We start from the raw sequence: 144179 nt of genomic DNA on the forward strand, positions 1-144179 counted from the left end.
TAGATTTTGTAACAACTTTTGGATTACTTTGTTTACTAACCTAGGAACAAAGATTGATTTCTCATCTGCATTTCATCCTGAAACTAATGGACAAACAGAAGTCACTAATAGTACTATTCTAGATCTTTTACGTGCTTACACTATTTCTAAACCACAGACATGGGACACACATTTGCATTTACTACAGTTTGCATATAACAATACACCACACACATCTACAAAGAAAGCACCGTTTGAAGTGATTTATGGTTATAGATTGTCTACACCTGTTGCATCATTATCAAATAAAATTCAGAGTGCTGATGATATTGCTACTATGCACGCTACTATTTTTGATGAGGTTAAAGACATGATTGCCAAAGCCCAGCAATCATATACCAAACAAGCCAATAAGAAAAGACAAGCAATGAATTTCAAAGTTGATGATTATGTTTGGTTGAGAATAGAAAAACGTAGATTACAAAGTGTAGATAAACACCCAGTTGTGAAATTAGCACCTAGATTCTATGGACCATTTAAGATCATTCATAAAATCAATGACAATGCATTCAAGTTAGAATTACCACCTCACTGGAAAAATTCACAACACATTTCACATTAGTTTATTACGACCCTTTAAAGGCCAATTACCTGTACACCCTGTATATGAAAATCCACCTTTGTTAGATGAAGAGACTGAAATACTTGAACCTGAATCTATTCTAGATACTGACTTTATGACCACTAGAACTGGCCGAAGATATTCTAGATATTTAGTCAAGTTTAAGAACCATCCTGTAGAGGAAGCCCAATGGATGCACGCTAGAGACTTAAATGCTTTCCCCACTCTGTTAGCTCCACATTGAGCTAATAGCAATTGAGGTCAATTGCTATCCCACCCCGGGGGTATGATGCTAGGAGGCATATTTCACGGTGGATTCCGTGAGGTTTTACAGTGGATTCCGTAAACTTTGATGACCGGGGCTCATACACAAAGTGGATTCTTTGTGTGAGAAGTTGATGGGGACGCCTATCCTTTTCGGGCGTTTCATTAATCCATAGCGGGTGATTCCGCAAAATATATATTAAATTAATAAACGTTTATGAGTTTAGAGTGCACACTCGTAATAAATTAAGGTTAGGATTGATTTCTAACTAGTTGATTTATTTATGTAGCTGAAGACTGCTAGGTATTCACTTTTGTCGGTTTAATTGTATTATTTTACTAACGATTGTGAATGCTTCAGTTGATGTGTAGAGATAGCAGTAGTGGTGGAGGAAAGCATTGGAGGATAGCGAGTGTTCGAGTTATCACTTATATTTTGATGGGCGCATACCTTAGGCATGGCACCTATATTTTGTCGCACCTATTTATTGAGGCGTTGGATATTTATTTATTATTTTGTATGCGTATGGGCGCACGACTATGATATTTGTATTTGGACATTGTATTGGGTACGCCTGACTCTTTGGGTGCTGCCCATTAGCTTTATTCCTATTTTGTGCTAAAGCAAACTCAAAAGCCAAAAGCGTGCTATTTTGTAATTTGGGGCTATTATTTGAGCTTGAAGATGATTAATACATAAAATACATGCTTTGTGGAGCGCTCACACAAGGCATAGGGGGAGATTGCACCCAATTGGTCTCTTGTTCATGTCGTGCATGCTTTTTACCTTGAGTTTTGTGCAAAAAGTAGAGTTCTTTTGTTCTTGGAGACCTTTTGGCATTCACTATTCCTTATGCACTCCTGGAGACAACTTAATCAACTATAGAAGATTTACATATGGCTTAACTTTGCAAAGAGAACTTGTCAAATCAAATTCATGATAGCTAGCAAGAGCTCACTTTTCTCACCAAACCATTCTCTCCTATGGTCTTTGAATTGGCCTTGGTGCTTCTTTCTTGGCTTTTTCCTTCTTCTTTGGCGACTCCTATCTTTCTTGGGGTTGGCTTTACCATCTATGGCCTTGAGAGATCCATCTTCCATATTGGGATTAAGGACTTGCGTCCCCTTATCATCTTGCTTGGGGTTTCCTTTGATAGGTTTTGCCTTGGCTTTGTCAACTTCTTTACCCTTTTGACTTCTCGTAATAACCCATAAATTAGAAGCTTCAGTGCCATTGATGCAAACAGCTTCTATAATGCTAACTCCACTGCCACTAGGTAGCTCCCCTACCATAGCTTTCCCACTTTGTAATATTTGCTTCGGTCCTTTATCTTACTAGAGATTATTCCCTTGCACTCAATGATTAACTAGACTTGGCTATTTACTTCCTTGCTAGAGAGAGCTAATCTTACTCCAACAAGTACTAGCTAAATGGTCGGACTTCCCACATATGTCACATTTAACATTTGGAAAATTCCTAGAGAAATGTTGGCCACCACACCACTTACAGCTAAATCTTGAGGTGCCACCCTCTTCAAGGTGTCAACTCCCTATCAAGTTCTGCTGCTTCTTGAGAAAATTAACATCAACGGCTATTTGTCTATATTAATGATTTCAGCCTACATGTCATGCTACGTTGTTAAGGGTCAACACTGAGCATCCTCGTGCTCCTTGACCCCTTTTAACTTAATTTATAAACGTCCTATATGTATTCACAAACAAATAGATTAGAATTTCCAATGTTCTCAGCAACTAATCAGCATCAAAACCCCTCTTCCCCCTATCGTTTAGGTTGTGCATCGTTGATAAGTGTAAAGAGTGGTTTTTCCATGTGTTTTTCTTGTAAAAAATGGTAAAAACAAACTTTAACATGAAGACATGGCTAAAGTGAGGCTTATCCCTCATGCTACAGCCATGCCATACATTCACACGGACATAAAGCACATTTTTTCTTAATTTTTTAGCGCAAAAAACTAATTTTTTTATTTTTTCACTATTTTTCTTTATTTATTTAGATAAAAATTTTGATATTTCTGATTTATGGGTTGGGGCTAATCAGAATTACTGAGCATTGATTATTTTTTATTTATTTCTAATCTATATGAACCCCAATATCACAACAAAACCCTCAAATTTTATCATTTTCATGAAAACTGCATTTTTTATATAAATTATTAAATAACTAAATTTTTTGGTTTTCTTCAAGATTTTTGATAAATTTTAGCATTTTCAATCAAAGGAATGCATTTACAAATAATTTCATCAAACAGCTTTCATAAAACGAATAAAATGATTGCTTACGCATAGAAATCCGATTTTGGAGGCGTGTATTTAATGGTTGGAAGGCTGTTGACGCTCATTTATGGCCATTGAATCTCTCTCCAATTCTGATCTACAATCTCCTTTGCTCCGATACAATTATTCCATCAACATCTCGCATCCAACTCCTTCCCTTTTCTTCCATAGATTCATGCATGTGAACAGCCATCAAGAGGAGAGAGGAGGGAGGAGAGAGAAAGACTAGATTTGCAAATCCTTCATCAAGAAGCCATTTCTTGATTAGCGACTGGCGACAAGAAGCGAAAAAATGGAGGAGAAGATTGCCTGATCTGATTGGTAGGTTGCTTGTAACCTCCATAGCCCCCCTTCGCCACAAAATCGGTGCAAGGGGGCGGTGGCTCCTAATCACGCCGTTTCAAAATGCGCCCCCCCCCCCCCCCAAATCACGATTTTTGAAAGGGGGCTATTGCCCCCCCAAAGGGCCATGCCCAAAAAAAATTTAAACTTTGGCCATTTTAACCTTAACACTGTCCGACTTCACGCATCTCGTCTGTCCGGTGCCCGAATCCTGATCCGAAAAATCATGCATGTCCAACTCGTCATCCCGAAAGGCGGGAAGTCGTCCCTCTTCAATTCGGCTATCAAAAAATTACTAAAAATCTGCAACCACCGCAACGGCCGAAGTTTTGTATTTTCGTCTTCCCTGGTCTCTAAAACTGTCGAATCTTCAGGTTCCACATCCATCAACTTTAAATTCCCACCTAAAATTTGCACTACTCCACTCCGTCTCAGCACTTCACAGGATTTTAAAAACTGCTCTCAATAATCATCTCCATAAGCACATTTATAACTATAAGACGATTTGAAAAAATAGACAAGTACGGTTTAAGCTTGTAAAGGTAGCAATGCTTGTTGTGCAAAATATGCATTGAAACTTGAGAAGGCCTATTGAGGCTGACTAGCATGGAGGAGCACCATTCTTGGTATACCAATGGCCATGCTTGGTTTGGCTTTTGCAAGACCAATACAAACAAGAGAGCATATTTTACTTGTCTTGATCTTAAGAAGCACAAGATGTACACCTTTTTGGAGATTTCAAAATATCTAAATTTTTTCTATATCCTACATTATTGGTCACATGTAGCTACTTGAGGTTACTTATACTCATTATAAAGAAAAATCCAATAGTGTATGAGGGGAGATTCCCATCATTATTCCTTGACATGCATACACAAGTGGACTATAGCATCATGGCTTGACTCGTAGCCATTCTACTTTCTTACTAGCATGTTGCTTGGAGTTGCCAAAGCACATGGACGAGAGTTAGTTTTCCCATTACTCTTATCATTTCCTTACTTAAGATCCCATTTAGATGCAATTGAAAGTACAAAAGTACCTTATAAGTGAGACTTATCTCTCTCAAACACTATGCCCCACTCTCTTAGGTAATAGAATTAAAAACAAGGGAAAAAAGTAAAAACAGAGAAAAATATAGTGTCCAAATGCTCTAAGGTCCAAAAACAATCACTACATCTAGAGATCATCAAGTTAGAGATACCCAATGGCCTTAGTCAGCTAGCTCCATCTTTAACCCCCTAGTTAAAAAGATAGGGGGAGAGACATGGAGCTTGAGCTCTTGCGAGACACACAACACACAAAGAATGCATACAAGATAGGAAGCTGAAAAGCATGATCTTTCTCCTTCTTCTTCTCCACTATATTAGTCTATGAAGAATAAAGTGAGAGTACGACATACATAATATACAAGCGGTCCATAGTGTGAACACGCTAACTAGAAATTCGACTAGATAGATATCATGTGGACTAGCTAGAAGGATGACTAGATAAATATCCTGTACCTCGGGTAGGTGGACCAACTAGCAGTAAAATATCATTGGAAGCATATGCTAATGTAGGTACCAACCATGTCAGTGATATGAATGTAGAAACAATCATCTAGGTTCATGAGTGTCACCTCATGTTGAGCTTGATATCTTAACACTAGCCCATGTTCCCCACATCACAATTTAGGACACATCAAGCGTAGGGGTTCAACAGACCTATCACATTGAATTTTACCACATCGCACCACCTTTCCCATTGATTAGGCCCTCAAGTACTAGGTCATATCTAGGGAGTTTTGTCTTACTTGCCATGAGACCCATCACCCAATCACTCTATATAGATTACCCATAGCTTGCAGAGTTAGTTTAGACATGATGCTTAGGGAGAGAGCATGAAATGTTTTTACATCTATACCTCAAAAACACTTTCAACCATTGGCATCCACCCCACTTTCTTCAATAGGTGCATCCATTCACCATTGACTTTTCATCATCCACATCCTAAGTGCTACCATCTTTTATGCTTGCTACATCTTGCTACCTTAGATTGACATACTAAGAGACTAGAACTTATCTAGAGAGAATGGTAATATTAACCCCAAATGGATAAGGTGAGAAAATTTTGTAAGATTTAAAAATCAATTGTTGGTCAAAGGAATCAAAGATAAGGTCAAACAAGCCAACGGATGCCTTCTTATAAAATAAAGCGGGCCTAGAGTAAAATGTAGTTAGAAGTTAAGAACATCTTAGGGGTTAAAGGCCACCTATGCCTAGCTACCTACATTTACTTTGTATAGAGTGCCCACACACTTGTCCTCTACAAGTGGCGACCATCCACCATTGCTATCACTTTATTATTTATTATTTCTATAACAATAGAATAAGGGAAGGTAGGTCATACATTGTGACTATGGAGTTTCCACTCTCTCTATGCTTAAACCTCCATAGCTCTTACTTCATCTTGCTTCCACTTGTGCTCTCAGTTTTGCTCCACCTTTCAACTCATATTAGAGTGTGCATTTGAGGAGCTTCATCCACATTAACTTTAGTCTAGGGAGAGGGCTTCACCTCAGGAAGAAAGCTTTACCTATAGCTTTCATAACAGCCACTGCTTGAGGTATGCACCACTCCTATCTCTCTCCAGACCTTCTTCACACTACTCAAGCTTACTGAGGGTGTTCCTAGGGATCATTGGAGCCTTCTCAAGTGAGCTTTAAGCTTAGCCTTAGTAGCAGACAATTGGCAGCAACCACCGTGATTTGTGCCTGCTACAATAGTCCCTATCTTTAGCATTCTTCACCACTTCGAGCTTGAGCTCCAAGATCATTGGCCACTTATTTGGCATCCTCCTAGGCATTGAAGGCTTCCATTTGAGCATTACTTTGGGTGGTTGGGGTCAGCCATTGACCTACTATTTAGGACAGACCTATTGTATACTCTTTGGGTAGCATGTATTTGAATGCCTATTACTTCAATAATCCTTATGTGATATTTACGAGCTTGAAGGCCTATTGTAGGTATGTGCTCCCGAATGTATTGATTCATGTCTTCGAATACCCAAATGTTATGAGACACATGTATTGAGAAAAACTTTGCACTTGGACATTCCAGATTTGCTTCCATGGGAGCACTTTGATATTTTTAATTACAGAGCTTAGTTTATTTGAGCTAGGTGGTGGGAGTCTCTTGCCTATATATACATGCTTAGTTGGTTTCCATACACATTGTCCTTATAGACATTGATGATTGTGGGCTAATTTATTAGCTTTGGTTTGTACACATAGTATTTATTCCTGTCATATGGGTTTGTCAGCCTTGGATGCATTATTAGTTATGTACTTGAGCTTCATAGCTCATATGCAATGAGTTAGTTGCAAATTGGTAGATCTTTGTTACTTTTGAAGATCTCTTATGCACACTGTTGGCTTATGTACATTCTACTCTTTTGCTTGAGGTTGCATTTATGTACATAATAGCTTTGGATGTCATATAGCTTTTGGTACCTTGGTGGTTTCTACCTTTTTTCTTTCACTGCTAGTTGCATTGTATACCTCACTTGCTATTTGAATATCCCTGGCAATGGGAGCTTTTTATTTTGATAATTTGTCTACAATTGTATCCTCACTTACTGCAGTTTTATAGATAGCCATGTTGAAATTCAGTTTTGAGCAGTTTCTTTGACAGGAGACACTTGTATTGCACACTCTAGTGCTTCTTACTTGTGGACAACAATGTATTGGCTTAGTATTCCTCCTATTGTATGCTTATTGGCTTAGTTTTGGGGCTGATTTATTGTTATTATAGCAACTCATACTTTCTTTGTTTGGTAGACGTAATGGCTGGTGTTTCAAATGCTTCCAATTATAGTGCTATCTTTAACATAGAGAAATTGGATGACAATAACTTCCAATATTGAAAGACCCATATTTGACATGTATTGAAATAGAAGAAAGAAATTGGGCAACAGAAAACCAAAGGAATATGGCTAGAATATTGGTATAGAGAGGCTTGGAATGAGCTATGCAAGTCGACCATTATCTTATTTGTGTTTAAGTAGGTTCATTTCCATGTCATTGTTGCAACTAAAGGTGGTGCTTATGATTTATAGGAAAATGTACGTGATAAGTCTGACCTCATAATTGTATTAGCTAAAGAAGCTTGTAGACCTTCATATGAAGGAGGGCACTCCTATGTCCACTCATTTGAATGAGTTTCACTCCATTTTCAGCCACCTTACCTCACATGGCATTAAGTTTGAGGATGACATTAAGTCTTTCTTCTTGCTTGTCACACTACTTGAGCCTTGGGATAGCTTCCATGTATTACTATGAGTGCCAATTTGCTTGAAGATGGCTTTAAATGCTCTAATGTAGGGGGAGCCTTTTGATGTAGCTTGTACTTCTCATGCACTTATAAGACATGATGGTAAAGGGAATAATAACTGCCATGGTAGAGGCTCATAGTCCAACAAGGGCAAGTCTAACTCTCATGGATAGTCATGTAGTAAATATCATGGCCCTAAGTCCTCTCTTACTTATTATTATTGCGAGCAACAAGGTCACATAAGGCCACAACACCATAAAATGCACAATAATAGTTGTGAAAAAGGCAAGGAGAAAGTGTAGAATAATAGTAAGTCTTCTAATGATCTTTTTACTAAGTCCATTGTTAAGATTGAGGAGATAAATGCATTAGAGTATATCTCAAATGATTACTTAGTCGCTAGTTCTTCACTTGATGCTACTTTGTTGATTGATGCTCAATCTGCTTACTCTCAGTGTTGGCTTCTTGGTTCAAAGGCTTCCTTTTATGTGACCCATACCTACCACACTATTATAGATTTAGTTAGATTGGGTGATGATAGTATTTGTGATATTGTTGGTAATATGTAATGTGAGTTTGTAGTTTGGTACTTATATATTTGTTCTATTGCACGATGTGCATCATGTCTCAGCTTTGACTAAAAGCCTTATGGACTGTTGGATGATGATAGATATTATATATCCTCTGGTGATTCTACATAGAAGATTACACATGGCAACCTCATTTTTGCTGGAGGTGCCAAGGTTAGCAGCATACATCCCTTAGTTGTATCTAGATTTGTTGATGTTTTGGTTGTAACCAATCTTCCACATGTATCTCTTTGGTGTCATTGTCTTGGACAAACCTTGAAGAAATGAAAGTCTTGAATTGTTTGTAGTATTTACCACCTCTTAACTAATGTTTGAATTCATGTGATCATTTTTTATATGGTAGGCAGACTTTTAACTCACATGAAAAGTTTAGTTTTATGTGTGTGGGTGAGCTGTTAGCTCTTTTGCATTCAAATGTTTGTGGTCCCATGCTCTGTTAGTCTTTAGGTAGTGTAAAGTATCTCGTTACATTCATTAATGATTATTTACATAGGGTCTAGGCCTATCCCATAAAGCAAAAGTTAGTTTTGTCTATATTTTGGCACTTTCTTCTGATGGTTGAGAATATATCTAGGCATAGGCTAAAATGCCTATGATCTGACAATGGGTGTAAATACCTCTCTAAGCCATTTGAGAAGTTTTTTTATGAGAGGGTTATTAAGTGTCAGTTGACCACCCCTTACAGCCCACCCCATATATAATGGTATTGTAGAGTACAAAATAAGACTATTCAAGAAAGAGTCTACAGTATGCTTAGTCAGACAACAGGCTTGCCACATCATCTTTAGGTTGAGGTGGTTACTACTACAGTTCATTCAATTAATAGATCCCCATGCACTACTCTTGGTGGTAGAGTTGCAGAGGAGGTATAGTTTGGCAAACCTCCCTCATATACATACTTGCAAGGCTTTGGATGTGAGGCTTTTTGGCATATTCCCAAAGACAAACGTAACAAGTTGGATTCAAAGTTCGTCAAATGAATTGGTTATGGTGCTACAAGTGAGATAGGCTATCACCTTTGGGATGCAAGCTCAGAAGGTTATATGTAGTCATGATGCATATGAGACCATAGTAGGTGGTTGAGGTATGAGACCAGAGCAAGGCGATCTTTCAAGAGGAGCATCATATTATAGTATATCCAGCCCAAATTAGACAACCTGCAACAACTGTTGATGATGTAGTAGCCTAGGATTCCCCTATTGTACAGGATCATGATGCTAGACAAAGATGATAGGTAGTACAAGCTCCACAGTCGATTTTGAGATGCTCTACTAGAGCCTCACATCCTCCTTATCATTTTGAGCCCTTTATGCATTATGTCTTCATGACAAATTTTGATGAGCCCTTACTTATGAGAAGGCTATGTGTAGATGTGATAGTCACTCTTGGGAGAGGGCCATGTAGTTCAAGTTTGATTCATTGTAGAAAAATTATATGTGGGACTTGGTTTCCTTGCTAAATGGTAAACATGCATTGCCATGCAAGTGGATCTATAAATTGAAGAGCACCCTTGGTCACCCTAAGCCAACATACAATGCCCATTTGGTTGCAAATAGTTTAAAATAGGAAAAGAGAGTTGATTCCGATGAGATATTCTTCCCCATAGTCAAGATGACTACCTTCGATTGGTTTTAACCTTGGTTACATAGTTAGATTTGGAGCTTTATTAGATGGATTTGAAAACGACTTTCATATATAGGGACCTGCATGATGATATTTATATATAGCACTTCATCAGAGAGATGATTGAGGACAAGTAGATAGAGCTTGTCAAGATCTTGAGTGATAAAAATCCTGCTGATCTGCTCACTAAAAGTCCCCCAATGGAACGTGATGCCTTCCTTAGGAAGTTGATGGGCATAGGATGAGATGACGTTTGAGAATTAAGGCTACCCACCCAAGAAACCCTATATAAATAATATGTAAAATAAATAGAATGTCTATTCTTATGTGTAAAGTCTAATATTCTTCATTATTGCTTCCACCACAACCAAAGCTTGAGAGAGAGAGAGAGAGAGAGAGAGAGAGAGAGAGAGAGAGAGAGAGAGAGTATATGTGTGTTTGAGTATCAATATCAACAATTAAAACATATAAAGTTAAATAATTGAAACAAGTAAATTAAATAACCAATTTCAAGAAATATGTTGAGATATAAACTTAATACTATATATAATGCTAATGTATTTTAAAATAAAATAATTCAAAATTAAAATTTGAATTTTGAGAATGCATATGATTACACTTTGAGAATTTATAAAAAATTTATTTCTTTGAAATATAAAAAATAGGAGGAGAAAATAATATAATTGATTTTGTTGAAAGTAGTCCTTAGGATATTTCTTCCAAGCCTAAGTCAAAAAATTAAAAAATTATATTAAACTCAATAACTAATTCAAATAGACATATTAAGATATATATTATAATTACATAATAAACATATTGTAAAACTCAATTAGATATATTTTTAAAAATGATAAAAGAAAGAAATAAATAAAATTATAAATTAAACCTTGATAATATATACAAATTATACTTTGAGAGTTTATATACATATCAAACTCCTTAAAATGTACAAAGTATAGGGAGAGTAGATTTTGTCAACAAGAAGTCCTTAAGAGTAGTCTTTCCATGCTTGAGTGGGTGAAAGGGTCTAACTACTATTACTTACATACATACTAAGAAGAAGGTGAAAACCTTACCTTCTAATGCATATTGCAGGCGTAGTCACGGGACCTAGTTGTCATCACGGTTCCACCTACAAAGATGCTAGAAAAGCCATACCCTAAGGAAAATGTTAATATGAAACAACAATTTAGAATATTTAAAAATCTCTAAGTAAATTTAACTTAAAAGGTAAAAGTAGGTAGAATCAAATAAGAATTAATGCATAATCTTACTTAATGGTTAATATATATTTGGGAAAATCAACTCATGATAAATATATTTTACAACCAACCATACTAGAAATTCTAGAGTTTTAGGACATCATCTTTTGCTAGTGCCACTTACTTATAATATGTCATCTACGCATGTGTTAATAAATGAAGTGATTTGACAACTTAATAAAATTTTCTCCAATACAAATACATTGAGGTTTCTCATCATACACTGTCATATTTCAAAACTTAGCATTTACCCTTTAGCAACCTAAAAGTTGTGAGAGTATCGATGTGGATCCTAAAGTGTGTGCTCAAGTTATGGTGAAATTGCGTCAACCATAACCTATTAACTGAACAAAATCATGAATAAAATCCAAAAATTTATTGATTAGACTCACTAAAAAAATAAAAAATTACACTTAATCAGATATTAAAAACTTAGAGCAAGCAAATCATTCCATAGAATACAATGTTATTGATTAGATTCACTAAAGAATGTAAGAATTATACTTAACCAATACTGAATACTTAAAGAAAGCAAATCATTCCATAGAATACCTTGCTATAATTTGCAACATTCAAGGCACCATCATATTAGTCTTTCAAGTTACCTACATTCACATAGAAAAGAGGATTATAAATTGATACTTAAAATATGGGTGCAAGGTATCCATAAAAATTGATATAAGAGTTATTCTAGGATTTGGGAAAAACTATCCAACATGTAATCAAGTCCATCATGTTCAAAGGTTTAAGAACTAATCATACTAATAACTAAGAACCCTAAAGGATTCATGTTTAATTATTTGTACGTAAATCCATATGATAGTGTATTGGCCAATCAGTTAATTTTCATCCATTTATATAAGTAAAAAGATAGTATAAAGATATAATGGATGTGCTTCAGGTTTGTATGCTAAAGACCAAAGTTGCAAAGAAACTTTGCTAAAAACACATCTCCTTATCCCTTTTCTTATGAACTTCTCATAATCTAAACAAAGGAGTAAAGTAAGCTTTTGATGATAAAGACTTAAGAGAGCTTGACCAGAAAGACCTAAGGGAAATAATTGAACAACTTAAGAATCTCATTATTTTGTAAGCACATGAATGTTTTGGTAGAACACAATTAGTCAATTTGAAGGCATTCTTTGACAACCTTGAGAGTCATGTTTTGCTGCTTCTTCATTTCCCATCACATTCAACCTACACTAGCAAACTCCACTTTAAAGCTTGAAGGAAGGGTTATTTTACCTTGGAATAGGGCTTCATACCTTGGTGACCATATGAACAAGAGAATGTTAGCTTTGAGCCACATCCAAACTTTAGTAGGCATTCCATTAGATTCTCCTAGAAGGAGTTTCTTCCAAGTTGGACTATAGGGGTCATGGCTAGGTTAGCTAAATCAATTGGCACCATTAAGGTTGTTGCTAAGCTTTTGAAGAAGCTATCTTATCCCACTTAGCATGATGTAACTTTCATTACTCCTTATTTGTTAATATAATGCTTTCACATTAAAAAGTGAGGTTGTATGGGTGGAGGTCTTTATTGATAAACTAGAGAAAGTTCATGATGCCTTCATTGTACTTGTAGCTTAGAAAAAGGTGAGAGATTGATTCGTCTTTTACTTTACATCTTGGATACATACCATTTCCTATTCCAAGTTTTTGAGCCCTTTCCCTGGTCCAATTTGCCTTATGTAAGATGAGCAAGAGCAGAGTGGATTGCTTAGCTTGAATGCTAGGGACCATAAGGGTGGGTTCAGGTGGACTGACTAAGAAACCCATTTTTGTCATGTGGTTCAAAAACGGGCAGACGAATGTGCTATATTGTACTTTTAGTAAAAAAACAAATCTCAATTAATTGTTGTGGACCAGGTGGAATGGCATCCCCTCTTCAATTGCACATGGCACAAGTTCAAGCCTTGTATAAATTTGTCCATTTCTTGTCTGGCATGGAATGTGGTGGGCAACTCTGATGTCCGCATACTGTTTCCAAGGCCGCTCTCCTTTAGACACAAATGCCAGACGCGCCTATGTAAAGCGAGTGTCCGCCGGACATGTCTAAACCCAAGCCTAAGCACCCTTTATCTATTTTAGAAGGGGGGGCCTTTTACTCCACTATTTCTTGGAGAGACTATGCTGGGCGGCATAAGCGGTCAGTCCTACGCGGACGATGGCAAAGAGCCTGCCTATGAATTGCTGCTTTCCTGCCCGAGAGGCCTCACTCGCTCGCAGGTGCTTGATAATGAGATTTAGTCTTCCCGTCAAGAGATTTATCCTTTGGAGTGTGTATCAGATCTATTTATTTGTTTATTGTGATTATTTCTGGATTTATTTATTTGTTTTTATGGGGGAAGGCCAGGGGGGACTAACTGTCTAGTTCTCCGGCTTCCCTTCAGTCATAGCTTCGGGGGGCCATGGCTTCTTCAGTTTTACCAATGGCTTGAATGCAAAGGCACGGTTGGCAATGCAGACACGAATTTTTGGCAGTTCTTATGAATTACTTAATCATACTCTCATGACTCCTTGGTAGTGCAGAGTGTCAGATACACTACTTACAGGATTCGTGAATCCGAAAACAGTGACAATGATATTTGATGTAGGTTCTGTGCCATCATATTTGATATTGCCTACTAAAAAGCCCTAATGCAAGCACCAAACATTGAGACCACCCAAATGATGTTTGAAACCCAGTTGCCGGAACCAGAGCCGCATTCCAGGTCTAGCCTAGTGATCTTTACAGTTTCTCTTGCCAAGTGATCAGATTGATCATGACTTTGGGTGGAAGGAGTTTATGTGAGCTTGTTCAGGGCTTTGTAATCAACAGAAAGCAGCTTGCTTTTGTACTTGACTGAAAGAATAGGTATACCAAAGGGGATTCAAACACACTCCAAGAGGGCAATTGCAAGTGAAACGTGTTGTTTGGAAGGAGACATAATCCTCACTTGTCTATTTGTGGCAGTAGGATGAGGGGTAACATTTTTCATTAACGTGCCAATAGTCGTCTTGGCATAAGTTGATTCTGACCTTGGCGCCTCCCTCAAACTCATCTTATTGCATGAGCAAGAGTGAGTCCAAGGAGTTCACACATTAGGTCAAGGAACGAGAATTGAATATGTGATAAGGTCTTGAAAAGAAAAAAATCCTCAGCATTCCATGGTAGAGATGAGAAAGATAGATATGACAATATGGTGGTCGAGCAGTTTGAGGTTGATAATGTAGGAAAGGTCTTTGCTTCCTCTTAGAGGAAAAGGTGAGTTGTGAGACTCTTAATGATGAGTCCACTTGTGCGAGCACGTGTTGGTATGGAAGTCGTTATCATTGGATTGCGACATTGAGGACAAACAGGTGTAGATTACCATGAACAATCACTTTGAGCTGGGTAAGTGCTCAATACTGCTGCATCAGCAAACATGATCAGCGTGAAGAGTCTTGTTACAAGCAGATGCCAGTCTGTCTGAACTGAAGCACATTCGTCTCAAGCAAGCTTAAATGGACAAGGTGGGTTTGTGCTTTAATACTGTTTCAGCCGAGGTTTCTTTCTCATTCAACACTGGTTGCCAGTCTGCTAGGTTCATTTTTATATCATGCTGGATTGCTATCTTGGTGGTTATGCCTTCACAATCTTGACTGGTATTGGAGTCCTCTCCCGAGGTCAAGTTTCAGGCATGCCTACAACATGTGATCAGCACATGAACCTTAGCATTGTACATATAATGGGTCGTGTGGGCATTGGCATTTCAGTGGTCTAGCATTGGGCGCAGTTACTATCATATGGGCGGGTCATTTCCAGCCTGGCTGACCTCTATTTGTGGCTCTTTCTGAGGCTGGCTGATCTGATCCATTTGTGACTCCATTTCAGTCTACCTATAGGCCACCTCTCCTTCATGTCATCGTTATCATTCATGCACACATCATCCCATTGGAGAGAGGGAGTATGGCAACACTCTGCTCGCAATCTGTGTAGTTGTACACAATCCTGTGCTCTAGTATGTGGATAATGGATTCCATTTACCAAGTTCATTATTGTTGAGTTCATGTTTTCTTGTTCTATTGCTTAGCTTTCTGTGTATACAACAGTTTCATTGGTTTGCTTCTGTTACTCCCTATCTGTCTGACATGGTATCAAAGATGAAGCATCTTGGTTCTTGTTCCTTCTGCTGTTGTTGACTGCTGTTTCAGGTCTTCTACACACTGCTGGACTGTCCAAGGCTTGCGTTTGACTATTCCTATCCAGCTGGACCTTGCAGCCTGTTTAACACAGTGTTTTGTTGCTGTACCCTGTGTTTTATCAGCCTCGATCTGTGTTTTGATCAGCCCTGCGATTGTTTATACTCAGTTGCTGACGGTTTTATCTTTTATGCAGTTGCTTTGCATTTTTGTGCATGTGTAGCCTTTGATTGCCTGTATTTTATGCTTTTTATGAAATTTTCAGCCTGATTTGTACACCCCAAGGAAGGTTCACACATGTTGGTTGTCATGCTATACTTCACATACTATTCCTCTCTTGATTTGAACTAGTATCTCTTCCTTGAATTGTTGAACTGGTGCTTTTGGCTTATTAACCATAAGTGGTCCAAGTATTCTTTCTAAAACACTTATCTTCTCTTCACATCATTTATCAAAGGCTCTTCCATGTTGTAACACTGATGACAAGCTTAAAGGCCTTGACTATCTAACTTGGAGTGCAGTGATGAAAGCCTGGTTTGTGTAGAAGTGTCTTTGGCACATTGTTTCAGGTTCTTTGATGTATCTTGAACGGAGTCCTACCAAGGGTCATCTCCTATGGGAGATCTCTCGAGGTGCAGGAGAAACTCCGGCATATATATGAGGCTTTATCGACCATGAGAGCTATTACCCTCTACAACCACTTGTAGACTATTTGGTTTGAAGCCACTAATATGATTCGGTCATTCATCCTCCAGCTAACAAAAATCTAGGATCAGCTTTGCAACATGTAGTCAGGCCTACCCAAAGCTCACTTCGTGGGGATTGTTCTTTACAATTTCCTTCGGAGTTTGATTGTGTGGCAAAGGCCTTATGAGCTTGGACATCTACATCTCATCAATTTCCAACACATGATATTTGTATTACTAGAGCATAAATCTGATTTGTGATTATGGGGGAGGCTGCTATGTTAGTTTGGTGGCTCACATTCAAGAACCTTGGTTGTTTTAGAGAGAGGTGACATGTAGAAGAAGAAGAAGAAGAAGAAGAAGAAGAAGGGTCCGTGCTACTTTCGTGGCAGCAAGAAGGGGGACCTTTGTTAGAAGTGGAGCAGTCAATGGAAGAGTAAACATATGCTGTAATAAACTGCTGAACACAAGACAAAAGAGAAAAGAAAAGAAAGAGAGAACATAATACATATGAGAACTTATATGTATGCTCGGGAAATGGAATCCATATATCAGACAGGAGACTGTCGCATATAACAATGAGTCATTGGCTGCGTGGGCTTTGGCACCGGCTCCTCTCTCCACGGGACCTCTAGGTAGTGAACTGATTGACTTAGGAGGAGGAGCCTAGAATATATAGGCATGAATAATGCCATAAAATATGTCAGGTTGGCCAGTAATAAATGCCATAAGCATAAAATGCTACACAATAAAAATGCCTAAAATATCTACATAATGTGCCTAGCCCACAATACACGCTTAGACTTACACATGAGCTGACATACACTGCTAACACCCTCTCTTAGATCATGGGTGATTTGATACAATACAATAATACAATGATAAATGACTCATCATAGTCCATACAAGAGAGGACCACCAAGTAGAACCATGGATACCCAGGTAATGGGTGATCAAGCCACCACCGAGGTGCCTTGGAGAGAACTTGATGTCGATGTCAATTGTACCAGCTCCTGAAGATAGAGAAGGTCAAAGTAGTTCTCAATGTCTATCAACAATGTCTCTGATGTAGCACGTGACTATCTTGTCACCAATACTGCAGTGCATAAATGACTGGATCCCCCTTCTTTGGCTAGACCGCCAAAGTGTCCCCTCACGTGAGCTCCAAACGAAAGCCACCCGCTCTCTGTCAAATAACTAGCCCATCATGAACCTGGATATCAATCCCAGCTCTAGGATTTGAATCTGCCAGATTTTGCTCGATGCATTAGGGACGCCCCTCTTTGGATCCTATGCATCTGTATAGAAATATAGATGAGGTGCAGTTGTCCCATCTCACCACCCTCTCACTCTCCCTTTGTGGCATTGGGGAGTTGTGAGGGATGACCTCATCACCACCACTTAAAAGCAGTCGAGGAAGGGGCCACCAAGCCCTTTCCACGATCCGAAGAAGAGGATCCCTTTCGCGCCTTGGACTTCATCTTGGTTGGAGGATCTGAGTCGAAATTTGAGGCAAATGATGACTCGTCGGAGGAGTCCACATCCCGCTTCATCTTTTGCTCTTGTTTCTTCTTGGAAGCCACTAACTCTTTGCAGTCCTTCCGCAAATGGCCTTTTTGCCACAGTGGTAACATTGGGCCTTCGACTTCTTTGTCTTCAAACCCCTCTCTGAAGCTGCTAGAGCCTCACCCGAACCTCCATAATGTGACAGAAGCCGCCCCTGTAGTCACAAAGTCTCCTCATGCTCAAGTAGCATCGAGGACATCTGAAGAAAATTGACAGGAGTAGTAGATATCTGCGCCCTGAAAGCATTCGTCACTCCATCAAACTCCGGAGGAAGCTTGTAGAGTACCATACCAACAAGATGTGCCTCTGATAGGGTAGACTGCATAGTCCCAAGCTAGTCCTGGATCTGGGTAACTCGAAGTAGGAATGATTGGATCATATCTTTGGTTTCAAACTTCAATTTGCTAGAGTTGGCCATAGAGAGTAATGGCCCTCATGGTGGAAGGAGCCTCGTGCATTAGTTGCAACTTCGACCATATGTTTGAAGGTGTCTTGCAGGAGGTGACTGCCAGTAGGATTTCTTTGGAAATACACCAAAGTAAGGCCGAGTAAGCATGGGCATCATCTGAATCCCATGTAAGCACTGCTTCCTCATGGTTGTCTTCATCAAAATCAGTTGGACGAGAAGGCCGTTGAGGATGTGCAATAGCTCCGCAAACCATGTACCATAACGCCTTCATCACTGCACTCCACGTGTGATAATTAGGTCCACGGAGCTTGTCATCAGTGGATGTGCATGGAGGCCATCTGTAGAGTATTTAGAAGAGAAGTAGAGAAAAGAAGCTATTTGGAGAGGGAACACAACCAAAACACGAGCACAGACTGCAAAAAGCAAGAGTTCACATACAATATAACCAAAACTCTGACCAAAAGAAGACAAAAGCTGCTGCGAAAAGTCAAAAAATTAGTTGAAAACTGCCAAAAACAGCAAAAACGGCCTGATAATGCAAGCGCCCAGCTAGGAGGAGATAGGAACACCAAGATGCAAGCTGAGTATTGCCACAAATAGGCTGAAAATCTGTCATAGCAGTCTGAAAACTGAAAATGCAGGCAGCAGAGGGGCTGTAGACAGTAGGCGATGGCAAATCTGCAGAAAACGAAGGTAAAATAGGTCGTTTGGTTGGAACAACAATCACTTGATCAGCAAGGGTGAAAACAGTCCTGAAATCAGCAAGAAAACACAGCAGGAGCATAGATCCTGAAATCTGATATCATGTTAGAAGTGGAGCAGTCAATGGAAGCGTAAGCATATGCTGTAATAAACTGTTGAACACAAGATAAAAGAGAAAAGAAAAGAAAGAGAGAACTCAATACATATGAAAACTCATATGTATGCTTGGAAAATGGAATCCATATATCAGGCATGAGATTATCGCATACAACAGTGAGTCACTGGCTGTGTGGGCACTGGCACCGGCTTCTCTTTCCATGGGACCTCCAGGTGGTGAATTAACTGATTGAGGAGGAGGTGCCCAGAATATATAGGCACGAATAATGCCATAAAACATGTCAGGTCGGCCAGCAATAAATGCCATAAAGCATAAAATGCTACACAACAAAAATGCCTAGAATATCTACATAATGTGCCTAGCCCACAATACATGCTCAAACTCACACATGAGCTGACATACTTTGCTAACAACCTCCTCTAGGACTACAAGAAGCTTGTGGCATTGTAGAAGTAGAAGGAGAAAAAGAGCAAGGATAAATTCAACTCTTCATTATCCTTGGATTCCACTACAAGTTCCTGTCATGTGGTGAAGGCCTTGGTGATCTTGGTATCATTCTTCTATCCCAAGTGGCTGCATCCTTGCAACTTTCTAGTGTTAGAGAGGGAGTGTGAGTGGGTGGTGGAGGTGGGTCTTGCTAGCCTTGTCCGTATGTTGTTGTGGTGGACCTTGAGCTTGCGTTTCTACATGCACCAATAAAGTTTGATAGATTCAAATTCTAAGGGAGACAAAGAGTGATATTTACTCTTAGTCTATTCCCGCTTAAGGGTACACTTTGGTGGTTGGTCAAAGGCGAGAATCCATTGTCATGATGTGCTTTCAATGGAGTTGATTTATGACAGGCATCAAGATTTAAGTATTTCTACTTTTTGTGGCTAGGGATATGCATTTTCGAGGTACCTTGGTAGCGGCTTGATCACCTTGTGCTTGGGTATCCATTGTTCTCTTTGATCGTCATTGTAGTATATACCATTGTGGGTATTTCATTATTGTATTTTTCATTGTGCTTGTTGCTTGTGATCCGAGAGAGGGTGTTAGCATTGTACATATTATGGGTTGTGCATGCATTTCAATGATCCAACATTGGGTGCATCTACTTTCCTATTGGCAAGTCATTTCCAACTTGGTGCCCTCTCTCCTCCATATCATCATCATTCATGCATGTGGCATCCTATTGGAGAGAGGTAGTCTAGGAGCACTTTGTTTGTTGCCCACAACTCATTTGGCTATACACATTCTTGTGCTTTGGTATATGGATTCCATTTCCCTGGGTCATTATTTTTGAGGTCGTGTTCTTGTTCTTTTGTTCAATTATCTATCTAAACAATAGCTTCATTGCTTTGCTTTTGCTGCTCCATATTTATTTGATAGAGCCCAAGATGGAGTACGAGCATGTCCCAACTAACTAGGTGGCTGAGTCCCTTTCTACCTCTACTAGCGAAGGGGTGTTAAGTCATTCTTCTTCATTAGGCTACTTGAGGACTCATCTTCATGAGGTTCTTGGCACCATGAGCGAATAGTAGCTCCTTTGTGGTCTTTGGCATGATATCCATGTTTCGAGAGTAGGTTATTTACTCCACATGATACATGTAGGTTTTGACTTGTCTTCTTTGTCTTTGACATTAGCATTTGAAACTAGTGTTCTTTGATTGAGAAGAGTGGTGAAGCCTTGATTTACAACTGATTATATCAAAGCAATCAAATAACTAAATCTAATTGAACACTTTACCAACTTTGTGTGGTCATATGCTTCCGCATTTGTTGCACTCTGACATGGTATTAAAACAACGTTGAAGGGCTGATTAATTGTGGGTAGACCTGAAAGGGAGATTTCAATGCATCAAAAGTTTGCATTTTTAGCATCTCGATGAGCGGGAGGGTTGTGCATCAACACAAGACTGAGGTGAACAAGTGAAGCGTGGGAAAGGAGTGAAGTTGCTGTTTTCTTACAGGTTTTTGCTGTTCCTATAGGAGAAAAGGCTGCGTTTTCAGCCTTTTGGTGCAGATTTTGAGTTTTCATCATGTTTGGTGGTTAAAATAGGTTTGGGACAAGCAGAGGAAGCTCTAATAGGCTGCATTTTTGGAGTTAGAGGGGCTGCCCTTGTTTTTGGGCATGCTTTTGTTGAAACCTTGCACTACAAGGCAAACCTTGTACTACAAGGCAAACCTTGTGTTTATCTAAAATTCCATTAGCTTTCAATTTGGTCCTAAAGATCCACTTAGTCCCAATGACCTTCTTGTGGCCTGGACAATCCATTAAGGTCCAGGTTTTGTTATGATCAATGCTCTCGAGCTCCTTTTCCATGGCCTCATACCATTGTGGATGCTTTAGAGCCTCCTGCCAAATCTTCAACTCAGAATGCGCTATGTAATCTGCCGTAAAGACAGATACAAATGTGACAGTATGTGCAAGTCGGACAAATCTTCTCGAGCCCTCTAGGATAGAATCCAATGGAAGGATCCTTGAATCCTGCATGTTTTGTTGATACTAGTGAGGTAATGGGTACTAGGAGAAGGTCTAGGAGCGGAAGACTTTGCAGGTGGGCCAAGAGCGAGTAGTAGACCTGTGTCAGATGGCACTATCTCCGATGAAGTAGGCTGAGGAATCGGCTTAGAGGTCTGTGTAGCGGGATGAACTATATCTCTCTCGTCAAAAACTACATCTCTCTGAGTAATCATCTTGGTTGTTCGAGGATTGGACAAGTGATAGGCTTTCGCCTCAGAGGAGGGTCTTATAAAATCAAGGGATGAGCTCGGGGATTTCCATCTTATCATCAAGCATGTGCATGTAGGTATGACACTTAAAGACATTGAAGTGGGAGATGAGAGGCATAGTGCTAAAGGATGCCTCAAAGACGGTCTTTTGAGGGACCGCCGCAGCTAGGTACTGGTTGAGGATGTATATTGATGTGTTAACAACCTTGGTCCATAGGTGCTTGCGGAGCTCTACTTCAAACAACATAGAGTGTGCCATGTTCACAATCGGGTTCCTACGCTTTATGACTCCATTTTGAGAGGGAGAGTTGATAGAGGTGAGTTGGTGTGAGATGCTGTGCTTGTGTAAGGACTCAGAACACTCATGGGTGGTAAACTCACTACTGCTATCACTCCTCATGGTTATGATATTGCGACCCATCTAATTTTGTACAAGATGCACCCTAGTGGAGAAGTATATGAAGGCGTCAAATTTATGCTTTAAGAAATACACCTACATATATCTCGAATAATCATTCACGATAAAAAAGAAGTGCAATGAGCCATTGATGGTGATGGTGGATGTTGGCGTGCATAGATCAACATGAATCAATCTAAGGGGCTCCTTAGCTCTATGTTTGGTTTGTTGTGGGAATGGCATATGGTGTTGCTTCCCAAGTTGACAGGCTCTACAGACATCCTTGGACAGTTTGAGATATGGAAGGCCCTTAGCCATTTGACGGCATGACAACTGGTAGAGAGAGTCATACCCAATGTGTCCAAAGTGGAAATGCCAGAGACACTCATCATTCATAGACTTCCGTGTGGTGGCTAAAGCTCGGAAATTATGGAACTCAAAGTTCTCTGTGGTTGGTTGGAAAAGAAGCTAAGTCATTATATAGAGGCCACTAGGTTGTGCCTTGTTGTGAGCAATCTAAATTAGTTTGAGAATTTATGGCCTCAATTGTGGTCATAGAAAAGAAGACTGCTCGCCCAAATCGGCAAAGCTATTGTATGGATAAAAGGTTTACCCCAAGCTAGGGGACATAGTATACATTGTCCAACAAAGTGAGATCTTGGTCTGCGTCAATATCAAACGTGACATGACCTAGACCATGGATCTTAACCAAGGAGTTGTTTCCATGTTAGATTCCCATTGCAAGGGCTTAGGAGACAAAAATGTCCTAGAAGGGGGTCATATGATGGGTGGTTCCACTATCCAAAACCTAAACGGTTGAAGATGTGCTCCAGTTGGGTAGAGTGGGCCTTTGTGGTTGCCTTGTCATGAGGTAACTCATGAATATGGACTAAGCTCGCATCCTTTGATGTCTCTATAGAGACAAGGTGGACCTGTGGTCCAATAGACTAGTCAAACATGCCCTTTGGTGTTGAGAACGAAACTAGCTGTGATGGTTGACCACTGGCAATGTGGGAGTCCTCCACTACCCCTGATTGTAGCTATCACCACCTTGTCTCCCTTGTTGGCTTACCTGACTGAGGGTGGGGGTTTGATTCTTGGGTTTATGTTGTGTATCTTTTACCTACACTCATAATTAAAATGGCTAGTCTTTTGATAGTGTCAGCAATATCTATTTTTCTTAGGTATATTTTGCCACCCTAGTTTGAGAGGACTAGGGTTCCCTTGTGATTCACTTGATTGATTGTGTTTTAGGTTTGATTTTGATTTTGATTTTAGTTTTGTGCCTTCTTGCCTTGCCCTTGTTACCCCCTTCGAGAGATGGTGACAAGAGCTCCTCTCTCAGGAGGGCATACTATGGAACAGATCAAACATCAGAGCATAATACAATAGCCGATACCTCATAGAACATGGGCATAGTCAGCTGTGGAGTCACTTTTGCTGAATGAAATTGAAGTATTTCTTTGGAAGCTTATTAAGAAATAGTGTGACTTGGTCGTTTGGGGACTTAGGAGGCCCTATGTTGGATAACTCAGCGATGAGTAATCACCGATATTTTGCCAACTTGACGTTAAGGTCATCCTAGTCTGTGATCCTAAAATCTTGGAGCTCATAGTCGAGATTTATATGATGGGTCCTATCCTAAGTTGCATAGCGGTCAGCCAAGTATTCCCACTATTCCAATGCAAAGTCAAAATGCTGTAGCTATGAATGAAACTCTGCGAGTAATCCTTGCATCAATTCAATGATAGTGGAGGTGTTTCTAGCTTTCCAAGAACAGACAACCTCGTATGGAATAAGGCGAGGGTCTAGTTGGGGTTCCAGCCCTTGTACAATGTCCCACAAGTTTTGTGAGTTTGGGACATGCCCCATTAGGTTTGACCAAGTAGTGTAATTAGACCCATTGAAACGAGTCTTGCCAGTAAATGCATGCTTGGATTACGAGGAAGAACTATGAGGTGTTGGATAAGAGGGGTAAGTTGGGTAAAAAGGTGGATGAGATGGATTGGCATGAATGGGCTGAGATGGTCCAAAAGGTGCCATTGGAGGAGGCATTAGGACTCTATAGCCTTACCCAACTGTAGGCTCAAGCATGAGAACATAACCAGTTGGTCTAGTAGGTAAAGCCATCTAGGAAAACAGTGGTACCAGCTGATCCACACTTGGGAAAGCTTGGGAGGATGTCCTATGTGAAGCAGGAAAAAGCCAAAAAGTGTATAAGATGGAGGTTGAGCCTCCCCCATTGGTGTATTTGCACCACTCGAAAAAAAATAAAAATCCTAAAGGTTGTGTTTAAGTTTGAAGAACCTCCTGTTGTGATGTGAGATGTCACTAGTAGTGTGTGCATAGGAAAGTGAATAATGTAAATGGTAATGCAGCGGAAGAAGTGGGTGGGAAATTTAATTGGGGTGATGATAATGTGTGAGTAAATTCATTAAATTGATTTTCTGAATTTAGTCTTTGAAATTGAAATGTGGATGAAGATGGAAAAGAAGAATGAGATGTTTTTGCCAATGTTTTGGCCAATGGGTTGTAGCCCAAGTGGTTTGAGTGTGTTGGTGTGTACATAGGTGCATGAGTTCAAGCCTTGGATACAACCTTGAGGCATCTTGCATCTTTTAAATTTCAAGCTTTCTCAAGAAAAAGAAAAAGAAAAAAGAAAGAGATGTTTCAATTCAAATTGACCTCAAGAAGCAAAACTTGGAGGACAAGTAGAAGAAGGAAAACTTACAGAAGGGTTTACAGATTTTTTCTTATAAGCACCTCTTTGTGTGTTTACATAAAGATATTGGTCCTTTTTTAGGACTTGCAATTGTTAGAGTGCAGCGATGCGGAAGCGTGGGACCAAGACTGAGAGAGAGTGAACATAGAGAGAAGAGAGAGAGAAAATGAGACAGTGAAACAAAGAAAATCTGTAGTGCAGAATGCTGTATAGAAATGCAGAAATATACGTGGGTGTAGAGAAAATATCTGCGTATGTCTCTGCCTTGAGGATCTCGATCTCCGTCAGCCCGTGTGCTGTCAGTCTCAGCAGGCTGTCTTTGTCAGATGCAAGTGACCAGAGTGTACTGCAGGACTGCTGTAAATAGCAGAAAAATACCACGAAAAAATGGCCAGAATCAGGTCAACTGCATTTAATGCAGCCGACTGCATAAAAACTGTCCGATTGCTGCTGTGCCACGTGGCAACCGGTCCAACTGCACTACGACCGCTAACGTGGCTCCTCCTGCACTGTTCGTATTGCGTGCTGCAGCACAACTGTCCAGGGAATGATACCTCTAACACCCCCTCTCAGATCCTAGACAGGTCAAAAGACTGAGGGATCTGGCATGTCTCTGAAGAATAGCCTGGGGAAGCGCCTTCGTGAACAAATCGGCAAGATTATCCTTCGTCTTGCAGTACTCCACATCAATGGTCCCATCTAGAAGCTTCTCACGAATGAAGTGATACTGGATCTCAATGTGCTTCGTCCGGGCATGGAATATAGGATTCCATACCAAGGCAATGCAACTCTCATTGTCGCGCCGCAAAAGAGTAGGACAAGTTTGGGGGCAGCCAAGCTCCTCCAACAATCTCCGAAGCTACACAACCTCACATGTGGTGGAAGACACGGCCTCAGTAGAAGAAAGGGCTAATGTGGGCTGCTTCTTGCTACTCCACGAGATAACACCTGTACTCAAGGTAAAACAATAGCCTGTAGTAGACCGCCGGTGGTCCACATCGCCAGCCCAATTTGAGTCGCTCCAACCTGCAAGAACAAGATTGAAGCATCTGTACTTGCTGGATAAGAAATCCCTAAGTCAGAGGTCCCCTCAAATACTGAAGAATCCTCAGGGCAGCTTGCTAATGCACCTATTTGGGTTTACTCATGAACCCCACCAAAAGACCCACAACAAAACAAAGATCAACATGAGTGTTGAGTAGCCAAATCAAGGATCCAATCAATTGATGGTAGCGGGAAGCATCCGTCAAGGGAGAATTTGAGTGTGAAGTGGCCTTCCAGTTCGGATCCATAGGAGCAAAAATGGTCCGACAAGTCTCCATCTCAAAAGTCACCAAGAGCTCTTGAATGTATCTCTACTGAGAGATAAAAATACCCCTCTGAGACCGATAAATCTTGTGACCCAAGAAGAAATGAAGAAGCCTCAAATTTTTCATCTCGAACGTTTGATGTAAAGTTGTCTGGGTCTCTTGGACCTTTTGTGCCTAGTCACCTGTAAGAATCAAATCATCAACATACAAGACAAACAACACATGACCAACCTCGGAAGTGTGCACATAAAGCTGCAGATCGGCCTTGGAGCATTGATATCCCAACTTTGACTGAAGAAACGAGTTAATCTTCTCATTTCATGCATGTGGAGCATGCTTGAGGCCATACAAGGCCTTCTTCAACTTGTAAACTTTCCCATCTGAGGATCCAAAGCCAGTAGGTTGCTCTACATAGATCTCCTCCTGCAAGTCACCATTGAGAAAGGAGGACTTCACATCCAACTGATAGACAGGCCATCTCTTATGGCTAGCCAAGGCAAGAACAACTTGAATAGTTGCCATATGAGCAATGGGTGCAAAAGTATCATGGAAGTTAATGCCTAGGCGCTGAGCAAAACCTTTAGCAACAAGGTGAGCCTTGTGTTTGTCCAAAGAACCATAGCTAAGGTACTTGGTCTTGAAGACGCACTTGATGCCAATCACCTTCTTGTGAGAGGGACGAGACACAAGGGACCAAGTGCCATTCCTCTCAATAGCCTCCAACTCGGCTTCCATAGCCTTCCGCCAAGGGTCAGATTGCAAAGCCTTCTTCACAGAAGTGGGCTCTCGATCTTGCATAACACGGGTCATCAAACAATAGCTAGAGTAAACAAGCTCCGTAGAATGTGCGTGATTCTGCCGTGACCTCTGCGGTCCATCTTGCGGTTCACACTCCTCAAGGATCTCCTTGATCCTTGAATCTCGAAGTGTGTTACGGGCCCAACGAGGAGGAGGCCGGACCTCTCCCCGTCGCTCTCCATCTGCTGAAGACTCGGGTACATCCACCGGTGGAAGCTCCACTGGGGTGGCCGGTGGAAGAGAAGACTCTGAATCAAAAGACGAATCTCCATCAAGAGGCGTTGGCTCCAAAGGATTTGTCACGGGAGCCCAACGCTCCCTTGGATCTCCAAGGACGGGGTGCTCCTCACCTCCCTCTGTGGCTGGAACTTTCACGAACCGCGCATCTTGGCTCATGTAGACATTCCGCTTAATGGGATCAAACAATCGATAACCTTGGGATTGGGAGCTGTGACCAACAAAATCCTATCGTCGGGAAGCCGTCTCAAACTTGTCACGTTGTGTCTTCGGGATATGCACATAGGCATCACACCCAAAGATCTTGAAATAAGAGACATTAGGCTTAGTCCCCAAAGTAAGCCTCAAAAGGTGCCATCCTGTCAATGGCCGAAGTGGGAGATCGATTGAGGATATAAACTGTGGTTGTCACTACCTCGGCCCACAGAAACCGAGGTGTCTTTCGGGGTGCTCCATTATGGTGCGCGCTATCTCGATCACACTTCGGTTCTTTCGCTCCAAAATGCCATTCTCTTGAGGAGTGTTGGTGTTAGCAAACTCCTGGTGAATGCCCCTATCTGCACAAAACAAGCAAACTCATTAGATACAAATTCACCACCCTTGTCTGAGCGCAAGGTCTTCAGTCTTTGGCCAGATTGATTCTCCTCAAAGAGAAGCCAATCCTTGAAGTGAGAGAAAGCCTCTAACTTCAACGTCAAGAAATAGGTCCATGTCATCCTGCTATAGTCATCTACGATCAACATGAAGTACAAGCTTCCCTTCAGGGACTTGGTTCTTATCGGGCCACAAAGATCCGTAGATACAAGCTCCATAGGTGAAGTAGATCGCCGTGAAGCTTTGTTGAGAATCGCATCCGGATGTAGTTTCCCACAAATGCAGGAGACACATGGTTGTTCGCTCACCACTATGTCCGGCAAACCTCGGACAAACGATCCTCACGACGCCTTCTGAAGGTACTCATAGTTCAGATGGCCAAACCGAGCATGCCAGAGCTTGGACTATGTCTGAGAGGTAAGAAGAAGAGAGGTAAGATTTGTAGAAGACTTCAATTTTTGAATGTCGTTTTCCTCATACCTTGAAGAGAAAACCTTCCTCGATCCACGATCAAGAACTTGAATAGCATTAGTGTCAAACTCCACCAAGAGACCAAGGGAACAAATCTTATGGACCAAAAGCAAATGATACCCCAAGCTTGACACATGCAACACCTCAGAAGTGTGGGTACCACCACGTCCATTTGGAATCAGGTGCATCTCACCCTGAACAACAATAGACACAGAAGAGCTGTCTCCAATGAGAATCTGCCCATGTGAAGGTCGCAAATGGGCAACACCAATGGGAGGAGTCGTGTGCTGTGAGGCACCATTGTCCACGATCCACTCTCGAGCCTGGGGAGCTGTCATCGCAGCATCAGAAGTCTTCGGTGTAGAGTCCTCAATGACCGCTGAGTGTAGAAAAGCAGTTGATGAGGGTGCAGCCACCGCTCCAGAATCCTTCGGGTCCTTCTTGTCCTTGTCGAGGCAATCCTTCTTCCAATGACTGGTCTTACCACAAATATGGTAGGTCGATTTCTTCTCCTTGTCCTTCTTGGATTTGTTGTCTTCTTGCTTCTTCTTTTGATTCTTCCCCTTCTTCCAAGAGGCTTGACCAACCAAAGCCTCCGTTTTGGAAGCATTCTGTCCCTTCAACTATTCCTCTTGGTCCAAGACCATAGAAACTAGCTCTTCCCACCGAAGAGTCGACTCCTGTCCTGATGCAATAAGAGCGGAATGAAAGGTACCGAATCATGGCAGCAACTGGGACAATAAAGTGATCGCCATGTCTTCGGAGGAAATAGGCTTCCCGTTTGAACCTGCATCTGAAGCTGCCAAAGCTTGTTGATCTGTTCCCGAAGCAAAGAAGACTTATTAACGGACAAGGTCCGCATCTGCACCTCCAAAGAAACCCTCTTCATCAGGGTCATCTGGTTATACATCTGGTCGAGCTCCAACCATATCTCTCGAGCCACTGTCAAGTGCTCGATGTGAGCTATCACAGCTGTAGTACAAGACAGAAAAAGAAAAGAACGAATTCTGGCATTCAGTTTGTTCCAAGGAGACTGGGCCTTAGTCAACTTCGCACGAGCATTGGAAGAGAGTTTGGACTCATCTCTCACCGAGGGCCAGTTAATCTCCTCCATCACAAGCTCCGCCAAATCATAAGACTCCAGAATGGCCAACATCATCACACGCCAAATGCGGTAATTGTCACCATCAAGCTTCTGATCTAATGGAAGAGCTGGTAGGACAGGCACCTTCCTGTCCATGATTGCCTGAAACTCCAAGTTAATCTCTGTAGACATGTTCACCTGCAATTCTTGCACAAACGCAAAATTAGTCCCCCCTCTGAATGTGAAAACACAGCCTGTTAGGGCTCTTTCCTCCGCTTCCTGAACCTTCTTCAGTTGCCGGAGGCGATGAAAAAGTAAAATCTGCAATGGAAGGCCTGAAACATAGCCTTCCTTCCCTTCAAACAGCAACAATCTGTAGCGAATTCACCAATTGGACTCCTTTCCCGCATGCCCACACTCACTTCAGCCTAGTTCCGATGTGCAGCCCTCCCACTCGCACTCGAATGTTGGAAACCCAGCCTTGTGTCATGCTGAAATCTCCTCTTCAAGTAGGTTCTTCAATCAGTTAGTCTGATTTCACCACTTTGATACCATGTCAGAGTGCAGCGATGCGGAAGCGTGGGACCAAGACTGAGAGAGAGTGAACACAGAGAGAAGAGAGAGAGAGAGAGAAAAGGAGACGGTGAAACACAGAAAATCTGCAGTGTAGAATGCTGTATAGAAATGCAGAAATATACACGGGTGCAGAGAAAATATCTGCGTATGTCTCCACCTTGAGGATCTTGATCTCTGTCAGCTTGCGTGCTGTCAGTCTCAGCAGGCTGTCTCTGTCAGATGCAAGTGACCAGAGTGTTCTAGAGGACTGCTATAAATAGCAGAAAAGTACCATGAAAAAATGGCCAGAATCAGGTACTGCATAAAAACTGTCCAACTGCTGCTGTGCCATGTGGGAACTGGTCTGACTGCACTACGACTGCTGACGTGGCTCCTCCTGCATTGTCCGTACTGCCTGCTGCAGCACAGCTGTCCATGGAATGATACCTCTAACAGCAGTGTCATGAATTGATTGCAACAAAGAAGTAGGAACCAAGAAAGATGAAGTATAAAGGGGCATACCTGACACTGGAGTAAATGGAGGGATAGAGGAAAAAGGCTTGTACTTCGTGCTGGTTTCTCTAGTAGAATGACCTGTCCCACATGGAGTGATTCTTCTTGCAAAATTTGTGGAACATCTAAAGGGGATAACAAAGGTTTACCTTCTAGTAGCTATTAAGCTCGGTGCATAAGGATAAGATCGTACTTGACTCACATAATCTCATATGGTTGGTGGACTCCATGGTAGTCCAGTATCTCCTCCTGTATTCGATCCTTGTAGAGCAATTTGTGAGGCCCACTCTTGCTCGGGTCTCTGCATGGAGGGTTTGGGAGATTGAAGCGGTATGGAAGCATTTGAAGTCATCTTCCCTTTGTGAACTTGTTTCTAATGACAAGCTTTCCAATCAAAAGCCTAGGTTCCTTCTTTGAGTACCTAGCTTTCATACTATGGAAAGAAATACTCGTCTATAGATAATAAACACAATCATATGACAAAGCATAGATTGATAAAGAACACAGTTAGGGTTAGGTTGACTCAAAGATAGTAAATATTGAAGAAGATAATGAATGAATGAATGCTGAATATATATGATGCTCAATGTAGCAAACGCACTATGCAAAGGTAAAATATAGACCCCCGAACTCCTGTGTCTCTAGGACCGAGGCAAAGAGTATGAGCTGAAGTGTGTCGTACTTTGATGGATCCGCATCAGTAAGCCTTTGGAGATGTCTGGTCACAGCACATGTAGCAACATGGAGCTGGGCTAAACAGCAGCAGCAACAACAAATTTGGGAGTACCTCAATGGAATTTGAAAAACGAAGAGCTCTATAGGGCCTTCGCTAGTAACTTGAACCTGCAAAGGGACGTGTTATCCATGATCTTTGAAGAGGTAATTTGCATGGACAACTTGTAGAGAGAGAAGCTCAAGAGTTACACCGCAAGAGAACACCACTTCTAGGAACACTGAGAGAACCACAACCCTTAGTAAGCAATTAAGCCATAGCACACAAGATAAGGGCTGAAATCAGGTTGCCAGCTGATGTAGAGGGTTGGACAACAGGCTTGGGGTGTTGGACAGCAGTAGACAGCAGCTCAAACTTGAGCTCCATTTGTATCATATGTCTTCCATTCACTACTTTTTACTTTTTTCTTTTGTGTCATTCGAGATCATTGTATTTTCATTGTGTTTGTACACTTTGAATGCTTTAATTGTGTTTGTAAACTATGAGTGTTTTCTTTGTGCAAACCCTAGCATATCTTCACAGCCCAGATGATGATGTAGCAAAAGCACTGTTGATTGTACGTGGTTTCTTGAACTTGTCTCCTTGTGCCGTGCATTATGCTCCAAGATCATTGGGAGTAACTCAGGGTGGTTTCATACAATTTGTATGATATGTTCAATACACAAATATGTATGGTATGGAACATACACAAATTTTGAGAATAAAATATGACGTTTCATACGCTCGTTAAAAAGTACATATAAAATTGTATATAAAATCAGCTTATATATATAAGCTTGAATGGAAGGTGGATGAGGCTTGAGCTTGAATGGAAAGTGTAGATGAAGCATGAATGGAAGGTGGATGAGGGAGAGAAAAAGGGAGAGGAAGAGGGAAAGGGAAAGGGAGAGTAGGTTAAAGTGTAGATGAGCTTGAATGGAAAGTGTAGATGAAGATTGAATGGAAGGTTAATGACATAATCAATGACAACAAATCTAATCTAATGAATACAATCAGTGATATCAACAAATCTAATGTAGCTAGCATTGCTATGACTAAGGTTCTACTCGATACTAGTTGTATCTAATACTAATCCACTATCGCATGGTCCTTAGTCTAACGTGAGATTGATTTCTCAACTCTCTCCCTCAAGCTCAAGTGATTGGTATTACTCCAAGCAGCTTCTTGAAGTACATCAGCTTATCTTTACCTAATGACTCATTGAAATATTAACTAGCTTTGTATCTTCACATGAATTAAGTCTATCTTTCTTGCTAGAACCATTTCTTTGGTAAAATGATAATGTACTTCAATATGCTTTGTCTTGGCATGATTGGTGGCAAGTTGAGCACTACTCATGTTGTCATAGTACAGCTTAATTGGTTTGTCATCATGAATATCCGAATCTTGCAGTAGTTTACGTAACTAGACAATTTCACATTCAACTAATGCTGCACTTCTATATGCTCCTTTTGTACTTGACAAGGCAACTCTAGATTACTTTTTGCTACTCCAACTAATTATTCGGCTTCCAATCCAAATGTATATCCACTAGTCTCTACCTGATACTCATAATTTATTATAAGGACATCATGTCCAATTAGCATCATTGTACCCAATAAGCTTGATAGGTTTTGTAGATTCATCAAATTAACCATGTTATGTTGTAGCCTTCACATATCTGATGATTCTTCTGATCATATGCAAGTGGTTTTTGTATGAACTAACTGATAACACCAACTAGGTAGTTGAGATTTGGCCTTGTAATAGTGAGATAAATTAAGCTACCAATGATATGTATATACATGGTGATATATTTTCTTTCACATTTGGTTTTGATCAAGAGTTGTGGCCATAGGTTTACATTCCGGTGTACCATATCTTGCCATGTCAAGTGCATATTGTCTTTGAATTAACAAGATCCAATTGGAACATCAATGACAAGAAAATACTTTAGGTTTTCTAAGTCTTTCATATCAAACTAGGTTTGCAATATTTCCTTAGTCTTATTTAACATTGCCATTGTTGCCATCACCACTTAGGGTTAAGCCATTTGCATAAATAATAGTCACAACAAGTTGTGTTGGAGAGACTTGTAGTAGATAGAGAATACTTTGCCTTGCTAACTTTAAAATCAATGCTTTTGAGATAGTTGTTTATATTTTCATTCCATGCTCTAGGTGCTTGCGTTAATCCACATAAGGCCTTCTTTAACCTGCAAACATTGCTTGGATACTTAGGGTGCATCTTTAGGTTAATCCATATATACTTCAATTGGGTCACCATTTAGAAAAGCGTTTCGAACATCCATCTATTGCAAATCCCATCCTTTTGCAACTACAAGAGTATAACAGTCTTATAAGTTGCCATTTTAGGAATATGGTTAAATGGTTTTTCATAATCTAATTCATATTGTTATGCATATTCTTTTGCTATAAATCTTGCCTCCTATCTCTTAATTGAACCATCTGATTTGTATTTGACCTTGTAAACTCATTTGCATCCTGTAGAGCTATTTTCTTTCGAGAGTTTAACTTTTGCCTCCAGATCTTGGATGATCTCCAAAAACTCGATCTTCGAATGATTGGCAAGCGTAATCCAAAATCTTGAAAGGCTTGCCATCTCCAAATCTAGTCTTTGCACACAAGCTTGTGTTATCAAACGAATTGGAGCACCACCATCAATATACACCTCCCCAATGTTCTCTAGATTAGCCAAGTGTTATGTCCCTAGATATCTGGATGGGCACTAATAGCATTGGTCCCAATGGTTACAAAGTGATTTAGTGTGAATGCACTAAGGACATTTTGGGGCTAGGTCAGTCGAGTCCTAATTATAGGACTCAAGGCCCTATTGTACACATTTATTGTGTGATCACCACTCTTGGACTCTTGGCGTGTTGGCCGACGCATCTGTGGTATGTACACAAAGATGGTGTGGGCTGGTGGTATGGGACGGAAACCCTTGGGATGCAATCGTGACTCAAAGTGTTACTAGCTCCCATACTCAGGGGTGAGCCCGTTTGGCTCTATGGGTGGGAGGTGACTCTGATGCCTAGTCCCTTTCATTGTGAGTTTGGCTTGTATTGTGTCTTGTGTGTAGGTTGGACCCTAGGGGGACGTTTCATTGGTACTAGTGCATCAACCTGCAATTGCATGCGAGATCTGATGATGTGCATAAAACCACTTTTGCTCATGGAACCGTGATGGTTCACACGTGAGAGGTACTAGTGCATCAACCTGCAATTGCATGCGAGATCCGATGATGTGCATAAAACCACTTTTGCTCATGGAACCGTGATGGTTCACATGTGAGAGGTACGCCTTTATCTCATTAAGGGTGGTATGGGACACTGTTGACAGGAGGGGTGTGCATGGGGGGACATGTGTTGCGGGTGGTGGGTACAAAAGCAAGGTATGCTTCTTGTTTTGTACTTGTGTTGGGGTTTTGTGTCGGGGCGGTGCTTGTGTGCAAGGATTTTCGGTGGTTTTGACGATCGGTGTTCGGGGAGTTACCACTCTAGGGTTATGGTAGACTAATGCCAGAAGCGGAAACCTTGTGGCCTGGATAAGCATCATAAGTTCAATCGACATTAATTTTTAATATTAATGTTATCATTAATTTTAATATAACCATTAACATTTAATGTTTACAATCATTAATTTTGATGCTGACATTATGTTTGTTGCAATAGTAAATTTTACAGTTGATATATGTTGAAGTCGTCATGAGAGAATGAGGTAGACTGTTTAGAAATAGATAGTCATGGAGAGAGAGATTTTAAGAAGTTGGAGAGAAGGAAACATTGTGGTTTTAGAGAGAGAAAACACTCTCTCTCTATTGAGTGATGAGGAATATGAAGTGTAGTCGAATATTTTTTGGCCATGTCCTCATTTCTTTTTTTAAGTACAAAAATGAACTGTAAACTCTCTAACCTTTCCTTTCAAAAGACTTTAGTCAGAGATTTGTTCTATTGTCCACCCAAAGCTGCCCCCTTGCTACCCACAAAAAAAAAGGAGGTTCCAGTTTTGCATTAAATGCAGACTTTTTTTAGTTTTGTAGAGTGTCTCTCATATAATTTACTCCCCTCTCTTGCGCTCTTTCATCTCCAAATTGTTATATCTCTCTATCTCTCCAAAGTTTCATTTCTTCTCTCAACTTTCTCTTACTAATACCATGACTTCTCACGGGGTGTTTGCTTTTGATGCACCTGTTCCCATTGAACCTCAACACATGGAGGATGTTGGGAATAAAGGGCCACTGTGCCTTTTATATGTGCTCACGTGTGAATGCACCCTTAGCACTTGTACTTTACATATATCTATCACAAAAACCTAAAAGCATAGAGATAGGGAATGCCTGTTCTGGCACATAGGAACGGATCAATGCGTTCCGGGAGGTCCGAGCCCAAGAAACGTTGGCGGAACGTTCTAGCCCGTTCCCTTGCGTTCCCTGGCCGTTCCCTCTTGTTCCAGGGCCGTTCCCTGTTTGGAACGGCCGTTCCAGGAGCTAATTAAAAAAAAGGGTCGTTTCGCTGGCGTGCCGACTCTTCGGCCTCTCCCGCGCCTCTCGCCTTTGTCACCTGCGTTACGCGATTGCCCCGCCTGTGTCGCCTGTGTTGCGCCTACTCCCGCTACTCTTGCCTGTCGCCCGCCTGTCCCGCTTGTGTCGCGACTTGCCAGCCTACTCCCGCTACTCTTGCCTACTGCGCGTGTGTAGCACATCTGCTCATGCTTCTCTTGCGTGCTCTACTTGCCACACCTGCCTCACCTGGGCCCTGCCTGCTCTCTCCTGCCTCTTCCGCCTCTTCCACCTGCCTCTCCCGCCTACTTGGTGTGCGGCCCACCTCTCTTGCCTGCTTGGCTTGACTCCCGCCCATGATTAGGTAAGGTCCGAGGAAATTGGGTGCGGCCCACCTCTCTTGCGCGCCTGGCTTGAACTTTCAACTTTGGTTGAAATTTCTACAATTTCATTGAACTTTGACACATGGATGTTGAAATTTTGATTGCAAATTTTTGCAATTTCATTGAATTTTATTGATTATTTGTCACTTCTATATAGATGGCAGCATTGACATCCATGGGATCTTCATAATCCTCAGTAGGTACGTCATCAACTGGACGAAGTCAAAGCACTACTTGGTCATGGTGGGATGAGGTAGATGCAGGGGTGCCATTGAGAGGTGGAGGGGCTTGCCCTTGGAAATGCAAACTTTGCTCTTATGCTCTCACTAGTGGGGCTGATAAAGTGAGAGCCCATCTTCTACATGAGGAGGGGAAAGAGGTGCGTTTTTGCACCAATGTATTAATTGAGAAAAGGCAGGAGTTACTTGACCGCATAGCCACTTCTATGGGGAATTTACATGCTAGGAGGATGCCAAATATAGTAGTGGATCCAACAACATGAACTCCAAGGCCAGTAGGGCATGATGCTTTATACAAAAGACCACTAGGATTAGTGGCTACGTAGCCTTCTCGTGGGCCATCAATGGCACTAGGTCATGGTGTTAGATAGAGTTCATTGCACACTTCATGGGAACCAAGGAAAAAAGAGGAAACAGATGCAGTAGTGGCACACTTTTTTTACCATGACCATAGCAGTTTGTAGTCGTCTTCAGTTGCTGGTTGCTGCAGGCAGTTAAAGTGTGCAGACGCAAGTCGTAGGTCAGGTGTCAATCAGCGTAGGTGTCACAGCAGCTCAGGCGATGGGTTTCGGTGGCAGTTCCCAGGCGCAGGTCGCACGCAATATATTGATAGTCAATGTTTTTCTTAAGGCAAAAAATTTGTGTTTTTTTCAAAGGTTCATCCTTGTAAATTTTTTGGTGGGCTGTTATGTATGCATAAGCATATTTTGACAATTTTGAGAGAGTGGGCATGCATTTACTCCAGAAAATTGGGGCTTTTGGTGTATGTTTGAAGATTTTACTCAGCTGAGTAAAATTTGTGGAGTTTGCATATATTTGGGTCTTAGAAATTGGGGCTTTTCATGTAATTGTGGAAATTGTAGTGGGATAGGTATAATTTCTTGAAATTTTGACAGATTGGACCTTGCACAATTTGGGGCTTTTGCAAAATTTGCAAAATTTGTGTCAAATTTGGTCTTGGTATGTACTTGTAGTGCAATTTCTTTGCAAATTGAGCACATTGGACCCCGGAAAAATTTGGGGTTTTTGCAAAATTGGATCATGGAATCTACTTGGGAGTTATGTTTGATGTAATTTGGGTGGTTTGAGTAGAGAAGTTTTGGGGCTTTTGACCGTGTGAGTCAAATTTGTACCCATGGATGCATTCGGAGCAGAAATTGCAGCTAAAATTTGGGGCTTTCTCATGCAATTGATGTATTAGCCCATGGCACAGCTGCAATTACTTGTGGTGTGCTGCAGCACACATTTTATGACTCTGAAAATTGATTTGCAGATCTGAAATTGCTGCAATTACTTGTTTTTCCATTGCTGATTGGTACTTGCTTTGTGACTTGGTCATTTGAGTGACAATTGGGCTCACATTTGTTGGCTTTTGAGTTACTTTTGAGCTGTAAATCATGGTTGACAGCAATGATAGTAGCAATCTTTTGCACATTAAGAAGCTTGAGGGTACACATAACATTGCTATAAGGTAGAAGCAGTGCTATAATATATTGGTGCAGAAGAAACAGGTAAAGCCCATAAAGACAAAAGGAATAAAACCAGTAACCATGGATCAAGATGAGTGGGATGAGTTAGATGAGCTTGCACGCTTTACCATAGAGCTTTCAGTGTAAGACACTTAACATAGAGAGATTGAAATCTGCTTGATATGTCGTAAAGACTTGAGGAGTTATATGCTCAGAAAAGTGCACCAAGCAAGGTTTATTGATTGAAAAAATTAATGGATCTTTGTATGAAGGTACAACCATGTTTGTATATTTAAATGATTTTAACTCTATTTTTAGCCAACTGATTGCTTTGGAATTCCATATTGATAAGGAGTTCAAGCAACATTTTTGCTATGCACTTTGCTTGAAAGTTGGGACACTTTTAAGGCAGCAATGAGTAACTCCAATGCCGCGTTGTTATATTCCGATGTGGAGAGCTAACTCATGGAAGAGCTAAATAGGCAATGCATTGCATACTAGGGACAAATCCCAATAGAAGGGTAATCCTGAAAATAAAGCACGTAGCAAGTCTCATGGGAAAAATGTGAAGTGCCATCATTGTGGCAAAAAAGGGCATTTCAAGCAGAATTGCTTTAAGTGGAAGAAAGAGAAGGGCAAGGGTAAAAGCATTGATGATAGCAAAGATGAGAAAAAGGACCACCAATATGCAAAGAAAAGCAGTGTGAAGATAGAAAAAGTCAATGTAGTCCGTTACGAGAGTGAGTGGTAATGAGAAAAAGGACAATCGACATGCAAAGAAGAGCAGTGTGAAGATAGAAGAAGTCAGTCACGAGAGTGATAGTGGCAGCGATGTACTCTTTGCTTATTCTTTTAGTGCACAATAATTGATTGCAGATTCTGATGATGACATGCATACTTAGATTCTTGATTCAGGTGCTTCATTCCATGTGATACCACACCGTGAGTGGTTCTTTGATTATAGTATTGGTAGATATGGTGTTGTCCTCTTGGGGGACAACTATGCATGTGACATTATAGGGATTGGCAGTGTGCAGTTGGCATTTCAGCATGGTTCAATGTTCACCTTGCATAATGTTAGGTATGTATCCAAGCTCAAGAAGAACTTGATAAGCACAAGGTAGCTAGATGATAAAGGCTATCACACCACTTTTAGGGATGGAAGATAGAAGATATGTAAGGGATTTAGGATTGTTGCTAAAGGCTCTAAGAGTGACACTTTGTATCCATTACATGTATCTAGTGTGCGTGATCATGTTGTCGCCATAATCGAATAGCCAAGTGTGTCTTTGTGGCATGGCTGGTTGGGGCACATGAGTCAAACTGGAATGAAAGTGCTTTCTTGTTTGGGTTATTTGCCGTGTTCGAGGTATACTGATTTTGATCATTGTGATCACTGCATTTTTGGTAAGCATGCTCAAACATCACATAAAAAGTCTCTTTCATTAAAACCTTCCCTCTTAGAGTCGGTACATTTAGATGTATGTGAGATGCTAGGGTTGTCTCTAGGGCTTGACAACTAGCTTTGAGCTTGTCAAGGTACATATAGATGATAACCTTGTAGATCTTCTCATGAAGTGTTTTCTAGCATAGTGGTTTGCTCATTGCCGATAGATGATGGGAGTTGGATAGTATATATATTTCAGCTTTGTATATACTTTGACTTTGTTGATTCTTTTCTCCGACCTTAAAGGCATGCTACCTTAGGTGGGAGGTTGTTGGGAATAAAGGGCCATCCTGCCTTTTATATGTGCTGAGGTTTGAACACACCTTTAGCACTTGGTACTTTACATATATCTATAACAAAGACCGAAAAGAGGCACAACTCATTGTACCTACATATCATGCATCTCTCTCACTCTCACTCTCTTCTACTACTACTACTACTCACTCACTCACTCACTCACTCACTCGCTCTCTCTGCCATTGCCATTATTGAACATCATATCTCTACTGTGCATACACCACTTTAGAGGATGCCTATTCGGCTTCTCTTGAATTAAAACTCACACATGGGCAGCATCTTGAAGCCTCTTCTTCTTTCAAATCCGATGGAGATTCGTCCCTTGTGGTGACTCTCCAAGCTTGGGTCAAAGAAATGTAGTGGCAGTTTGTAACGTGCCCGCTCCTCAAAATGCGGGACACGTCTTAGCAGTCCATCGAGAGATATATCTAGAAGACGGCGCCCGGCACTTCCAAGGAATGACACAGGTTTTGCCAACTAGGGTCTCTCGAGTCTGCCCTGCAACGTAACTTATCCGGCCGTTCCCACTAGGATCGACCTGAAGTCCGGGTTCCTTGTCTAACTAACGTTCGCATCAAATAAATTCCATTGAGGAAAGCTCTCGGCTAACTGAGACCACCCTACCGTAGGATGGACCCGACGGTCACATCCACCACGCTTCCCTCAAGGGTTGTTTTAGTTATCTAATTATCTACCATATTATGTTTGACACATAAAAGCAGCTTCCTTAATTAACCCATTAATCACAGGTTCCTTTACGTAATTTAGGCCACTGACACAAAGACAAGATAAAACAAGATCAAACACTTCCTTAACTTATCTTCAGATTAATGTTTGTCTCCCGCCCATACAGGAGAATTAAGTGTTCCTTTCTGCCTCTGCAGAAAAATCCTTCCGTCTTCCGGCAACAAAACCTGAAGGTTTATCCTACCAAGATTCCGCCTTGCAACTAGTATCAAGATCTCGAGATCCCATCTTGAGTCACGTAGAACACTTGTGTAGGGCCTGGAGGCATTGGGATTTATGGCCAGAGCCCCCACTGGCACCCAAGCGTCCTCCTACGCTAAGTAATTTCCACGAAGAGACCTCTCGCGGCGAGTTCGGTCCACATTTCCGGCGCGGATTCACAACCCCCTTGGTTAGGGTTTGGCGGTTCGCGGGGGGTAGCTAGCGCCATCCTTTCTTAATTATCCCTTTAGGAAATCAACCATAGCTGAAGCAACCAGCTTAATAACATTTACTAGGGAAAACATCCCTTTTGTTTCCATGGCAATTAATCATCACAGACCCGGCCATGAAGTCATCACCACACTCCACTTGGGTTAATATCCAAAACCACATTAACAAACAGGGAATGCACAACCTCTTGCTTCAAGGTATCACAATCCCATTGCATGCACAACTAAAGTTTAACTTGGATGTATCAAAACACTTTTACAACCTAAACAACCAAGCATAACTTGGGTCAATAATCCATCTTTAACAAGATCAATCTTCGTTAAAACCATTTCAACAGTTCTAAGCAACATGCTTAGCATGAATCAACTACCCTAAAGTTCGCTCTCCCCCTTGGGTTAGGGCTTCGCAAGGTCGATTTAACAAGTTCCTTCTAGATTCTTTAAAGGAACTAAGTGATTTCATCTTAACCTTTATTAATCATAGCTACCTATTTAGGGTAGAAGATCAACCCAATTCCTAGAGTAGCTATCTAATATCATAGGTTACCAAGTGCTAACCCATATTGCTAGTACATTATTAAGAGTACATTAACGAGATTCCAACCTGATTAGCCATAGGTTATCCAATCTTCATCTATCGGCTAGAGTTCGGACAAGGATCTCTAAATGGAATTTCTTTTAGAATTACTGTTCTAACAATGTTTATCGTGCAATCCCATTGAGTGTGCAAGTTAACATATACCGACATGTGCATGATCTAACTGTTACTTTAATGTACTCTATCATCCTTACTCATGAAAAACTGGTTTGCAATCTTAGGATGCTATTGCATTTTTTTGATAAGGGAGTATTTTTATCTCTTTCGATGCGAGGCTCCAATCCTTTTCTTGAAAATAATGCAAGATTCTAGCTCTTTCTAAATGCAAACTAAGGCAATCCATTCAGTGTATAATACACAAATATCTTCTATTATTAATCAGTAGAATGTTCTTCATGCAAGTGTTTATATCAGGCATTTCGGCATTCTATAATGCGTTTTCCTTAATCAATTTACCTATCATTTCATTGACCATAAAGATGAAATATCTTATGATCATTATATCTATCGTAACTAGATTCATGCCTAGGTTCTTTACCTATCAAACCATGCAATATGAATTTTATTATAATCCCCTATCCTCATGAGATAAGCAAGATATCGAAGCAGTACCTGATTGTGGGGAGAAACTTTAGTGTTTACCCTTGGCAGTGTGTTTACATGGGTGGTGGCATTTTGACCTGAATCTCCGTCCATGGGTGTGGGATTCCCATTCACTTGGGAAGATCTCCGCTTCGGGGCCATCCTCAATTATGAGACTCTCTCTCTCTTCTTTTCTCTTCTCTCCCTTGTTTTCTACCTAGCAGCATCTCGTCATTCCCAACTCCCACCTTCTCTCTTTCTTACTAATCGTCATCTTTTCCTCTAACTTCTCCCTCTCTTCTTGTCTTCTCTTCTTCCTCTCCTTTCTCTCTCTCTCTTCCTCTCCTTCTTCTTCTCCTCTCTCTCCCTCTTCTTCTTTTCCTCTTCTTCTCCTCCTTCTCTCCCTCTTCTTCTCCTTCTTCTCTTCTCTCTTCTTCTCTTTTCTCCTTCTTTCTCTCCCTTCCTCTTCTCCTTCTTCTCCTTCTTCTTCTTCTCCTTGTCTCCCTCTTCTTCTCCTTCTTCTTCTCTTCTCTCTCCGTCTTCTCTCTTCTTCTCTTCTCTCCTTCTTTCTCTCCCTTCCTCTTCTCCTACTTCTTCTTTTCCTTCTCTCTCCCTCTTCTTCTCCTTCTTTCTCTCCCTTCTTCTCTTCTTCTCCTTCTCTTCTCCCTCTTCCTCTCCTTCTCCCTTTTCTCCTTCTCCTTTTCTCTTCTCTCTTCTCTCTCTCCTTCTCCTCTTCCTCTTCTTTGCTCACGGTGCCGCAACAGATTGGCGATCAAGGGGGGGGGGGGCTCTGACAGTCACGGCCGTAGGGGGGGTTGTTGATCGGACGCCAGGGGAGGTGCGCTATACCCCAGACGGAGGGGGGGGGGGGACGTTACATCAAAACTGGAGGGGGGACGGTGTTGCTCACGGCCAGCAGGGGGGCCGCCTGCACAGAAGATGGAGGGATTAGTACGGGGTTAGTATGGAGAGATTAATACGGGGTTACGGGGGAGGGGAGGAGACATTACATCCTCTCTTCCTTAGAGGAATCAAGATGTCCTCATCTCGAGAGAAACTGGGGAAGACAAGCACAATTGGGGCTTATAGCCTGTGGGTTAGGGCCCATCACGCTTTCACTGCGCTACTTTGATTACTCAAATTCTCAACTTAAAATAACAACTTGTCACAACTCATAGGATTCAATAGGATTTATTCCAAGTACAAGACTTATTATCTCAAGATGATCTTCCTAGGATATCTAGTCATCCTCAAAGGTTACAACAGGCTCCAAGCCTTCATCATCATATGGTTCATAATATGAGCCAAAAGTAGAGTTTAAACGGCTTCATTTGACCGCACGTTCCTGATTCTCAGGGTCCAACTCAGGACAATCTGCTTGGATGTGTCCTAGTTCATTGCAGTGGAAACATCGGTGGTTGGGGCATCTCTTACGGACGTGTCCTATCTCTCCGCACTTGTGGCACCTCTTGTCTTGATCTCGTGAGCCATCTTTATCATAGTTGCCTGATTTAAGTTCTTGGACGATTGGATTCGCTCGGAGTAATGCGTCTTGCAAGTCCGTTGGGCTCATTGATTCCAATCGAGTGTTTATGGGTGGATTCAACCCAACACAAAATTTTGACACCTGTTGTGTCATATCCATTGAGGGTGCATACTTTAGGAGTGAAACGAACTTTGAATAATATGCTTCAAGGGATAATCCTAGCTGCTTCAAGTCATAGAATTCATTCATCTTTTGTGTGCGGTAGGCAGGTGGCAGATACCTCCCTCGCACAGCTTCCTTAAGCTTATCCCAAGTGATTGTCCCCTCCGAGATCGCTTGGTCTCTGCACCACTGTTTCCACCGAAGTCTCGCTTCGCCTGTAAGCTTAAGTTTGGCGAACATGGCTTGGTTAGCCGGTGCAGTTCCTGCTGCCTCAAAATAGTCCTCCATGGACTCAATCCAAATCTCGGCGTCGGCTTGAAAAGTCCTTCTCCTCCCATCAAACTTGGGTGGTTTAATTTGTTTGAGAAGGAACTTCTTCTCTTGCATGTCAGCATTCGGGATGCAAGATGTATCTGACAATCAAGCCATATCACTTAGGTTATTTCTGTTTAGGATATGTCCATGAACCGAACATTAATCAATCATGTATCATTAAGAAGTTTTGCTCTGATATCAACTGTAACATGCCCGCTTCTCAAATTGCGGGACACGTCTTAGTAGTTCATCGAGAGATATATCTAGAAGACGCCGCCCGGCACTCCCAAGGAATGACACGGGTTTTGCCAACTAGGGTCTCTCGAGTCTGCCCCGCAACGGAACTTATCTGGCCGTTCCCACTAGGATCGACCTGAAGTCCGGGTTCCTTGTCTAACTAACGTTCGCATCAAATAAATTCCATTGAGGAAAGCTCTCGGCTAACTGAGACCACCCTATCGTAGGATGGACCCGACGGTCACATCCACCATACTTCCCTCGGGGGTTGTTTTAGTTATCTAATTACCTACCACATTATGTTTGACACATAAAAACAGATTCCTTAATTAACCCATTAATCACAGGTTCCTTTACGTAATTTAGGCCACTGACACAAAGACAAGATAAAACAAGATCAAACACTTCCTTAACTTATCTTCAGATTGATGTTTGTTTCCCGCCCATACAGGAGAATTAAGTGTTCGTTTCTGCCTCCGCAGAAAAATCCTTCCGTCTCCCGGTAACAAAACCTGAAGGTTTATCCTACCAAGATTCCGCCTTATAACTAGTATCAAGGCCTCGAGATCCCATCTCGAGTCACGTAGAACACTTGTGTAGGGCCCGGAGGCATTGGGATTTATGGCCAGAGCCCCCACTGGCACCCAAGCGTCCTCCTACGCCAAGTAATTTCCACGGAGAGACCTCTTGCGGCAGGTTCGGTCCACATTCCCGGCGCGGATTCACAACCCCCTTGGTTAGTGTTTGGCGGTTCGCGGGGGGTAGCTAGCGCCATCCTTCCTTAATTATCCCTTTAGGAAATCAACCATAGTTGAAGCAATGAGCTTAATAACATTTACTAGGGAAAACATCCCTTTTGTTTCCATAGCAATCAATCATCACAGACCTGGCCATGAGGTCATCAACCACACTCCACTTGGGTTAACATCCAAAACCACATTAACAAACCACCACTATTCCTGCTGCAGCTCTATCTTTAATACGCTTGTAGGCCCCATCGAAGTAGAGGGCATGGGCATTCTCCATGGAGGGATTAGTACAGGGTTACGGGGGAGGGGAGGAGACATTACACAGTTGGCTGAGTTGCACACTCCCCATTCCCCATTTGTGCTCGCAGCCATGAGGATGTTGTCTCTTCAATTTCAATCCGATTCCTTTAAAGGGGAGAAGAAGGAATGTGATAAGATGAACATCGATTTATGGCTAGTCAAATGGACGGCATATTTTTATTTGTATCAATTCAATGATGCCCAATATATCAAGTATATACAAATCATGTTACAAGGAAAGGCATACATAAGACTACCCACTGCGGATGCATAGGGAATCTTGGCCATCTCAGCCCTCTGCTTATCTGTCTGCGGACAATCAGCCTGTGATACCTTCACATAAGAAGGCAATGGACAGCCAATAGGCTTTACGTCCTGCATGTGGAAGCGCTCAAGGACTTTACGAATGTACTTCCTCTGTGACAAGTAGAGGAGTCCCTGATGCCTGTCGCGTCTAATGCGTATACCAAGTATGTGAGCGGCCTGTCTCAGATCTTTCATCTCAAAGCTCTTCTTGAGCTGAGCCTTAAGAGCATCTAGCTCATCATGAGCTTTCCCTACTATCAGTATATCATCCACATAGAGTACCAAAATCAATAAAGAACCATTACGGGCTTTCTTCATGTAAAGACACGGATCCATAGCACTCCGGCTATAGCTCTGTGACTGCATAAAGGCATTAAACTTATGATACCACTCCCTAGGTGCCTGTTTCAAGCCATAAAAACTTTTCTTCAATTTGCACACTAGGTGCTGCCTGCCAGGTTCTGCAAAGCCCTTAGGCTGCTCCATATAAATCTCATCATGCAAGTCCCCATGTAAGAAAGCCGTCTTGACATCCATCTGGTATAAATCCAAGTCAAGCTGAGCAACCAAAGCCAAGACTAAGCGCAGGGTGGTCATCTTAACCACAGGAGAAAAGACCTCGTCAAAGTCCACACCATGCTTCTGCTTAAAACCCTTTGCTACCAATCTAGCCTTGTATGCCGGCTTAGGGTGTCCAGGGGTACTTTTTAGCTTGTACACTCACTTGCATGGCAAAGCCTTCTTGCCCGTAGGCAAGGAAACCAAATCCCAAGTGTCATTCTTATGCAGGGTATCTCAGACTACATAGCCCTCTCCCAGGAGTGACTGTCACCCCCTGCGCATAGCCTCATCATAGGTGAAAGGCTTTCCTGCATCTGTAACTAAGACATAATGCATCGAGGGCTGAAATCTATCAGGTGGATGTTTGTCTCTAGTAGATCGTCTCACGGCAGGCTTTGCTGCCTGCCGAACTGTCTGTCCAATACCCTGACCATGAGTATCTGCTGCAGCTGTAGGTTGTCCAACTGGCTGTGCGGGAGCTCTCGGCTTCTCCTGAAATATGACTCTGCGGATCTCAACAACTCTCTCAGGCTGCCTATGCATTTTGTCTTCATGGAAGACTATATCATGACTGTGGATGACTTTCCGCGCCTACGGATCCCAGAGACGTGTAACCCATCTCACCTACATTTCCATAACCAAGGAAAATGCATTTGATACTCTTGGGATCTAGCTTACTTCTCTTGTCCCTGGGCACATGGCAAAATGCCTCACATCCAAAGACACGGAGATGCACATAAGAGGGAGGTTTTCCAGTTCATACCTCCTCTGCAACTTGGAAATCCAAACCACTAGAGGGTGATCTGTTTATGACATGCACAGCTGTACTAACTGCCTCAGCCCAAAAGCTCCGTGGTAGGCCTGCATGGCTAAGCATACTGCGTACACGCTCCTGGATGGTTCTATTCATCCGCTCAGCCAAACCATTCTGGGGGGGGTGTAGGGGGCGGTCAACTGATGCTTAATACCCCTCATCACATAACTACTCAAAAGCACGTGAGACATACTCACCCCCATTATCTATCCTTAGGCATTTTAGTCTATACTCAGACTAGTTCTCAACTAATGCAAGCTATCTCTGAAACACAGCCAAGACATCGGATTTTAGCTTAATGGAATAAGCCCAAACTTTCCGTGAAAAATCATCTATGAACGTAACAAAATACTTTGGACCACCCATAGACTGACAAGGCATGGGCCCACAGACATCCGAATGTACCAATGCCAAGGGCTCACTCATGCGTGGCCTACCAAACTTCTTATGCGTAGATCTAGTTTGCCTGCCATAAAGACAATGCTCACATGAATCAAAACATGCATAATCAAGGGGTGGTAAGTACTGCAAACTAGAAAGCATTTTCATTTCCTTCAAAGACATATGGCCCAAACGGGCATGCCAAAGAGATACATGTGGGATAGAACCCACATACAAAACATGATCAAGGGAAGAAGCTGATACAATCAAGGGGTAGAGACTGCCAGTCTTGGCACCTCTCGCAATCACAAGTATGCCACGAGTGATCTTTCATGCAGAGTTTCCAAAACATACATGATATCTTGCGCCATCAAGCTGTCCAGCTGACATGAGATTGCGTGTCAAAGCAGGTACATGACGTACATCTTGCATAACAAAACTGCTGCCAGAAGGAAAGTGTAGCCTAACATCACCAATACCCACAATATCAAGAGAGCTGTTATTACCCAAGCGCACAGAACCCAAACAGTACAATATGAATGAAACCACTCTCGGTAAGGTGTCACATGAAAGGACGCACCTGAGTCCAAGAGCCAACACTGTGCATACATAGAGTGTATCTTTGTCATTTGTGAAGCACTAGAAGAGGCTGCTAGGATATAATAATCATCATCAACATTCCCAAGCTGCATAACATTGATCTTTTCAATTTTAACACTGGACTTTGCAGGTACTATGCTGCGATCAGAAGACTTATCCTGCACCTTGTCTTTCCCCTTATCTTTGCGCCTTTCATTGCGCAATTCATGGCATTGTGGCCTAATATGGCAATTTTTCCCACAATGGTGACAAGTAACATCTGCATTCCTGCCACGGGATTTGCTACGTGACTTCCCACGAGACTTGGACCGAGATTTCTTAGAATCCCATCCACGGCCACTACCACTGCCATGCTTTCCATATCCATCATTCCTGGCTCTAACTGTCATAGCATGAGACACACGAGAGGCATCCAAATTCTTACGGTTAACCTCTTCCTGCAGAAGAGCACTCTCAACATCAGATAATTTCAAGGTAGCAGTAGAGGCACATAATGCAGTGCGGAATACATCCCATGATTCATTAAGAGTATCAAGCAAGAAAAGAGGAGTGACATCCTCTGCAAAAGTGATGTCCTGCGAAGTCAAGTTCTTGAGGATAGCATGGAACTGGCTCAAGTGAGCAGACATAGTCACATTCTCCTTCATGCGTAGATCCATAAGCTGCTTTAGCCAATACATCTAACTCGCTGGACTTTTCTTGTCATAGAGATTTTTGATCTTTTCCCATAATTGCCATGCACTCTGTTCTTCCTCAAAGACATTATAGTGAACCTGTTCTGTGAGAGACAATACAATAGTGGACTTGCATAACTCATCAAGCTCAAGCCATTCCTCATTTGGCATAGTTGCAGGCGGATACCCGCTTAACCTCAAATAGTTGATCTGCGATTTCTGCACCAACACCTGCCAAAATGTGGCTCTTCCAATAAGAGTAATTCATACCATCAAGCTTAGTGATGTTGAAAATAGCATGATCAGTGGACGAACTCGCCATAATGCATGCTGGAAGATTGTAGACAGTTCAAAACTGCTTGTTGTTTACTGCAGAAAATGACAAAAAAATCACCAAAATCGAGAAAAAATGGTGAAGAAAGTGGAAGCAAAGCTGCTGCCTACCAAGTACTAGTGAAAGTACATCATTTCAAAGTGTTTTAGCATGAAAAATCCATGTCAGTCCATACATATATGCTTGCTGTAATAAATTTCAGATTTCAATAAAAGAGAGCTAACAGTGCCAAAATCAGATCCCAAGGCAATCAGATACTGCCAAGACCAAAGCCGGCATCATGTGGGCATAGCATAAGCATATGACGGTCGATAAGCATGAATCCAATACCCAAGTATGTCATATAAATATCTACCAGTGAGTAGGCACACCCCCCAAGCAATGGGGCAAAGTGTTCCTGCCACTACCAAAACTTGACACAAGTAGGTGTCAGTTCAGAAATATACGGATCCAAAACTGAGACTTAGCTCATAAGCATACAGTGAACCAAGACATATGATGTATCATCCCAAAAGGTAAGAAGTCCCAAAGTCTCAATTGTCTGTAACTGCTCAATAGCATGTAACGACTCAATGCATAAAAATACCACCTGCTCAATGTTTGGTAAGCATTCAAGAATGCTCCCACTGGTACAAAAGCCGTATGTACGAGCTCAAGAGCTCAAGCCAAGGCAAGACACAGTGCCAATGACATAAGTCCAAGACAATACATCAATAGTACATCCCGAACATGTAGGCGGTAGAGTATCCGTATGTTGCATCCATAAGCATGTAAGACATCAAGTATATCCCAAGATACAACTCTGGCAAGCCAATAAATAGCTCAAGTAAGCTCCGAGAATCCAAGGTCAAGCCAAGACCGAGCTCCAGTAGCAATAGGCTCCAAACAATGTAACTAGCATATAGTAATGGCACAGGCTAAGCATGTCAAGACCGGTTAGACATAAGCAACATACATGCCATAAGTACATCCAAGACGGAGTATCCAAATGCTTTGCAAAGCGAGCTCAAGCTCAACCAACGATCTCGAATCAAAACCAAGCTCTATGTCGAGCCCCAAATGTCAATACATCACCATATATGCCCAAAACATAGCTCGAAAAGCATAGGCATAAGTATACATGAGTAGAATGACTTCAGCCCAACTGTGTACAGCAGTGATTTACTGTTCAAAACTGAGAATTTCAGCACCAAAATCAGCTCCAAATGGTTGCCAAACAATAGGCATATATTCCCCTAACATCCGGGCATCAAATGGGACCAACCGGGCATCAAATGACAATGCCAAACAAGCTGTAGCATCAAATGTCAGTGTAACACTGTCATAAACTGCCTGTGGACTGTTATGACAGTCCCAAAACAGTGTTAAATCAGTCCAAATGCTATGCCAACACATCAACCATCAAAACCAAGTATCAAAGCATGTTCATATGCCCGAAATGGAGCCTTTTCAAGTGCCAATGGAGGGGGAGAGCTGCTGTTGTGACTGTCAATGTTGAAGATACATATGGGAGGGCTGCGTGATTCCGCCAACTGTCCGCCAACTATAAATGCTGGTCCTGGGGCTGCAAAAAATGGTGGCCAAGCTTCGGAGGGGTCCAGTTAAAGCCAAGGAAGGCCTCAAACAAGCTCCAGCAAGTCTTGTTCAAAGGCAAGTGAGATATGAAGCAAGGGAGCTTCAATGGTGGTTGCCCCAATCTTGTTTATAGCCTGTGAGACCTGAGAACTGAAGTAAACCCTGAATAAAATGATCAAATACCTCTGATGTAATGCCCTGAAGGTGCCTAACAATGTCGGGAAGGTGCTCGGGAAGCCGGGGAGTGACGGGAGCTCAAAAGAGTCGGATATGGCTGCCGGGAAGGAGACCCAATGCAAGTAGGGAGTCGATGGGATGCTGAGAATGCCACGAACCAAGCTCAAGAGTCGGAAATCAAAGCTCTGATACCAGTTGAAAGGGAGCGACGGATCGAAGGTTGGACTTGAGAGCTATGGCCGGAGAGCAAGAGCAAGAAAGAGAGAGACTAGAAATGGGAACTCCAACAATCACAATGTGTGACTGGGCCTTCATTTATTCAAACCGTCACTAAAAGAATAAAGAATAAAGTGACGGTGACGGGCGTCCGCCAGCTGCAGTGTGCAGTGGTGGTGACTGTTAGTGTAGTAATACACGGGCGGCTAGGCAGAGGCGCCTTTACCCCCAACATGAAGCAGAAAGACATTGTCCATCAGTACACTATTTCCTATACTCCAGAGCAGAATGGGGTTGGAGAGAGGAAAAATCGGTCACTCATGGAGATGACCAGATGTATATTGAAAGTAAAGAGTTTGCCACATAGTTTTAGATGGAAGCAGTTATGTGTGCTTGCCATGTTTTGAATAGGTGCCCTACCAAGGATTAAAGAATGTCATACCTTTTGAGGCTCGGAACGGCTGGAAACCTTATGTTGGACATTTTTGTACTTTTGGGTGTCTTGTGTATGCTCACATTTCCAAGGTACTTAGAAAGAAGTTGGACAACAAGGCTGCTAAATGCATTTTTGTGGGGTATAGCAGTGAGAGCAAAGAATATAGATTGTATGATCCTGTCTCTATAGGGATGTGGTTTTTGATGAAAAATCAGAATTATCCCTTGCTGGTTTTGATACATATCAGGCTGCCAATGATGTATCGAAGGGCTGTTGCCCATTTCTTTTGGTGATACAGTTGGAGCTTTAACAAGTGAACTTAATGTTCAGCCAGTTGCTCCATTGAGTAATGCAGAAAATCAGCCTATGGCTGATCTGAATATTCAGCAAGATGTTGAATTTGAAGTTCAGCAGGAGCTTGTACATAGTCAGGAATCTAGGTAGATGCCTAGATGGTACTTGCAAACCATGAAAGATAGTCATTTGGATGCTCCTACTGCTGGTCGTACTAGAAGGTAAGCTCGTCTGGATGATGGTGCATATACAATGGAGTTTGTTATGACAGCATATAAACTTGATGATGAGGCGTGTAAATGTTTTGAGGATACACAACATAGTGTGCATTGGATGGCAACAATGCAAGTTGAGTTTGATTCTTTTATAAAGAATCAAGCATGGGATTCAGTGACCTTGCTTGTTGGGAAGAAAGCCATTGGTACAAAGTGGGTCTATAAGCTGAAAAGGAATGCAGATGGATCCATTGACAAGTATAAGGCCAGGCTAGTGGCCAAAGGCTACACACAAAAGAAAGGCATTGACTATGGGCAGACATTTGCCCCTACATCCTGCATGACTACCATTTGGTCTATGGTTGCTATGGCTGCCCATTATGGTTGGACTGTGCGCCAACTTGATATTAAGACTACATTTTTACATGGGAAACTTCAAGAAGAAGTCTATATACATCAGCCCATTGGTTTTGCAGTTGTGGGATCGGAATACTTGGTATGCAAGCTAAAAAAGGCTTTGTATGGTTTGAAGCAAGCTCCTCGAGCATGGTATGCAAAAATTGATACCTTTTTACTTAGCCAAGGGTTCATTAAGAGCTCATTAGAGTCTATACTTTACGTATGTAAATAGGGGGGATCCTTGCTGGTCATATGTCTTTATGTTGAGGATCTTCTACTCACACGGACACATGCTGATCAAATTTCAGTATTCAAACAAAGTTTGCATCAAACTTTTTTTGATGTTTCACCTAGGGCCTTTGCACTATTATTAGGGCATTCAGTTCATTCATGATGCTAGAGGCATTGTATTATCATAGTCTAGATACATTGGTAGACTTCTTGAGAGGTTTGGCTTACAAGATTGCAAGCCAATTTGTACACCAATGGACATTGGACTCAAGCTGTCCTTGCATGGTGATAGTGATTTGTTTGATATCCATATGTATACTCGAGCAGTTGGACGTGTCATTTACTTATGCAACATAAGGCCAGACATTTAGTTTGCAGTTTCAGCCCTGAGTAGATATATGCACCAGGCATGCATGTCACATTGGCAAGCTATGAAGTGTGTTTTTCGTTACTTGCAGGATACCAGGACTCTTGGATGGGTTTATACCAAGGGGAGACCATTGCAATTACATGCTTACAGTGAATCAGATTGGGCTCGTGATTTTGATTCACGTCTCTCTACTAGTGGTAATTGTTTCTTTCTTAGCTCATCTTGCATCTCTTGGCTTAGCAAGAAACAATCCACGGTTGCCACATCGTCATGTGAAGGTGAATACAAGGTAGCTTTCACTACTACAGTTGAATGCACATAGTTTACACGCTTGTTGGCAGATCTTGATGTATCTGTCACGGAGCCTACTCCTTTGTTTATTGACAGTTAGAGTGCCATTGCAGTGGCACGGAACCTAGTGTTTCATGCACACACGAAACACATAGAGATTCACTATCACTTTGTCAGAGAGAGGCTACATGTAGGAGATATCAGCCTTGTCTACTGTCCTACCACCAGTAATGTGGCAGACATCTTTACCAAAGCTCTTCCTCGTGACAAATTTGAAGCATTCTGCAATGCTTTAAATTTGATCTCTTTTGGTGGATGATCCTTGTATATTGATCACCATTTACTCCAGGGGGGTTTGTTGAGTTTGACTCATGCCTACACTCGTAGAGGAGTGTTGGTGATCCTCGGTAGAACATTGGGGCACTTTTTACTCTCCTTACGAAAGGTTTTTCCCCATAGATTTATTCTCTTTTATTTTATGTGCCCATGTTACATAGTTTGGGCACTTATCGTGTTTTATACCTTTCGGGTGTGAACACACTTCAGCAACCCTAAGGTTTAAGGTTGTACTTTGTACTTGAACATTACACTCTTTGATTATTGCATTGGGAGTCATGTCTTCACTCTCACACACTCTCTTCACTGTCAACTGTAGTCTCAGCTGAGCTTCGATCTCTATGCATCCTCTCACATCTCACAGAATGGAGGAATGACAGTGAGAGATCAGACATGGATAGGGATCTTACTAGAGAAGATATCCTTCTTGCAGTGGTAGCCACTAGTGGAGTGTGTGTGTTTACTTTTTCAGTAGAGATGGATGGCAGACTTAGGTGAGAGGATCCAGATCAGTTAGAGTCCACAAGATGCTCTCGACAAAGGATTAGAGTTGTGGCTCATTGTGATAGGGCTTGGTACTTTGACCCAAACCCTCAAACTTGTATGGAAGATGGATGGAGACATTGGGCATATAGGAGGAGGCCACTAGAGAGGGCTTCAGCTATTATAGCACCTCATTGCTGTGATGAAAAGCAAATTACAAGATTCAAGACTTAGAATAAGCTGGCAAGGTGGGAGCCATCAACTTGGTAGAAGAAATTGAGGATGGTGAGGAAGAGCTATTTTTTAAGCAAATCCATATGTGGTCCCTCTTTTGAGATTGATGTGGAAATCATCACGGAAGGGTATAAAGAGCACTCTAGAGGATTGGTTGGAAATGTACTTCTTGAATAGCAAACTATTCAATGGGAAAACTAGTCAGAACAACATCCTAAAGGTTCTTGTGCAAGTCAGGAGCGGTTTTATTTTCAATATAGGTCAGGAAGTGAGAAATATAAAGTGGTTGAGGATCATGGATTTAGTCATCTTGCATCTGAGCAGCAAGGGAAACCTAAAAATCACCAAACTAATGGGGTCTAGTTTATGGACAACTCTAATGTGTGCTTTCTCTAGGAACAAAGTCTATGGGAAGTGGTTTGAGTCTTGTAAGCCAGTCTACTTCTAACTGCCTTTGACCCAGTTCACTGCTCAGGCTGTTAGCAACTGCATTATGGAGCTGTAGAATGGGTCTGCTTCCTTGGTAGTTTGCAACTGAATCAATGTATTGGGTCGCATAGAGATCTGGATCCTGCACCAGTTGAACTCTCTCCCATAAGAACTTGATTTTCTTGGTCGCATATTTGGTGTACCCATAAACACTCCACCTAGCTGACATTCCAGTGTGTCATTCCTAAAATAAATTGGTCAGAACATAATGTCCTGGATCAGTTTAAGCTAAGCAACTGAATCCTCAAGTCTTGTAATAACGTCTAGTTCCAATCATATCGAGCAGCAGGGAACTGTTTTATAGTGAAAATTGTTCTTAAGGGAACCTTGTGTAAGTATGATTGTTGGTGAATTAGCCTTATATTGGTGAAGTCAAATTGCTTATGCAGTGGCGTATGAAAAAACCAATTAATGAGGTTACAAATTGTACATATGTTGTGCGATCTGTTATGATATTTAAATCTCAAGTAAAGTGATAGGTTTATAAAATAAACATGTTCAAGCGTATTGCCTTCTCATGTTTTTTGTTTGCTGCTTCTATTTGTGCAGCTGAGAGTCGATTTTGCCTCTAAGTATGATAGAGTTCCTCATCCTGTTCCAGAGCTTGAACAAGCCATTGGAAAAGTTAGTGTGTTCTCAGATTGTGTCAGAAGGTATATGTTTTCCAACCTTTTTGTTGTTATTGGCAGTAATGGACTCATTCAATAATTCGTCACAGATATGGGAGGACCGTTTGGCAGCAAACCCATCTTTATTCAATGCTACCAAGTTTCGAGTATGAGACATTTAATTTCAAACTATTTGCAAAATTGTATTTTTGGACACATGAGTGCAAGCAGAATAAAGCTTATGGCTTTGGTTGAGCAGTTAACTGTTCTAGTTGTCCAGGATTACAGCCTTAATCTGAAGACTGATGGCTTTGTGCAGTATGGAGGATATGAAACCCTTGATATGGGCAGCAACGAAAGTGACACAGTCAACATCTGTCTTTGCCTTGGCCTCACTGACTACAAGTTAGTATATGTACTTGAAGACTTTTATGTGTGTGTGTCACCCTCAAACAGATTTCAAGCTGGGGCTTGGATAAATGGAAGGTCAAATGTGGTCACAATAGAAGCTGTCTACATGGCTGCTGCATGTTCAATTGAGAATATTACAATCTTGTCATGCATAGATACAGTTTTTCCTACCACAGATGCAATTGAGTTCTAGTAGAAAACTGAGAGACACAAGAAAGGTGTTAGACTTTTGGCTGTGAGAAAGGCTGCCCGTTCAAAATCTCATGTTGGACTGGATGTTCTTAACTTTCATTATCATGTTTTGGCTTACAAATTGGCTTGTTGCAGAAATTTACTAAGGGATAGCAACCTTGGACCAAAATGTTAGCGGCTTGTACACAAATCCTGCATGAATATGTTTGGAAAGGGGATCATTTATGTTGAGGATTGGATCTTGTGACATTTAAAGGTTCCATACTTTTGTGTCCTTTTGCTATAAAATTGGTTATTAGCTGTGAAGAAGCTCTTTCTCACGAGTCACATCAAATGGATGGATAGCACTGATGTTGAAGGACTAGAGAGTTTGTATTGGATCAACACAGTTTTTGATCTTCCTCTCGCTGTTGTTGCAGAACCAAGAAAGGCTATTCCTTAAAGCTCAAACAATATATGTCCTAGATCATCATTATAGGCCTCTTTGGAACTTGATTCGGAGTGTAATTGAACCATTTTAGCTGGTTTTTGTGTTTAAAGGTGGAGATAGATTGTAGGATTGGATCATTTCATACAATGCAAGTTGCAATAAAGTATGTTCTTTGTGTAATGAGAACCAAAAGAATGTATGTAGAAGAGTTTCAAAAATTTGGATCAATGAAATATGCTTTATGGAGTGATGAAAGATGAAAGAAATTCTAAACAGAATATAATTATTCTATTGTACCTTTATTGTAGCATCTTCTCCAGCATGAGGAGGCTGACATGTCTCACCAAGCATCTCCACTAGCCTCTTTTGTTCTTTCCAAGAAAAGAAAAATCTGTTGATAGCACCTTGGGAGAAATCCCGGAGGTAAAATACAAAGGACAAAAAAGGCATTGTGAGGGACTAAGTACATCAAAATGCAACAGTTGAGTGAACCATCGATCTGGTGGGCTGTAATGCTAGACATATGTGGTGCTAATTGGAGCTACAAGCCATGGGAAGAGAGGCATCTTCCTGGGTTTGAAGCTATCCTCCAATCTCCACCAAAATTCTATAAAAAAAGGTGTTGAGATAACTTGTCTGTGCTATGCTGAGTAGCAACTGGCTCTCCTTAGATCCTACTCATTTGAATCCTTGTCCTTAACCTATTGGTGTAGCCAAAGAAGGCTACATTGCAAGGTTTATTGAGAAATGGGTCTCTCCTCTAGTAGGTTCCTCCTCTAGTCGCTCCAATGTCTCCATTTCACCATCATGCATGTTATTGGGTCTGGGTCAATGTACCATCTTCCATCATAGTGTGCCACTACTCTAATCCTTTGTTGGGAGCATCTTGTGAACTCTATGTACTCCAAGTGTTCTCTCATAAGTCAGTTGTCCTCCATTTCAAAAGTGAAAATCCTCTCTCTGCTGGCTGCAACCTCCCCCATGGGATATCCCCTCTAGAGAAGAGACCTATCCAAGTTTGAGATGTGCACATACTTATGCTACACTTTGGAGGAACTCCCTCTATCACAGTCTCTATCATAGCTTCGGCAGCTCCAAGGCCATGCAGTCTCTATTTTTGAGTCTTGTACAACAAATCCCGAAAAGCAAACCACTCTTTCACCAAGAATGGATCTGTGTGGAGAATCTCCCCAAGAAAGATGGGTCTTTTGTCCAAGGGTGTGGCCGCACTCTAATCTTAAGTGATGGTTGAGGAGAAAAGGCTGCCTCATCTTTTCTTCAACTGCGGATGGTGCTAGCTGGTGAAGGCCAGATGAAACAGATCTCGAGGTCTAATGATGGCAACTACAAATCTAACGTCAAAACTCCTCCCTAGATCTCTACCGATGATCTCTTGAAAAATGTTGGATTCCTAGAAGGTGAAGATGTTGTCTAGGATATGATGCTCTTGAACAAAACTCCTTTGAGTGGGGTGGATAATATGTGTCATCAAAGGGGACAAATCTAAGGCTAATCACCTTTGCAACAATTTTATTAGCAGTTCCAAGCAATGTGATTGGTCTTAATTGTGTGGTTTTGAATTTGTATCTGCTATCCTTGGGAATGAGGTGGATCAATCCCTTGGATAGCCTGTTTGGCATGTCTCCTGATACCATGATCTCCTGGAGAGCTATGATAAGGCATGTGTTGAGAATGCCCCAATAACTCAAGAAGAAAGCCTTGTCCAATCCATATACCCTAGGCACTTGCTTGAAGGCAAGTTTACAAGTGCCTTTGCAAGCTCCTCCTCCGCGAAAGTAGCTATCAAATGTGTGCTCATGCTCTTAGTGACCATCCTCTTGGTACTCTCCCAAACCATCTCTTTCTCTCTCTAGTAAGTGAGGGGTCTGTAGCGCATTGTAGCCACCTGTCCAATCTCATGAGGGCCCTCCACTATGGATCCATTAGCTCTCTCAGTCTCTGCACTCCTAGTCTAGAGTGTTTGAGAAGTCTCTATTAAATTTGTCACCAGTCTGAGTTCACTAGGAACACACACAATATTTGTATTCTGGCCTAGCTTATCTCATTGCATCTATCTTTGCTCTAGCAACATGTGTTACAACCCTAAGTAATTTTGCAAGTCATTTGACTGTGCACTATCTCCTAAACATAATGTGTCAGGGTATAACCCAAACTTGTAATAGTAGAGGGTAACAAGATAAAAGGTGTACATGATGTAACAATGAAGTATTGGGAGTCAAGGTTGGACCACGAATGAGATTTTTAGTCTATATGTAAATTGGTGGAAAGAGGATTCCAAGATGCATCTAATTGTGAACATGACCTGGTTCTCAGAATGATGATTTGGCAATATGGCATCGGATGGTTACTGGCAGCATGTGGATCACATTTATCTGATTAAGAATAATTTTTTATTTGATTTTTGAATTTTAATTTTAATCCTTTAAAAATTGATAATTTAAATACTGAGCTCATGTAAATCTATGTGTAGCTTTTACTGTTGTGTTCTTAGTTTTATATGAAAGAAAAGCTAGAATTATTTTGAGCAAGTCTAGTCTCTAAAGGCGGGATAGTTGTGGCTGTACTTTGTGCAAAGCTAGGAGCAAATTGTGGGAGTTCTGCAAGAAGACATGGCTGTCCAAATAAGGTCAAGGCTGTCCTGGCTGAAGGGAAGCTGTGTGGATGCTGATGAGGCTGTCCTGGAAGCAGTCGAGGCTAAGTTGACAGTATATGATGTGTTGACAGCAGTTGTGGTTGTTTCCTGATTATGATGGAAGTTTGTGGCTATCTTGGCTGTGGGCGGGGCTGTCTTGGCCATTGTGAAGGCTGCTTTATCAGTCTGAGAGAAGATTGGCTGCATGTGAACTGCTTTAAGTCATGAGGCATCAGATTTGGGCTGCACACTGCTGGCTGTATTGACACAGTGCTGTCCTGGCACGTTCGAGATCATGTTTTGGGGCTGTTGTGCAAAGATCGATGGTTGCCCATGTTGGTAGTGACACAATCACACTGCTGGTTGTGCTGATATAGAGTGCTGTCCAGGCACTTCTAGAATCGTGTTCTGTGCTATGGTGCAAAGATCGATGGTTTCCCTGCTGGTAGTGGCACACATACTGCTAGATTTGAAGGATTCCAAGTTCTATCTTTTGTGTCAAATGTCCATGGGATAAAGTTAAAAGAAAAGTCATAAGGGCGCATGGTTTTTAGGCCAATCTATCTTGGTGTGTGGGTGAAATTTTTGTAATTGCACAGGAGCTATACTTTTTTGTGTTCAATGTTTCTATTGAAGTGCTGAATTTGTTCTATAGTTGGAAGTTCTACTGCCCTGCTAGTAGACATGTCTTTATGTGCCTTTCTCTGTGTGTGTCTCCTAGCTGTGAGTCGTAGCTAGAGTCTAGCAAGGTTGTTTGGAGCTCTGGCATCGTCTATGTCTATTAGTCCTTTGCATGCATCAGTAAGACACACTATTCCTTGTGCTAGATGTGGGGAACATGAGGAGACTCAGAGGCATTGCTTATGGGATTGCTCATGGGTTCAGGAGGTCTAGAGGAGAGCCCTAAGGATGGTGTTTCATGGTAGTACAGATTCTGTGATTGCTACGTGGGGGACAGTTGCATGGGTCATTGACAAAGGCCCAACTTGTGGGTATGAGGATGCACGGGGGCGTCAAGCTTATCTCATCTCGGGGCAGCTTGTGAGCAGAACTTTCATGCCAGATTTCTCACAGACAGTATGGATTCAGGAGCATTGTCACATATGGGAGCTCAGAGCTAGCATTATTGCTTGGTACATATGGACAGCAAGATGTAGCGAGGCTATTGATATTTTGGACATATCTACTGCAGAGACTCTCTCTAGGATTTGGGTAGAGACTGTGCATACTCTTCATGGGAGATGGGAGAGAATATAGGGCAGTTCGGAGACTATGAGGAACAGGAGAGATGCTTTTCTCGAGACATGGGATTTTGGCACTTTTTTCCTCTTCTAGACCCACATGGTTTGGCATTATAGACCTCGGAGTGGCTATTCACTCAAGCTTTGTAATAGACATCCCCTTGTTATATAATTCTTGTTATAGAAGTCCCTTATAGGGCTGCTTTGTACTTGGTTTTTTGCCTTGGGACACTTTGTTTTGAGGTGTGTTCATATAATTATTTCTTTTCTCTGAAAAACAAACAAAAACAGCAGCATACTGATATTTAATAGTATCCAATTTAGTGTGATATACCATATTCATAGCTGAAATTTGAGGCATACAAGACAGTGAATCAGCCACTACATTATTTTTCCCATCTAGGTGTACAATCTAAAATTGAAGTATAGATAAGAGGTTCACCTATCTTATGTGCTTCTCAAATAACTTAGTGACTGCATTTGGGATGCCAACTTCCACACTACATAAAAAATTGCCCTAGGTTGTACGCTGCTGGGTTGGGTTGTTCCAGCCAAAGAGATTGTTGTGTTTTGACATCTGGCCTGCTGTTCTACTGTCTTTAGCTCTCTGTATCAGATTTCTACTCTAGCATTGGTGGTTTGCTGCACTCAAGGTTGGTTCTGGGAGGATGACACTCTTTGACAATCCTTTGTTCCACTCCCATGAGAGATGGTAATTGCTGGATAGTCTCTGCTCCTTGAGCTCCCTTTATCAGTATTACATCATTCATTCATTACTACCTTCTTCTTTTATTTTTTGCATTCTTGTTTGAGTCCATGTCTGGTTACTTGTGTTTGTATCCTCTCAGGGTTTTCTTTGCAAACCCTAGTGTACTATGCTCATCATCATGCCATTCTCTCCTTGTCATTTTGGTTATGGTTATCATTCCTATTTGAAGAAGGAACTGATTTCTTGGAGACTCTCATCCAAATCTCTGTTGCTCAGCAATGTGACCATTATCTAGACCCCCAAATATGTGTGATGGGCTCTCTGGGATCATCATCATAGTACAGGTTGTCTAGAATCTTGACTCTAGAAAGGGGTCTCTTGAGGAGAATTAATTGAACCCTTGAATGATTTGAGAGAGTAGTGCCAGAAATGATGCCAGCTATGCTATTTTTGCCACAAGCATACTCATCCGTAGTAAACCTATTAATTTGAAGAAAGATCATGGCTCCTCATGCCCTATCTCTCTTGGAGAATTGAAGTGAGCCTGTGGATTTACCAAACATTGTTGTGAACCAAGGCTCCTATCCTCTAATATGTAAGATGAACTCCTCCCAAGCAACTTGCTCTCCTTCTCTAATTATCTCTATGCATTCTCCCCTCTTGTTCTCCTTGGCCTCCACCAAATTGAGATCCCTACTTACTATCCAATGATCAACCTGGGATAATGATTGATTGAGGGTAGCCAAATTGTATCCTATATCGCTAATTATGTGGGATGTAAATGACCAGCAATCTAATAAGGTCATGGAGTGTACTCGCTTTGGTGCGAGGGCGACTCAATAGGCAGATGTGTAGGTGGATGATGAGGGAGTCACAAGGGTTTAGTGGCATCAGAGGGGGAGGAGACAAGGCGGACATTGCAGGCACATCGCGAGCAAAGGGCAAGGGGCCGGGAGTTAGGTCCTCGCCAAAGGGCCCCTCCCCGCAGGAGAGTAGGGCTTCCTCTACCCTCTCCCCCTCCGCCCCTTCCTCCCTTCCACATGGTCCCTCACTGACCTTAACCCCCCTAGCCGTAGCTTTTCCCCATAGGAGGCGACCACTCCCATAGCCCTATTAGCTCACCTCATCCATAGCCTACCTTCCCCCTACACATTGCCACCAGTTTTGCAGCTATGCTAGTTCCTCACACTTTCCCCTACCAAGCACAGCTTATGACACAGGAGTTCTTCTGCTATGCCCTATGGTCATACATGAGAGTAGAGGGATAGACAGAGTTTTCGCTTCCTTAGAGGTGGGGATCTTTGTGGTCTGTAAATTGAGGGGCAGCAACATCGATTGGCGGTTGCAGGGCTGAAGTCCCATGCCTAGGCATCATCTTTTGAGCCCCCCCCACCTAGTGGATCTTACTGATGGATATGATTGAGTGGCCAGTTGCCTAGACTGCACTATTCTATCAGATGACAAAGTCCCGTCGCTCAACATGGCCTATGGATACCCTGGTTGTGCAACAGGAGCGTCTATTACCCCCCTTATATGTCAGAGGTATACCATGGGGGAATGGTGTTCACCCTCTAGGCCTCTAACAAAACAAATGTGCAAGCCCCCCAGTTTCTTTTCCTCTATAGCTCGTCCATGCTGAACAAGAGCCTATTTGGAAACTACTAGCCTTTCCACGAGTCTACATCTTGCATTTTGGAACTTAAACCTCCATTATGGTGGGGCACATGATCCTAGGAAATTGATTGTTTGTCAAGAGCTACAGCTAGACCTTGTTGGGGATGGATTGATATTTTACTTCTTCACACGAGCATGAGCTTTCCTTAGCCCAGGCTAGGAAGGTAGGGAAGGTACTTCTAGGGAGATCACACACCTATTGGGAGCACTCCATTGGTGCCCATGATAGGAATGGGGGTGTCTGCACCTCTATTGGTCTGAGTTTGTTGGCCTACATGGGAGACCATGGGATGATTGGGGCACAAAGGGTGCTATGGATTAGACTTGATGTGGGGGACTCATGTCTAGGGGACCTCAACATCTATGCTTGTGCATGCACCAGTTTTTGGATGGAGGTTGCAGCAGGGCTCCCGAGATCAACTCTTGGATTGGTGGAGATGACTGCAACAACCTAGAGATCCTAGAGGTTCAGCAAGGCCATGATAGAGAGTTCCAAGGCATAGCAGAGTAGTAGGAGGCATGGGAGGTCCTCCTTACAATGGTATCCAAGAGATGCTTGGAGGGACCCTGCCTTCCACAGGCGAGATGGTTCATTGGAGTTCTCTTGGGGTTACAAGTAGTTGGGTGGTACCCTTTTGGAGTGGTTGGACAAGTTTTATGTTGGAGAGTGAGGGTGCTCTAGAGGAGGACAGATAGTTGGTAGAGCACCCCAGTCCACCCTGAGGCTGAATCTATCCTTCAACAATTACACCATAGCCCTCAGTTTGAATTGGAAGGACATACCTACAATCTCACCCCCCCAATGCGTGTAGCAACAGCTACACCTCCCAATGGATGGTGCATTAGAGGCTCCCCATTTGTGACATGGGAGCCATCTTTAGGCTCGCCACAAAGAACGAGTATCATCTTAGTGGCATATTAGGCAACCACAAGCCCAAACATGAGGTACTCAAGTTCTTTTTAGAAGCTCTGTATTTGCAAGTTAAGACCTTTAGCATCTCTTGCAGGGTGGCCTCCATGTTCTTCTTGCCCGACACTTCAGCTATAGCTTTGGGCAAGAGTTTTTCTCGAGCACTTGCATGTGGAGTGCAAGAGTGTGGGCATCTACCCTGTTGAGCTCAGAGGCACGAGAATCGAGACACGCAGTGCTTACTAGCAGCAGCAAAGAGAGTAAGAGAGGGAGTGCAGAGTTGAGAGGGTGTGAGCACAACTTGTGGGTACAATCGAGTGTGTAGCTCTTTAGGTTTTTAGATAGATATATATATAAAAGTACAAATGTGATAAGGGTGTGTTCACACCCGAGCACATGTAAAAGGCACGATGGCCCTTTATTCCCAACAACCTCCCACCTAAAGGCAATGTGCCTTAAGAGGAGAAAAGAATCAACTAAGTCTAGGTACATACAAAGTTGAAATACATATATATATATATATATATATATCCAACTCCCATCATTTGTCGGCAATGAGCAAACCGCTCTGCTAGAAGACCCTTCGTAAGAAGGTCTGCAAGATTATTATCTATATGCACTTTGACAAGTTCAATGCTCTTGCTGTTAAGTACATCTCTAATGAAGTGGTACTTCACCTATATATGCTTTGTCTTTGCATGAAAGACAGGATTCCATGCTAGCATGATAGCACTCTGACTATCACAATGGAGAACAGGTAACTCTGTAATGCCAAGCTCTCCCGCTAGACATGAAAGCTATAAAGCCTCCTTGCATGCCTCAGTGGCAGCCACATACTCTGTCTTTGTAGTAGACAATGCAACACACTTTTGTAGCCTGGAGATCCAAGAGACTGCTCCTCATGTGAAGGTAAACATGACTAGCAGTTTGAATTCGTAAAGCCAACAATAGATGCCTTCTGCTTTCCAAAGCAGATGCACAAATCCTTTGTGTCTTTGAGGTATCTCATAATATCTTTCATTGCTTCCCAATGCTTTTTACCAGGGTTAGCCATGTATCTGCTAACCACTCCCACTGCAAAGGCAATGTTAGGACGTGTAGCAACCATAGCATAAATCAAACTACCAACAGTTGAAGCATATGATATCTTGGCCATTTCAGTCTTCTCATCATCAAATGTAGGGCTGTCCTCTGCACTGAGTTTCACATATGGAGGCAATGGAACCCCAATTATTTCCCCCCCTCCATATTGAAACGCTGCAAAACCTTGGAGATATACTCATGCTAAGATGGATAGAGTAATCCTTTTGACGTATCTCTAAGTATTCGCATGCCAAGAATGTGGTTTGCATCACCAAGATCCTTCATGTCAAAACTGCCATGAAGACTTTGCTTCAGTGAGTCCAAGGCATGAGTATCCCTGCCAGCAATTAGCATGTCATCAACATGCAAAACCAAGATAATGAGGCTGCCTTCTGCTGCCTTCTTGGTGTACAGGCAATGATCCACTTGACTTCTATGAAAACCTTGAGGCTGCATAAATGTATCAAACTTATGATACCATTCTCTTGGTGCTTGTTTCATCCCATACAAACTCCTTTTGAGTTTACATACCATCTTCTCTTTCCCGTTTGCCACAAACTCTTCAGGCTGCTACATATATATGTCTTCATGCAGATCACCATGTAAGAATGCAGTCTTTATATCCATCTTTATGAGCTCCATATCTTCAGCTGCAACCAAGCCCAAAATGGTTCTCAATGTAGTCATCTTGACTATAGGAGAGAAGATCTCATCAAAGTCAACTCCATGTTCTTGCTTGTATCCCTTTGCAACCAATCTTGCTTTGTACTTTGGCGAGGAACCAGAAGTGACAACATGGCTTTATATAATTTCTTGCTGTCCTGTCTATCCATTGCTTCCTTGAAGCAAGACGGTTCACCACAGTCTGTCAACATGACATAATCAGCCACATTGTTTACACTAGGAATGAATCTATCAGGTTGTTTAGTAGCCCTAGACGATCTCCTCACCCAATGATCATTGTTTGTTGGCTGTTGAGCATTTTTAGGTTGCTGTCCTGGCATTTCAGCTTGCAAATTAGCATTAACAGCTTGCTGTTCTGGCTGTTCTTGCACGTGTAGTGGCTCATTATCATGGGCAATAGCTGGCTGATCATTTCCAGCATTATTTTCTTCATTTATAGGTCATTTACAGCAGGTATTTGCTGCTGTACAGCGGGCACATTTTGCTGTCCAAAAGCTATTTTTTCTCGGAATACAACCCTATGGACCTCCTCAGTGTTTTCGGGCTGTTTATGCATGCGATCTTCCCCAAAGATAACATCATTGCTGTGTACTACTTTACTTTTCTCGGGATCCCATAATCTATATCCCATTTCACCCTCGTCACCATATCCTAGAAAAATGCATTTACAGGACTTTGGCTCAAGTTTGCTGCATTTTTCTTTACGAATGTGCACAAAAGCTTCACAGGCAAACACTTTCAGGTGAGCATATGAAGGTGGCTTGCCCGACCACACTTCTTGGGGAACTCTCCTCCCCAAAGATCTGTTTGGTGACCGATTAATCAAGTGTACAGCTGTCATAACAGCCTCTACCCAAAAACCATGGGTTAGTGCAGCATGAGACAACATCGTACGTACCTTTTCCTATATGGTCCGATTCATACGCTCTGCAACTCCATTTTGGGGTGGATTATGAGGGACAGTGAGCTCCCTCTTTATCCCTTTGCTGTCACAAAATGCCTGAAAGGCCTTGGACACATATTCCCCACCATTGTCAGAGCGAAGACACTTAAGTGTCTTATCAGTTTGATTCTTAACCAATGTCAAGAATTTTTTAAACTTGTCAAGCACTTCATCCTTGCTACGAATAGGGTAAACCCATACCTTCCGTGTAGCATCGTTGACAAAGGTGACAAAGTATTTCTTTCCCCCTAAAGTTAACCGTGGCATTTGACATACATCGGAATGTACTAACTCTAGAGGAGAAGATTTCAGGGAAAGAGGCTTCTTATGAGACGTCTGTGCATGTTTACCATAAACACAATGATCACAATGCTCAAAATCAGCATAATGAAGACAAGGCAAGTAACCCAAACAAGAGAGCACTTTCATTCCAGTTTGACTCATGTGTCCCAACCGGCCATGTCACAAAGAAATACTTGGCTGCTCGGTCACGGCAACATGATCGCTCACACTAGATATATGGAGAGGATACAAGGTATCACTTTTACAACCTCTGGCAATCACTCTAGATCCCTTACAGATCTTCCATTTTCCATCACCAAAGCTGGTATGAAATCCATCGTCATCTAGCTGCCCTGTGCTAATCAAGCTCTTTTTGAGCTGAGGTACATGCCGTACATGCTAAAATGTGAAGACAGAACCATGCTGAAAGTGCAACTGCACACTGCTAATACTTGCAATGTCACATGCATAGTTGTCCCCAAGATGGACAACACCATGTCGACCCCCTGTATAGTCAGAGAACCACTCACGATTACGCGCACAATGTCTGCAATTTCTGACGCAGATGCCTCAATTTTGCATGAACAACACTCAATCTAGAAGAGCCCTAAGTTTCTAGGCCTAAATTTGCATAAATCTGCGAATTGTGCTTGCGTGCGTGACCCCTCGTCAAGAAAGAGGGGTAAAATAGAAAACTGATTTTCCCTTTTTTGTTAAAAAAAAAGGAACGTGACGGGGGGAGGGGGGTCCATTGACCCGCCATGTAGGTCGCAGCTTGGTCGCCTGTGAAGTTGCTCGCTGGTCCCGCTATCTCATTAGTTGCAGTCTCGTGTGGTCGACTGTCTATGCCTACGCCTGGTCGTTGTCCGCCAACTGGTCATCACACAGTCCTGTCGCATGCTGCTGCACACCTGCTCCCCCGCTTGACTGGTCGTTGACTGTCCACGCCTCCAGTCAAGTTTGCATCACGTTGGTGTCGCTAGCTCGTTTGACTTACCCGCTCTGCAGTCTGAACCAGTCAACTGCCTCTTCTACACTTGTCGATTGCCTCTCCTACACATGAGCGTGCCTGTGACTCTCCTGCACCTGCCAACTGCTTCGTTCGAGAAGCGTGCACTCCTTGCCGCTCTGATACCGGTTTTTTGAGCTCAGAGAGGCTCGAGGATTGAGACATGTAGTGTTTACTAGCAGTAGAGAGAGTGAGAGAGGGAGTGCAGAGTTGAGAGAGAGTGTGAACACAACTTGTGGGTACAATCGAGTGTGTACCTCTTTAGGTTTTAGATAGATATATATATATGAAAGTACGAATGTACTAAGGGTGTGTTTACACCCAAACACATATAAAAGGCACGATGGCCCTTTATTCCCAACATATCCTTCAGATGTTATAGTTTGTGGCATTTGCATCCATTGCCACTAGCTGTTTTACTACGGTGTTCTATTGTTGCATTCTACTGTGGCATTTTATTGCAACGTTCTATTGCTATGTTTTACTGCAGTGTTTTATTTACTGCTGCATTCTATTGCTACATTTGACTGCTCCATCAAGAGGCTGCCTTCCTCATCACCAAGCGCCATCATCCCAAGCTATGTTTTGGTGTCAGGGCACTTCTCGGCATTGGCTTTGCCTCCGAAAGGCACCTGCTATTCTATCTAGGTTGCATTTTGCAGTTTCTGGTCTTGCTAGGGTTAGATTCTTTCATTTGGCAAGTTGCCCTATGATTCTCATCCTCCGGAGTTCTCGTCCATAGCTGGTGATCTTCTTTTGCGACTTTGATGGGACCATAGGACTGCGTTTCGCTCCCTTGATAGTTATTCTTCATCTTCAACAATACCTTCTATACCCTACTGCCTAGATGATTGTGTTTCTCTTCCTCTACAGTGCAGATTCCCTTTAGGTACTAGCACGTGATCAGATAGGATAGTGCAATCATCTTCAGAGCTTCAATTCTGCCGTATTAGCTTGATTTACTTAGCACGATTTAGTGATAAATCGTTTGTGATCTTCTTCTTTTGTGTTTTCTCTGAGTTTCTTATTCTCTTAGTGTTTTATTTTGACATGGTATTAGAGCATACCTATTATTTTGACATGGCATCAAAGTATACGTGTTATTTTGAGAGGAGGCAGGAGAGGGCACTTCCACAATGTGGAATGGAATGTGTCTAGTGGGGCGGCTCTATCTTTGCTGGGCTAGTAGTGTCAATAGGGTCTCATCTGTGAAAAAAGTCTTTCATTGCTCTCCTTCTGGATTCCTCTAGGTGAGCTAGGGCCTCTTGTCTCAGAGTAGTAGTATGCGGTGCCTTTGGAACTCTAGGAGGAAAAGACCTAGGCATCTCTAATTCTTGTACTCCATGACATGACAAAGAGGTCCAAAAGACATCACGGAAAAGGTAGTGGTACTATCCTCATATATCATAGTATATTGTACATTTGCATATGTAATGTGTCTTTGTCTCAGGCTCTCGGTCACAAAACTTACAAGTCCTATCCTTTGTTGGAGTATTTGTCCATCTACTAGTCTCCATCTATAGTGTCACTAAATTGATTGCTTAATACGTATTCTCTATTTAATAAATTTATGTTAATAAATTAATGACTCAATTTTCTTTAAGTGTTGATGATGATCTAGCATGGCCATGAGACCATTTAAAGACCACTATTCCTAGTGCATCACTTAATGGGGTGATTAGAGCACTGTGATGGGGATATCTAGTACAGGCAGTACAAGTTATGAAAGGGAAAAAGAAGTGTCTGGCAAGTGTAAGAGTGTATACAAGAACCAAGGAGTTACACATAAATGAAGATGGATTGAGTTCTAAGAAGAGGAAGTGCATTAGCATTATGTATATGTATTTATGTGTGCATTTATAGACGCCTGAGAACGTTCTTGTGTGTAATGAGCATTGCATTCATTTGGGGTCATCCTCTCCCTAACAAGTCAAGGTTTAAGGTCTTTTCTTTCATTAAGAAAGATGAGAGACGTGATCCTCTGGAAGTGAGGAGAGAAGTGATTTTCTTTTTCTAAGGTCTAAAATGACACAAGCTTTTGTGTGGAATTCAATCTTAAGGTTGAGGCCCAAGGCGATCTAATGAACTCTTCCTTATCTATGGCTCAAGTTGGTTTCATGGACCATAAGTTAAGAGGAGAGTTTAAAAAGCTATTTTTCTTAAAATAGACATGGTGAATCAATTTTTAAAATATCTCGTGATAAAAAGGTGATCTCTAAAAACAGCCGGCTAGGATTATCGGAAACAACGAGATCTACAACTTTTGTGTTGGATGTTTTTTTCATCCGAGCAACACACAGAGAGATATCTCGAAATTGGTGTTGCAAAGTAGGTCCTGGAACAGCCACATCTTGCATGAAGATCAACCTTTCCAATCTTGGCACTTAAGTCTCTCTCCAAGAAAAGAAGCTCTTGAAAGCCTATAAAAGAGGAGGCTCTCCTTGGGTGTGGGGGAGGTGAAAGAAGCATCACTTTGCATGCATCCAAGAGGAGAAGAGAAGGTGCAAGTGCTGCGGAAGCTCTGCTGAAATCAAGTTCCAAGAGGAGAAGATGTTGGGATGTAAAGGTCCTTTATTCACCTCCGTGTATTTTACACGTGTATTGTTATGTTGTACATGTGAATGTACCCTTACGGGCCCTAAGTATAAATACATTTTATTCTTTGTGTACCAACACATTGTTGGTACACCAAAATCAGCTCGTCACTCTCACTCTCACTAACCTGCACATTTTCCCTGCTGCAAATCCTCACGCTTCCGCTACCCACGCTCTCCAGCAACTGGTATCAGAGCCAGGTTAAGGTGCTCGCGCTCCTCGGAGTCCGGGTGAGACATCTCCAGTGTTTCGCTCGCGCGAAATCGACAGGTCGTTTTTGACAGGCGACAGCAGATTCAGTTAGGTGACAGGTCGTTTTTGACCTGGCAGGCAGGGACAGGTCGTTTTTTGACCTGGCGGCAGCAGGACAGGTCGTTTTTGACAGGCGATAGCAGATTCAGTTAGGCGACAGGTCGTTTTTGACCTGATAGGCAGGGACAGGTCGTTTTTGATCAGGCGGCAGCAGGACAGGTCGTTTTTCATCAGGCGGCAGCAGGACAGGTCGTGTTTGATCAGGCGACAGGCTGGCGACAGCTTCCGTGGGATCAGGCGGCAGTTTCCAGGTCACGACAGCAGGCGGCTGGTCAACGGTAGCAGATTCGTCACTTTTTTCAGGCATTTTTCCTTCATTTTTTTAAATTTCCTGCAAGCAGCCCCTTACTGACGGGGGTTCCCGCGTGGAAGCACAGTTTTCAGATTTGTGTAAATTTGAGCCTGGAAATTTGGGGCTTTTCCCAAATTTGATGCTGTTTATGCTCGACAGTGACATCTATGTCAGAAATTGCAGACATTGTGCGCATTAACCTCAATTAACATGGGGATTTTGCCAAATTTGTTGGAATTTTGCTCATCCGAGTAAAATTTCTTGGCATTGGACCAATAAAAATTGGGGTTTTTCATGCATTGATGTAATTTTGCTCAGCTGAGTCAGTTTGGCTGACATTTGTGCACATTTGGACCTGGAAATTTGGGATTTTATGCAGAATTTGATAAATTCCTGCATTATTTGTCTGTGCAGCGGCTGGTTTATGTAAAAACAGCAAAGGATTATTGCTGGTTGGGCAAGAACAGCAGTGTATTTGCTGGTTCAGCTTGTGCTCTTGCAGAATAGTGCACTTACACTTGTGTTTGTGATAAAAATGGCTGCAACTTCTTCCAGTTCTGACATTAAGAGTTTGATGGAAATCAAACGGTTTGATGGTCAGGGTTTTGATCTTTGGAAAGATCGTATGCAGGGCATATTGTTCTTAAAGGATTGTGAGGATGCTTTGCAGAAGGATAAGCCCACACAAGTCATGGTGATGTAATCTGCATGGGGGGTTGTCTTCCATGAAACATCTTTCATGCACTCTTGCTATCTCGTCCCAAAATAACTAATATATCTCTGTTTTTTCTTTTGCCAAGTAGTCTTACTTCTTCTTTCGCACAAGGCATTTGAAGAATGCCCTTGCTTGATGATGGTGTCTGAGTGCCTAGCTCCACTTCCATGAAACATCTTTCATGCACTCTTGCTATCTCGTCCCAAAATAACTAATATATCTCTGTTTTTACTTTTGCCAAGTAGTCTTACTTCTTCTTCCGCACAAGGCATTTGAAGAATGCCCTTGCTTGATGATGTGTCTGAGTGCCTAGCTCCACTTCTCTCTGTAAGTTGTAAGCTAGCCCAAGTAATTCCACACTCATCATCATACCAGCTATTTTGGGGAGTAGGAGTGTGTGGGTCTACATCAAGGTAGGGTGCGTGGAAAGGCATACATAACTTATCTATGCACGGGCTTATGCTAAGTCCCTTGTACATTCCTCCAATGATCTGCTCAAGTCCAATGTATGTAAACTATTTTGCAAAGAGCCACTGTAGATGTGTGAGGTGTCTTCTACAAAGTGGTAATTGGGATGTTTAGAGAGGTGTGGTGTTCCATGTTTCATATGAGAGAGAGAGAGAGAGAGAGAGAGAGAGAGAGAGTGTGTGTGTGTGTGGAAGGTTGATTCTTGAAAAAAAGGGGTTTGGGGGTGGGTGGCCAAAAATACCCTATGTTTTTCGTATGAAATTGTACTAATACGTATTCTACCGTACTGTACGGATCAGCCCGTATTATGTACAGAGACAACCCTGTACTTAGCTACTCTATATAGGGTCGAATCAGCCTGTACTATGTACAGAGACAACCCTGTACTTAGCTACTCTATACAGGGTTCTTTGTACTTTTTGTATTTTACCTTTGGGGGATCTTCTCTGAGGTGTTACAAATAGAACTTTCTCTTCTTTGGAAACAAAAAGTAATGAGGTCAAATTAAAGAAATGACTTGAGATGGTGGTTTATGTAGATAATGTAATTTCATTATGAAACTTACATTTTTGTCGATGATATTGTTAAAAAGAAGAAGTTTGAGTTTATCTTGCACTCAATGTTACAGGACATTTGTGGGCACAAACTTAAGCAAAAATTGGGAGGCATTTCTTAGCAAGGAAGGAGGTAGGTTGAGTTGTTCTTTTGATTGACATTGTTCTTGAAGGTTGAAAATAAGGGAATGCATAACCAAGCTTTGGGTTTAGTAAATCACTTAGCCAATTATTGTTTAAGGAGTCTATTGTTGAAGAAAACTTTTGTGCTGCACAGTGGTGATGCAATCTGTTGTAGTCCTAGATGAGAATGCCCAAAAAATGGTACATACAAGCAGTCTGTAGCCTTTAAGGTTGTACACACCATTGGTAGACATCATCACAAAATTCAGGGTGTATTATCAACACAAACATGATGTGTCGAGACTGTGGGGGCAGCTCAGCCCTAGTTGATGAGCTCTGAACCTGTGTGCAGACAGTGCATCTGAATTAGCAATAGTGCACAGGTGGTGCCTTTGAGAACAAGTATCAGCAATGGAATTCAGTTTACAGCCAGCATACTTGCAGGTGGAAGCAATTTACAACTACATTGTGTTGCTCTGGACAGAACTGGGGATGCCAGGTAGCATGTATTCAAAGCACTTAGTACAGGTATCTGTGAACGGATTAAACAATCATGTCTAGGAGTGCCACACAAAGCATACAGGAGAGCTGGCTTATTGACCTTATAGGGATTGTTTGGTTTGAGCCCATCATTAGATTTGTTTGCATGTTGTCCACCTACCCACATGCCTGGACAGCTACCCAAAGCTGCCTGCAGCTACATTCTCCTCTGCCATGTTATGATCAACACCATTTGACATGTGGCATTCACAATGCCAGGCCATGTGCCCAACTCAATGTTGTCATGATCCATATGGTCATCATCGGGGGTGACTATTTGGACTCTGTTTCATCTTGGCTGGAATCTTTCATCCGCACTTTACTATTGCAATGTGGCTATCTCTGGTGTCTGAAATATGATTCTTTTCCAGAGCTGATATTTAACATGAGACCAGCAGCAGAGGCTAGAGTGATTTAGCTACACTAGATGGACAAGCACATTTCCAGGAATGAAAAAGAAAGCTGTGGCTTTTTGACACGTAAGTCTCAACTTAGGTACTGAGGAGTGGGCTAGTTTGGAAAGGATCCAAATAGTTATGCTATTTAGGATGATACATAGCACAGATTTTTTCCACATCAGATTCTCTAATTTAAATTCACATCCCTCCAAATGATCCTTGAGTCCTCACTTGGCATTGGCATCATCCAAGAGACTTGCTACCCAAGGAGACTCAGGATCTTCATATGCTAGGGCTATGCCTTGGTTCACTTCACATGGCCCGAAGATTGATAGACTTCTCCCCTCCAATAAATTCATAATCTACTGTCAGATTATTACCCTACAGACATCTAGATTTCAGTTGGCTCAAGCCTTATACCCACAATGCAGGTACTCAGTCAGAGGACTTACAACCAACCCTTCCATGGATACATGTCCCATGAGATGGGATAGCTGTTGGCTAGTTGAGGGTCACTCTGACCAGCTATACATAATAGAGACCAGGCGGGCAACAGTGGATTAATTTATCAACATGATAATATACCTATATAGTAGAGCCAATAGGGCATGTCTTCTATGGTTGTGTTGGTTGGCCAGTTGAGGGTCAATATCAACAACTATGCATAATAGAGACTAGGCATGCGATAGTGGATTAGTTGATCAACATGATATTATACCTGTAGAGTAGAGCCAATAGAGCCTGTCAGCTCCTATGTCTATTTTGGTATCACATTCATTAGGTATATGTTTCCCATGAGGAATGCAGCAAGGCGAGACATGCCATGTGTAATACTAGGGACATTTGAGAGACTTTGTGCATAGGTACAGTTAAGGAGACATGGACAAACATATGGCTGTATTACACAATATTCACTCCTACACTACCCTAATGCATCTTTATGGGGGTGAGTCTATACCATAGGAGGAGACATAGAGGAGGCTTGAAGGAGTCAGATCGAGAGGAGCTTTATGATGTTTGGAAGCCAATGGAGTAGCCCTTGATGACGATGATGATGATGTCCAACACAAGTTTGAACAAGGCATTGGTACCACAGGAGATTCTTATAGCAGAGTTAGGGAAGTGCCAGTGGTGGTAGAGGCCCTTCTAAAGACAATGACATTTCTACATATCTATGGGAACTCCACAATAGAGATACCGCTCGCAGCTCGCTAGCATTATATTCCTCCCAATGCTTGGGATTAGACAAGGAGACACAATGTTGGTACTCATAGCTGAGCACATGGCTTAGGATACATGGCATGCAGATAGATGCAGTGCCTCTATTCAAGTATATTTTAGAGGTCCCCTCTGATCAGCCACTTTGAGTTGAATAGTGTCATGAGTGTAGATATCATTAGAATAGGTAGCTAGATGCCTTTGGGTTATCAGCATAGCCATTGGGGACAAAGATGCCATTTTGCTGAGATTAGTTGCTTCACCTTGTTCATGACAGGTTCATCATGCACCCTTGATACAAGGACACTCAGTTGTCACATGGATTGAGGTATGGTAATGCTTCAAGTATCTTTGATGGCCACTTAGATCTTTGGCACCTCTTCACTGTTCTGATGGCCACTTAGATCTTTGGCACCCCTTCACTGTTCACTGCATTTGCAAATGAGGCTAGTGAAGAGATGACCAATCCTCTACCACGTGACAAACTCCATTGCAAGTCCCGGGAAGAGGAGAGTGAGAGAGTGGTAGGGAAAAACCGATGGTAGCTGTGGAAGTTATACCAGGGTATCAAATGGATGGCTCCTTTCCCAGGTCAGAGGATTGTCAACCACCGCTTATGCAGCCTTTGTGGACAAGGAGTGAAATCTTGAAGATTCCTTGCCCCATCTTTGGACTCAACAATGCATGAAGTATCAATATCAAGGGTGAAGCCAATTCCAATCCGAAGTGTAGTATGGGAGAGGGAGTGTTCAACATCCTGTCCGAAGACCACGGTCCCCTCGTACTCTGTTGCATGCATGGACTGAAGGTGCTCCTTGGATAGAACCATGTGCATGGTTGTAGGCTTGCTTGCAGTGGCTAGTTGCATTGATGTCGAACAAGAGGTTTACATTGTCTACACTTGAGGTGTATTCCCAGGCCAAGAGCCTATGAACATAAGACTTTGATGAAGGCTGTCACATGACAGAAGGAAAGGAAAATGCCTAGTCATCATCCTCGGAAAAGTTAACAATGTTACTCGTCAACTCAAAGGAACTTGTGATCTGGCACCACAACCTCACCAAATGATCCAGATGGCTCTCAACTAAGGCCATAAGGTATCCATACCTTCGACCCTCAGTTATCAAGTCATCCATCTTTCATGATCATGCAGCACAGAGTCTATCCGTGCCATTGAAGCTTTGGTGGAAGGTAATTGCAAGCTGATTGTGGGGGCATTGTAGTCTGGACTTGCATTTCTTGTGAGAGAGAAAGCATCACAACTGATCATGTTTGCTGGCAAAACAATGGTCAATGATTCCCTCATCCTCAATGATCATTCGTGGCAGCAGGAGGCTGTGTTTGCAGCTGATTTCAGACCTACCCTCATTGTGGCAGCTTCCCTGATGTGATTGATGACTAATATAGCAGAATTGACGTGGTGTATATGCACTTTGAGGCAGCAGACTGTGCATTGTGCTGGTAGCAGAAGGTGACATTTTCTCCCTGTTCCATGCAGTTTTCTACTGATTTTCTGCACTCTTATTGCTGTCGAGCCCTAGTCTGCATCCAAAATCCTGCACAAGAGCTAGAAGGTAGCTGCATTTTGCAGGTTACAACAGCGACTTTACTTTCTAGCATTAGGCTCCATCCATTCTAGAAGTCATCAATCTTTTGGGCCAATGATCAACATTTCTAGGCAAGCCATCGTCACTTCCTGCTGCATTTTGAATCATGCAACATCATTTGGCAGCAAGAGACAACATCTAGAGCTGCATTTTTGCAGTTTCCTCTGATTTGGTGAGTGTTTTGCAAATTTATCAATCATTGTTGCTGCATATTTTATTTGTCATGGATTCCATGTTTGTTCCTAATATCAAATTGGCCAGAGACAACTATGAAATATTGAAATGGTCCATCAGGCCTATCCCAATGGTCTATCAAGACTAACCTAAAGATGCATTCTGACTAGGAGTTATCAAAAGTACTGCTCCACTCAGATAAAAATAGCATCAGGTGTCGTCAATTCTAGCAAGTTGTCCAACTTTCAAGCTAGTAATCTATATTTCTAGGTGAATAATCATCATTTCTTGCTGCAATTTACATCACACGACATCAATTGGAAGTAGGAGACAACATCCATATTTGTGCTTTTGCACATAGTTGACCGAAATGCCATTTTGGACTCTTGAAATGTAAACGGGGTTATGGAAACATTTTGAGTAGGAAGAAATATGTATTGGGACAGGCATTTCAGTTTAGGGCATTTTCTCCAATTTCAACCATGCATTTTTCATTTTCTGCAATTTTGGTCTGCAGTTTTTGCCCTTCCTATTCAGCTGTGCTGCTGCTACGTAATGCTTTACACATGCCATTTCACCTTCATCCTTTAGATGTCAACCTTCACCTTTCAGTATCCACACCTTTGCAGCTGGTATTTTCTGTTTCCAGCAGCTACATCCACGGTGAAGGATGCTTTTTGGAGTCACACACACATTATTAGCAACTATAGAGGTAAGCGGTGGGAAAGCAACTACTGCCACCTCATGCAGATGGGGAGTTTTTACCCTAGTGAAGGATCATCTTGCCTATAGAAGTGGTAAGATATAGATAATTGTCCCAATGTGCCAAATGATGTTTATGCTAGTTTAGAGCAATGCCTTGTGGTTCAAATCAGCAACAAAGTTCATGTCTTGCCACAAACAATAGTGCCCCAAAGAGGTGTAGAGTATTCATAGATGTTGGTTCCATAGATGCGATATAGAAGCAAGCACAAGTACATCTGTGGAGGGTCCAGTTCCTAGAACCCCTTTGCCACATCCCTCAATGGATGGGCATGGTCATATTAGTGTATCAGTAACTGCAGCATCCACTAGATAACAAAGGGATCATTGCAAAGAGCAAGTGTTAGAGCAATGCTTCAAAAGCAAACAAAGATAGAGTCTGCTTGTGAGATCATGAGATTATGCATAGAGTGTGCTATCCCTTTCATACTGCATGCACAAACGAGTGAAAGAGGACAAATTGAGCCATTAGTTGGATTGGATGTGAGTGGGAGGGCTTGTCCTATTGAGTCTTTGCAGAGAAGGGAGCTTGTTAGAGAAATAAGTTATCGAGGTGGGAAACTTGGGCAAAATATGGATGTACTATCTTATGTGATTGATGGATTATTGTCAGGAGAAGGAATGCGTATCATATCTTAGTATCCTCATGCAAAGGCACCATGTTCTTGCATGCCATTGATGGATTAGCAACATGGGACATTATTATAGGTGAATACATGTATATGCACATTTAAGCTACCATTTTGGAGATTGGTGTGGAGAATGGAATATAGATTTTCATAGACAATGGTAGTAATTGTATGGGTGTTTTACTCAAGAGAGAGTTCTCTATGACCATGTAGATTTTACACTTCTCATTGCTTGGATCTAGTTATGGAGGACCTTCAAAAGATTCAATGGATAGATGAGGTTTTCAGGAAGAAGTATGGTGAAGTTTGTCACAAAGAGGCTTAGAATACATACCCTATACAAGGCAAATAGTGACTTGGATCTCTTGAAGACATCTATCAAAGCAGTTTGTGATGATATAGTTCCATATTTTGCTCACTTGCCGAGAGACAAAAAGAATCTCATTTTTCCTACATATTTATAGTTGCGAGGAGGCTCATGAGTCTATTAGAGCCTTATTTGGACACTCATCTTGACAAAGTGGGCCCCATGGAATAAGAGACCTCAGCCAAAAGCTTTGACATTTGTTGGAAATATGATAGATGAGGAATACTGGGATGATACATATGCATTGGTGAAATTTCTCAATCCTATATATATAGTTTTGAGAATCACTAATATCGAGGGAAACACCTTAGGCCTCTTGTACAAGTATATGGATAGGATCTAAGAGGCTTTGGATAGAAAGATCCGCTTATCTCAGGATATGTAACTTGCTTTTATAAATTATATCAATATTTATTGCTCATTCTCTTTTGTAAATTATGTTAGTTATAACTTATATGTTGATTGATCCAAGAGGGCCTTTAGAGTTGTTAGCCATGTGCGTAACTATAAAATATACATGTAAAGGAAGAATGGGTGCACTACCTAGGGGAGTGTCTACCTTACCATGTAGTACATTGTGCAAGTGGTGGTGGAACTAGGACATGGGTCGACAAGCTTGAGGTATTGTCCCACACTTGAGGTTGGGGGATAGCGTTTCGGGTTTTGTAAAGGGGCGTTTTGGGGTGTTTCTTGCTTCTATGGTCCAAGTGTCTTCTATGCTTTGTCTCATTCTTTGAATAGACAATCATGTCGTCAAAGAAAGTGCCCACAAATCCTCTATGTGGCTTGAAACTATAATCCATCATCCAATTAAAAGTGGCAAGAGCATTCGTAAGCCCAAACGGCATGACAAGAAACTCATATAATCCAAAAGATGCCTTGAAAGCTATCTTAGGTATATCCTCTAGTCTAATGCATATTTGATGATACCCACTACTTAAATCTATATGGCTGAAAATAGCTGCCCCTACAATCTATCAATAACATCATCGATCCAAGGGATCAAAAACCGATTCTTTATCGTGATCTTATTTAGAGCTTGATAATCAACGTACATACGCCATGAACCATCTGTTTTTTGTACCAAAAGCACTAGAGAACAAAAAGGATATGAGCTAGACTGAATCAACCCTTTTTCTAATAGCTCATTAACCTAACTCGTAATCTCCTCCTGTTGGGCTGCATTGACTTTGTAGGGCAGCTTACTAGGTGGGCTATTTCTAGGGGGATATGATCTATGCCATGATCTTTAGGCCGTTCATGCAGTATCGGACCTGGAAGTAACTGAGAGAAACAATCAACATACATTTTTTAGAAATGACATGCGATCCTCCTCTAACTTAGACACATTTCCAACATTCTCACTATCATCTTTATCCTTAGTAAAAATGAAGTATGTTGAAAGATGATTTTTCATTACTTTAGAAATGGCAACTACAAATACAACAAGGACAAATTGCCCTTTTAACTTTACATCAAGTGTTGAGTGTCTTTCCCTTATGTTGAATAGCGATCTCTTTTGCACGAGAATCAATCACTGCATGTATACACTGATACGATGGCATTCTAAGCAATAGACCGTTAAGTGGAGCAATGAAGAACTCTTTGATGTCCACATATCCTTGTATATACAACTGAAGCTTTCCAATGAGTGGTGTGATAGGCTCTGCATGACCTTTACATGCCATTCTAACTTCCCCCATGGATCCTATCTCATCCTCTCTAATTCCTAGACGGGCTGCTATGTCTACAAAGATAAAGTTGGCTCGTGCACCATCCCTAATTTTTCCCCATGCTATAAACAACTCAGTAGCATCATCATTGGGCTGATCACTAACAACATCAAGCACCAATCCCACTGATGTTTTGGGCTTCTTTCCCTTAGAATCTCCCTGATTTTCTAATTTTCTAGCTTGCTGCCTATTGGGACAATCCCTTGCAATATGATCCTCCTATTCACAAATGAAACATTTATTTATAGCCATCCATTCCCTACATTGTGACAATGTTTTCGAGCCCTTTCTTTGCTGTTTTGGCCTCTTTTTAAGCTAATCTTCAGATCTGTCTCTTTTCTTAGCCTTTAAAAACTTTTTATTTGGCTTCACTCCACTCTCTAGGAAGCTAGAATCCATCCCACATAGGAAAGTATCTATCGTAGTAGTAGTCTCTATGAGTTGAGACATGCTAGAGATGGTGGATTTAATACAAAAATCCCTAATTCCTTTAGAAAGCCCACAAACATATTTTTCCACTTGCTCATGAAGGGATATGGGGTAATAAGAAGTGATGTGCAACAATGCATCCTAGAACTTCTTATTGTCTTGCTCAAAATTCTTACTTTCTTTAGCATCCAGCTTATTTCAAGCTATCATGATGTCCACCCCAAAGGTACTTGTCAACCAATTCGATGCAAACATTTGCTTGAATTGTACCCATGTTGATGGATCTTTATCTTGCATCAAAAGAGTGGACCACCACTGCACTGCATTTCTCTTCAAGAAAGTGGCTGCCTTTTGAGTCTTTGAGGACTCTGTGAAGTTTCCCCTTGAATAGGTTGCATCAAACTGTTGAATGAAAGTCAAAGTTCTCAGCCTATCTTGTGCACCACTGAAGGACTTAAACTTCATTGCTTTTCCACCCTCATCATAGTCTTTTGATGCCTCTTTGGGTGTCAAGTTGTCATATACTGGCTGCTGCAAAAAGGGTACATTTGTTGACTTTACATTGAAACCATCACCAAAAAGAGTATTTGCGTTACTAGCACTCATTCCTTGAGCCGCATAGTCATTCAGGGATGTAGATGCATTACCAAACGTGCTACTTTGTGCCCCGAGCATCAAGTCAATGCTGCCATACATAGGGTTTCAACATTTCCAACCATACTCGAATACATTGGGCCTTGCACACCATTCATTGGCTATTGCATACCATAGGGATTTGTATGTGGTCCCTGTCCAACCATAGCATGAAAGATCATTCTTCCACCAAAGTATCCTAGCTGCCCCATCATAACATGCATGCTTGGTTGTCTAAAATCCATTGGATTGGCACTTCCATGATGGTCTTGCATTTGCATTCCTTGCCCCGTACATACCAACTGTTTTACTTCATTAGTATCTTTGGGAGCTTCAAGTGAAGGCTTTGGCATTACCTTCGATGCACCTTGCTGTCCTGAAAATGTAAAAGATGACTTCTTCTTCTTGCCCTTGCTGTCCTCCTTGGAGTATTCAAAAATCGGGTAAAGTGAGGATCCTTTGCCAATTCAGCAAAGAGATTTGCTGTTGTCCTCATCCAATTCTTGAATTGGTCATTAAATTCCTCTTCACTTTATTGGTCATCAACCTCATTATGCCTTGAAGGCCCTACATCTTGCCCAATAGCAACATTTTCAGCTTGATGTCTGTGGTTGAGAGCCTTGTCCAAAATTAGGCATTGCATTTCTTCCTTCCCCATGTGAATGTCCATTTTGAGAAGCAACATCATTGTTTGATTCCATCTCACTGTATGAAGACATATTGCTGTAATTTCTCAGTTGAGAGGTAAAATCGGCACTAGCACAAAGCTTTTGGCTTACAATCAGGTGTCTCGGGCCCACCGAATCAAGAGATTGAGTGGTATCCCGCCCGCCAATGAAACCATGAAATCAGCCTTTCTTCTCAAATAGGGTGGTAAAACCTAATCAAGCACTGAATTACAACAATTAAAAATTGAGCATAGACTAAAATAGACACACTACCTTACCAATCTTGAACAATAGACACCCGGGTGTTCCCAAAACTGGCTCCCCTCTTGGTATTTCTTTAACTTTAATTACTAATGGATTGAGTACAAGTTAAGATTTCACAATCTCCTTTACTGATCCAAAAGCCCCTTGCTATACATACAGTCAGCAAGCAATTTGGGCCAATGGCCCCTTGATTTTCACCCAAGAATTGCACAAATGGAACCACCAACTAGCCAAGTGTTGCCCCAGTTCACAATGGATGGCCTCGCATATGAAATCCTTGTCAATTCCATGAATTTCAAGTGTTGATTTCAGTGTGTGATGCCTTCTCCTATTGGCATGGATCCCAAGATGGCTACTAAGTCCTAATCTCTACAAAAATTTAGAGTTTACAATAGAAATCCCTTTGCTGTCTACCAAATTTGACTGAGATCTGCTCAAAATGACTGAGAAATTTTAAGATCTCCTAGAATGGGTTGAGGAAAGTGAGAGAAAGCTAAGATGAGAGAGAAATCTGATTATCTTAACGAGAAAACCCTAAAGTCTTCTTGCTGCTCCAGCCCGCATTTAATTCAGTCACTTATTGCCAGGCACCTCCAAAATGCTATCACCTGATCAGCAATGCTGTTGCCAGCCCTTGGAAGATGTCTCCTTGCTATCCCCTGCCTGTTGAGGCTCCCAAATGGTTGTCTTCTGCAATAAATTGTTGTTCTCTAGACTAGCAGCTCTCTCTCCCTGCCAGGTTGTAAATTGACTGAATGGCTGAGACCCAACCCCTAAAAACGTTTTCTCAATTTGCATGGGCATTTTTGCCAAGTAGCAGCCTTCTAAACCCATTTTTCAGCATTATCCAGCCATTTAATTAATTTTTAGAATTACATATCCTAAAATTTAATTTCAATCCTTCTGAACCTACCCAAAATTAAATGTTCCCATCTATAATTGAATTGGCTAGGCCATTTGCAACCTGGAGTGATTCCCAACCTCTATTGACCCTTAGACTAGCATTAATTAATTAATGCTAGTCCCTAGTGTCACCACTGACATTTATTGGCCATGCAACTATCCTAGGGTCCAAATTGATACCAACTGACCCCCAAAGCCTAGCTGGCATAACTTATTATAATTTTTGCCTTTGACACCCATTGCACCCTCGGGATTCTTAGCTTGTTACTATGAAATAACTGCCATGTGCATCACATGTGCTAAACAACCTTGCACATTTGATTAATAACTCAATCAAATGTTATCAGGAAGATTAAAGTATCTCAAAATTTCACATCTCTGTGATATGTGGGACCACCTTTCAACATCACTACAGCCTTTCCCTTCCCTCCTTCCTGATCGACCCTAGCAAGATTGGGACCTTGTAGATAAACTCCATTTGGAAAAGGCTTCAGCTAATCAAGTATACCATCTCATGATTTAAGGACCACCATTGGCTGGCCACTAAAGCCAACACTGTTTGGGGCGTGGACAAACCACAGTATTACTGGAAAATGACTATTATGGAGGGTTGGTTCAATAAGACGCTGCACAAAAGTAGTCTTCCTTTGGTGTGTCATAGTTGTCTACCTCTTATTGCAGCATTTGCAAAACACTACATCTCAAATGGTGCATGTGTTTTTGCCTCTCCATTATGGAAACTTCTCGCCACCACTATTTTTCGTGCCCTTTGGCATAGAAAATTTAGTCCCTGTTATCTGCTATCTAGTGGAATATGGTTTGCATGTTACTATGCCCCTTTGATTGGATCTTTGGCCCAAATACCCTTCTCTGGCACAACTACATATGAAGATTCTATTTCCATTCCTTTGTTTTTGGGGTGGTTGGCACAATTGGACAACTCGGAATGCTTGTATTTGTAATCCTGTATTTGGGGTGGAATCTCACCTTGCCAAGTTGAAAGGTCTTTTGCATTGGCAGCTTGACCTTATTCAACACACGAATCTTCTTTCCAAGGAGGACTTGGTCCCTTGGCATACAACAATCTTTGCACTTCCTTACCATGCTTTTGCACTTTTTTTAGTTATTTGATCTTTTGTAAAGGATATGCATGATGGCCTAGACCCATTGTACATCTTGTAATCATGTAATCTTGTTCGTAATTAATACAATTATCTATTACAAGAAAAAAGAGAGAGAGAGAGAGAGTAGAAAATGTGAGTTGAAAACAATAGATTGTACTTGTTGAACTAAAAGTAATAGAGTGAAAGTACAACCTTATGTCTAAGGTAGACTAAACCCCTAACTTAAGTCAAGTTAGCTAACTTTAGAACTAACTTTAGAAGTAGTGGTACAACTTATTGATATGGTTGTATTCACACTATAAACCAACCAACTAAAACATTGGGCATTGTTTATAGAATTGGTAAATTCTAACATATAGCACCACTCCTTTCATCATTTTCTTTCTTTGTGCATTTTTTTACCATGTGACCACTCTTTCCACATAATGGTAGTTTCCTTTAAACCTTTTCTTCCCATTCTTCTTCTTATCACATGTAGCTTTGGTATTTGATGTGAATGCAACAACGTATCCACCATTACTTCCATTATGGCCATTTAGGCATATCTCCTCCTTTAATAACATGGCACTAAACTCCTAAAAAGTAAAAGCAAGAGTTCTTACCTGAGCTGTGACCAGGCCATCACACTTGGGGGGTGTTGAGATGTTGAACTCCACATGAGCTAGTATCCACTACATGCCTTGGTGATGTGTGTCAAGGAAAATGCTTGCATCAAAAGCATCCTTCATACAGTTTGGAGGGGTGCTAACCAAGAAGTTTACTCACTAGCACGTTAGGTGAGTGCCATGGAGGATATGCTAGTGATTCTATTGCTAGACTGCATCCATATAGTTCACTCTTAGTTATGACATATTCATTGTGTCACCTTATGCATCCTTAGTGTGTTCACAGTTAGTGATCACATATACATATATTTTAGCACTCTCATATTAGTCTTTTATCATATTTTAGACCAAGTCCTTTTGTGTGGAAGAAGAAGAAAGAAGAAAAAGAAGATTTTGGCCCTTCTCTGTGTACACAAGTCTTCATTGTGGATATACTCGTGGTTACTTTATCTCTTTCTACTCTTGTCTCCCATGGTTGTGTGGAGCTTGATTGAAAAGGCTGAGGTGAAGGTGACAAAGCACGAAAGCAAGCATGCAAGCATTGGGTAAGAAGCTCTTCCATCTTGTTTGATTTTCCATGGAATATAGCTACAAGAGGCTCCCAAGGCTAGTATGGCTACAATCTCCAATAGCATGAAGAGTAGTGTGTATATTGTAGATTAGCTCTTTAGGTCTTTTCCACATTGATTTTTACCATCTAAGGTCATTTTGGCCTCCATTTTGGCCCTATAAGTTGGTTGAAAGCAATTTCTGGGTATACTACAATTTCGGTTGTGTTTGCAATTTATAGGTGCAGAGGTTATAGATTCTAAATTTGTAAGGTTTCAAGTGTTTGCTAGGTTACAAACATAAAGGGCATCTACACACAGATTGCATATTGCAATTATTATTATGCAATTAGTGAATAAGGTTGCATGTTTTGGCTGTAGTACACTTGGTATTGACTTGGTTGCAAATTGTAGGTTTTGCAAGGTTACTTATCTTACCAAAATGTTTGACAATTTCAACCAAACTATCAATGAGAATCTTAATAACAGCAATCATCATGCATGGAAGTTCAGGATGACGATTTTTTGAATGGCAAAGGCATTTGCATTTACATTGAAGGAGACATGGTAGTGGCACCTAAAGTCCCTCTACGAAATGCTACTGCAGAGCAAATAAAGACTAAGGAGAATTGGTAGATATAGAGTAAAGTAATGTATTGAAGGAGACATGGTAGTGGCACCTAAAGTCCCTCTACGAAATGCTACTCCAGAGCAAATAAAGGCTAAGGAGAATTGCTAGATATAGAGTAAAGTAATGTATTGGCTATTCGTGAGTATAACAGATGGTATGATGGGCTATTTGCAGGAATTTGAAACCCCTGTTATTGCATGGAAAGATCTAGCAAGGCTGCTTGAGGTAAACACAAAGGCCAAAAAGCTGCAACTTAAGTCAGAGCTAAATCAAGTTAAAAGAGAGAATCTATCCATAAATGACACGATGATCAAGTCCACATAGGTCATCTCATAACCATCTAGTCTTCAAGGTTAAACCCCTTCAAGTGTCAAAATTGGGAACCCTTCTAATGTCCACTGTCCATCATGGCTTCTTCTCATTTGGGGGCCTTACAACATTTGGCACTTGGACCATAGGTAGGTGACTGGAGAGGTGGGCATTTAGGTAACCTCCAACATATGCAGCTCCTTATTTCACATTGATTATGTAGTTGGATTTTTGCCTCGTCATACGGGTTCCACCTCCATCTACCAAGTTACCATCTCAACTTCTCTTTACCTCTTCATGATGGTCTTCACCAATGCATGTGCCAAAGCTTTTCCATTAGTTGAAGAGGGGGGGTACAATTAGAGTGGTGTGATTGTTTGGAGGGTTTTTCTCATCTCCATCATGTACTATACCATCTAGAGGAGGCCCATGAGGAGACATTAGCGGACGGTTGTGCTCAATCTATTTTGATGTTGGGAACTAGTTCCTAGAGATCTGCATACTAGTATGAGATATTCATATATTGTACCTTTTAAAGTTTATCTATAATGCAGTTTGTTGATCTCCAAGGATCACACAATGATGGGGAGGTACTGATAGGGTTCTCAATAAGAGAATGGTGTGCGTTTAGTAGGAGAGAGAAGCCTTGTTATAGTGGTTATATTACAAATGATTGGAGACATATATTGTAGGAGGAGATTTTTCCTCTTGTCGGAGATGATTGACCACCTTGTTTTGGGTCATACTTGGGGATCTTTTTGTAGACCTCAGTTGCAGATAGCTGCATATCAATGGATTACTTCTACAGCATGGTATCCAATGGGATTAGCTTCAAATCTTGTCTCCTATTGTTTGGTCCCCATCTCTCTTAGTGTTGTTGCATGATTGTTGTACATTGCTAGTAGGAGATTTCGTCTTCGGAGTTCCAAGCATAGATTTTGAATCCTTGTGCTTTTGGATAGGAGTTCTCTAAATATCTACAGATTTGAAGCTTTCGCTTGGTTTAAGACTAGTTAGCTATTGCTTCTCAATGTTGAATGATTTGTGACTTGCTCTTGTGGTCTATATACACTCGATTGGACTATTCATCTCATCACATGGAGATTATCCCTTTTGATATCTTGTGGAGATTCAAAGGGGTACCAAATATAGGTCTCTATCTTGAAGACTTCCAATGTTTAAGAAGGTACTTTCCAAAGCTTCCTTCATGCCTGTTTCCTTTCTAAGATTGAGTGTAGGTATCGAGCTCCACTTCTCTAGTATTGTGTATTCAAGTGTATTTACTAGGATTTCTCTAGAAATAAGCATATTTGTGAGGATTTCTACCAACTATGTGTATTTACCAGGATTTTTGCTTGACTAATAGGAATAGAGATGTTTCTTTGAGCCCTCTAAAATGAGTCCAAGACTTTATAGAGTCATCCTTCAAGAGTGGAGTGCCTGCCCTTGGTGGATCTCTATTAGAGATGGTGTTTCCAACTTCTGCTCCAATCTAACTTGTTCAGTGCCCCACGCAAGGTTTGAGAGCGGACGTTAGAGGTACATGCATACGTCAAGTCAGTGGGGGAGATTGTGGAGCTTTGACATATTTAGTCTGTTTATGGTTGGCTTGATCATTTCTGTTACATTAATAAGGTAAATTATGGGAAACCTGCGCGAGGGATGACCATCTCGGGGCCTTGGGCACCCGAACGGGGTCTAGGGGAGCCTAGAGAGTTAGAGAGTCCAAGAATAGTAGGACTCACCTGAAGTGGACGGCTAGCAGAGGAAACGAGAAGGGAGGTGCCAGCAACTATCTAGGCGAGGTTGGGAGGTGAAAGGAAGGTCTCGTGCCACTGTTTTCAAGATCGTTAGACGTTTTCACTGAGTGATTCGGCTCTTCGTCAGTCTAGTTCCACGTTTCACTGGTATCAGAGCCACCGGGTCCTGCTTTTGCCTGTTTTCCCACGAAGGCTTTCTCCGGCGCCCACACGTCACACGTCACACGGGTCAGGCGAGAAGACGGTGCCCACACATCATATGTCACACTGGCCCGTATCTTGTCATACACGATTGATTTCGTGAGGCGCAGCAATCGAACGGCAGTATTTCGGGAAGCACAACAATCAAATGGCAGTAGCAATCGAACGGTAGTAAAACCTGTCACCAGTCGAACGAAGCCAGTTGGACGAGTCTCACACGTAACAGGGGTACAACTGGTTCATGTGACCCGTTTAGGGAGGGGGGGTGTTTAGGCCCTTCCTTATTCGGAGTTATTGTCAATAAGCTTTATTGTCAACGTGACTGGCTCAGTTTGGGAAAGACGAATTATTCCTCACTCTTCGGGTTATTACTAAAAGCCATCAACAGTTGCCCTATCACTATAACCAGGGAAGTACTTCACTTTGTACGCAAATTTATTATATTTGCTTTCCAATTTCAGTGTATTAATGGAGGGGAAAGGGAGAGAGGGAGTAATTGAGGGTTCTAGTTCTGGGGACCACTCTATGGTAGATTCCCATGAAACGGAGATACAAGAAGAGCAGTGGGAAGAATTTTTTGCCACACGAGAACAATTTGATGATCTAACTGCTCGTGTGCAGGCACAGGGGTTTCAAATGGAATTTTTAACTCAAACACTCACCGAAATAAAATCTCAATTAACTTTATTACTAGAAAGGGATAAAAATAGGTTAGAAACCTCGGATATTCCATCTTCATTGAAAGATTTGGATGTGACTATGCGAGAACCTAAAGAGCCCCACCAAAAGTTGAGGGATAATCCAGTATTAAAAGATATAAAACCCCCTCAGTTTCACGGGGAGGAAAAAGATAGAAATAAAGACACTATCTTTAATTTTCTCCAAAAATGGGAGGATTTGCACAAACTTAAAAATACTCCACCACATCTCCAAGCGCTGGAGGCCAGTTTAACTTTGGGGCCAAAGGCGTATAAATGGTAGCGAACTTTAAAGGAGGCAAATAAAATACCTAAAACTTGGGCTCAAGTTGAATCGGTCTTTTTAAAAGAATTCCTTCTTGAAAATGAAATGGAATGAAATTGGGAAGATTGGGATTATGTAGATAAAAGGGAAGACCCCTACTGACATATCTGGAGAAATATTGTGAGATAATCCTCAAATTGGAAGGAATAGATGAATTTCAAAAGACAAGAGGATTCATTAGGGGACTAGATAAGGCCTGTAAAAAGGAAGTGAAAAGGCTTGAAGAGGCAATTAAATTTGCATTAATCAATAAAGATAGTACGCGTCCAGGTAGACTCACTAGTCTCACTGATACGGAGCCCAAGACTAAAGAATTGGAAATCTCAAAATTTGTAGGCACTTTGATAAGGCCAAAAAAGAAAGGTTGTGTTTCAATTGCCTATCCCCTAACCATGTTGCTTGAAATTGCCCTCAAAGGAAAAAGGGGGAAGATAAAGGAAAGGATAAGGACAAGGACAAGGGAAAAGAAAAACAAATCCATGTAGTGCAGACCCTAGAATTAAAGGGGCATGAAAATTATAAATCTTTAGAGGTTTTGCACAAGGATGTACAACACAGGTGTTGTATGTCAACTTCTATGTGGTAGCCTACTTTTGGGTCACATGATTTAGTTAGAGTGCATGGATTGATAGCTGGAAAGAGGGTCAGAGTCATGATTGATGACTCCGCTACCCACAATTTCATAAATTATGCACTTGTCAAAAAATTGAAACTTCCCCAACAAAAGAGTTGGCATCAATATGTTGTTCGTATGATGCAAGGTCAGGATAATAAAATATGGGATACAATGGTATCCAATTTGGAAATTGAGATCCAGGGATATAAAGATAAACTTGATTTCCAAATTATGAATATGGAAAGAGCCGATATTGCTTTAGGGAGGGAGTGGCTATGGAGATTGGAACCATCCTTAAAACGTATTTATCATCATAATACACTGGAATTTGAAAGGGATGGTAAGACTTTTGAGATTCAAGGTGAACATGAAGTATCTGATAATCCTTTGTTGTGTTCCACTGAAGTTCAGAAGCTGATAAAGAAGGAAGCTTGTGAGGTATATATGTTATGGTCTCTTCCTGTACAAAACACTTTTACTTTCTGTAATATAAATCAACAATTTTCTTATGTTTGTGAGTTGAATATAAGTAATGAATTAAGTGGTTTGTTAGATGAATTTAAAGATGTGTTTCCTTCTGATTTACCAAGTGGCCTTCCACTAGATAGGGGTGATATAAATCATCCAATTGACACAAATAAGGATACACACCCTATTTCTAAACCACCTTATAAGTTAAGTGAAACACAGCATCAAGAAGTTGAAAGACAAATTAAGGATTACCTTGATAAAGGGTTTATACAACCCAGCAATTCACCTTGGGCTTCGCCAATTTTATTTGTAAAGAAAAAAGATAGTTCTATGCGGCTTTGTGTTGATAATAGAGCACTTAATAAGATAACGGTGAAGAATAAATTTCCTATGCCCAAAATGGAAGATCTTTTTGATCAATTACAAGGGGCAAAATTCTTCACAAAAATAGACTTAAGATCAGGCTATCACCAAGTAAGAATTAAGGCACAAGATGTTTCTAAGACAGCATTTTGTACTAGATATGGGCATTATGATTTTTTGGTGACGCCTTTTGGCCTTACTAACGCACCAACTACCTTTATGAAGCTGATGAATAGTGTGTTACGGCCCTATTTAGGACACTTTGTAGTAGTCTTCTTGGATGATATCTTGATCTTTAGTAAATCAAGAGAAGAACATTTGGAACACTTATGATTGGTATTCTCAATTGTTAAGAACACATTCCCTTTATGCGAAGAAAAATAAATGTGAATTCTTCGCACAAGAGGTCAAATATTTGGGGCATATTATCTCGAAAGAGGGAATCAAGATGGATCCAGAAAAAGTAAGGGCAATTATTGAATGGCCATCTCCAAGGAACCTGGAAGAGCTGTAGATCTTTTTAGGATTATATGGATTTTATCGTAGATTCATTTGAGATTATGCCAAAATAGCTGTTCCAACGACAGACCAACTTAAAGAGAAAGGGAAGAGTTTTAATTGGGGAACAAACCAAAATGAAAGTTTTCAAAAACTTAAGGTAGCTATTGCTACAGATCTAGTACTATTAATTGTGGATTCCAATAAACCATTTGTGGTTGAAGCTGATGCCAGTGATAAGGCGATAAGCGCGGTCTTATTACAAGAAGGTCGACCAGTTGCTTTTGAAAGCAAGAAATTAGACTGTGCAAAACGGAATTATTCTGTTTTTGAGAGGAAGTTGTATGCAATAGTACATGCAATGAAGAAATGGAGACACTATTTGTATGGTGCCAAAAACTTTTGATATTGTCGGATCATGAAAGCATTAAGTGGCTTAATGACCAACCGGATCTACAAGGGTGTAAAGCCAGATGGACCGAACTCCTCCAAGAGTTCGACTATGAGATAAGGTATAGAAAAGGAAAGTAAAATATAGTGGTTGATGCACTAAGCAGAATGCCCATCATAAATGAATTGAGTTTTACTTAGTTCACTTCCGATTTGCTTGACTCCTTAAAAGGGAAATGCCAGGTTGATCCGGCATATTCCAACATATGGGAAGCAATAGAAAATGGGGATCCAAATGAGGGTCTCCATTGAGGAAGGAATATCTGAAGATGTTTAACAAGAAAATGGAGCATCAGGGGTTGCTCAAATGGGATTCAAGTGGAATAATTTTACCATTGATAATGGTTATTTACTCTACAAGGGTAGGGTATGTGTCCCGAAAGATGAAGAAATAAGGCGCCAGATACTCTTTGAGTGTCATGATACCCCTAGCGCGGGACATCCAGGAGTTAATAAGACTTATAGTCTTATTAAAAGGCAGTTCTATTGGCCTGGAATGAATAAGGACGTCCTTGACTATGTGGTCAAATGTAATAAATGCCAGGTTAATAAAGCTGAAAGATTGAAAATGGGAGGACTTCTCCACCCATTAGAGATTCCTTTGGGAAAATGGGAGAGTATCTCCATGGACTTTATTGTTGCATTACCCAGAACACAGAGGGGGCACGACTCTGTGTGGGTGATTGTGGATATGTTAACCAAAATGGCTAGGTTTATTCCAACTTCAACTGATGTTAAAACACCAGAATTGGCTGGATTGTTCGTAGAGAACATATACCGATTGTATGGCCTTCCGGCAAATATAGTTTTTGATAGGGATAGAAAATTTGATAGTCAATTTTGGCGTAATGTATTTAGGAAGTTGGATACTAAACTTAGCATGAGTACGGCGGACCACCCGCGAACTGATGGGCAAACTGAAAGGGTTAACCAAATCCTTGAAGATATGCTCAGGGCATATGTAAGTAAAAGGCAAACTACTTGGGAAGAGTATCTACCGATAGTAGAGTTTGCATATAATAGTGCCAAGCACTCTTCCACTGGATATAGTCCATTTATGTTAATGTATGGGTTTCAGCCCAGAGCTCCTCATGCAGTGGGACTGCATAAGGAAAAGATTTAGGCAGCCAAGGATTTTTTGGAGGATATGAATAGTATGTTAAAATATGCTCAAGAAAATATTAAAAAAGCTCAAAATCGAGCTAGAGCTTATGCAAATCCTCACCGAAGAGACATCTCCTTTGAAGAAGGAGAATTGGTCTATCTTAAGGTGCCTGAACAAACTAAAACTATGAAAACGGGATGATGTCCAAAGCTTTCACCCAGGTATTGTGGTCCTTTCACAATACTTAAAAAGGTGGGAGAACAGGCTTATAAGCTCCAACTACATGCTGGTAGTAAAATACATCCAGTTTTTCATGTAAGTAAGCTAAGGAAGAAGCTGGGTGATTTGGATAATCTAATCTTAAATGATAAACTTGAGGAGCTATTAGATGACCAATCTAATCCACATGGACCAGAAAGAATATTAAATGTTTGTAACAGACGAACAAGGAATACTATTTATCAAGAATGTTTGGTTAAGTGGAAAGATTGTTCAGAAGAAAACTCAACATGGGAGCGAGTAAGTACCCTAAGGAAAAGGTTTCCCAATTTACAGTTGGACCTTCCAAGTATCGTTTTCGAGGACGAAACCGATTCTTAAGGGGAAGGAAATGTTACATTAATAAGGTAAATTATGGGAAACAGGCGCGAGGGATGACCGTCCGGGGGCCTTGGGGACCTGAACGGGGTCTAGGGGAGCCTAGAGAGTTAGAGAGTCTGAGAATAGGACTTACCTGAAGTGGACGGCTGGCAGAGGAAACGAGAAGGGAGGTGCCAGCAACTATCTAGGTGAGGTTGGGAGGTGAAACGAAGGTCTCGTGCCACTGTTTTCAAGATCGTCGGACGTTTTCACTGAGTGATTCGGCTCTTCGTCAGTCTGGTTCCACGTTTCAATTTCTGTCTTGGCTAGTTGTGTTTTGGCTAGACACTTTTAGTCTACTTGGACATTTTAAGTCCGCACTTAGGTTTGATATTGGTACTCTCTTTCATGCTGTTTGGTGTAGACATCAGATGGTTGGTCTACGACCCCTCCCTCTCAATAGCTTTCTTAGCCATGCACATCATGAAGTTGATGGGGCCGCTGTCTTGTATTTTGTACCTCCCTTTTGTATCTATGGAGCTCCATGGCTTCTATGTTCATGTCTTCATTCTTGCTTCTGCTGCACACTCTGACAATGTCCAATTCTCTTGCTAGTAGTGTCCTATGCCACCAATTTGAGAGGAGAGTGAATCTGTCAAGCATGAATCATTACGGTTCTGTGAGCATCGAACTTGCACAAAAGGCACAAATATAGAAAAAAGTGATAAATAGTAACGTTTGCAAAAGGCCAAAGTAGCATATGAGACCTGAACATGTAGTACAACTGGGAGGACTCACCTTCTAGCCATAGAGCCAAGCGGGCTTACCCTACAACCTGGGATTGATAGCATAATGGGCCATACTCATGTCCGGAGGATTAACACCCCATACCACAAACCCACACCACCCCAATGTGCAAATATGATGGCATATGGGCCTAGTGTCCAAGTGTGGTGGTCGCAGTAGATGTGGCACAAATGAGCCCTCAAGTCCTTTTTATAGGATGTCTTAAGTCTTTTTTATAGGACACCCTAACGACTTGAGCCTAAGGGCATGTTCACACCTAGCTCTACATGACCCAAGGTCTCACCAATGTTGCAGCAAGTACCCATACTAGATGTACCACAAAGATGTAACCGGATCTCTTTTGGAAATGGTGTTCCTAGCTTCTACTCGATATCTAAGTCTACCACTAGATTGAGATCTTTCCACTGAATGTTTGATAAAATTTTCACATCATGCATGAGCACCATGGATCTTTCTGAATGGTAAACCAGCAATCAGCTCAAAAGCTTGAAGACAAAAGCTCTTGTACTTCCTATAATGAAGCTCAAAGGCTTTAATACCAAACTTAAGAAGTTGGTCACCCTCACAACATGATTGAGCGGTGGAAGAAGACCCAATGTGTGCAAAGTGCAAGAGAGAACAGAAGTCCCAAGTTTTTGTCATTCACAACCATAATGTATATGAGGGGGATGTTTACAATGTTTGCTTTAAGGTGTTGTAAGAGACAATACTTACATGGATTATAGTTGATGGCTATGGAAACAGCAGGAAAGAAGATAGTATCTGGCATCTAGAGACAGATCTAACCCATTGGACAGGGATGATTCTTTTTGTTCTAGAAAATGAGGATAAAGTGGATTAAAAGAGTCAGCATGGGCATGCCTAGCTATTTGTACTAATCTAGACTGCAGAATTGCTGAATTACCCAGTTTGTTCTATTGAGAGAATATCCACATCTAAAAGGCAAAAGTACTTGAGCATAGCATGGACTTTCTTAAGCTTTATTTTAGCTGTTGGTTAGTCAGAGAGGGGCTTCTTTCAGGCATCATAATGTTTTAAATTACTTATGGGATTTAGAAATCAATCCAATATAATTTTATATAAGGAAAAATATCTAGATCGTTAGTGCCAATTTCCTTTAAAAACAAGATCGGTTTACCATCCTGGCCAACTACAATGTCTTCGAATGGTGTGCTACTAAAACCAACGTTATTGGCAAGAGTTGATGTTTCAGGACACACAATCCAGATTCAATGCTAAAAGAGGGATAGGAGCATAATTTAGTGAGTGTCCTTACTAAAAGACAGACAAGCAAAAAAAGAAATCTGAAGTTTTCTAAAGAAAGGAATGCATTAACCAGTGTGTATGAATGGATGTGATGAGAAAAATAAGAGATCAGTTAGGACCCCATTGAAACCTTTGAGCTTCCAAGCGGTGGGAGGAGAATCGGATCTTGGACCACGTGCCTGTTGAAGAAGCTGCTGACTCATGACAATGGCTTGGTTAAGGGAATCCAAGAGAACCAATAAATTGATTTGATAACCTCAAAAGGTTTGTTTCATAAATAACGATTTATTCTTTAAAGATTATTTGGAATCCTTGGTTGGTTACTTCTCGTTTCTATTCCCTTTGTTTGAAACCATGAGGATACTGAATGCTTAATAATGCAGAAAAATTGTTCAGTGTAAGAAGTTCTTAGAGGACCAAAAATATCCTCTAATTAAGTGAATGCATAAGAAACATTCCATCTAAAGGAAAAAACCAAAGATTAGAAATACCTTAGTTTCATATTTTAATATTTATTAAAACTATGGCACTGCAAAAAATTCCATACACCTAATGACACGCATGGGCAAGAATATAATTTCTTTACTTAAAAGGCACTAGATCGTGTGATCCAAGCAATGCCATAATTTATATTTACTGGAAGATAGGTTGAAAAAATAGCTAATTGTTCCATCTTGCAATGAGTGATTTATTTTGATAAAAGTAATCAGTTATAGCTGCCTGTCGCACCGTGCCTGTTTCAACCATGGACTGTGTGTCTTAGTTCCCATGCTATTTGATGAGGCATGGTACATGCACCTCCAGGTGGGCCATGGTATCCTAAATGGAAACCCTCAGCATTAATTAACACATGTAATAGTGATATCATTGTGGTTTATCAGATGATGTGGAGAGGTGCAAACACACAGCAAGTCCACTAGGGAATGGAGCAGTTGTCGAGACTACAGATAACTTTATTTTGTTGCTGAAAAGAAGTCAACATGTGGGAGAGTTTCCTGGGCATCTGGTTTTTCCCGGAGGACATTCTGAGGTTGCAATTGGTCTAATACTGTCTTTTGTAATGTTCAGAGTCAGGAAACGTCATGCTAATGAGAACAGCTGACTTTAGGGAGTGTATCTGAGTTTTTTAAAGTAAATGATTGACAAGTCTGTTCTTTTCAAACATACATATCTCTTTACAGCCTCAGGAAATCAGCATTAATGGGTATGATGGTTCTTCGGCAAACAATCATGAGTCTCTGAATGCAATCATAAGTAAGGAGATGTTTGATGGAATTACAAGGGAGGTTATAGAGGAGACTGGTGTGCCATCTGCTTATTTGGTAAGTGTACCAAAAAAGTTGTACATTTGCAGTGAAAATTATTCTAAAATATCAAAGAAAGAAATGTTAAGTGCATATATGCTATACTGCAGAACCATTGGCCTATTTGGGATGTTTAAGTGCATATGCTATACTGCAGAACCACTAACCTATTTGAGAACATTTAATGATTTCCACCCAGCATTCAAAACTAATTGTAAGAATTTGGTCTGCTTCTAGTACTGGAGGGATGTCATAAGTCAAGTAGAGGGTAAATTTTGCCAAAACATTGCAATGTCCGCAAGATTGGCCTGCAAACTATGGGGGAAAGACATGTAACATGTGTCTGTAAGCAAGCATTTTTTGATAGTATCTCGTCTTAGTTGTGCACCATAATAAGCTTTTGTTGTCACTTGTCTTGACTTCAGCTGGTGGGAATTGGGTAACATCCATGGGCTGCAAAAAATTATTGGGGAAGAAAGCTATCTTAGTACTCCATGGCATTTTAATGATTTTTTTTCCATCATCAGATTCCTGGTCACCTCCAGAGCATCTACCTTTGTGATCATGAATTTACATCACCTTGTTAATATTTTTGTAGACTTGTTTTGTATCTTTGCTGTTTCTTCCATAGTCACTTCTGCTGCTGGTGACAGAGATCTATAAATATGTGCCATTACAAAATGGGGTTTTGGGTTTAGGGACTGAGTTTCTGATATGTTTAGTCCCCTTAGTTTCTACTAAATAACTATATGCTGGGGGTGAAGACCTAATAGACGATTGATTTTGCAGAGTGATCCTTTATTTCTTGGAATTTCTCGTCGTGTGCTTAATGTTCGTCCAACAGCCTTCTTCTATGTAAAATGCTATATGTCATCATCCGAGATTTTCCAGTACTACAAACATGCCCAGCATGGCTTTGAGTCAGTTGAGTTGGTTTGCATTTCAAAGGTAAGCAATGACCAGTCAGTATCTCTTTTTTTGTTCTGATAACTTACAGAACATATTTTTTCCTTCTCGGAAATGACATCAAACACCTTAATGCTACACCTGTTACTGGTCGGACTTCAAAAACTAAATTATTTCCATTCATTTCTGCACTCTCAGGAGGACTTGATACCTGCAGCAGAACGTATGCCAGGCTGTCATCAGGGGGGTGTAGCACTGTATAAAATTTTTGAAAAGGCAAATCATGGCATGGGTCAGATATATCAAAGGGAGATATAGTTTTCATTCAGGTCATATTGTCAGGGGAGGTCAGTGTGCAGTTACTTAAAGATCAGGACTGCACAGTATTATAATGTGGTCAGTGTGCAGTTACTTCTTACAGATTGGGATTGGTCACTTATAATGAAAATTGGAACAAAAGCTGAGATAGAATGCTCTACACTTAGCAGTAGTAGGACTAGAAGGCTTGGGGGAAAAACAGAAAAATCAATCCTTTTCATCTAAGAGTGTTCGCTAAACACCTCTCATAATTGTGGAACCAGGTGCATAGTTGACAATACATTGAGCTTATTTCCTCTGTTCTAAGCTCCTGCTTCCCTTGCCTAGTCCCCGGTAGTGAGTTGTAGGTTAGCTCATGCTCTCCAGCCCCACTGCTGCTAAAAACCATGGTATGGTTAGTCCTATTCTTTTCAAGTTCGTTCACTTCTTGGCTTAAAAGCAGATTCCATCCTGCTCGTGCAGTGATCTGCATAGCATGCAACCTGAAGCTCCAACATATACATGATGCAAATGCAAAAGACTTAGTTTGCTGCAGTAGCAGCTGACTGCATTTGGGCAGTTATTAGGGCACAAATGCTATTACTGTGGCAGCTTAAATGAATGGTGTATTTAACTGGAGTTCTGGATCTCCTTTACTTTCATGAATGTATTCAGCTTCATTATACGGTGGAATTTGACAAATTGCCTAATTCTTGTTTCCTTCCATGTTCCTATATGAACTTTGTTCTCCAACCTAGTCTAGATGTCCCTTAATTTTAAGCTAAGGGCTGATAACATTTAAGTTGAACTAAAAAGAGTTCCATGGATCTAATGATAAAGATGCCCCTTAATTTTGACCTAAGGGCTGATAACATTTAAGTTGAAGTCAGAAGAGTTCCATGGATATAATGGTAAATATGTCTCTTTATTTTAACCACAGGACTGATAACATCTAAGTTGAACTAAGAAGAGTTCTCTGGATCTAATGATAAAGCTTGTCTTGTCTCATTGTTCAATCAAGACATGAGAATTCATCCATTGCTTTTACCTATAGAATTGGTGTTCATGGTTTGTAACATTCACAGTGAACCCACTTGATTCTCATATTGGATGACCCTTGAGTTTCATGCATTCCTAGCCTTATATAAAGGTGCAGTATTTTGTACTTCCACATTCACACATTTTACATCATTGTGCTCTCTTTATGGTTAGTACTATACTATTGATGTTACTCATGTCTAGACACTTGGTCAATTACTCAGTTACTCTTTTGTCATCATTTTATATCAACGAGAAAAGCTTGAAGCATAGGATGTGCATGCTTTACATTGGGTTGCATACTAGTAATGCACATATTGTTCACATTAGCACTCTCTTCCTGTATCAACTATTCTTCAACCTATATCACATGATGACTAGGCTCTTGATGTTGCTTGGGTGAGATTAGATTAGAGAGGTAAGTGTGTTGTCTTCATCATTATTCATGATCTTTGCTTGTAGATTAATGTGTTCATGTTAGACATGAGCTAAGGCTTGTTTTGTGTAATCTTGTCTTGTTTTGATCAAAATTGTGTATTGTGAAATCTATAATGATTTGGTAGCCACAAGATTGGTCCTAATGGGCACTTTATCTTGTGCTTTTGGTGTATAAAAATAGCTTGAGATTGAACCTTCCATTTTGGTGTTTTTGGCATATGAATGTTGCCTTTTGAGTAGCGATGTCTTTCTTGTTGCCACACTAGTCATTGATGCTACTTGCAAATTCATGGATTGACTAGGTATTCTTTTGATTGTGTGTTTGAAGTCTTTGGAATGGAGTGTTTCTCATCAATCGTGAGTCACTTTTCATTAGAATTGGATCCCATCGTAGTTGGCACATGCTCCTAGTCAACCCTTGACGTTGACATCTACATGTGGTTCTAGTTTTTTGCATTCTAAGGATCATACTTTGTAAGTGTGAGCATTTCCTAGATTGATTGTGAGTGATGGGTGTTGCAATCAATTATGGAATCTCTTAATAATAAACTTCATAAAAGTCACAATCCTTACTGGTCATTGCCATTGCCATTCATTTCATGGCTCAAAGGTATAGTTGTTCATGAAGAGGAAGAATACGGAATATGTTTGTATGTATGCACGCACACACGCACACAGACTTGCACACATGTGTTACCTTCATGTCCTTGCTTCCTATTTATCTTGATTACAAGGATCTGATTATGGGAATTCATTACGTTGATTATATTAAGGCTTAATAATCTTAATTTTATTAAACTAGCCCTCATTCTCTCGCTCTTAGACAAATATTCTCAATTTACTCATTCTGAGCAACAATCCAACTCTCAAATTCTTCATGTTGCCTATTTTACATAATTTTGCATAGCGGAATAACCAAATTTCTTAATCCACTCAAAGTATATATATATATAGTGAAAAGTCCTTATAAGAGAGAGTAACCAAGGAACATAGACATTAGGGAAGAAAGGAGAAAATATAGGAAAAGATGACACGGATGGTTCCTCGAACATGCAACTCTCAAATTGCCTTGATTCAAGCAATTGAGTTTAGGTTCCCTTATCAATCATCCAACTTAGCTTCAAAATTGTTAAGACAAATGAAAATGAGAAATGGTGGTTAGGAAGTGTTAATCATGTTTAAAGTTGTTGCTTAAATAGAAAAGGTTGAAAGGAACTCATTTTTTTCAACTATTTTTTGGTTTTGTATGTGAACAATTGAATTGGAAAATGAGAATGAACATTGAATCATGGGGTGATGACCTTGGATTGTAAGGCAAGGAAATTGTGTAAATGATGGGATATAAAATCTTGGACTAAAATAAATATACATTATTGGAGTATAGTGGATGTTGGAGATGGAGTCCCTAGATTGTGGCTAGATGATGCAAGCCTATGATTAATGGGATAATGGAGTCCTTGGACTATGGCAAAAAGTTAGAAAAAAACTCATGGACTTATCTTGATATCCTACTATGTTGTATAGTCGAATTGGGGAGTTAGTCAAGATGAAATAAGTTGGACAGGATTAATAAATAGGGCCTTGAATGATACAAAAGAATAAGACCCTAAAGGGTAGAGAAAACAAGGTCTTTGTGTGGAAAGGTTAATCCTAGGTCATTGATCTAACACAATGTGTGTTCTATCCATCAATGAAATGTTTGATCAAATGTTTGCATAAGGGATTATTGTAAGGAACTCATCTTAAGGGCCTAAGAAACGAACACAGTTCCTTTTCCCTTTTAGACAATGTGATAGCATAACATGTTCGAACAACTAGAAGTAGCCACATATGTGGGTGGAATGTGAGAGAGAGTGGTCTTTATAGTTACATTCTAAGGACAAGTGACCCAATAGGTTGTGTAGCTTTCAAAAGTTTAGAACACAAATACATGACCAAGGTGGGGATTTAAAATCTAGATTTTATCTTGTTTTAGGGGATTGTGACATCAGTTGTACTCTACTCGAGGGAAAAAGGTTGATGACATCCTTGAACCAGTGTCCATGGGATTGATTCATTGGAAAGGCACTAACTTGCCCAAGGTATATAGCATGAACCCATTGATTGAATTGAGATGTTCAATTGTTACAACTTATGGATGGACTTATAAGGCTAGATTCTAGATTAGAATCTAGGGATTAGATTTGGGAAGGAACTAAATAAAGGAAATCCTAGTTATAAGGATGTTGGAAGAACTAGGTTTTGGGTGTGCATAAATCTTATATTGAATGAATGTAACCATAAGTCAATTTGAACAAATGAAAACCTTAAAAGGATAGAATGCATTTTCCACTAACACTACATAAAGTTGAATTAACCAAAATATAGATGAATGTGTGCTACCTTGATAAAATACACTGTAAATGAGGAGACATGACAGACTTGGGATTTTGACTTTTAGGGTCATCAAATTATACGATTAGATGACATCTATATTGAAGCTCAAGAGAAGTTCCTTCTTAAATAGATTTTAGCTTTGAATTTCAGCAAAGGAGCAAAGGTTGATTGTGTGACAAGAGTCCATGGATGACTACTTGGTTATATAAATACCAGTGGAGCCAACCAATACATGATTGCATGACTTTGACTTGTTGGTGAAGCAAAGTTGTGCTAGAATTAGTGGTGCTGAGACAATGGTTAACACTAAAGGTTCACACACTTGACAAGAGCTTGAGGCTACAATGAAGAGAGAGTGCATGTCATGTAATGAAGGAGACCTAGGAGAGAGAAGGAGAGAAGGGAGAGACTCCAGAGAGGAGAGAGAAAGAGAGAGAAAGAGGGTGATGAGGAGAGAGAAAGACTAGGAGTAGAGAGAGAAAGGCAAGAAGAGGAGAGAGAAATGGCTGGCAGCCATGGAAGGACAGGGAAGAAGGTGAAAGGACAAATGCGTATTCATCAAAATGGTGCCTATGCAGTGTCCCTTATACCTTTTATACTTAGATCAACTTGACCTAAGTATTTCCCCTCCATTACAAGCAGATACTCATCAATGATTTCCCAAGCTGTCCTGCTTCTCTCTCTTGAGCAGTGTATTTGATTGCCTTGAGTCGATTGAGCCTGCAAGAACAATGGAAGGAGTAGCAGCAGAAGCAAACAGGAGATGGAAAACTGCCTGATATCTACCCCTGCCAGCAGCCAGCACCCTTTCTTTGAGTTTCTTCAGTGATGGTAACACTTCAAATGCAGGAGGTTCAAGATCATTGATGCACGCAGTTTGAGAGATGCCACCTCCTGTTATTCCCTCCAGTAACTTCCGTGGATCCACAGAACTGGCTTGATCCAAACAGAAGTGCTTGTACACCTCTGCAGTTGAACACTCCTACTCTGGTTTTATGAGGACCATTGGCAAATCTGAAGGTAGAGGAGATACATCGTCCACAACCTCCCCTCTCCCAGTACAGTATGCAGCTCCCTTGGAGAAGAAAAAAAGGTATGTCTGATCCAATCTCCCCTGACCATTCTTGAAGTTACTTTTCCTCTGCAAGCTGCACGCTGCCCCAAAGAGCAGTGAAACAAGAATTCGCCAGACATCATTCATGCTATCGAACCATGCATCATCAGAGAGGGAAAGTTCATGATTCCATCCGGATTGAGAGCTTTTGTACAAGTCAAGAAAATGAGGGGAGGAATCCCGGTCCTGAATGCTGTTGAGAGGGCGTAAGTGCCTGGGCCTCATCGGATTGTGATGAGCTGAGAAGCTCCAGGAATAGATGACATGCTGCTGGGGAGAGTTCGGAGCTAATGATCTGAAACCAACAAACATCTTCTTCCTCCATGCATGTGACAGATCAGTCCTGTATGACAAGGCAGGAGCCTCAGGCCTGAGACCGTGGAATCTACTCAGTCTTACCTCAATCAACGACAGGGGCGCTAGGTAGTCGATCTAGGCAAAGACGCGTTTGCCATGGCTGCCTGACAGGGGGCCATCCTCCTGAGAGCTGTTCAGAGCGAGAGCGAGCGAGAGTGTGCATACAGCTGGATTCTGGGCCCAACCGCTGCTGCTGAGCTCCAAGATTGGCCTGCTACTGTGTGTATGGTGATGGATGAAGTTGTGTCAGGAGTGCTGCTGGAATCAAGGCGGACATGAGAACTTTCTATCAGCCCATGCCCAAGGCAACCAAATGCAACATACTGCAATTCAGCTGAACCTCGTCTGACCCTTGCATGTCCCTTTCTACTCAGCAATCTCACTGCTTTTCGGAAATCTGATAGGGTTTCTGATGCTATTGAGCAGCAATCCTCTGATAATTGTCGCTGTCCTTGTTGCTGCTGTGATAGAAAGTGCAGTAGGCTGTACGCTTTCTCCAAGCCTGCCATTACAGCATCCTGCACATCTCGATCTTTGTCCAGAATTTTTCAATGGGATGTTTTGCCCAGGACTCATTACAGAAGCCATGGTTGGGCCACTGACTGATGATGGTTTTTGGCTGGACCAGGCCCTGACTTTGAAATGGAAACACTTCCCTTTCCATTCGAAGGACTTTTGATGCAGGTGCAGGGGTTACAGCAGCTTTTGCGACAGATGATGCATTAGAAGTGGGATTAGAAATGGTTCCTGATGGCATTACAGGTGCTGAACTAGAAGGCAGCACCCGAGGAGGTGTAGCTACGGATGGGGGAGTTAGGAGCAACAGTGAGCTTTCATATAAGGTAATGGGAATCAGGCTACTGCTTGGAGTTGTCTCAGACATATCAATTGTCTTGTCTACCCTGCCTGAATCTAGACTTTCAGAAATTTCAATATGTCGTATTCCTTCTCAGTGTCAAACATGACCTTGATACCTATTCCAAGTGTGGATGGTTCAGAATCAGAATCCATATAGTGCACATACCGCTTCCGGAGAGTGCTTCACTGGTGGCTGTTAGAGTGATGGGCTTTCTCTCAAAAGAAATATACAATTTCAGACATACACACAGTGCTGTACAGGAATGAGAAGCAATATATAGTGTCCAGAGGTGGTAGAAAGATCTGGTGTGCTTTCTCACAGAGCTGGGTGGCTGTTCAAATAGGAGAGAGAGGAGGTACAACAACATTTTCAGTCTTGTGGCACAGTCAATCAGGTTACGACTCTAACATACAAATTTGGGCAGCCTAAGAGATATGCATATGTATAATTCTTCGAGGTGGAGGCTGTACAAATGCCCTTCTATTGAATGAGTCTGAGCTTCTTCTATTGCCATATTGGATGACATTCATCTCGGTTGACAGTTGGGATGATCTTGGTACTTGGTAGAGATGAACCAGAAGACAAGAACAGAAGTAGAGAAGTCATGCAACTTTGCTGATGCTCATCAAACAAGAATATTTTGAAAAGCAACTTGATTACAATGGCAACGGAGATAAACAGTTGCAGCTCTAGTGAACAAGGTTGGCTTCAAACACAGGCTAATATTGACAAACTTGGAGCTTTGATTGATCGGTATATTGCTCTTATGAAGGCGGACAGAGAAAAAGGAGCAAGACTTGAATCAAATGTTTATGCTTATGGCCAACATGTATATGCTGATGGTACACACTATGATCTGCATGCATCTTATGAATATGAACAGCAACAACATGCAAATGAACATGAGCAGTATGCAAGTACATTTGGACAGCATGTTAATGCTTATAAATATGACGTACCATATCATAATGCAGAGTATCATTCCATTGAACCTTGGCAACAGAATGGCTATTATGGACAACATGCTTATGCTTATGAGCATCCACCTCTTCAGCAACATAGTTATGATTATACTTGTGAAGCTCTCTTAGTTGAGCAGCCCAGTTCTTATGGATGTGACAGTAATGGTTATGCTTATCAGTACCCTTCTAGCTTTGATTAGCAGCAAGCAAGTGATTATGACCAACATCATGCCAATACTTATGCTCATGGACTTGCCAATCATCATACTTATGAACAACCTAGGATGCAAGGACACTGTTGCAGTCATGTTGGATAGTCATCATGCAATCTTGGGCAGCATGTTTATGGGCAACAATATGACCAAAGTTTTGGTAGTAGTCAACAACAAATAGATGTATTTGGACAGCAGCATGAACATTTTTGTGACATCCATTCTCATAGAGATTATGGACAGCATGAGCATTATGGTCATGAGCATGGACAGCCATCTGTTGTACATGAGCAGCAATATGAGTATGAGCAGCATGTCAGAACTATTACTGAACTCACCAATGGTGATGAGCAGGTGTGTAAATTGCTATCTAAGAATAAACACATTAGACACCTTACTAGTGATACAATACGGGAATTGCATGCTGCGGGCTTATGCTATCGATGTGCTAAGCCAATATCTTGTAATCATCAAGCCACATGCAGGGCAAAGACTGCTAAATACTCTTGATATTAGAATATTATGATGCAAAGGATGGAGAATATCTTGTTGAAGACCATTTTGGTATGGGTCCACAACAAGAACCTCAGTTCAAGAAAGCAGATCATGGGCAGCATGTGGATTTGGATGATCATGACTCCATGCGGGAGCCCTGTTAGTCCACAGACCTGCAGTTTAAATGCTTGGACATCACTAAGAATGCAGGGTCCATGAATATGCAGCACTTGGGGGTTGATGCAGTCCATGCAATGGTGACTTCAGCCTCATATGCTTCAGTCATACAGAGCATGGTGATGCCTGAGAGGCCTATGGAAGAGCTAGAGAATACCACCATGCTGATCATACTTCCAGCTGTACTTGACTTTGACCTTATGAAAGCTGATCCAATGCATGGCAGCGATACCACTTTCTCTTTTGATCCGGGTGGCTACAGGCTGACCTTGACCCTCTGCATAGACTAGTACTACTCTTGAATATTAGGCAATCTTTTACTGGGTCTATGCCAAGAATCCCCCCCCCACTACCTTTTGCCACTTGTAATGCTGTACAGAGTAGTACTCTGCAACCCACTACTTGGCTATACCAATAAGTCTGATATTTGTTTTTGAGGACAAAAACTTCATTTTGAGTGGGGATGGATTGTAATGGAGGGAAAATACTTAGGTCAAGTTGACCTAAGTATAGAAGGTGTAAGGGACACTGCATAGGCACCATTTTGATGAATATACATTTGTCCTTTCACCTTCTTCACCTTCTTCCCTATCCTTCCATGGCTGCCAGCCATTTCTCTCTCCTCTTCTTCTCTCTCCTGTCTCCTTCATTACAAGTGGTATTAGAGCACTAGTTCTGATCCATTTAGTTACTTTACATGCTCAGTTACCATAATTTTCAGTTTTAAAATCCAAGAAGCTTCAGGTACACAGTGACAGGCACAAAAATGGAGGAGCATTGAAGAGCTACAGGTCAAGGACCAAGAGGACAGCAGTCAGGAGCATTAATGGAGTCCTTGGACCAAGATTGGAGGCTGGAACACCACATTTAGTAGGTCGTGGGTCATTTTGGGCCAAAATTGAAGGTAAATTTTAGAAACCGTGGTCACAAGTAGGAAAGAGTTAGTCCTGGTTACTTTTCATATGCAGTCTTCTCTCTCCTCATTCTCAAGTTCCTACCAAGCTTCCATGGAGGAGAAACACCATGAATCCTTCAAACCTCAGCTCCAGTGATCTTCAGCACTTTCATTGAGCCTCACAGGGATCAAAATCACCATCTCAAGCTATCCAGGGACTGGCTGGACTCTTCTTTTCTCTCCAGAAAGCAGCCCGCAATTTTCGGCACAAATTACCGGCTGCATCTTGGGCAAAACCAGCAGCTGATCAGCCTCCTTCTTCACCCTGGTCTTCTTCTCCATGATCTGACAGATCATTCCATCAAGATTGAAGACACCATTTCATACTCTTGAGCATCCTTCAGCCTCTGAAACCCTAACAGGTGCAGGCCATGGACAGCCATGGATTCTTCTTCAGCATTCACACTGATTCCTGAGGGCTTTTGCCTTCCTTGGTCCCAAGAACTTGTATCTTCAGGAATCATTGAAGAAGCAAGCATTTAGAGACTTATATTTGAAGATGGAAGCAAGATTGCAAGCAGGACAGCTTGGGAAATCATTGATGAGTATCTGCTTCCATTCGTTGAGCGAGAACGATACAATCTCTCTTTGGCATGTCATTTAACATTGTTTAGAATAGGCATAAGTAGTGACATTCTTGCTATGCACTCCTCTTGTACAAGTCGAATAACATATTCAACCAATATATTTGCATCATTAGTCAAAGAAATTGTGTCATCAACACCCTTAGTCAATGCATCATCAACACTCTCAGTCTCAATAGGTTCTTATCATCTGACTCCACATTTGTATCATCTAACACCACATCCATATCGTCAATACCTTGAATCCATGCATTATCAGTAACCTCGATTAAAACATATGTAGATAACACATATGTAGCATTAGAAAATATATCAAATAGTACATTTTCATTTTCAATACCTTGAACATCATCCAAAGAAGGAATTGGCAAATCCCTACATTCATATTGCATAATCATTATTGCATAAGGCCAAAATTCTTTCTTCATGCTAGAAATGCCTTCTGTTCTAGAATCCATCTTTGGAAAGTTTTCCGCTCGGAGAAGTTCCTTGATCAACATCTCGATAATCAGCATTTTGACAAGATAAATTCTAATAGAGATCATTGCCTTGCTGATATGTGTGGGGCTTTGCATTGTGATTACTATGTTGCATTGTCACAATCGAAACACAAAAAAGGAAATGCAACCCTTCTTCAGCGGATAGAAATCTGCATTTGTGTGAGAGTTTGGGCAAATACATGTCCTCAAGAAAGCTCTATGGCAAGAAAACTCAATGATTTTTTCTTGCGACAGTTTTGTGATGCCCATAGTTGCAAGAAGGGTGTAAAGCCATTCAACCGAGGAAAAGGGAGAACTGGAGAGGCAGCTTTGTACATAGCATTAACGTTTTTTATCTCTTTGCTGTTGCTGTTGTTCTATGGAAGAATTTATGCTCACAAAAGAGAGTTGTTGCGGCTGGGACTGCTGCTACGACTTCAGCCCTTAACCTAGCCCTTGGCCCTTGGTGCAGCCTGCAGATCCTTTGCCTGAGAGGAGGCCATGCTGCGGGCAAGACAAAAGAGGGGTGACCCCCCCTTGCCACTAAAGACCCTGAAGGGGTGCACAACCCGGCCTGGGGGAAACTGGAGCCCAAGTTGCTTGCAGGTGCAGGTACTCACTTGAAGAACTGAGATATTGACTTGGCACTGATGTATGGAAGTATTACTGACTACAAATGTATGGAAATTCTATTGAGGATGTAATTGCAGACATGGGATTATATATGCAGTCAATGGCAGTGAATGCAATGCTTTGGATGTATGAGAGATGCCTATGCTTGGAAAAATTGTGCTAAGAGATGCTTATGACATGCTCAGTTCTGGAATAAGGCTACAAACAGTGAAACTGGATGATTGAGCAGTGCATTATGCCACGTGGGATGACCCTTCAGTCATGCATTGACAAGATAATCCATTGTAACCCGTTTCTTAACCCTCACAGGGTGCTGTAAGCAATTTGCTTGCATTTACAGAGGTGTACCTACTCTCAAGAACTGAGGTGCAGGTCTTGCAGAGTGCCCACAGGTCCTACTAAGGGCTTGGATCAGTTTTGGAACTCTATTTGGACTCCACAAAATACTTACAGGTCAAAACAGGTCTCCTACAGGTGTAGACAGGCTGCTGGACTGCACAATAGAGCAGTACTTTTCCTATTACAGAATTTTCTGTATAAAATTTGGGAGCGCATGCTTATGCTCAGTTTGAAGAAGGCATCCTTGGCTCCGGTTTGAACAAAAAAGTAGGTCAATCGGAGTTTCCTAGCTCAAGTTACAGCCAAAACAGTGACAGGTGGTCTAGTGGACTGCACCTAACAATGGCAGGGAATAAGGGAAAAACTAAGGCAAATGATGACTTGCAGCAACAAATAAGGGATGCACGCACCCCGAGGGCTGAAACTAACCCTGAGGTGGAAGAGGAAGATTATTCTCATGGCATGGATAGCCTTAGTGCACTCACTAATACCCTCAGTTCGCATGAGACAAGGCACGTTGAGAGACATAGAGAATTGATGGAAGGCATTGGTCAGATGAAGACCACTATGGACACCCTTGTTGCCCAGACTACTAAGTGGATGGAATTCCAAATGAAAGGGAAGGAACATGAAGATAGATCGGGTATGCATGCTGAACGAGTGACGGTTCCACCAGTGAATGCAGCAAATATGAGCTCTCAAGGCATTTTGGGGAGAATGGGCATTCCTAACAGCACTTTTGAACAAGGAGAGCCTTCACATAGACAAGAGGAGCCCATGAACAATGCAATGAGGGGAAATTTTCAGTCATCACAAGGCCCCATGCCATCTATACGATCTCAGCCATCTTTTGGTAGAAACTTCTCTAACAATGGTTCATTTTTGGGTAGCCACATGGATCAGCCTAAGTTTGGATATGTGGGACAGCCGCCTAATCATAAAAGAGAGCTACTGCAACTGTTGCGGCTAGGACTGCTGCAACGGTTGAACACATAAAGAGAGCTGCTGCAACTGTTGCGGCTGGGACTGCTGCTATGACTTCAGCCCTTAACCTAGCCCTTGGCCCTTGGTACAGCCTGTAGATCCTTTGCCTGAGAGGAGGCCATGCTGCGCATTTTCGTCTTGAAGGAGGTGTTGGGGTCTGCTCGTTCAGAGAATTTTGATGACCAGATGAAAGGGGGTTGAGAGCATCTACAACCCCATCATTGGGATGGGATTTCTGATAGAGACTTCCCTTCTTCAACTAGACTGCCTGGGGTTTAAGCGGGCCTCTCTCACTGCGCCAGTTCTTGCTATTCATTGGACAGAAGGATCTGTAAACTCCAACTTCTGAGAATGCCTTCAATGCAGCCTGTCTTCTCCTTGGGAATGTCCACTGGTTAATGCACTACTACATGTAAGTCTGTACCCCTAGTACTTATCTGCCATAGATGACCTAATTAAAGCAATAGGAAAAATTAGTTGAAATGTAACCAAACTGGGATCAAGAAGCCTAGGCTCTGATACCACTGTAATGAAGGAGACCTAGGAGAGAGAAGGAGAGAAGGGAGAGACTCCAGAGAGGAGAGAGAAAGAGAGAGAAAGAGGGTGACGAGGAGAGAGAAAGACTAGGAGTAGAGAGAGAAAGGCAAGAAGAGGAGAGAGAAATGGTTGGCAACCACCATGGAAGGACAGGGAAGAAGGTGAAGAAGGTGAAAGGACAAATGTGTATTCATCAAAATGGTGCCTATGCAGTGTCCCTTATATCTTTTATACTTGGGTCAACTTGACCTAAGTATTTCTCCTCCATTACATGTCATAGTCATTTGTAATATTTCCGCACAAATGCAAGTTAGTTAATAAGTTAGTAAAGTCAAATAGTTAGTAAGTTAGTAAGGTTATTTTATATACTAGTTAGTAACTTAATAGTTAGTAAGGTTAGGAAGGCTAATAACTAATAACTAACATTTAAAAAGTTAACATTAAAAAAAAAAGAGGGGGGGGGGGAGGGGGGGTCGAACTGACGGCCATTGCCACTGTAAAGAACGCCCCCTAATCATCATCATCATCAATGTCGTCATCATCATCACCATCAACAACATTGTCATCTTTGTCGTCGCCGTCATCATCATCAACATTGTCATCTTCTTCATCGGCATCTTCTTTATCATAATCTTCTTTATACCCATAATCGGCGTTGATAGCCTCGTTACCCTCTCTTTTTCAGAAAGTTAAAGAGAAAAATAAAATAGTGAAAACGAATGAAGCTCCCACTTTGAGTGAAGAAGCTGCTTTAAACTTAAAGAGAGGAGAAAGAGAGGGGAAGGAAGAGGTAGCATGGACTCCCTTTTGCCTATATAAAGGCATGCCCTCTACTCAGTTTGGAGGTGGAAAGAGACCCCAAGAGGCTGCGAGACAGAGGTAGAGAGAGGGAGGTAGAAGGATAACCCCCCTTCCCCTTGGAGGCTCAAGAGGCTGTGAGAGAGGAAATTAGAGAGAGGGTTAGAGAGGGAAAAAAAAACTCAACCCCCCTTGTCTCGGTCTTCAACTCGGCGATCTTCTCTCACGCTCTTCCATTCTGAATTCATTCCTCCTCCTCTATCTCTTGAACCCACTTTTTGCGAATGATGGCTTCAAAGCAACGAGGCGCAAAGACCATGAGATCCATTGCAACCGGTCAAAGAACGGGTATTGTTATAGATACAGGAATGCTTGAGGTTGTCAGAGTTGCCACTATCAACGGAACATCGGGTGTGGCAAACACAAGTGCAAGTAAATACAAAATTTTCAATATCGTCATACCAAACTAGGTTATTCACAACTAAAAAATAGGCTATTATTTTCATATTGCCACATAAAATAATAAGATTTTTACCTAAATTTTACATTAAATACTAGCTTTCACATTCAATGGTACAAAAACAGTTAGATTGCATGGATAGCATCCGTATAAAAATTAAGTACATAAAATATTAGCTTTCATATTTACACTTACACAAAATGATAGCTTTCATCTAGAGAGTGTAATTAATATATGCATAAATTGTTAATTGCTATCTATGATTTATAGCTAGATTAATCGAGATTATAATCCATAGAATTATGATGAAAATAATTGTAGGTGGATGTTGCACGAAATAAGTGAAGGATTATATGCGCATACAAAGATTAGTTAAATTAAATAACTTGATATATCTATCAAGCGCGGCAAGGTTAAGTATTGATTAATGCTTGCAAAGTTCTATTTAAAAGCCTTGTAAATCATATCGTCGCCATATTTTTACTAGGAAATTTACTATATTTAGGACACATCAATGCTAAAAAGTTATTGGACAGAATAAAAAAATGTGAAGCATAACTTAGACCCTCTTAGTTTATCGTATTATCCACAAACTCCCAAAAATTGAAATAGAAGGATATCGCGTATTCTTCATAAATAGTTTGTACAATGGTATTGATTATGATGGATAAGTTAGCCTAAATGGAAAATTCATGTCTTGCTTAACAAAGTTGAAATAATTGTACTCAACACTTTTTTATGGGAAGGAGAATCCTCATTAGAATGTAAGATTACCTTCGGTTAAGGATCTACCTTGGCCATGTGAAGATGTGAGCTGCACGATGGTATGATTGTCATTGCATCTTTATATGTTTGAAAGGATTGTTTGTGTTTGCTAGAATCTAGATCTCTGATTAAAAACATTGACAAACAACATAAAAGGAAAGATCGCACTAAGCTATCCCCAAGCTAGCTCTGCGATACCAAACTCCAAGGGGGTCATGGTTATCGCTTTGAGAGGCTTAGATCGGCTCCTTAGTGGAAAGGTTTGTCCATAGGGATAGTCTTGAGTAGTAGAAAATGTGAATGCCAGGGGAGACTCTAGCCGTAAATTCTGCATTACTTGTAGAATCTAACGAGCCCCTTTGTGAACCAAGATGGGATCTTGAAACCCTAATACTAGTTATAAGGGAGGAATCTTGGTAGGCAGAATATCCTCGTGGTTTGTATATCCTCGGCACAATCGAAAAGATGAAAATTGTAATAAACTTCTAATATAATAAAGTAATTTATTTTACTCAAGGTTTGTTTGAATTATATATATATCTGTGAGATAAATTATGTGAAGAAACCTGTGATTTAATGGACTAATCAAAGAAGCTGGTTGTATATGTTTCAATAAATGTATTGTAGGTAATTTAAAAACTAAAAATCATGTCTTCATCAAAGAAAAGCGAGTGGGTGTGACCCCCGAAGGGTCCCCATCCAACGGTAGGGTGGTCACAATTAGTTCGGAGCTTTTCTAAATCGGTGATAGAAATAGAAAGACGATCAACTAGTCGCTAGGTAGAACCGACTTGCATTGTTTTAGGGGGTCGGAATGGGATTTTGCCTTATGGGCAGAAGGGTTGACATACCACACTCCCCTTAGTCTCCCATTCTCTTTGAACCAAGTGCAATGGCAAGTCTGCTTCAGTTCAAATAATCCTTTAGGAAGTGGGAACTTGAAATTGTTGACACTAGCTGGCTGTTAGGAGATCCGTTTGATTTTAGGAACATGAAGATTCAGATCAATCCTAGTGGGTTTAGCCGAAACTCTTTTGTTGCGATGATGTAGACTCATTAGGATCTAAGTGACAAACCTTGTGATACTACAAGAAAGTATCGGGCAGCGAAATTTGGAAAACCTATTGATGGACTACAAAAAGGTACGCCTTGGAATGAGCCTGCTGGTAGACACCTCACATCTTTTGACTCAATTTTGGAACTTGCAAAATATTATATTACTTAAATTTTTACACTGATATCATGTTCGTTTCTTCCCCATGCCAGACTCATTTGAAATTATTAAAACACAATGCATTCTCTTTCACACTTTTTTGCCATCTTTGTGGTTTTGTCATTTGTCCATTTTCTTTTTCACACTTGTTATTCATCTTTGTGATCTTGTCACCCAATTGATTCTATTCTATTACCAAAACCTCTTCAAGTAATACAATTGCATACAAGTACAAGCTTACTATTCACACAGAATCGGTTTATTCAACTTGGAGAAGTTTATTCAAATGGATTCGATTTATTCATCTTGGGGAAGTTTACATCATCGAGTATTATTGAATATAGATAAGGTGAACAAGTTATGATTACAAGGAAAGAAGCATATAGATATGTGGGTAGATAGAAGTATTTATCTAAAGGACCCTTCTACATGTAAACCACCTCTCTTTTTCAATGTTCATGACTTAATGAGATACGTCATTGATGGTTTTGATGGCATGCTTGTATATTGTATAAGTTTACATTCTATATCTTATGCATAAACAACACAAATATAGGAATTGAGAAAAGCATTAACAATATAAAAAATTGTTTTTGAGATAATGACCAAGATTGAATTTTTTAGAAAGTGCTTAACCAATCATTGCAAGAAAAATCAGTACATTTGAAAGAAGCCTCGATAGGATTTAAAGAGAGAAAGAGACCAATGAAAAATGTAACCGATCTATTAGAAAATAACGGGGCTAAAAAAAGAGGACTAAATTTTGCAAAACAATATGCCGCTAGAGTTTTTAAAGGCGTTAACATCCACTGAGATGAGGAGAGAATCAAGCTTTTGAAAGTAACCACGAATAAAATAGACTTCAATTACCAAAAAATGTGGATTTGAGAGGCCAATGTTCAAAAAGTGAATAAAAGATGAGGAATGATGAAACTAGATGAAGTAGTAGAGATGTGTGATATTATGGGTATTAGTCACAAAGTTATCATACTCTCTCAAGACTATAGTTTTAAAATCTTAGATATAACATAATAAAAGCATTTTAGGCATGCCTTTCAATTGCTAGGTTTGTTATTAATCATAGAAATCAAAATGTTTTTGGGAAAGTATGCTCATATTGAAGGGTTAATGGCTTATGAAAAGCCAAAAAATAAGTTTTTCTTTAAACACAACACATTTAACAATATTTGGATGCATCTCAAGAGAGTGCAAATTGTGATGGTTCATATGTACAAACTTAGAATGAAAGAATGTGGTGGTGTTTTAAAGTCTGTGTTAAAGGTGGATGAAACACAAATTCAAAAAGAATAGAAGATGGAAAGAGTCAGCATTTGCATCATAAACAAGGCATTGGGGTACAAAAATGCTAAGTGTACTAAATCAGAGTATAAGATTCTATCTGAGATGGAGATTTCATGGAATGTGTAGTTCAAGTAGTTATTGAAAATCATCAAACCTTGTTTCTTTACAAAGTTATTCTAATATCATTCAGTCTCTCAAAGTAGTGGAGAAATATTGGTAGTTGATGGGATTGGTAATTTCAATGTAGAACATATGAGTTTTATTTTAAAAACTATCAAATGCATGCAAGTAAATGCAATGGGATAAATGCAAAATATCATTGTCTTTACTACATGGAAATTATGGAATCTAAAGACGAGAGTAGTTTGCGTTCAATAAAATTAGCACCAATGAGAGAGTCTCAGTAGATTTGAGTAAGTTTAAAAATAAAGAAAAGATATGGGATCCCATTCCTCTAATTTTGCATCTTGATTATACACATGCAATTATGCTAACATATTTATCAAATCAATACATTGATAGATGTGAGACGCTACTATTAAATATGGGAGTTTCCATGGGGTCAAGCTTACCTAAGGAAATATCCAGTTGTGTCAAGGAAAACATGAGAGTACTTTCTACAACCAAGAAAGTCCACCCCTATCAAATAAATGTAAAAACAACTATACAGATCCATCCTCTTATAGCACATGTATCCATGGGAGGTTCGAAAGGTAGATGATTTTTTACCAAATATATAGAAAAGTATGTGAATGCAATTTGGGAACGTTGGAAAGGATTGTGTGATAAACAATAAATGTGGCAAGTACAACAGCACGAGTTGCAACTCTCAAAATGAAGGTTTAGAGGCACCTTGACATCTTCCTAAATGTTCTTAGGCAACAAAAAAGAGTATCAAAAACTGGAGGCTTAGAGGCACCTTGCCATCTTCCTAAATGTTATTAGGCAACAAAAAGGATCACATACTTATGGCAAAAAAGTACAAACATTCCATTACAAATCTTACAAATCGTATTCAAGCAATTAAGGATGCATGGAGAGATAAAAACATCACTTTTTATTTGGTAAGGTAGGATTTTTTACATTTGTAAATTAGTATACAATTGATACAACTAATATACTCTAAAAATTGTTTTCTTGTATATAGCATGTTCCTCATATTTATGGCCCTTGCTTTGTGGAGGAGTAAGGGCCTCTAGCAACATATAGTAGCCCAAGTCATAGAAAAGTCATACTATCAAGCACGTAAAATATTCTTCAAGATCAACCTCCTTAATGTCCATGTCCTCTCTGTCATGAACCAAAATACATGTAGAAGAGTGCAATAACCTCTCTAGCTCATTTTTAACTAGATTCTTCACATAAGCAAAAACAATATATGCAGTAGACTTTTTCATGAGCTTAGATTTCCTTGAATGGAGAGAGCAATCTACATCCTGTAAACAAAACTCATCAAGGGAAAAGTTTTCTTGAAAATTGGGATCCCTCCTCCCAAGAGAGCTTCCAATTAGTATAGGCACAAGATCTCTAGAACCCAACTACATGGGTCCTACCAAATCCTTAGGCTCGGCAAAATCCTCCTTATAGAAGTCATTACAATGATTGAGAACTTGGTCAAGATCCCACTCTAGCTTGGACATATTCCTTGTAGTTGGTTGAAAGGACAAGTCAATATCAAGCTCAAAAATAAATTCAATTAGTTTCTCTAAGGGAGAGAAATCAATGATTTGTGTGAGGCCTAGTTCCCTTGGAGAAGAAACTTTCTTTGGTGAAATTTTCCCTTAGCTTGCTTCTGATGGTGATTAGGGAGAGGAGATCAATTGGAAATATGAGGTTTGAGGGTCTTCCTCTTTTTCTTGCAGCTTTGGTTGTTGGGGGTTCCTCCCTCTTCCCTACAAACTATAGATACTTTGGACTTAGAAACATTTGAAACATCAACCATGAGTGAAGTTTGCGAAGGGTAATCCATGGTATTGCCCAAAAAGCAACTCCCACGAGGAAACATTGCACTATATGATGGAAGGTAGAAACATACAAAACAATGTGATTTGGGAGTGTCTTCAGTTGACGAGGGCCATATATACATAGTGTTGTGTCATCTACATAGCCTAAAGATCATAAAAGCACAAGTATAGAGAGAAAGCAATAAGAGAAACAACATGGTAGGCAAAACAATGTGATATATGGGAGGCCTATATCTCATTGTTTCATTGTCCAACGATGCATAAATCCAAGCTCGGTAGAGAATTCAGTAGTCGTACAAGTTTTAAATGGGGGAGAAATAGCTAGTGTAGGTTAGCATTCAATGTGGCTATTGCATAGAAGTGACAACAAACTAATGGCTAGTTGGCATGTGTCCTTCTCAAGGCATTGGCATATAGTGCCCACCGACTTTGCTTGTGCCATATTGTTGGTTGTATAGTCACCTACTCCCTCACCCGAGGAAACAATGTGATATAGCTTTTCCCTTCACCACATCCCACCTACATCGCTTTCTTGTCACATACACCCCACTTGATAAAACAATGTGGTATAGCCCAAATGTATCACTTGATTTATCTATATCAGTTTGTGTCATCACCTACACCTCTTTCGACAAAACAACATGATTATCTCGCCACCCATAATTTATGAACCCCCTATATCACATTATATTGTCTTTTCTCTGTCTTAGTGCCCTATTTGACTTCCATGGCTAGGATCAAGCATACAGCTTACAAGATGTATATAGGAAAGCCTATGGATTCGTAATGTTTAAGGTTGAAGCCCAATTTGGGCATCTCAACGATTTTGGGCATCCAATGACACCTAAAAATTTATCACAATGTGTTAAAATGACACCTTAAGATTAAGGTCAAGTTTGCAAATGAAACCTAAGCATAAGGGGGAAGGTATCACCATATGTAGATATATATATATATATATATATATATATATAGGATCAAGCATACAGCTTGCAAGATGTATATAGGAAAGCCTATGGATTCATAATGTTTAAGGTTGAAGCCCAATTTGGGCATCTCAACGATTTTGGGCATCCAATGACACCTAAAAACTTATCACAATGTGTTAAAATGACACCTTAAGATTAAGGTCAAGTTTGCAAATGAAACCTAAGCATAAGGGGGAAGGTATCACCATATATATATATATATATATATATATATATATATATATATATATATATATACATTGTGTGCATGTGGAAGGGTGTGTGTAGGGGTTTTTATTAGGCTTTAGCACTAAGTCATAAGACTCAATTTTAAAAAGCTTAAAATTTACACTTTGAAAGAAAGTCATTCGCCTTGAATTCTAGTTCCCACCTCTTGAATTTCTAAATGTTGAAGCAAGAAGGCTCGGAGTCTAGATACATCATACTCTTCCCTAAATCAATCTATTCTTGTTTTTCTGAGCATAGATTAGAAAAAGAAGCCTACTCACTGCTGCACTTGGTCTTGGGGCGTGCCTACAACTTGCAAATAATATCAGACTTAAGAGACAACCTCAATCTATCTCGCAACATCTAGCTTGCGATCATGACTCAAGTTAGTTTTCAACCCTTTTATTAGTTTGCATCCATTATGTTGCATTTTTTGTTCTCCGTTTTGCATTTTTCATGTGTTGAACCTTGAAGCGTAAGCTAGTATGGATTGAGAAATATCTAGTGGCAACTTGTCGTGTTGTCAATATTCATATAAGATTGTGAAATGAGTCCTAGTAGGCACAGTCAATGCTTAATTAGTTGATACTTGAGTGATTGTTGAGCAATATTAGTCATGATCATTGATTGCTCAATAGGTACCATCATTGTGGCTCAGTCAATATTCATATAAGATTGTCAAATGAGTCCTAGTAGGCACAGTCAATGCTTAATTAGTTGATACTTGAGTGATTGTTGAGCAATATTAGTCATGATCATTGATTGCTCAATCGGTACCATCATTGTGGCTCATCGCAATGATGATTCGATGTTGAGACCTAGATCGCAATGATGATTTGGTATTGGAGTCTAAATGCATACATAACCATTATGTTCTACATGGTCTCGATGCTTGATGGCCAGCAAAATACCTAATACTAATGTTGCCTCATTGAATGGCATTGTTTAATGTTTGATGCAGAGTTGATGCAAAAGCTATAACTAGATGACAATGCCTACTCAATCCTACTAGTCAGAGAACCTCACTCTCTTGACACCCAAAATTAATAGGAAAGCATCAATATGATGCCCATTCAAAAAGCTAAACATGTCATCCAATCTCTATTGAAGCCCAACCTTGAGCGTCAAATTTAAAGCCTGCTAGTGGCATAGAACCACTTCAGCCTTCTCCAACCACTTCAACTAATGAAGCTGTGCAATTTGCGGAAGTCCAAGTTGTAGCTTCTTCCCATGGCTCTTCTTCCATGGAGGTTTACAAGGATTCTTCTTTAGAGGATGTTTTCAAGGAGGCAATTATCTAATTCGATTGTATTTTGTTCCCTCATGTAAACTTACCCCTCTCTCTCCCCTAATTTTGGAAGGAAATGTTATAGTTTGAAAGGGTTGTTGTCCTACCATTTATTCATCGATAATTCTTTTTGCAGGACATATGTTTCTTCTCTCAATCCTGATATTGTAAAAAGTATATTTGTCACCAATCCACTCCTCTCAATAGACCTCTTTTCAAAAGATTTATTATTCACAAATGAGATCTAATCAATGAAGTTTGACTTTTTTTTTAAGTATTTTTGTATGTTTTGATACCTACTTCCAAATCCAAAGGAGATTGAATTTCCTTTTGGTCGTTACAATCTATTGAAGATATCAAGTTTAGATGAAGTTTTAGGAAAATATAAAAAAGAATCAATATGTCTTAAAGTATTCTTGCTAATAAGAAGAAGTTTTGAAGATTGTCTAAGATTTGAAGTGTGAAATATATGATAAAAAGATATAATTTGGTTGTAATGTTTAATCTAATTCTATGCAAAATATTACAATGAGATGATTAGTTGTAAAAGTTTTTAATAATGACTTGATGTGTAATTTCAATAATTACTGAAATGCCATTTTTATGAAACCAAATCTAAATTAAATGAAGGAACTCAATAATCACAACATTGAAATGTTTTTTAAAAATAAAATTCTTTCTTTCTTTTTTTGCATCATGCACAAGCTACTATTCAAGCCTAATTCTAACTTTTTCCTTTGATAAACTCACGTTGTTAGCACAACAACAAAGAAAATATTTTTCATCCTTCATGTAATTTGCAAAGAATTGTCTAAGAAAGACAACTCGCATGTGCCATGATAATATTCACGTATTTTCCAAGAACCAACGAATGGTCTTGATTGCTTCTACCTTGGAAATATCACTTACACTAAAAAAAGAATAGGAAAAGATGGTGAAATTTACCAACTTCACTAATTGTGAAGGCATTGTTTCATTACTTTGTACCATATAAAATACAAGCGCTAAAGGGTTTAAGTCCATAGTTTTACTAATTTTTGCTATTAAAGAAAGGTAGGATTTTTGGGACATTGATGGGAGAAGCTATCACATTGAATATTTTGGTTACAATGGTAGAAAAGGCCCTTGATATGCATGCCTTTATTTTGAATGTGGTCTAATTTCACATGACATGTAGATTGAAATTTTACTATGCACTATGTATAAGTGATAAGATTGCTAATAGGTAGCACTCATATTGATGACTGGGAAATCAGTGCAAAAATAGGCACAAAAATGTGCTCAACATGGGAACATCTTTTGTGAAATAGCATTTTTCTTTTGTAACTCTTGGTAAATTTTCAAATATGAAGTAATGTAAAATGTGTAGTCCAAAAGGCTCACACTATAAAATATTGTGTTAGGAAAAGGGATGGTCAAACACTTTTGTCTCATGCTAAAAATGAAGGGTATCAAAGACCTTAGTCTATGTATGCACTTTCAATTTTAATATCAAGAAAAGGAGGCTTGTCGTGTGATTTGGGGAGGTGGGAGGTTGAGGTGGTTACAACCTCTCTCTTCCTTTTTCTCATGTCACGCTTCACTTCTCTCTCTCATTTTGGCACAACTCTCATCTTTTCTTGTAATAAAGAATAAATGCCTTAGTCTAGGGTAGGCTAGGGTTAAGTATAAAAGGTGGAGATGTAGCATGTGAAGGATCTTTTTGCCATTTTACAAACATTACATGTTTGAGGTCTTAACCTCCCACCATCTAAGAGGGTGAGTACTCTTGGCCATCATAGCTTGGGGTGCATACCATGCTGCAGCCACTCATCATTTGATTCTCTACTAACATTGGTAATATAATTTCATGCGTAGCCACCTTGGCTATGGTTTCTTGGCATTTTATGTCTATTTCTTGTATTTTCAGTTTAATGGCTTGCTGTGGGGATTAGCTTCTTTACATTGGTATCAAAGCATGGACTTTGATCCATGGGAAGAGTTGTTTTCATGGAGAATCTAGTCACAGCATGGTTACAAGGTGACTAGGAGCCAAAAATTTAGTCACAAGGGTTTACACAGTTCAAATCGTGACTAGTGGGAGTCTTCTAGAGCAAGTCGGGACCAAATTAGTGGATCTTGAAGAAGGAGAAATGGCGACTTCAATGTCATTTTAGTAGCTCGTGGTCCATTTAAGGGTCATTTTTGGGGTTCTTGATCCTTACTGTGGTCTAACCATGGATTAGTGGGGTTGAACACCCTGGATTACTTTTTGGAACAAGCCTCTTTCCTCTTTCTCAAGCTTTTTTCTTCAAGCTACCATGGAGGAAATTACTCATCTCTCTCTCCCATTGTTTCTATCATCTATGCAACCTATATAGGATCAAAGTAGGCATCCTAAGCTTGAGATTAAACACCTATATACTTGGATTTAGTGAAGTATCCATCACATGGTTGAAGAAGCATGTTGGTAGCATTTTGCACCAATTTTCGAGCACTTGAAACTGCCATTTCATCAAATGTTTGAAGATTGGAGGCTATAAGCTCTTCAACGAGGTTATTTGGATCACAAAGGTGATGTACAAGGCATCAATGGAATTCTTCCTTCTCTTCCCTTCAAGATTGAAGCTCTCTTCAAACCCTAGCCATGGCTAGAATTGGATAGCATGAAGAATCCTTCATTTTCTTGAAGATTTGGCCTCTTCTTGACTTCTTCTAGCTTCCTAATAGCAAGGACAAGCATCTACATCAAGCATTGGACCGACATTGAGCAAACATTGGAGCTTCCAAGCAAGATTGAAGCATTTTCTTCATCTTAGATTGGGAAAAACAAGGTAGTCATCAATCTTCATTAAATTTTGCTTCATTGAGGCTTCAATTCATGGGGCTTTTATTGTCTACAACCCCGGGAAGGTTCAATTGAAGGTATTTCTTAAATATTGGGCTTACATTGAAAAATTTCTTCAAGATTGAAGGCATTTTTAGCCTCTTGAACATGGTAATGTCTGAAAATTCATGGAATCCTTGATTCTAACAAGAATTTACACTCTTCAAAGTTCATAGGGTCTTCTCCAACAAGCTACTGTAGACTTCTATCAAATCATTGACTTCTTTTGATTGCATTGGAGCAATCTTATTGATCGGGAGCTGAAGATTATATGGGAGCAATCATATTGGGCAAAGCTTTCTTCTTGAAGTTGGTCATATGATCTGAAATCTTGGTCTATTGATAGTGGTTTATACTCAATGTTGATTGGTTGGATTCATCTACTACTCTTCATCAACATTAAAGAGGTAATTCTATTGCTTTCAACTTAATCTCTCTTTTCATCCGATTGTTGAACCAGTCCCATTGTTCATAAGAGAGATTGAGTGTAATAGAACCTCTTAATTCCCATTGAAGGGTATGTAGAATTCAACCTAGGACTAATTATGATTGCTTGATGAGTTTCTTTCCTACCCTTTCAAATGTTGATGCTCAATTGATTGCATAAATGCTACTCACTACCTACTTAACTTGGATTTTTGTTGGATGATTGAACATTGATGCTATAGGACTGAAATAATGATGAAAATGGTAAGTGGAAATATTGTAATAGTGAGTCACTGCAAAAGGGTAATGCCCTATTCATAGCCCTTTTAATTCAGTCATTTCCCAATACTCACTTGAATTTTATTAAAGAATTTAAAGGAAAAAGTGAATGCTAGGCCAGTTGGGAAGACAAAAGAGAGGTGAATCTCCCTTCCCGATTATTAAGACCCTGAAGGGGTGCATAACCCGGCTTAAGGTGGAACTTTGCACACCCCTCTTGTCTCAAAGCCCATGAAATTTTCATATTTAGGTGCAAATGCATTCCCCATTATCAGATTTTGGCACTATTATAGCATTGATCAGTCATAATTAGGGTTCCCTAAGTGGTTGAAGGTCCATTGGAAGAGGTGCAGGGCATCTCCTATTTTCAGGGTACCTACAGGTGTTGGACAGAGTTTTTTACAAATCAAACAGCATGCATACACCAATCTACAGGTTATTCTTGAGCCCTACATGTCCCTCATAACTCTCTTCTAGTTGCTACAGTGGTTTACAAGGGTTTCCTCTACTCAGGGTATTCCTACAGAGTCAAACAGGGTACTTACAGGTGATGGACAGGGTGCATGAAACTCATGTTCAGACCTGAAGATTCAATCACAAAAAATTCTGTCCTAATCCAAATTGAGAACTTGATAGCTCTATTTGAAGAGGTATCCTAAGATTTGATTTGAATAAACAATTTTGGTGATCCGATATTAGGAGCTCAAGTTATTGCTGATTTTCTGACACTAGGTATGTTGAGACAGCACCCAAACAACATACAGGGGGACACTGTTTGACATTGTTCCACTCAAAGTATCCATCCCAATTCCATGTCTTTTGAAATATGGTATATCCCCATATAATAATTTTTCTATAGAGCTATTAATAATTGGGATTGGTGCCATATTTTGAGAGAAACAAGGGATTAAGTGACAAATTGTCTACTACTACATCATTGTCTCCTAATGGCCAGGAATAAGAAGAAAGATCCTATTACTGAGGCATTGAATGATGGTGTCAGGGACTTTCAAGAGGATCAAAATTACACAAATGAAGCCCATAATGTTGATCAAATAGATGAAGAATTAAGCATTGGAATTGCTTACGGCACACATCAAGGATAGCATTACATACATGAAGAGCATGCAGGGAATGATTATCTTTTACTGTCAAAAAAGTTGGAACATGTCAATGAAGTCATTTCTAAGGATTTGAAGACTTTGAATGAAGGATTAAAACATATGAATCAAGGTTTCTTACAAGGGATGGCACAAGTAAACTAAGGAATCTCTGATCTGCAACAAAGCAACAAATCTTTATTCCAAGAACTCATCTCAGCCATAAAGGAAATTGGAAGCAAGCCACAAAGGGAACCTCAAACTATTGAAGACTCCCATGCAATTCCCTTTATTGGTAATCCTTCCCATCCAAGCAAAGAGAAGTCTCAACCAGTTATGCACAATTTTGAAAGGGGAAAACCATCTAAAGTGAGAGGTAAAACCATCATCCTTCACAAATTCATGGCATTCATACGCCAAGGCCTCAATTTAGCAGCCCAAAACATAATCATAGACATGAAGGGAAACAAGACAACACTAGATGGGATAATGATTATCATGGATGTAACCCATTCTACAAGACTTTTTATCATCAGCATTCAAATGCACAAAAAGGAAATGTAGTCAACAATCAAGTTCATGAAGATGGAAGGCACGATGAGTGAAGAGCTCATGACATCCTAAACCAAGAGCATGTTTCAAATGGAAAACCTTCATCTCATGGTTTTGGGCCACCTACTTTTAGGAAAAACTCATGGAACGAAAATTCATGGAGACAACATTCTCATGGGCAGCCATCTTACAATGAAAAAGAATACAAGGAAAATATCAATATCACTAATTTCAAAGGAGATAATACTTCACTTCGGAATGGGAGGAGTGGATCAATAAGCTTGAGTTGTACTTCACCCTTTATCCTAGAAGTGAAGAAGCCAATATTTATTTCACGGATTTTTTTCTTTAAGGTTATGCCCATACTTGGTGGCATTACATATACAAGATTGGGCAAAACTTTGACTCTTGGGAGGAGTTCAAGTAAGCAATGATTAATGTCTTTGTGTCTCCTTTGGAAAAAGAAATGCTTCAAAGAAGATGGTATGCATGTGCTCAAAGAGGAATGTCCGTTAGAGACTATTTCAACACCTACTTGAATCTCTCCATGTATGTTGAAGGCATTTTAGATTTTGCTAAGCTAAATAAATACATTTTTGGTATTGACCCTGCCTTATCATCGAAGGTAGGAGCTCAACAACCAAAAACATTACATGAGGCCATACAATTGGCTGAAAGATATTCCTCGAAGTACAAGAGAGATGCAGGAAATTTCTAGCAAAGGAGTATGGGCAATAATATTTCCAATCAACCTACAACCTACAAAGTATGTGCAAGTTTTCAGCCAATCAAGAAACTCTTTTAGGCAAGAAAATAGAGGTTATAACAGTCAAAACAATTATAACAGCAAAGTGCCAACATTTTCCACTGTTTATAACTCTAAATAGGGTGAAAATTTTGTACAGAAACATGGGCAAACTTTCAGAAATGTGGTTGAGGCAAGAGGTACTTTTTCAAGAGCTGAAAATTCTCCTAAACTACCCCAAAATAGTTCTAATCGCAACTTCCTTCCTCACGACAAGCTTAGAGAAATGTATGCAAAAGGATTATGCTTCAAATGTGGGGAGAAGTGGTCACAAGATCATAAGCTGAAGTGTAAATCTTAGAGCTCAAAAATCAACATGGTGATCACTCAAGATGCGGAAGTTGAAGAAGAAGAAGATCAAGAGGGGAATTTACTGCATGTTGATGTATACCCAATGGTTGAAGAGATTCATGAAGAAGAGCATGCCACCAATGAAGAATTTTATGATCCCATGGATGGATTTCCATTTGATCTAGGTGGTACTCATGAGTCTCGTGCTTCCTTGTGTACCATCTCACATGATGCATGGACTGGTTGCAAAGGGGAAAATACACTTAGACTTAAAGGTTTCATTAATGGCCAAGTTGCACATATTTTAGTGGATATAGGCAGCACTCATAGCTTCTTATCAACGCTAAATCTTTGAATGGGCTGAAGTTGCTACCCATTGATATGGATTCTTCCTTGTGGATACAAGTTACCAATGGTGTATATGAGTCTAGTAAAGAAGTGTGTCCATGTACTTCAAATGAGATATCGCCCTCTTGCACAATAAATGTAGACTTGATCACTTTGGATATGGAGCCTATTGACATTGTCATTGGATGTAATTGGCTGAAAACACTTGGCAAATTCACCTTAGACTTGGAGCAAATACAAATGGGATTTAATTGGCAAGGATAGCACATAGAGTTGAAAGGCATAGACCACAAATAAATAGAAGTCATCTCCATGAAGAAATTGCGAAAAGAAATCAATGCCAAGTCATGCATCTTCACTCTTTTGCTTGCAAAAGTAGATGAAGGGAAATCAACAAATCAGCCTTCTTCTTCAAAGAAAAGGGATCCAAGATTGGAAGAGCTATTGGAGGAATACAAGGATTTATTTCAGCCACCATCATCTTTACCTCCAAAGTGAGAGGTTGACCATCCTATTGATTTATTGCCTAACACAAAGCCCATCAACAAACCTCCCTGTCGCTTGTCCAAGTTTGAAAGGGAAAAAGTGGAGCGACAAGTCAAAGAATTGTTGCAAATGGGTTTAATTCAGCAAAGTCAATCACCGTTTGCCTCTCCCGTGTTCTTAGTCAAAAAGAAGAATGGATCATTTCGTATGTGTATTGATTATCGGGATTTGAACAAGTCAACAATCAAGAATAGGTATCCTATTCCCCGAATTGATGATCTTTTGGATGAGCTTGAAGATGCAAAGGTCTTCACCAAAATAGATCTTCGATTGGGTTATCATCAAACTTTAATGAAGGAAGAAGATGAGTTCAAAATAGCCTTTGGGACTAAAAGCGGGTTATACCACTTCTTGGTTATGCCATTTAGGCTTTCCAATGCACCCGCTACTTTTCAAGCCCTCATAAATAAAATATTCGAGCCCTTCTTGTTCAAAATAGTCCTTGTTTTCTTTGATGATATCTTAATCTATAGCAAATCCAAGGATGAGTATTTGAAGCTTATTCGAGAGGTATTTGACACATTATGAAGACACACACTCTTTGCCAAGATGACAAAGTGTTTTTTCATGGAAAATGAAGTTGAATACTTAGGTCATGTTGTGAGAGAGCAAGGCATTAGAGTGGACCCCAATAAGATAAAATGTGTTAAAGAATGGCCTACTCCTATGAATGCAATCTCTTTGAGAGGATTCCTTGGGTTATCATCCTTTTATAGGAGGTTAATCAAGAATTATGCTCATGTGGCGGCTCCATTGATGGATAGACTCAAAAGGAAGGCTTTCTTTTGGGACTCCATCACCGATCAAAGTTTCAATAAGCTGAAATCTCTTCTAATTTCACCAGCCATCCTTGTATGCCCGGATTTCTCTAAGGAGTTTATCATATGTGCGGATACTACTGGAAGAGGAATTGGGGTTGTTTTATGTCAAGACCATGGAGTCATAGCTTATGAGAGCTAAAAGCTTGATAACAAGGAGCATCAATTACATGTTTATGAGCAAGAGATGTTAGCAATATTGCATGCTATCAAAAAGTGGCATTATTACATCTAGGGCAACCATTTCAAGGTCAAAAGCGATCATCGTGTGTGCTGAAATACTTCCTTTCACAACCAAATTTATCTCCTAAGCAACGAAGATGATTAGCTACTCTTCAAGGATATGACTTTGAGATATGTTATATGGCTGGAAAAGACAATGTGGTGGCAAATGCCTTATTAAGAATGTGGGCATGTTCTATCTCTACTATTTCAACCATGCTCCATGACATCCAAGAAGAGTATTTTCTTGATGAGCAAGCATCAAAGATGATGAAGGAATTTCAGCAAGGTAAAGGAGAAGAGTATCCCAATTTCAAATGGCACAACGGTCTTTTATGGTATCATGGTACAGTCTACTTGACATCACAATCTTCTTTTAAAGACCAAATCTTGCATGAGATACACTCTTCGCCTTTAGCGAGACACCATGGATTGTTCAAAATATTTGATAATATCCATAAGAGTTTCTATTGGAAGGGCATTTGTAGGGATGTTAAGGATTATGTTATGCAATGTCTTCCGTGTCAACAAAATAAAGACTCCTCTCTTCTATCCGATGGTTTACTTCAACCACTTCCTATTCCTCAAGGAAAGTGGACTAATATTACAATGGATTTTATTGTGGGATTACCTACAAAAAAGCTTGGTGGAATAGCATTTATGTGGTGGTGGACCGGTTGACTAAATCAGCTCATTTCATCCCTATCAAGGCTCAATTTACAACAAAGCAAGTGACTGAACAATTCATGGAATGTATTTTCAAGCTTCATGGTATGCCATTGAAAATACTATTCAATCGTGATACTAAATTCATAGAAAGTTTTTGGAGGAGTTTGTTCACTTCTATGGGAACAGTTTTGACTCCTAGCATGGCATATCATTCCCAAATCGATGGCCAAACAGAGCATGTCAATAAATGGTTGGAAGTTTATCTTCGTTATTTTTGCCATGACACTCAAGCTTTGTGGGATCATTGGCTACATCTTGTTTAATTTTGTTATAATAATACTCATCATATGAGCATTGGCATGTCGCCATTTGAAGTGCTTTATGGATACAAAGTGCAAATACCTTCAACTTATTTTCATGAAGATGTGAATCCACAAGCCAAGACTGAAGTTGAGAAAATGGAAGCTCTTTTACATCAATGCTAGGGACAAATTAAAATATCTTATATTCATTAAGAAAAATACATGTGATGGCTAATAGTGATGGCAGATACAAAAAAGCAATAGCCAACAAGAACTCTCATTCGTTCCTTGGCTTTTTCATCGGTGAAGAGAAGGGACCAGCTTCCGATGAAAATAAAAATTCATTCTTTGCTTCAAAAATGACATGCTCCCCCTTCAACTCTTTCTCCAAGAGAAGCGAATCTGACATTTTGGCAAGGTCACCTAATGTAGCAAGCACACACATTGCTCCACTACACGTTTGGTCAAACAAGTAAAAAAGCTTTGACCACTTGATTAGCACCACCTTCTCCAAGCTAGATGTCACAGGTATAGCTCGAAAAGGTCCAAACTTGGTCAAAGCTTGAATTTTCATGATTGTTTCTTGCCCTCATGATGAGCACTTCTTATGGAAGACCACCAAGTCTGCAATAAGGTTGCCAATGTACTCCTTCAAAGCTGAATCCTTCCATCGATCTGCATGCCAAGATCCTCCTTGCGTTGATGCAAACTCATCTATATATAGTATGTCCTGAATGACAAAGTCAAATCAAACAATATATTTAGCAACTAACCTAGAGTTATTAGAAAGCGACAAAACTTGATGGTAGGTGCATTGGGTCCCCCGGAGTCTATTAGTGAAATCTTGGCAAAAAATGATGCCTACAGCCGCTGTGTCTGGCATCTGGGGCCACTTTCTAGAGTGGCCCCAGACTCCAAACTTGAGACAGGGTAGCTGAAGGCATCCTTTTTTGCCAAGATTTCAAGTGGCCCCAAATTCCAGGGTAGTTGTAGGCATCATTTTTTGCCAAGATTTCACCGATGGACTCTGGGGGACTCGATGCACCCTACCATCAAGTTTCGTAGCATAAAAATATATGGTAGTTAGAAATCTCACCTTCTTCAAATCATCTTGTATCTTCATTTCCTCATGTGTCAGCGAGGCACCTCTTTGGGCAGAGGGATCTACAAACTCCTTGGTAGGAAGTCGGGGCCTGAGTCCGAACAGATCATGCTTTAGTGCTTCAAATTGAGCATCCGGCACAAGGTAATCTTCTTCAACCAAGGTAATATGCTCTTGTGCTACTATGATGGCACTTAGTGTATCTAAGCTTGTGCCATTATATCTTCCAATCTCTGCCATTGTCTGATGCACATCCATGTAATCATAATCGATCAGGTCTTCCATTGAATCCCTGACTAGGATGGAAAACAACTCTTCTTCCTTCATTTTCAAGTATTGCAGCATATCTGATAGAAGCAAGTCTTGTACACCATCTACTTCAATGGGCGTCAAGGCAAGGTTGGATTTGTTGACTTATGGTGGCTATTCATAAGAAGATGGCACCATGAGAGCCAACCCTTGCTCTGCCACCACCCGATGTTCCTCTTCAACATTTATGAGCTCTTCAATCGATTCTTCTCCCGTGTATGTGATAGCAACAACCTTGGAGTTGTATGTTCATCACTCTCCTCCTTTAAGGGTGTATCCAATGCAAGGAGGTAAATTGCCAATGCGCAAACACACTCCACAAGATTCAAAGTTGTTATACCTGGTGCACTGCCCATGGGAACAATGCATACTCTATGCGAAGAATCCACGTGGGCCATATACCTATTCACTACTTTTTGGTGATTCTTCTCTGCCTAAAATACCATGAGTTGTTCCATAGGCACCCAAGTCATGTCGGATCTATCTCAATGGATTGTGTGCAGGTAGCAATGGTACTCGCAAAGTCTTCCAAAACTTGAAGGGGGGATCCAGCAATGAGAGCACACTTTCAAGGTTGAAGTTCTTAGAGAAAACCTGAAATATCTTGTCACCCTGATTGGCAAAGATAGTCTTGTGGATCCACTCGTCAAAATATGCGCGAGCATCCATTGTAGCAGGTGGGAGGGATGTGGTGGATATAAAGATATAAAGAGAGAAAGTGTAAAATGAAACAATGAAACAAGAACTAAACTAGTTCTATCTTAAAAACCTTAAGTTTTAAACCATTAAGGACTGTTAGCATAACGATATTTAGTTATGGCTTTACTTACGTCTTTGTAAAGTCTACATGCATATGTAAATGTGTTGATGTGGAAAGTCTATAGCAAGTATATGATTTTGCATAAATACCATAATTTTTAAATATTGCAAGTTTGCAAGCGATAATATTCTATTGGCCAAAAAAATCCAAAAATTTGCAAGTGTTGGATATTACAACTTGTGGTGTTGGGATTTTTAGGGAGACTCTACAATTTCTAAAATATGTGGAGCCACACACTTTCCACTGGTAACAATATCCTCAGCTCGCTTCGAATTTTTCTACCATCTAGTTTAAAATAAAAGCTAATATGTGGATTTTGCATTAACATTGTAATTTCCTAGCACATTATACTCAAGGGCCAATCATCCTCCATTTGCAACACTTGGGGATCGCAGCCCTCACAAATGATAGTAACATCCATAACTGCACTTTCACGCATGTCTTGATCAAGGCACAACCATTTACCCTTGAGCATCCTCCATCTACAATACTTGAACACTAGGCATAAAGTCTGTTGTATGACAAAGTACCTATAATTGGAAAGGAAAGCTAGCCTATCCATCCCAAAGTAAGATAATGGTCAACTAAGAGAGAAAAATTTTACCTGAAAGCCATGTCCCTTATTGTGACTTGACACTCCATTGTGTTAGGACTGTGATTCATTTTTTATGTCCAAGTTTTACCTAGAATTCTTGTTACATAATCCTCTGATGCACTTTCAATGACTTACGTGCTTTTGGTATGTCTCAAACCCTTACATTCCTTGAACCTATGTGCAAAAATTGCAATTGGTATGAACCAACTTAGATGTACATTCTTTGAGCCGGTACTTGGCTTCATAGAGTTCAATATGTCTGCTGAAATTTTTGTGTTACACATGTGCAAAATGTCACCATTACACAAGGGTGATCTCATGATCGACTTATCTTTCTAGAGGTAACTCAGTTAGCTTTTTAGGAAATATGTTGGTGTACTCTTTTAACCAGGATGGTTCTTCTTCTATCTGACTATCTTGATTTACCTTGTTAAGCTTGATCAAGTAAACATGTAATCCCTTCTTCAAGCTTTTCACAATTCAAGAAGCTTTTGCTAATTGAACTTTAGGTTTCCCCGTTTCACCTTATGTAGTTTCTATTTCACCGTTCACATCCTCAAATGTGACTTGACCTTTTCCACAATGGATGTGAGCATCATTGGGAATCAACTAATCCATTCCTAGTAAACATTCATAAGCTCCTAAGTTCATTACTCTGAACCACCCCCCACGACACGGCGCACCCCCCACCCCACCGCACCCCCCCACGACGCCCCCCGCACCCCACCTCGAAAAACCCCGCTCCCTCCACGCCACCCCACCACGCCTCCGAAAACCCCGCTCGACCCACCCCACCCCGCGTCACCCCCCACGACGGGTCTCAAAACCAAACTCAACTAACTAAGGTGGCATACTAACTGAGCCACGAACTAGAGTAGATAAGGATAGCTGTCATGTAGCTATTATTCATGGGCGCTGTACCAACCGCATCTGCAACTGACACGTCGGTGACATAAATGCACAACGGTCACCCTGGCATATCACGAGTGGAGCTCGATATCTCAACACTCCCCCTCGAGCTCAATCCCAATTCCTGCATACCAAGCAGGTCTCTGAACTTGCGCAGCTTCTCTGCGCCCAATGCCTTCGTGAATATGTCAGCTACCTGATCCTCTGTGCTACATAAACTAGATCAATAAGACCTAGTAAAACCCTCTCTCGCACATAGTGATAATGCACCTCAATGTGCTTTGTTCTAGCATGATAGACTGGGTTATTTGCCAAGTGTATACTACTCATGTTGTCACAATAAATGACAACTGGCCCATCTGTAGGCTCATGCATATCATAAAGTAGCTTATGCAACCAAGCTACCTCACATGCAACCATTGCTACACCCCTGTACTCGGCCTCTGTGCTCGACAAGGCAAATGTAGGCTGTTTCTTGCTACTCCAAGTGACTGCAGCACTCCCAAAAGAGAACACATATCCACTGGTAGATCGTCTATCAGAAATGCTACCAGCCCAATCAGCATCAGTGTATCCATGCAACTGTATCTGAACCCCAGTCTCATAAAATAGTCCATACTGCAATGTGGACTTCACATACCTGAGTATGCGTCTAGCCACATCCAAATGCGATTTCCTTGGAGCCTGCATAAACTGACTTACCAATCCAACAGCATAGCTCAAATCTGGTCTGGTAATAGTCATATAAATCAAGCTTCCTACTATGCGTCTGTACATAGTAGGGTCTTCCAGAAGCTCACCTGCATCTGCGCTCAGCTTCACATTCTGCTCCAAAGGAACTGAAATAGGCTTGCAGCCTGTCATCCCATATTTGGACAGCATGTCCAATCCATACTGCCTCTGCAAGAGCTGTATCCCACTTGGTGATCTAATCACCTCAATGCCCAAGAAATAACGCAGCTCTCCCAAATCCTTCATCTCAAACTTCTGCTTCAATAGCATTTTCACATGAAGGATATCTTCATCACTGTCACCTGTCATAATCAAATCATCAACATAAATGACAAGTAGCATAATACCTTTCTCTGTTTTTCTCACATAAAGTGAGAAATCTGCCTTGGAAATCTAAAAGCCAATAGTGACAAGATACTGTCCTATCTTGTCAGACCATGCTCTAGGTGCTTGCTTCAAGCCATACAAAGCTTTCTTCAACCTGCAAACAAACTCAGGATGAACAGCATGCACATAACCTGGTGGCTGCTCCATATAGACCTCTTCTTGCAAATCACCATGCAAGAAGGCATTCTTTACATCCATCTGATGTAAAGACCATCCCTTTGATGCAGCCATAGCAATGACTGTTGTTACGGTTGCCATCCTTGCAACCGGACTGAATGTTTCTTCATAGTCAATGCCATATGTTTGTGCATACCCCTTGACTACTAATCTTGCCTTGTATCTGTTCACAGAACCATTTGCATTGTGCTTCACCTTATAAACCCACTTACAGCCAATTGCATTCTTACCTTTAGGCAAAGGTACCAATTCCCATGTAGCATTTGCTTCTAAGGCATCCATTTCTTCATCCATGGCTTTCTCCCATTTTTCTTTTCCCATGGCTTGCTCAAAAGAAGTGGGTTCTGGTTCCTGTATCACTTTGACCATATATGCATAGTGAATGGCTGTAAATCTATCATATTTCAGCCTATCCACAGGATACCTAGCTCTCGTAGACCTGCGCAAAGTAGATTCACTCCCAGGTGCTCTCAAAACATCCCTGGTCTTCCTTACTCCAGGTGTAACAATAGAAGGAATACCCAACTCATCATCAACGCTTTGTTCTGAGCCACTGGATTCACCATCCACATAAGAGTGACCTGCATTCACATCAAACATGGGCTGATCAACCTTCTCTTTTCCTTTTCGTGATACCTGCATACCACTATCTGCATTGCTTTGAGAAGATTCTCATGATCTCAATCTGCCTGTCCATGGCAAAGAATGTGAACCACTGCTACAGGACGCTCCAGGTCCACTAATATTTTGTGACTGCTGCTGTGAATTCTGTGCAGCATTACCATTTTGTGCATCTACGTCATCAAAAACATTTACTGGTTTATACCAGCTACTCATCTCATCAAAAACAACGTCTCTGCTCACTGTAAACTTACAAGTAGAAGGGTTATAGCATCTATACCCTTTTTGCTGTAAAGAGTAACCAATAAAGATGCACTTCTCAGCTTTTGGATCCAACTTGGATCTCAACTCATCTGGCACATGTACATAGGCAATGCAGCCAAAAATTTTCAAATGAGAAATATCTGGTTTCCTACCATTATACCTCTCCTCTGGAGTCATTCCATGTATTGCTGCAGTGGGAGTCCTGTTCATTATGTAGACTGCTGTAGCAACTGCTTCAGCCCAATAAAATTCTGGCAGGTCTTTTTCATTGAGCATGGCACGAGATACCTCTCCAATATGTATGTTTTTTCTTTCTGCAATTCCATTTTGCTGTGGGGTATGACTGCATGAATATTGTTGCTTTATGCCATGCTCCTGCAAGAACCTTGCAAACTCATTTGAGAGGTACTCTCCCCCTCCATCTGACCTTAGGCATTTTATTTGCAAGCCTGTTTCTTTTTCAACCATAGCTTTAAGAGTTTTGAAATGCCCAAAAACTTCACTTTTCTTTTTCATAAAATACACCCAAACTTTTCTGCTATAGTCATCAATAAAAGTGACAAAATAATGATAGCCTCCAAGAGATGCAGCCTTAGTAGTCCACACATCAGAGTGGATTAATTCCAATGGCTTCTTACTTTCTTGAACATGTCTAGGAAATGGTTTCCTTGCCTGTTTTCCAAACTGACAGGCTTCACATACCTTATGCATTTCTGAAACCTTGAATTTGGGAAATCCTGCAACAATATTTTGGGCCTGCATTGATTTAAGTCGCTGTACATTAACATGACCAATGCGTTTATGCCAGATATCAATATCTGCAACTACACCGGTCCCATGTGCAAACATTGCTGCACTCAATTCAGACATGTCTGCATCCAACGTAAACATTCTGCCTTTCTTCTTTCCTTTTGCTATCAAGCGACCTTTATTTTTCATATCCTCAACAAAGCATCCATGAGGATTAAATCTGACCTGCAAGCCCTGCTCAACCATTTGACCAACAGAAACCAGATTCTTGGTGATATTCGGGACATGAAATACATCGGACAGGTATTTCTTTTTTCCATCCTGCATAGACAAAGGAATTTTTCCAATCTGCACAATAGGATGTGCAGTATCATCACCAGTCTCCACAAATCCTGGTTTTTCCATTTTCCTTGCATCCTCCATCCATTCTGCATGACCTGTCATGTGGTTTGATGCACCTGAGTCAACATACCATACATTGTTGCTTTCTTCTGCACTTGTCACAGAATTGTTCATGTGCTGCACCATGAACAAATGCTCATTTCTATCATCACCCTGTCTACTAGAAGATGCATAATTCCCTTGTTGCAGTTTTCCATTCATGATGTCATTCTGCTTTTTATAGCAGTCTTTAGCCATATGACCCATTTTGCCACAGTAGTAGCATTCAACATTACTGTTTGCATTTTGGCCTCTTTGCCATCCACCACGACCTCTTTGGCTCCCCCTGTCTCTAGAGTTACCACGTCATCCTCCATAGGACTGGTTTTCTTGAGTTTGCTGCATATTCTGATTTCTGCCACGGCCTCCAAATTGGCCTCCTCTACCTCTGCCTCTACCTCTTCCAGCATTTGAGTAGAAGACAATTTCTTTTGAAGTTCCTCCTGAAGAAGATGCACCACCATTTCTCTACTCCTCAGAAATTAGAAGAGCAATCAACTCCTCAAAATCAGGAAATCTTTCACGAACTGAAATGGATGTCCGAAATTGTGCATAATCTTTCCTAGACCATTCAAGGTCACAGAAACTAAATCATCATCTTCCACTGGCGACCCAATGGAAGCAAGTGCATCTGCAATCTTCTTCACCTTCATGTGGTAGTCATTGATGCTCATATTTTCTCTTTGCACATCATGCAACTCTTGCTTGAGCTGCATTTTCCTGGCTTGAGTATTTGTGCTGTACATTTTTGACAAAGTATCCCATGCCTCCTTTGGCGTACTTGCATCCTGAATATGCACAATCATAGAGTCTGAAATACTGATAGACAGCCAGTACATAACTTTCTTGGCTCTCTCATGCCATGATTTGAATGCCTGCATTTGCTGTTGATTGGGAACATCAGGAAGAACTGGTTCTTCTTCATTTCCTGCAACAAATTCCCAATATCCTTTTCCCATAAGGAAATTCGTCATTCTAAACTTCCATGCTTGGAAGTTGTTCTTGTCAAGCTTTTCAGTTACAATCTGTGAAAGAGAATCAGACGCCATTACAGAATACTGCAAAAAATTCTGTCACACTGCAGAGAACACAGCTTCAGCCTCACAAGGGCAAATCTGCAAAACTGACGAAAGTGGTATTTAACCACACAGTCACTTCCTAGTGACGATTTTACATATACAGGAACCAAGGATGATTCTGTAACTCCCAATGTCTCTGCGCACAAGCATACGATGCAATTTCTTTCACCGACCTGTAGAACAGTGGTCGCACAGCATAAAATAGGGTCTTTTCCTGAGTGCGTGCAGAAAACTTCCGCCTCCAAAACAAGCCCCGAAATGGCCTCAAATCAAAAAAACAAGGTCGCCTCACCGCGAAGGGCGTCTCAACCTGAGACAGTGCACTCTTGCAATTTTCGGCTGTGCTACCTGCAGAGATCTGCTCCCAAAACAGAAAATGAAAGCAACACTACTCCTCTTACCCTTGGCTTGCTTTCTTGAGCTCCTTACCACGAACAAGGCTCTGATACCATGTCAAGATTGTGGGAGAGAAGGAAGGAGTCTCACTTGTAGCTTTCTTGCTTGCACAATGGGGGAATACACACAGAGGTGGAGGCTGAAAACAGTTTTCCTCTTCTTAGTTGTGTAAGCCAAAAGAACTCTAGTACAAAGAAATAGAAGAACCCTAAATATGGGTCTCAAAACCAAACTCAACTAACTAAGGTGGCATACTAACTGAGCCACGAACTAGAGTAGATAAGGATAGCTGTCATGTAGCTATTATTCATGGGCGGTATACCAACCGCATTTGCAACTGACACGTCGGTGACATAAATGCACAACGGTCACCCTGGCATATCACGAGTGGAGCTCGATATCTCAACAATGAGCACCTCTACCTCCTACCCAAAACAACCTCTACGATAAAATAACAATAATAGTAAGAAACGACATCAAACCCTATTGAAAAAATAGCAAACAAGAGAAAATGCAAAGAGAGATGGACACCTGTGTTTTGCCCAAAATCTGGAGTTGCATGGAGAAGAAAGTGCAAAGGTAAGCAAAACGCTCAAAACCCTAATTACTCTCACCAGGGAGCTTCAATAGGGATGAAAATTCACCAATATAGAGAGAAGAGAGGGAAAGTGGTCTGTTGCTCAACTTTTGGGTCAAACTGATTTCATGAGAGGGAAAAAAACCAAAATTGAAAATTCTCCAAAAAAGGGGAGAAAAATATAAGGTGAGAGAAACTCAAATTTTGTGTACTATTCATTCTCCCTTTTTTTAAATCTCCCACTACCTCCTTTTTAAATTAAAAACCCAAGATTTGGAGAGAGAAGATTCACCCTCCATGGATGTCAACATCTAGCCTTCCTATTGGACAATCCAAAAGGCCCACATCTTAAACTATATTATTTTTAAGGGCCCATTTGTGAGTTTTTTTTTTTCTAATGTTTTCAGGTCTCCTTTTAGAGCTTCATGGTGTGGTTATTGTTTCTTTCCTATCTCAAGTGTGATATTAACCTTGTATTCAATTTGTCGGAAAGCCCTATCCTTTGTGATCTACATGTAATTTTTGTTTGGTGTGCTTTCAAACCTAGGCTCAACATCCTAGATGTGTATTTTTCTTTTGTGTCTTATTCCCCTCCTTATCCAATGAAAATTCAAAGATTCAAGAAGAAAATGAAGACCAAAGATGAAGACAAATATTTTTTTTAGAGCTTATTGTGGTTCTTCTTCAAATTTGTTTGCAAGGACTCTTCACTCTTAAGCGTAGGAGGAATGATGACTAGGAAATCAGGGCAAAAATAGGCACAAAAATGTCCTCAACATGGAAATGTCTTTTGTAAAATAGCATTTTGATTTTGTAACTCTTGGCAAAATTTCAAATATGAAGCAATGTAAAATATGTAGTCCAAAAGGCTCACACTACTATAAAATATTTTGTTAGCAAAAGGAATGGTCAAACACTTTTGTCTCATGCTAAAAATGAAGGGTCTCAAAGACCTAAGTCTATGTATGCACTTTCAATTTTAATATCAAGAAAAGGAGGCTTGTCGGGTGATTTGGGGAGGTGGGAGGTTGAGATGGTTACAACCTCTCTCTTCCTTTATGTTCCCATGTCACGCTTCACTTCTCTCTCTCCCATTTTGGCACAACCCTCATTTTTTCTTGTTTCTTTCTCTCTTGTGCTTCTTTGCAAAATCTCATGGAGAGTGAGGAAGAGGAAGAGGGTGAGGATGGTTTGGATCTCTTAATCTCTTGTGTGCCTCTTTCTTGTGTGCTTTGGGGATATGGTTTTTGGTGAGAAGAGGAGTGTTTTCTTGCAGGTTTTTGTGGCCAACAAGTATAATTGCAGCCTCTCTTGGCCGGTTTGAGCGTCTCTTAGTGCCGTAGCAGGGTGTTATTCACCTATCAAGTTGAGGGACTCTCTTTTCATAGCCACCTTAGCTCTTAAAAACCTATTAAGTCACTAAACTAGTTGTAGCTAAGAGATAGTTCAAGCTAATCCTACATCTAGTGAAGATCTCATGCAATGTCAAAGAAGTTAGAATGTTGTTTCATTCCTTGAAGTTGTAGTTACAATCTTCATAACATAGCTAAGCAGCTAAGAAACATGACTTGAAAGTTGGGATAGCATGCACTATGAGGCAGTTTTAGCACCAAAGTTGAAATGGAAAGACTATCATATTATCATATGCTATTGTTATTTCTTCTTTTGTGAGATAGTCATTGGATGTATCCACTTATATGAATTTCAAAAGCTTGCAACACCTCTCAATGTTTTTATTGTAAAATCATGATGCATCACTTGGCATTGTGCATTACAAGACATGCATATGAAGTGTGGTGGCATGCCAAATTGCAAGGAGTGTTTTATGGGCTTCTACTACAAAGATGTGGTCTCTTCAGTTCACTAATCCTTGGGCGGCATGAATCGCACTAGCACATTGAAGAAGGTCAACTTCTTGGAGAGTTCAAGATGAGGACTCTTTTTTAGGGTTAAAAACTACCAAATTAACTTTGGAATAGGCACAAGTAGGACTCTTTTTCTGGCTGTTTGTATCCTTGATGTACATGTACTATGTTGACATGGCTTTGAAACTTGCACAATTGGGGTTGTTTGTTGTGATTGTTGGTCGCTTTTATAATTGTTCTATCCTTGATATGCCTCTCATATGGTGAGGTGGCTTCAAAACTAGCATAATTTGGGGGTTTTTATCGAACTATCGATGTTCTTGATGTACGTCTAGCATGTTCAAGTGACTATGAAAGTGCTAGATCTTGGAACTACTTGATATACCTCTACAAGATCTCAATAGTGTAATTCCGTTCCAACCTCTCTCAATACTTTTGTAAATAGACATTGAATTTGACTTGCATCCTTTACAATTATATTAGAATGGACCATCCACACAAAGATCACCCAATCTATGACATTTGCATACGGAAATCAATGTGCATAGAATATTTATGTTAACCATTAATATTTACCAACAGGTAGAAGCTAAATAATTTGACAAAAAGAGATAGAATTGTGAGACTATGCAAGGGAAGAAGGAATAAACATGGAGAGAAAGACACAGTAAGAAGAAGAAGGAAGAAATATACACTAACTAAAAATGAATGTTGAATATAACAGAGTGGACTAATCAGTCTCTGCACATAGCCCAAGGCATCAATGACAGCACCAAATCATGCTGAGAATGATGATGGTAGCAGAGCAACACCAAAGACAGTGGAGAATACTAAAGTCAAAGGAGCAACCTGCAGCAAAAGATGAGTGCCAAGAAGAGAAGTGGTCAACTATGAATAGCTTAGTGCCTCCAAATCTAACTCGGTTGCCAAAATGGCCTCTCAATCTAGCTAACCTACTGAAAAATATCCTGTGGGACAGCAATTAATGCAATCTAACTCACAAAAATTCCAAAAACTAGTGACATGGCATGGGCATCCAAAGGCAAGCAAGCACTAGCAAGGGGTGAATACTGATTGACAAACATAGAAAAAATGCCTAAAACATAGGAAATGCACACTAAAATGCCAAAGCTCTCATGTCTGTATTAGACTCTAACAAGAGCTCATAAACATGAGATGGCAGTCTAACAACCCTAAAATAGACATGCGTCAAGAATACACTCCACCTTATATGACCACAAAAAATAGCTAGAACCATCTAAGCAATCCTCCTTAGGCAAAGAGGGAAGCACGAGCACCTGCATAAAGGGTGCCATCAGAGATGTCTTAAGACCATAGTGTCAAGTCTTGTGTAAAATATGGAGCAGGAAAGAGAAGAAGGCTATCGTACAAACAAACTTGGTGATCTACATTCTTCTTAGTCTTTGTGAGAAAAGTCGTGATAACCTCTCCCCCTTTTAGAGGAATGATGAGAGACCTCATCCTCCGAGTCATCAAAGCCTTTAAACTCGTGATGAGACATCTTCAATAACCTACAAAAGAACTAAAAAACTTGTGTTTGATGTATACAACTCCTCAAATTATGAAATCAACCACAACTTCACATGAGAAACAATGTAGATGGTCCATTAGGAGGAGAAAATTTATCGCTTGATAGAAAACTGCTACATTTTCAACAAAATGCTGACAAAAATAAGTTGCTTGATGAGTCGAAAGTCGTCATAGCAAAACAATGCATAAGAGATTGTCACCCAAAAAGTAGGAAGTTGCATTTTAGCAAAACCTTATATAGAGAGGCTACATCAACACTCTGGAAAGTCTACTCGATATGTTGATAACCTTTGTGTTCTCTCTTTTGGCAATGATACCATACGAGAGTGCGCAATAAGAAAAGGACACTCACACAGAGAGAAAGAGATGGCAAGAAGAAGAAAGAAGGAAGAAATCTACACTAACTGAAAATGAATGCTAAATATAACAATGTGGATTGATTAGTCCCTATACATAGCCCAAGACATTAGTGAGTGCGCAACAAGAAAAGGACACTCACACAGAGAGAGAAAGAGATGACAAGAAAAAGAAGGAAGGAAGATATTTACACTGACTAAAAATGAATGCTAAATATAATAGTGTGGATTGATCTATCCTTGTACACATCCCAAGACATTAGTGAGGATGCCAAATCAAGCTATGAAGAATGATTATGGCAACAACAGCCCAGAGATGGAGGAGAATGCCCGAATTGGAGGAGCAACAGCTGATTGTCCAGAGGATTATTGGCATCCTATGCTAGATTCTGTGATCTTAAATCAAAGATAGTTAAAGGCTTTGTCTCATGTGCAAAATGTCAACCAACTGAGGGTGGATCTGTTATCAGGTATTTTCTTCATTTCTTGTCTTCCACCATCTTTTCATTTCTTGTCCACGTTTCCACCACATTTCCTTACTCCCTTTCTTTCTGATACTGCTAAATTGCCAGATTCTCCTACCTTATCTTATTCCTCTTTTTATGAATTTACTTATCCCTCTCTTCATCCCTTATCCCTTATTCCATTCCCATCTCTTTCATCTTTTATTCAGACTCCCCCTCAATTGGTTACAAAATATGAAGGTTTTGATGAGACAATTTTGAGAAGAAGAAGCTGGAGTACTGGAGATTCTTTGATGGGACCCCAAATTAATTAGCCTGTGATTCCAGGAGAATGAAAGAACTGAAAATCAAGCCTTTCACAACTATTTACGTTTTTCTCAGCTTCATTCTCAATCTTTGGATCCATCAGTGAGACTAACTGCTCATTTTTCATGGTATCTAGCCTTTATGCACCGTCACTCTCATGGTGATCAAAAGTAAGTGCCAAAGTTATGTTTGGATGTCAATATCGATGTGGATACCCATCAACTGGATGTGCTTTATTTTCATGCTATGTGCTTGCCAAGTAGATTTGTTATCCTACTAGAGAGAATGTGTCGTTAAGGAGATGTGTCTATGAGCATGAGATGTTATGCTTATAAAAGCTCATGGTGGAATTGTTGGAGGACACTTCAATGGGGACACTACAACATGTAAGGTGTTCTAGTCTCAATTGTGATGGCCTACACTACTGATGCAACTAAGTTTGTGAAGCACTATGATGAGTGCCAACGAACCAAAGTCTCTATTTGTAAGGATAAGATAAAATTGACCCCGTCGATAGCATGCCAATCATTTGAAAAATGAGGGATTGATTTCATTGGTCCAATCATCCTTGTTGCACAATACTTACGAGCAAGGTACATAATCGTAGCTTCAGACTATCTCAAAAAAACAATGCTAGGACCAGTGCCAAATTTCTTTGGGAGCAAGTGATCTTACGATTTGGATGTCCCGTAGAATTAGTCAGTGAGATAAAGGCACGTACTTCATCAATGAAGTGATTACCCATTTGTTATCCACATTCTTGATAATCCATCAAAAACCCTGACTGTATTATCCTCAAGTTAACAATCAAAAGCTGAAGCCACAAATAAAATCCTAGTTGACTGACCTAACCAAGGTGGTCTCTGTCTCATGCAATGATTGGGACAATAAGCTAATGGCAGCATTATGAGCTTACCATTCAAGCTGACCTATGGAGCTGAAGCAATCTTACCAATTGAGTTCTTCATTCCAAGATTGAGAATACCAATCTAAGAGAGATGAGATGGCAAGGAATCATGGACAAATTACCTAGTAGAACTAGAATGCCTATCTGAAATTCGGCTCATTGCAGCCCATGCCCTAATCTATGAGAAGGCACGACGCAAGAGTTTGTTTGACAAGCATGTCAAAAAATGCGATTTTGAACAAGCTGACTTAGTGTTGTTGTACCCTATAAAGAGGCACAAAAAAAACAAAGTTCAAGGGGTTGTACCCTTTCAAAGTTCATAACATTAGTAGAACAAGAAATGTGGAGCTTGAAACCCTAGAAGGAGAGAGTATAGGCCTTTTCAATGGCAGTCACATCAAGAAGCACTACCCTCCATCATACCCAATACCCGAGCCTCCAATGATAACACCACCCATGAATGTTAGAGTGGCAACTATCACAAGCATAGAGGAGGTGGACGAAGAAATAGTAGCACCAGTCTACTCGCACATAATGGTAACCACCCAAGAGGCACACATCTTTAATAGAGCAATTGTGTGTCTTTAACTCCAAAGAAAACAAAGTCCTAGAGTTAGAAAAAAGTTGAAATGGCATAGGGATGAGTTGAGACAAGAGCTATAGGAGGTCACAAGGATGCAAAGAGATGAAGAGGCTATAAGGAAATTGGCGGAGCTACATAATTAGCTCTAGGCAGCACTCCATGAGCAAGGCATCCTAAAGGAGCAAGTAGAACACCAAGGCCAAGACAAAGAGAAGATGCTTGTGATATGGAAAGAGCAAGAGCATCTCATAATCTTCCTCTCACGAGAGCAAAACCAAAGTCTCGAACAGATGAAAGAGAAAGTTGAAGGATTGGTGGAAAGAAATGATGCTAAAATCAAGGATTTAGCAGAGCGCCTAGCGCTATCAGAAAGCAAGCACATAATGGCTAAAGGAAAAGTGAAAGTGATAGAGATGGGGATGATAGCACAGTAGGAGGCTTTCTTAAACACTATGCTACATATCACTCAAGCGGAAGGAGAAAAAACAATTGATGGGCTCAAAAGAAATTAGAACTCACAAGGAGAGCATGAAGATAAAGTCTTCATGAAAAGACACACCAAGGCCAGCACCATCCTAAGTATGGAAGAGCAAAGGCAACATCTAATCAAGGCAGGATTGTCTAGGTAAGAGCTTAACCTGCTCGGATTTGGGGAATAAGAGCAATAAGCACAATCCCCTACTCAAGAGCCTATAGAGCCAATTCTAAAAGAAGGGTCTAATTTTGAGCAAGAGAATGATGAGGA

The 144179-nt window shown here is 40.7% G+C and overlaps 1 protein-coding gene across 3 annotated transcripts; it reads left to right on the forward strand.

Annotated features, from left to right (window-relative positions):
* Positions 1-13415: 13415 nt before the first annotated feature.
* LOC148008596 (nudix hydrolase 9-like) lies at positions 13416-98680 on the forward strand. Of its 3 annotated transcripts, none has more exons than XM_087674185.1 (9): positions 13416-13515; positions 54968-54990; positions 55108-55193; positions 55346-55431; positions 72258-72316; positions 95869-96017; positions 96169-96309; positions 97081-97239; positions 97396-98676. In XM_087674185.1, the coding sequence occupies exons 3-9, from the start codon at positions 55110-55112 to the stop codon at positions 97513-97515; spliced, it is 798 nt and encodes a 265-aa protein (XP_087530311.1). In that variant the 5' UTR covers positions 13416-13515; positions 54968-54990; positions 55108-55109; the 3' UTR covers positions 97516-98676. The 3 variants fall into 3 exon arrangements, with proteins under 3 accessions (XP_087530311.1, XP_087530312.1, XP_087530309.1); XM_087674183.1 differs by lacking the exon at positions 13416-13515 and adding an exon at positions 14730-14781 and having other exon boundaries at positions 54968-55042; positions 55137-55193; positions 97396-98675; XM_087674186.1 differs by lacking the exons at positions 13416-13515; positions 97081-97239 and adding an exon at positions 14722-14781 and having other exon boundaries at positions 54968-55042; positions 55137-55193; positions 97978-98680.
* The last annotated feature ends 45499 nt before the right edge of the window (positions 98681-144179 follow it).

The sequence above is a fragment of the Lygodium microphyllum genome, unplaced genomic scaffold (genome assembly GCF_053477565.2).
Source record: "Lygodium microphyllum isolate KBCC unplaced genomic scaffold, Lygodium_microphyllum_v1.1.10 scaffold_123, whole genome shotgun sequence".
Classification (NCBI taxonomy): domain Eukaryota; kingdom Viridiplantae; phylum Streptophyta; class Polypodiopsida; order Schizaeales; family Lygodiaceae; genus Lygodium; species Lygodium microphyllum.

Excerpts from the sequence above, each read along its gene's own strand:
- LOC148008596 (XM_087674183.1), top strand. Across the intron at positions 96,310-97,080 it reads GTGTGCCATCTGCTTATTTG|AGTGATCCTTTATTTCTTGG; the intron begins GTAAGTGTACCA and ends TTGATTTTGCAG. Across the intron at positions 97,240-97,395 it reads AGTTGGTTTGCATTTCAAAG|GAGGACTTGATACCTGCAGC; the intron begins GTAAGCAATGAC and ends CTGCACTCTCAG.